General features: G+C 49.3%; 3 protein-coding genes and 2 long non-coding RNA genes across 8 annotated transcripts; all 5 read left to right on the forward strand.

Annotated features, from left to right (window-relative positions):
- Window positions 1–26,542: 26,542 nt before the first annotated feature.
- On the forward strand, window positions 26,543–43,460 carry LOC135975702 (L-selectin-like). Its single transcript, XM_065567743.1, has 6 exons — window positions 26,543–26,672; window positions 28,136–28,252; window positions 33,488–33,877; window positions 35,360–35,467; window positions 38,229–38,549; window positions 41,984–43,460. Exons 1-6 carry the CDS (start codon window positions 26,543–26,545, stop codon window positions 42,004–42,006), a joined length of 1,089 nt encoding a protein of 362 aa, XP_065423815.1. The 3' UTR covers window positions 42,007–43,460.
- A 10,966-nt stretch (window positions 43,461–54,426) lies between these two features.
- LOC135975571 (uncharacterized) lies at window positions 54,427–58,343 on the forward strand. The gene is made up of 6 exons (XR_010592487.1): window positions 54,427–55,311; window positions 55,560–55,923; window positions 56,336–56,447; window positions 56,673–56,745; window positions 57,264–57,823; window positions 57,949–58,343. It is a non-coding gene; the product is annotated as an uncharacterized LOC135975571 (long non-coding RNA).
- Window positions 58,344–58,761: 418 nt separating this feature from the next.
- LOC135975570 (L-selectin-like) lies at window positions 58,762–84,081 on the forward strand. Of its 4 annotated transcripts, none has more exons than XM_065566887.1 (6): window positions 58,762–58,990; window positions 71,233–71,517; window positions 74,394–74,783; window positions 76,264–76,371; window positions 78,593–78,909; window positions 82,605–84,081. In XM_065566887.1, exons 2-5 carry the CDS (start codon window positions 71,274–71,276, stop codon window positions 78,901–78,903), a joined length of 1,053 nt encoding a protein of 350 aa, XP_065422959.1. In that variant the 5' UTR covers window positions 58,762–58,990; window positions 71,233–71,273; the 3' UTR covers window positions 78,904–78,909; window positions 82,605–84,081. The 4 variants fall into 4 exon arrangements, 3 of the variants coding, with proteins under 3 accessions (XP_065422959.1, XP_065422960.1, XP_065422958.1); XM_065566886.1 differs by lacking the exon at window positions 58,762–58,990 and adding an exon at window positions 67,586–67,866; XM_065566888.1 differs by lacking the exon at window positions 71,233–71,517 and having other exon boundaries at window positions 58,765–58,990; window positions 74,563–74,783.
- A 9,842-nt stretch (window positions 84,082–93,923) lies between these two features.
- On the forward strand, window positions 93,924–96,600 carry LOC135975685 (uncharacterized). Its single transcript, XR_010592676.1, has 4 exons — window positions 93,924–94,805; window positions 95,031–95,103; window positions 95,624–96,182; window positions 96,308–96,600. It is a non-coding gene; the product is annotated as an uncharacterized LOC135975685 (long non-coding RNA).
- A 9,577-nt stretch (window positions 96,601–106,177) lies between these two features.
- Window positions 106,178–121,466, forward strand: LOC135975572 (P-selectin-like). The gene is made up of 6 exons (XM_065566889.1): window positions 106,178–106,810; window positions 108,073–108,163; window positions 111,222–111,611; window positions 113,097–113,204; window positions 116,244–116,561; window positions 119,990–121,466. The coding sequence occupies exons 1-6, from the start codon at window positions 106,799–106,801 to the stop codon at window positions 120,010–120,012; spliced, it is 942 nt and encodes a 313-aa protein (XP_065422961.1). The 5' UTR covers window positions 106,178–106,798; the 3' UTR covers window positions 120,013–121,466.
- Window positions 121,467–128,919: the final 7,453 nt, after the last annotated feature.

Consider the following 128,919-nt stretch of genomic DNA (forward strand, 5'->3'; position numbering starts at 1 on the left):
GAGGACTTTGGAGGACTGAAGAATCAGAATGGGACAGTGTCTGTATCCACAAAAGGTAGGCCCTGAACTCCTGTTGAAATCACCGGGAATTAGGAGTCTAAATATCTTGGTGGATCTGGTCCAGTGACCTCACAGTAGACCGAACACCAAGCTGCAAGTGGCCCAGTGCTCAAATGAGGCAGGAGAGAATGCTTGAGCTACAGTGGAGCTAGTCAAACTTTGTTCAAAAATTTTCTGAAGAAAGTTATTTTGGAAACAATGTCAGTAAAGTGTTTCATTTAAAAAAAATTGCAGGCGAGCCAAAAAATTCAGTTTTTGAAATCGGAAAAATGTAAAAACAAAAAATATTTCCCTAAAAATCCAAAGACATCACAGAAAGATTCATTTGTTCCTTTCAAAAGTTTGTGGAAGATATTTAACAGTTTCTGACCAGGTCTAGCCCCAAAGTCCCTGTACAATTTTCTTTCAGGCTGTATGCACCAATCCATCCCCTGGAACAGAATCTAACTTATCTAGTTCAGGAGTGTTATTGTAGCTGTGTGGGTCCCAGGATGAGACAGACAAGATGCGTGAGGTAATATCTTTTACTGGACCAAGTTCTGATGGTGAAGAGAAGCTTTCCAGCTTCTTCTGACCTGAGGAGCTCTGTGGAGCTTGAAAGGCAGCAAAAGTTGGTTCAATAAGAGATTACCTGCCTCACCCACCTTGTCTGTGTTTTACGAGTGTCAGTCACCCTGGTACTGGAACTCTGTGGCGCTGGTAGCAGAGCTCACAGCTACCAGCCCATGCAATGTGTGTGCCTGGCACTGGCAGACTGAAACACAGATGTTACACAGCTCATTACCACCATCTATTGGTGAAGGGGGGAAAGAGCAGCCAACAGCTGCTCCATCAGCTGTTTACCCAGAATTCCATAGACAGAAACTGTTCAGAGAAGGAACTCTGCCGCCCTCTGTCAGCAAACAGGGGAAGTACAGCTCATGAACTCTTCCTAAGCTTTCTACCTGAAACCCTCCATGAGGTTTTGGGTTCTCCCTTGGACTGTACCTGAACCCCAAGTTGGTCAGATAATGAGACTGAACGGAGACTGAGGGGAACAAGGCTCCTACCTGGTGGCAAGAACTCTGCTCAGGGGTCCTGTCATCCTCTCCACCGAGGACTTTGCAAAGGGATGGCACTGTGGAGACTTCCCAGCAAGAGGCGGCATTGAGGGGGATCTTGGCTGAAGCAGAAGTAGAGGGAAGTGAACTCTGGTGAAGGGCCCCGACACAGCACCAGTATAGCTGAGATCACTATAGTGGGGTTAGGTAGTGGTGGTGTGGGGGGGAGGGGCTCACAAGAATTGACAAGACCCTTCCCTGAGGGAAGCCTGGAAGCTGAAAGTTTTTGCTTTGGTTCTCCCCAAACTGAGCTTCCTTGAAATCCCTCTCCAGGGAAGTTCTCACATGCCAGGGCGTGTAGCCGAGATCACAGCTTGACCAGCCCCTCCTTAAGGCAGCTCGGTGGGTCACTGCTCTTCCCAGCAGGGTCTCCATCTATTTTAAAGCAGCCCCACCCCCGTCCACCTGCCCATTCGTGTGGGGATTTGAAGTGAAAATGGGGTCATAGCACAGTGAGGTCCCAGCGCAGGTGAACCCTGTTAGGAACACTTCCACCAGCCCCCCGCCCTATCACAGGAGCGGAAAGCCGTGTACTAAGGGGGCACAGAGGGGTCACCAGTATTAGCTCCATTTTACAGATGGGAGAATCTGAGGGTATGTCTACACTACGAAATTAGGTCGAATTTATAGAAGCCGATTTTATAGAAATCGGTTGTATACAGCCAATTGTGTGTGTCCCCACATAAAATGCTCTAAGTGCATGAAGTCGGCGGACCGCGTCCACAGTACCGAGGCTAGCGTCGACTTCCGGAGCATTGCACTGTGGGTAGCTATCCCACAGTTCCCACAGTCTCTGCCGCCCATTGGAATTCTGGGTTGAGATCCCAATGCCTGAATGATGCAAAACAGTGTCGCGGGGGGTTCTGGGTACATGTCATCAGGCACCTCCCCCTCCGTCAGAGCAACGGCAGACAATCGATTTGCGCCTTTTTACCCGGGTTACCTGTGCAGACCACATACCATGCCAAGCATGGAGCCTGCTCAGCTCACCGTCGACATATGTCATCTGGGTGCCGGCAGACGTGGTACTGCATTGCACACAGCAGCAGCCCCTTGCCTTTTGGTAGAAGATGGTATATTACGATTGATATCCGTCGTCGTCGTACTGCAGTGGCTGTCAATCATGGGCACCTGGGCAGACATGCTCAGTCCTATCGAACAGTCTCGATGATGATGGCTATCAGTCGTAGTATGCTATTTTCTGCTAAGCGCCCAGTATTTTCTGCCAAGCACCCAGAAGATGCCGAGGGCTATCAGTCATGCTGCACTGTCGTCTGCCAGCTTAAGATGTAAATAATAGATTTGTTCTGTATTCATTTGCTTCCCCCTCCCTCTGTGAAATCAACTGCCTGCTAAACCCAGGGTTTTGAGTTCAATCTTTGTGGGGGGCCATTCTGTGTGACAGTTGTTTGTGTTTCTCCCTGATGCACAGCCACCTTTGGTGATTTTAATTCCCTGTACCTGTAAGCCATGTTGTCACTCGTCCCTCCCTCCCTCCGTCCGTCAGATACTAGTTTCGCGCCTTTTTTCAGACCAGACGCCATAGCACTGGGATCATGGAGCCCGCTCAGATCACCGTGGCAATTATGAGCACTATGAACACGACTCGCATTGTCCTGGAGTATATGCAGAGCCAGGACATTCCAAAGCAAAACCAGGACCAGCCGAGGAGGCGATTGCAGCGTGGCGACAAGAGTGATGAGGAAATTGATATGGACATAGACCTCTCACAAAGTGCAGGCCCCAGCAATGTGCAAATCATGGTGTTACTGGGGCAGGTTCATGCCATGGAACGCCGATTCTGGGCCTGGGAAACAAGCACAGACTGGTGGGACCGCATCGTGCTGCAGGTGTGGGACGATTCCCACTGGCTGCGAAACTTTCGCATGCGTAAGGGCACTTTCATGGAACTTTGTGACTTGCTTTCCCCTGCCCTGAAGCGCCAGAATACCAGGATGAGAGCAGCCTTCACAGTTGAGAAGCGAGTGGCGACAGCCCTGTGGAAGCTTGCAATGCCAGACAGCTACCGGTCAGTCGGGAATCAATTTGGAGTGGGCAAATCTACTGTGGGGGCTGCTGTGAGCCAAGTTGCCAGGGCAATGAGAGACCTGGTGATATCAAGGGTAGTGACTCTGGGAAACGTGCAGGCCATAGTGGATGGCTTTGCTGCAATGGGATTCCCAAACTGTGGTGAGGCGATAGACGGAACCCATATCCCTATCTTGGCACTGGACCACCAAGCCACCGAGTACATAAACCGCAAGGGGTACTTTTCAATGCTGCTGCAAGCCCTGGTGGATCACAAGGGACCTTTCACCAACATCAACGTGGGATGGCTGGGAAAGGTACATGATGCTCACGTCTTCAGGCACTCTGGTCTGTTTCAAAAACTGGAGGAAGGAACTTTCTTCCCGGACCAGAAAATAACCGTTGGGGATGTTGAAATGCCTATAGTTATCCTTGGGGACCTAGCCTACCCCTTAATTGCATGGCTCATGAAGCCGTACACAGGCAGCCTGGACAGTAGTCAGGACCTGTTCAACTACAGGCTGAGCAAGTGCCGAATGGTGGTGGAATGTGCATTTGGACATTTAAAAGTGCGCTGGCGCAGCTTACTGACTCACTCAGACCTCAGCGAAAAGAATATCCCCATTGTTATTGCTGCTTGCTGTGCGCTCCACAATATCTGTGAGAGTAAGGGGGAGACATTTATGGTGGGGTGGGAGGTTGAGGCACATCGCCTGGCCACTGATTACACGCAGCCAGACACCAGGGTGATTAGAAGAGCACAGCAGGGCACGGTGTGCATCAGAGAAGCTTTGAAATCGAGTTTTGTGACTGGCCAGGCTACGGTGTGAAACTTCTGTTTGTTTCTCCTTGATGAATCCTCTGCCCCACCCAGTTCACTCTACTTCCCTGTAAACCAACCATCCCACCCTCCCCTCCCCCCTTCGAGCACTGCTGGCAGAGGCAATAAAGTCATTGTTACTTCACATTCATGCATTCTTTATTAATTCATCACACAACTAGGGGGATAATTGCCAAGGTAGCACGGGATGGGTGGGGGAGGAGGGAAGGAAAAGGACACACTGCAGTTTAAAACTTTAACTCTTATTGAAGGCCAGCCTTCTGATGCTCGGGCAATCATCTGGGGTGGAGTGACTGGGTGGCCGGAGGCCCCCCCACCGTGTTCTTGGGCGTCTGGGTGAGGAGGCTATGGAACTTGGGGAGGAGGGCTGTTGGTTACACAGGGGCTGTAGCGGCGGTCTCTGCTCCTGCTGCCTTTCCTGCAGCTCAACCATACGCTGGAGCATATCAGTTTGATGCTCCAGCAGCCGGAGCATCGACTCTTGCCTTCTGTCTGCAAGCTGACGCCACCTATCATCTTCAGCCCGCCACTTGCTCTGTTCATCCTGCGATTCAGCCTGCCACCTCATAGACTCATAGACTTTAAGGTCAGAAGGGACCATCATGATCATCTGGTCTGACCCCCTGCATGCTGCAGGCCACAAGACCATCCCTACCCCTTCCCTTGACTCTGCTGTTGAAGTCCCCAAATCCTGTGTTTTAGTGACTTCAATTGGCAGAGAACCCTCCTGCTAGAGATCCCTGCCCCATGCTGCGGAGGAAGGCGAAAAACCTCCAGGGCCTCAGCCAATCTACCCTGGAGGAAAATTCCTTCCCGACCCCAAATATGGCGATCAGTAAGACCCCGAGCATGTAGGCAAGAGTCTCCAGCCTGACCCCTGTTAGCCATTATACTATTTACCTGCCGTTGCTTGGTATTCCTTGGCTAATATGTTTTACCATTAAACCATTCCCTCCATAAACTTATCTAACTTAATCTTAAAACCAGACAGGTCCCTCGCCCCCACCGTTTCCCTCGGAAGGCCGTTCCAATATTTCACCCCTCTCCTCTCGTTCATACTGTGCTTTTCTGTAGTCTGACATTGACTGCCTCCATGCATTCTGCTGTGCTCTGTCAACGTGGGAGGACATCTGGAGCTCCGTGAACATGTCATCCTGAGGCCGCCGTTTTCTCCTTCTAATCTTCACTAGCCTCTGTGAAGGAGAAACATTTGCAGCTGGTGGAGAAGGGAGAGGTGGTTAAAAAAGACAATTTTAGAGAACAATGGATACACTCTTTCACATTAAATTTTGCTGTTCACATTACTTAGCACATGTGCTTTCGTTACAAGGTCGCATTTTTCCTCTTCTATTGAGGGCCTGCCGGTTTGGTGTGAGAGATCACTCACGCAGTGCCAGGCAACAGATTTCAGCTTGAAGGCAGCCATGGTAAGCCACAGTCTTGGCTCTTTTAACCTTCTTAACATGTGGGAATGGTTTCAAACAGTAGCGCCCTCATTTCCCATACCAAGCACCCATTGGGGTGGTCATTTAAAATGGGTTTGTAATGTAAAAGGAGGGGCTGGGGTTTCCGGGTTAACATGCAGCACAAACCCAACTAACCCTCCTCCCCCCACACACCCAATTCTCTGGGATGATCACTTCACCCCTCCCCCCCCACTGCGTGGCTAACAGCGGGGAACATTTCTGTTCAGCCGAGCAGGAACGGGCACCTCTGAATGTCCCCTTAATAAAATCACCCCATTTCAACCAGGTGACTGTGAATGATATCACTCTTCTGAGGATAACAAAGAGCGATAAGGAATGGATGTTGTCTGCATGCCAGCAAACACCGGGACCACACGCTGCCATGTTTTGTTATGCAATGATTCCAGACTATGTGCTACTGGCCTGGCGTGGTAAAGTGTCCTACCATGGCGGATGGGATAAGGCAGTCCTCCCCAGAAACCTTTTGCAAAGGCTTTGGGAGTACATGAAGGAGAGCTTTCTGGAGATGTCCCTGGAGGATTTCCGCTCCATCCCCATACACGTTAACAGACTTTTCCAGTAGCTGTACTGGCCGCGATTGCCAGGGCAAATCAATCATTAAACACGCTTGCTTTTAAACCATGTGTAATATTTAAAAAGGTACACTCACCAGAGGTCCCCTGTGTGCCCTCAGGGTCTGGGAGCACACCTTGGGTGAGTTCGGAGGTTACTGGCTCCAGGTCCAGGGTGATAAACATATCCTGGCTGTTGGGGAAACCGGTTTCTCCGCTTCCTTGCTGCTGTGAGCTATCTACATTATCTTCATCCTCCTCTTCCTTGTACCCTGAACCCTCTTCCCTGTGTGTTTCTCCAATGATGGAGTCATAGCACACGGTTTGGGTAGTGGTGGCTGCACCCCCTAGCATGGCATGCAGCTCCGCGTAGAAACGGCATGTTTGTGGCTCTGCCCCAGACCTTCCGTTTGCCTCTCTGGCTTTGTGGTAGGCTTGCCTTAGCTCCTTAATTTTCACACGGCATTGCTGTGCATCCCTGTTATGGCCTCTGTCCTTCATGGCCTTGGAGACCTTTTCTAATATTTTGCCATTTCATTTACTGCTACAGAGTTCAGCTAGCACTGATTCATCTCCCCATATGGCGAGCAGATCCCATACCTCCCGTTCGGTCCAAACTGGAGCTCTTTTGTGATCCTGGGACTCCATCACGGTTACCTGTGCTGATGATCTCTGTATGGTCACCTGTGCTCTCCACGCTGGGCAAACAGGAAATGAAATTCAAACGTTTGCGGGGCTTTTCCTGTCTACCTGGTCAGTGCATCTGAGTTGAGAGCGCTGTCCAGAGCGGTCACAATGAAGCACTGTGGGATAGCTCCCAGAGGCCAATAACGTTGAATTCCGTCCACACTACCCCAATTCCAACCCTCTAAGGCCGATTTTATTGCTAATCCCCTCAAAGGTGGAGTAAAGAAACCGGTTTAAAGGGCCCCTTAGGTCGAAAGAAAGGGCTTCGTCGTGTGAACGTGTCCAGGCTTAATTCGATTTAACGCTGCTAAAGTCGACCTAAACTTGTAGTGTAGACCAGGCCTTAGACACAGAAAGGAGAAGTGACTTGCCAAAAGACACACATTGAGTCTAGCAGAGAGCCAGGAACGGGATCCCGGAGTCCTAGCCATTAGATACCCTGCCTCCCTTGATTCTTGTGTTTCTTGTCCTGACGTCAGTCACCTGTTGAGACCTGGGAGTTCAGAGGGGAGCCTCCTGCCCCAGAGCTACCATGTCCCAAGAAATAATGACTCAATACTGGGATGGCAGCAGCTTGGCCCCCAATATTGCACCACAGGAGATACACCAGTGGAATGACAACAACACACTCTGGTCCCAGGGAGAAGCAGCACTGGTGAGCCTGAGAAACCCAGGTTAGCTACACTCAGAAACCGCATTGGCACGTGCAGGGGCTGGCGTGTGACAGCAAAGCAAAGGAGGAGCCACCATGGGGAATGGGAAGAAGGTCTCTGTGAGCAGAACAGCCACCTCCTGTCCTTTGCTCCACAGCCCTAGGATTGGCCCAGTTGGTGACTTCAGACAGCACTGAACACTGCCACCACCACAGTGCCACCGATGGCATCTGGTCACCGGTCTCCTGGGAGCCTTCAACAATCCCAGCCTACGGTTCTAGCCTTTGTGGTGTCAGAAAAAGCCCTTCCTACTGCAGAGCTGTCATCCTGAGCCTGCAGGCAGGCAGAAACAATAGCTCAGAGATGTGAACTGCTCAGTGCATCATAACAGAAGTGTTAATTCTGTACCAAAATGTGAATGTCTATGTTAACTATTTCATTGCTGAGCATTTTAACAGCCAACCAGTGTGTTTATCTCACATCGGAAGTAGTGAGAAAGTTCCCCGGGCAATTTTCATTTTCAATACTAAACGCTGCAGGACAAGCACAATTAAAAATTGAGAGACAGCATAAAACCAATAAACTGCAACAGCAGAGGGGATATTGTACTGATCATATTAATCATTGACATAATTAAAAGGCATCCACTGTTAAAATGTAGCCATAACTACTGCAAGCGCCTCAGCTTGTAGCATTTCAACAAAGATCACTCACGTTTTCCCCGTCAGAACATTTCAGACAGAACATTGCTTGTTTGAAAGAGATTCCATTTTGTCAGAGTTCCCTTTTAAAAAAAAGTGTCAAACAGAAAGAACAAGAACAGTTTTCAGCAGAGTTTTTTGTGGGGGAAAATTCCCAGCAACACCAGTGATTGCCTGGTGGGCCAGGGTGTCTTGACCACCACAGATTTTATTTACAGGGGGTGGGAGAAGAGAGTGGCAGGGAGCCAGAGAATGTAGCAAGTCTTTTAGACAGGACTGCAGTAGTATTTATTTTATCATCTACAGCCACTTATTGTCCCAGTTCTCCATGAGTTCACCACATTTCCCCAAATTCAGTATGTTCTTTTCCAAGGGGTTACTCCACTAGACACTGATCTGCAGCTGTCTTTAGTACTGCCCCTGCCACTCCATATGCAGTCTGTTGTTCTTTAGCACGGCTTTTCCTTCCAGCAGTGGAGTGAGCTGGATCTGACATAGGTCCCAGACCTCTCCCACCACCAGCAGCCTCTGAGAAGATTGGTGGTTAATTGGAGCCACAGGACCATGCCCTACTTTTCACGTTCAGGGGTAGTCTATTGTCTACAGCTGCTTGGGTTGTTGGTGGGTTTTTTGCTGCCTTCCACTCATATGATAGCTCCCTCGGTCACATCCAGCCAACTCTCCACAGGGATCCTGCTGCAATATTGAGGACAAGCCTGCTGTAGAATGCCTTGTTGATAGCCAATGGGAGCATTATAAGGAAAGGAGAATCTGGGCAGGAAGACAATGGCGAGTTGGTAACACAGAAACAACTAGGAGAAGAATAGGTAGAGCCTGCCTGTGAACCTTTATGGGAACAGGCAGAAAACGGCAGGCAGGGCAATGGCAGTGGGATTGGGACATGATCTAACCTACCTCCCACAATGCTTCCCTGCCCCTAGATAAGCATCCGACTCAACCTCCCGCTCCACCTCCACAGCTGGTCTTTCCAAACACCTGCAGTCATGTGCTCCTGGCTGACCCCCCATCCAGTCCCCCAGTTGACCTTAGCCAGCATTCCCAGCTGTAGGTCATTCCAACAGCAGTTCATCAAACAAACAGCAGTTTGTTGTTAACAAACACCCCCTAGGTGCATTGAACTGAGAGGAGTGTCCATGCTTCTGTTTGACCTGTGAACAGCAAGGCTGTGGGTGAACTCCCAGCACTATGGGAGTCAATGGCAAAGTTCCCACTGACTTCAGTGGGGCTAGAACTTTATCCTGTGCTCCTTCCCCATCACAGCTGGGAACATTCACCCAGATTTCCTCTGAGTGGGTATGAGGGATGGGGCTGTGTTTTATTGCAGTAGGGTCTTATGGGGGTGACAGAGGACCCAGGGGAAATGCCACTCCTCTGCATTACAGTGGAGTGCACAACTCTGAGCTGGTGTGTGAACACTGGGGAGCTAAACCCTGGTTTGCAAGTTTACCTGGGGCACAGGCCTTAGCCCAGCTCTCTGCACCATGGGGAATTTCACCTGATGGGGGAGCTTGTCAATATCCCTTTACTACAGGTGTTTTTAGAAGACTCCTTCATACAGTATCTAATTTTGCTTCTTTGTTAGCACCTGGAGCCAATTAGAAACAGCCAGGGAGCAGGGCAGGAGATTGGGAAGCTTTGGGCCAGAAGGGGAGACAACCAGAGAATAGCAAGGGAAAGAGGGAAGGGGAAGTAGAACAGGGTGGCACTCACCTCTCATGAGCACCCCCCTGGTCAAGTGTGTCTGCAGTCTTCAAATAGTATCAGGCCATACCCCCAGGAAGTCCTCCCTCCCTGGAGATGATCATTTTCACCCACTGGGTCTCTTCTGGCCCCAGCTTTCCAGCTGGGACTCTTAGCAGTTCTGTTCCCCTTCTGGGGATGCATGGCAGTTCAACTAAGTCCACTTCCCCAGTGGCCAATGGGAGGGGAGGGGACCCAGGCCCACCCACTACTCCAAGTCCCAGCCCAGGGATCCTAAGAATAGCAGCCACACACCACAGATACCTCACTGGGCCACTTCCCCACAGCCCCAGCCTTCACCCTTACCTCAGGGCTCTTCTACATTCAGGCCCAGTAGCCAGCCGGGAGCTATTCCTCACTGCCCACCAGCACTGAGTTGTCCATTGTGCTGCCATTCCCTTTAGCCAGCCAAGAGCCCCTCTAGCTCCAGCAAAGAACAGACTGAGTTGCCCTCTGCAGCTCCTATTATATGGCTCTCCTGAGCCCTGATTGGCTGCTTTCTGCAACCTTTCCCTGATTGGGCACTTCCTGCACAGTCTCTCTAGGCTGCTCGGAGGACTTAGCTCCACTGCTCCTTTCCTGGGACGGATGTGGAAGGACCCTAAGGCCTCCAGTAGGGGGCCGCTGGGCCTAGTCCACCCCCTTGCAGGAAATAAATGGAGAGAAAAAGAAAAGACAGCAGAAAAAGGAAAAACAAAAACAAGAAAAGATCTAATGGAAATAACCTGAGAAAGGGGGCGGGGGGATGGAAGAGGAAATAGAATAAATACAGGGAGAGAAAACAAGGGAAATAAGTGGGGAGAGCTGTGATGACTGCAGGGGGTGGGAGAGGGTGACACTGCTCATGGAGGGAAGGTCCTGTGTGCAGAGAGATGGGGAAGGGGGAGGACCGCTTTTTTTTTTAAAGAAGGAAATGATGAAAGGTGACATTTCACTTTCTATTATTTTTTATTGTCTGTTTCTTAATGGCCCTAAGGGCGGGTCCCTGCTCGATGCCCCAGAGGAAGGTGAAAAACCTCCAGGGTCTCTGGCCAATCTGCCAGAGAGGAAAATGCCTTCCTGACCCCAACCATGGCGGCCAGTTTCACCCTGTGCATGCGAGCAAGGACCACAATGGGAATGGACCCACTGGTTGCTATGGTTACACACCCTGCCCCAGTCACACCCTGAGATACAGTCTGTGTCCCAGTACTCGCCAGTCTCCAGTGCTTTCCTCGTGTCAGGCACAACTCACTTATATCTACAAGGATGGAAGCAATGAACAAGCTGCCCTCCTTATACTGGCAGGTGACCTGATCCATTTCTGAAGTTCTCCAAAAGTGTTTTCCAGGTGAAGGTTGTTTCTTCACCAGTACTGTCAGCAACTTCATCATTTCCCTACCAGCTGCTCTGAACAGCTGCACTGCTTGGTGGGTCCAACAGACTTCCTCTAGTGACAGGCATCAGTCAGCTCCTTCGTTAATAGTCACAGACACAGCCAGATAGTTCTGACCTGTGGCAGTCATGCCCAGCTCCACTCCTACATTGCATTCTTCTTCCACTGCACTAACTTCTCCTTCCAGTCCTTCTCTCTACATCCATAACCAGCTCCTTGGCTTCTCCCTTGCCAGGTGGATTTCAACAACATTCACAGCAGAAGCAGATGCTCTGCGAACCATTGCACTTACAACCAGCTGCACTTGTAACTAACAGAGACAGCTACACTGCTTCCCCCTTAGAACAGCCAACCTTCTCTGATTCATAACCTGACAAGAGTTAGACCTAGTGGTGCTGTTTATCATCCAGAAGCCACAAAGAGCAGAATTTTCTTACACTTCTGTGTTACTGTCATCTTGACAATTACAGACAACTCAATTGCTTATCCACTAACAGATAAATCTAGATCCCTTTCCTTCAGGTACACAGCCAACATCTTTGTCTGCAGGGAAAGTGTAAGAGTGCGGACTCAGCCCCGCGGCGCCTCCTGCTGGTTATCCTAGGAATTAGCTCAATCCAGCCTCCAGAGCACCCTCTGCAGGCCAGTGATCCACCTTGCCCCTTCTGGCCCCCATGTCCCTCCCAAGACCCCATTGCCCTTACCTTGGGTGCTGCTACCCTGGCAGTACCCCCTCAGTACTAGGGTCTCCCTGCCCCAGGGAACCCCCACCGACTAGCCCTACCTCACCTCAGAATAAGGCCACTGCCAGTCACCAACTAGCCCCCACTCCCTGGGGCAGACTGCAGTATAGGCCACTCATCACAGGCAAGGAAGGGTTTGGACCTGCTGCCTTGGCCTAGCCCCGAGCTGCCCTCTGCAACCCCCAGTACCCCTTGGCCTCCTACTAGGCCATAGCCTAGGGCTTTCCAGGCTGGAGCTCCCCAGCCCTGCTCCACCCAGGTACCCTCTGTCTAGCTCCCTACAGCCAGGCCCTTCTCTCTCTCTCTCTAAGTACAGAGAGAAATTTTGAGTTTTTGGCTGCCCTGGCCTTTATAGGGCCAGCTAAGTCTGTTTGGGGTGTGGCCCCAGCTGAGCCTACTTTCCCCCAATCAGCCCAGACTTTGCCCTTCCACAGCCCTCCTCCAGGGCTGTTTTAAACCCTTCAGGGCAGGAGCGGGCGTCCACCCCGCTACGCAAAGGTAACAGGTTCCTTTACTCCCGATCCAGTCCCAGGTCTGATCAGCTGCTCTTTGTTTTTTCTCTGAAGTTTGCTCAGTTACATAGCTTGTCGACTGCTTGTAGCTTTCTTCTCTCAATAGGTGAGATCAGCTGCATTTCTTGTACCTGTAAGTATGATCACATCAATTCATGTCCACTGGAACACTGTGAGGCAGGGCATTTCTTACCTCTTGACAGGAACTATCAGCTTCCCTGATTTCTCCCTGGGACACATGTTCCGACTGTTCTTTCATTATGAAGTGATACCAGCTGTAGTGATCAGGGTTTGAAAGCTATTGAATTACCATGATATATTTGCAGATTCATAGGGTCTTCTATTGAAATGCTGCTTTTTATCTGATTCCTACAGGAATAAAAAATGTAAATGCTCCCCTCTCTGTCTGTGATGGTCTGAGTATTGCTTTCATTTTGAGAGGTAAAACCAGCTCCAATGTTCAACACTTGATCTACTGATTTCATGCTCATTGGCCAGACTTATCAGATGCTTTCTTTAGTGCTCTTCAGGAAGAGCCAGTTTTGTTGTTTTCTAAAGTGCAGCCATCTTTTAAAGCCTATCTATCTTGTAAAGTCAGATCCGCTGCATTTTTATCGCCTGAAAGATTGAGCAGATCCATTCATTCCTACTTGGAAGCTCTGGGTATCTGTATTGCTTACCTCCTGACAGGAACTAATCATCTTTTCTCATTAGTTCTGGGAAAGCACAGCCTTCCGCTCGCCGCACATCTGGAAGAGTACAATGTGTGACAGATATACTGTATTCATTATCCGTTTTGGAGGGGCATGAATGTAAAAGATGGTTTAGAATCAGCTTCACTTCCCAACTGGAGAATCATAAACACTCACCTTCATGTCAGTGACAGTTTGCTGCATTGTTTATTTTGAATCTTGAGTGTTAAATAGTTGTTTTCCTTTTCCTTCCCTAGAATGGCAAGAGACTTTTCTTTCCTCTCAGTAGAGTGATTGCTTATAGCCGTCCTCCCCTGAGAGGTCAGATCAGCTGCATTTCTTTCACCTGAAAGGAAAACCAGATCAATTGATTTCCATTCCAATGATGTGAGAAGGTGAGTTCCTTACCTGGTGGTGATTCATTTCACTTGCTTCCTCTCAGTAAGGACCATCCCAGCACTTTTGGGACATTTTTGAAGTTTTCATAGCCTCAAAGTTCAGATCAGCGGCATTTCTCCCATCTGAAAGTAGGAGAGGCTCTGGGGTGACCAGATGTCCCGATTTTATAGGGACAGTCCCGATTTTTGGGTCTTTTTCTTATATAGGCTCCTATGACCCCCGCACCCTCATCCCGATTTTTCACATTTGCTGTCTGGTCACCCTAAGAGGATCCCTTCATTTCCCCTTGAATGTTACAGACATGGATGTTTCTTACCAACTGACATAGATGGATCAGCCTCACTAATCCCTTCTCGAGGACAGCGGTCCTCTGCTCTCCTGCGTCTGAAGTACGATCTGCTGTAATGATCAAGATCTGACAGATATTTATTCACTCTCAGGTTTGTAAGTGCTGCTTTTGCACCAGATTCATCTGGTTAATAAGAGAACCTTGAACGCTCACCCCCTTGTCTGTGGTCGGTTGCTGCATTGCTTTCAAATAGCTGCACAGGTTCCGGAGGCTGCTTGACTATTATTCCAAGATGCTCTTCTGTCCTCTCTGTGGATTGAGCATCTGACCCGGCTCGTTACTTCTTGTCTTCTTCTCTTGGCAGGTGAGCTCAATGTTTGCAGTGTTGTTGTAGCCGTGCAGTCCCAGGGTATTAAAGAGAAAAGGTGGGTGCACCAGACCCTGACAGAACAACAGATGCAAAATCTGCAGACATTTCTCCACTGCTATGATGATCAACACCCCCCACAACACATCTTTTAAGATCCAGGGGTCCTACATGTGTGTCTATCACAAGCTGTGGAGTACCCCATCCAGTGCACTAAATGTCCCAATAATAACTATGTGGGTGAAACCAGACAATTGCTATGCTCTCGAATGAACTCACATGAAAATGATAAAAGACGAAAACATCCTGTCATCTGTGGGCAAACTCTTTTCACAAAGCAATCACTCTATGTCTGACCTCTCAGTCATCATCCTCTAAGGAAACCTGCACAACACCTTCAAAAGATGAGCCTGGGAGCTTAAATTCATTACTCTGCTAGACGCTAAAAATCATGGTCTTCATAAAGACAATGTATTTATGGCTTAGTACAACAATCTGTGGGCTGGATAGGACACACACTACGCAAGCAGCCAACCAACATCACTAGACGGGCATTGCGGTGGAACCCCCAAGGCAAGCGGAAAAGAGGCCGTCCAAGAAACACCTGGCGACGCGACCTTCAGGCTGATAGCATAAAAATGGGGTATACCTGGAACCAGGTAGAGCAAATGGCCCAGGATAGAGGACTCTGAAGATCTGTGGTTGGCGGCCCATACCCCGACTGGGGTGACGGGCGTGAGTGAGTGAGAGTGACAACAATCTGTAACCCGCTAACTTCTGCTTCTTTGTCCTATGTCTTAGAGATGTTAACAGGCCATTTCACCTGGAATGGTCTCTTAGAACAGGAGTTCTCAAACTGGGATTGTAACCCTTCAGGGGATCACAAGGTTATTATATGGGGGGGTCACGAGCTGTCAGCCTCCACCCCAAACCCCGCTTTGCCTCCAGCATTTATAATAGTGTTAAATATAAAAAAGTGCTTGTAATTTATAAGGGAGAGGGTCATACTCTGAAGCTTGCTGGGTAAAAGGAGTCACCAATACAAAAGTCTGAGAACCACTACCTTAAGAATATATGTTAACTACTTGTGCTCAACAATCTGTTGCATTTTGTATTTAGCTGGGAGGCTCTGAGGCAAGGTCTACATTAAAAAGTTAGGTAAAGCCAGCTATGTCACTCGGGGGTGTGAGAAACCCACACCCCTAAGCGATGCAGAAAAGCCAACTTAACCCCTGCGTGGATGGTGCTAGGCTTGACAGAAGAATTCTTCCATCAACCTAGCTCCGCCTCTCGGGGGGGTGGATTAACTACAGTGACAGAGAATCCCTGTACAGCTGTGCCACGGTAGTACAAGTGCAGAAAAGCCCCTCGCCTACCTGGTCTCTCAGCTAAGATCAATGGCAGTTCTACCTGCAAGTAAAACCAGATGTGTTAATAGCCACTTGGTTGCTCTCACGCTGTGTACCTCTTGCCCAGTGCAGTTACTTTCACTCATTTCTTCCCAGTAAGGCGGCCACCTCGGATCTCCTCCCGTTTTGCATAAGGATCACCTGAAATAGTCCATGTTTGACAGAATTGTATTTATAATTCTTGCTTTTGAGTTATACAGCGACCTAAAGGGAAATGGCCTTTTACTAAGTATCATTTGGCTTCCAGAAGCTCTAACTTGCTCACCTCCTAGTCAGTGATGCTCTTCACTGAAATGATCATTTTTCATTTACTTTAGGTGGCAAAATGGAACCTTAGATGCTCACCTCCTTGCCGGGAATGGTCTGAGCCTGGCTGTGTTTGGAGAGATGCAACCAGCTGCGTGGTTTAACACTTGCTGGGGATAAGTGGCTACTCTCCTTTTCCATGAATAGACTCACAGGATGATTCTATTGCATCTCAGAGGCTCTGGCTACATACTTTGCTTTGTTCTCAATTAGTTGGCAGCATTCCCCTCCTGACATATAACATAGGCTCCGAAAGAAAAACCAAAGTCTTGAATTTGAACTGGGATGCTATAAGCGGGTATATTCCTTACCTCCTGATAAAGAGGAACCCCTGTTGTCTGCTATGGCCCTCAACTCTTCATGTATCTTGGGATGTGTGATCAGCTGTAACAATCAATTTTTGACACAGCATTACTTATAATCAATCTTGGGGTGTCCTACATTTTTATGGTGCTTTCCCCAACCTTATTCCCTTGGCAAATAACCAATATAGAAATATTCACCGAGGCTGTGGTGAGCTGACCAGAGGTACATTCACCTGCAATCTTTCAAACAGATTTCATAGGTTCCTGAACTATTCCTTATCTACAAGGAAAAGAATGTTTTCTTCACTTCTCAACGGGTTGCTCAGCCGGCCAGTCTGGTTGCTCGTGCAGTATTCTTCTCCTGGCATGCAAGATGAGTTTCATTTCTTTCATCTGAAAGAATAACCAGGTCCAGGAACTTAACCTTGAAAGTCAAGAGAAGGTGAGTTCTTGACCTCTTGGCAGCAGTGATTAATTTCACTTTTTTTCCTTTCAGTAAGAACCCTCCCAGCTCTTCTAGGAGCTTCCTGAAGTTTTTTATATCCTCAATGTTCAGATGCACCTGAAGGTAGGAGAGGATCCATTCGTTTCCACTTGACTGGTACAGAAATGGTGTTTCTCACCTATAGACATGGACAGATCAGCTTCATCAATTCCTTCTAGAGCACACCAGCCTCTGCTCTCCTATCAGGAGAGGTACGATCTGCTGCTGGAACTATCAATATTTGGTATTTATTCCTGACTGGGTTTGCAACTGCTGCTTTGGCACAAGATTCATTTGGTAATAAGAGAAACTTGAAACTCACCTCCTTGGTCCGTGATCTGCAGGGATGTTTACAGCTGGCAAGTGCAACTGGCTGCACTGTCTCAGGTGGCTGCTCTCCATTCCCAGGACTATAGCTACAGAATGCTCTTCTGTCCCCTCTGTGGATTCAGCAGGTGGCCAGGCCCACTGCGTTAGCACAGTCTGCACCTGCTTCTCACAGTCTTCCCTTGAGAAGTGAGAACAGCAGCAGTTCTTCTACCTGCAAGTTAATAAGATCCATTAATATCCACTTGGGTGCTCTGAGCCTGGGCATTTTTTACCTCTTCCCCAGGACAATCACTTTCACTCATTTCCTCCTGGCATGGGTGGTCACCTGGTCCCCTCACAGCTTGAATGATGATCACCTGCAAACATCAATGTTTCAGAGAATTTGTATTTGTTTTTCTAGCTTTGCAGAGCCATCGGTCAACATGTGCTTCATTTGGCTTCCAGATGCTCTTCTCTGTTCACTTCCTTGTCAGTGATTTTTCCATTGCCTGGCTGTGATTTTCAGAGGGGCAACCAGCTACATTGGTTAATAAATGATGTAGAAGTGGCTTTTTCCCAAACTGGAGTCATAAGATGCTTTTCTTGCATCTGCACTGGTATCATTACCTGCCTGCCTGCATTCTTAAGTTCAGCCATGTTTTGGAATCTTCCTCCCTTGAGAGGTCAGCACTGCCTTTCTTTCAGCTGAAAGTAGAAACAGATTCACTAGTTTCTGCTCCTGTGCTAGGAGAAGGTGCCTCCATCGCCTCTCGGGGGATACGATCAGTTCCATTCATTTTTTTCTTGACTGGGTCAAATTTCTTTGTGAGCCTCAGATAAACAATACGCTGCAATGGTCAAATCAGGAAAAAATAAAAATACGATCAGTTGCAAAGGAATCCCTTGCAAGGAGAGAGCTCTCAGCTATGGCCATTTCCTTTTGAAATGTACAAACATCAGCCTCTCACAAGGATCCGTTTTATCTCTAACATTGTTCAACTTATATTCGAATGACCTACCATATGCTGGATCTCACAAGTTTGTCTATGCAGACGGCATATGCCCGGCACTCGGTCACACGCCTTTGACATACCTGAGAGTGTTTGGAATACAAACATGGCGGCTATGGCCAATTATTGTCATCAGTGGTGCCTGATATCAAGTGGAAGTAGGACTGCGTCAAGTGTCTTCCACTTACATCATGCACAAGTGACAGAGAGCTGACCATAGTTCTCAATGTCAGCAAATAAAGCATGATTCACACCCTGTCTATCTAGGTGTCACATTTGATAGAACTCTCATACACCATGATCATCTTACAAAGACAATGACTAAGGTCAAAACATGCAACAACCTGCTTGGAAAACTGCCCAGAACAACAGGGGGCGCCGACCCCCAAACATTATTCACTTCAGCCTTGTCACTCTGTTACTTAGCAGCGGAATATTGAGCTCCAGTGTGGGCTCGCTCATCTCACACAGACATGACTGATGTACAACTTAATTCCACCATGTGCATTATGTCAGGCATACTTAAATCTACTCCTCTACCATGGGTACCGGTTCTCTGCAATATTACTCCATCCAGTGTTCGCAGAGAGGAAAGCACAGCAAAGCTCGTGATGAAATTGCAGGCTATGCCACATCTACCATTAATTAAAGGCTTGTTTAATCCCCCAAATGGTCGTCTGCCCACACATCGCCCGTTGTGGATAAGTTTACCGAGAGAGGAATTTACGGTAGAGGACACCTGGCGCGCTTCATGGTCCACAGAGAAAGTGACAAATAATTATCTTGTCTTAGACCCCACTCAACAACAACGTGGGTTTGATTGACCAGGAAGGCAATGGAGTCTTCTGAACTGGTTTCGTACCAGACATGGAATTTGTGCTGCAGTGGAATTTTGGTGGCTTTTTAGAGACAGTCCCTATGTCAATGTGGGCAGCCACAAACCACGACACATATTGTAGAGGACTGCAAAATGATTCAACTTCCTGGAGGTCTTTGTGCCTTGAACATCTTTGCTAAAAATGCTGTGGCTTGGCTTGACTGGATTGCATCTGCATTTTCAGCTCCGAATAGCCCCAGCTGGCTGCTTAGTTCACCTCTTCACAAGGACAATCATCTGATTTCCTTAGCATCAGCCAGGGCTGAATCCCAAAATGCTCAACCCCCTCTTCTGTGCTCCTCCATTCTCTTCTTGGCTTTCTCCACTCTTTTTTCTTATCTTCTCCTTCTCCTCTACCCTGCCACTTTTCTCCTTCTCCTCTTCCATTCCTCTTCTCTTTTATTTCTCTGTCCCTTTCTCAATTCCCTGGTGTTTCTTCCACTTCTCTCCTCCCCTGCCTTAACAATCCTTCTCTTACCCAATCTGCCTTTCCTTCCACTTACCTCAGTTCCATCACCTTATTCAATTCTCCTTCCTCCCTCTCTCCCTTTCATTCTCTTCTTTAGCAGTGGAAGCAGGTTGGTCCCAGAAGACTTGTGCAACCGAATGACACTAGCCAATGTCTCCGGTCCCAGACACAACCATAGGAACCTCCTTCTTGCAGTGTCCAGTTATGCCCGCTGGATGCTGCAAGCTTATATGAGTTTGTCAATTTAACAAAGAAATTGATATGTACCAGGCTTGTTATCCCAAGGGGAGTCTTTGTCACGCTTCAAACCAAACGCACTGCTTCAGGTAGAATAAACAAACAGATTTATTAACTATAAAGATAGACTTTAAGTGATTATAAGTCAGAACATAACAAGTCAGATTTGGTCAAATGAAATAAAAGCAAAACGCATTCTAAGCTGATCTTAACACTTTCAATGCCCTTACAAACTTAGATGCTTCTCACCACAGGCTGGCTGGTTGCTCTTCAGGCGCTTGGCGTGGTGTCTGTAGATGTAGGTGGAAGAGAGAGGAAGAGCCTGGCAAATGTCTCTTCCTTTATCATGTTCTTTCCTCCCTCTTGGTTTTGCCCCCCCACCCCCTCCTTCAGGTGAGCATTACTGAGGCTCTCCAAGCAAGGTTGAGCAATTCCCCTGGTGTGGCCTCATGCAGGTGAGTTATCGCATTGTAGCTCCCTTGCTGGACAATGGCTGTTGATGGGTTGTTTGACACCTGCCCAGGCCTTGGTTACTTTCCTTGCTGTCGCCTCTGTGGAGCTAATATCTGACTGATTCCCCAACGTACAGGGTGTTTTAGTGACAACCATACTACATAACATAACTTCATATGCATTAATGATATACATATATGGATAGAGAAATGACTTTCAGCAGCATACCCTTCCCCCTGACAAGGCATGCTTTAGACGTAAGACCACAATTATATGAAAATGAGGAATATGGGGGATACAGCACGCTCCCCCAAGGTAGAGAATGTCACAGGGGTCATTCTTTAGTACTGGCCTGAATGGTCATTACAGGAGCTCACACACACATGCATTCAAGCACCCAGAAGAAGGCCTACATCTGTGCAGTTATGGACACAGGGCCTAATCCAGCTCTGCTCTGAGCTGGCACACCTCCCCTGCTGTCATATTGCAGCACACTCACATCTGGATTCTGGATAGACGCATGCTGGGTTCTGTTCCAGGGTCTGCCCCTAACCTGCTGTGTGACCTCATGGAAGTCACTTCGCCTCGATTTCCCTGCCCATAGAATGTGGGTGATGCTCACCTACCTCCGCGGGCAGCGCTGACAGGAGGGAGGCACAGACCTGCAAGCCATGATTACTAGTGCGTGCTGATGTCAGATGTCAGCATTTCCATTTGAGATCCCTCGTCCCTCCCACAACATGGGTCTGTTCTGAGCTGCACAAGCCAGGGAGGGTGGAGAATGACCCTGGAAAGGGCAGAATCCTTTCACTCTGTGACACTGAAGGATGTGCTGCACCAGGGAACAGCCTGCCCTGCACCATGCTCCCAGTGGGCTTGGTGTGCAGTGCAGAGGTGGAGTCCTGCCCCAGCTGTTAGCACCTAGAACATAAGAACATATGAACGGCCGTACTGGGTCAGACCAAAGGTCCATCCAGCCCAGTATCCTGTCTACCGACAGTGACCAATGCCAGGTGCCCCAGAGGGAGTGAACCTAACAGGTAATGATCAAGTGATCTCTCTCCTGCCATCCATCTCCACCCTCTGACAAACAGAGGCTAGGGACACCATTCCTTACCCATCCTGGCTAATAGCCATTAATGGATTTAACTTCCATGAATTTATCTAGTTCTCTTTTAAACCCTATGATAGTCCTATCCTTCACAACCTCCCCAGACAAGGACAGCAGCAAGCACTCGCAAGGGGCTAGTAAGTGCAGCAAGGTACATGCCACAGGACATTACCCCATCGGCCACGGAATTCCTGCAGCTCCTTCTCCCTGCCCTGGCCAGGGGGCTGTGGCCCCACACCTTGCCCAGCTGGAAATCTGGGGTGCAGCTGTCACCAGAGGTGACCTTCCCAACACAATGTGACCAGTTCAGTGCATTGCACTGAGGAACGGAGGGAGTTAGATTATTCCAACGTCAACGAGTTTCAGCTCTTCCCCAAAGGGCAAAAGTGATGGGAGAACACAGGGCTCAGGGAAAGCATGCCCCGGCTTGTGTCTTCTGTGGTGTAGCCCATAGGATTATTTTGCTACCTATTATATCCTATTAATCCAGACAGCTGTATCAAATCATATGTTTCTCTTTCCGAATTAATCCATTTCATTCTTATATTTTATCAGTATTAATTCCTTTGAAATTAAGGCTGTGCTGAGGCATATGATATGTGTTTCCTCATAATTATACATAGAATAAGTTTTGCTGACATGCTGAAATGCAAGAAGCCCACTGGCCTGTAAGATCCGGTAAGATCTGCTATAGAGCAAAAAGTATCATCAGTTAAGAGTATGTCAGCATAAAAGTTGGTAATCTTTGGCACAGATAAGAATGGTCCCTGAACTTTGGGGAACCAAAAGGAGGAACTATACACATCGCTGAACAGGTTTATCCGGCATTTACAACCGGTTGGTAACCGCAGGATACACCACAACGTGGAGGTCACCAAGAGAGCCTAGGTTGGCAGTTTTTGAGCAGGGGATTGGACTAGATCAGGGGTTCTCAAACTTGGGCCGCGGCTTCTTCAGGGTAAGCCCCTGGTGGGCTGCGAGATGCTTTGTTTACCTGAGCGTCCGCAGGTACGGCCACTCGCAGCTCCCACTGGCTGTGGTTCGCCGTTCCCGGCCAATGGGAGCTGTGGGAAGCGGTGGCCCGGCCCATGCCACTTCCCGCCAGGGACTTACCCTGAATAAGCCGTGGCCCAAGTTTGAGAACCCCTGGACTAGATGATCTCCTGAGATCCCTTCTGACCCTGATATTCTATGATTGATTCTACATCATATTCACACTTATAAACATATTTTTATAAAGCATATGGAGTGCAACGTCACAGGAATTTTAGGAATGGTTTGGCCTACAGCTGCCATTATCCATCTGTCCAAAGTAGCGATGACCCCTGGGGATAGGAAGCTGATCAGTCTCATCCCCGTGTCTCTGGATAGACAAGCAGTGAACAGGTTTTGGAGGGAGCTTATCTATTGAGACTAGTACTGGATGTTCCTGCTGAGAGGGCTTCTGGAGTGAGGGCTACCCTGGGAACCAGAGCGGGAGAGTAACCCTGAAAGTGCTGCTTGACCATATACCAGGCCTGTATCCCTTTGTCCAATGAAGGGAGAGACTTATCTCATTGGTGTCCTGTCCCAAGAGCAGCTTTCCAAAAGGGGTTCCACCTGCACAGAGGCCATCAGATTTTTGGTGATCACTCAGTGCTTAAGGACTTTGCAAGAGCTCTGCTCTGTTCTGTGTCCAGCTCCAACTGTCTGTGCCTACGAACAAGAGCTGCACAGGGCCCTGCCCAGACAGGGACGCGCAGCCCTTAACAGGACAATCAGTGTGACGGCTACCAGGACTGGCTACCACTGGAATATGCTTTATGCAAAAGGTCTCTTGTAAGGTATCACAATAGCTCATCTTAATTAATTAGCCTCTTAGAATTGGTAGGGCAACTCCCACCTTTTCATGTTCTCTGTATGTATATATATCTCCTCACTATATGTTCCATTGTATCCATCCGATGAAGTGGGCTGTAGCCTATGAAAGCTTATGCTCAAATAAATTTGTTAGTCTCGAAGGTGCCACAAGTACTCCTGTTCTTTTTGCGGATACAGACTAACACGGCTGCTACTCTGAAACTAGTCTGTGAAAGAAGCTGCTTGGAACATCTCTGAGGGTGAGATTTACCTGTAATCAGTTTCTTAATGTATTAGGCTCAGACTTGTGTGTTTTGTTTTATTTTGCTTGGTAACTTACTTTGTTCTGTCTGCTATTACTTGGAACCACTTAAATCCTAATTTTATACTTAATAAAATCACTTTTGTATATTAATAAACCCAAAGTAAGTGATTAATACCTGGGGGAGCAAACAGCTGTGCATCTCTCTCTCTCAGTGTTATAGAGGGCGGACAATTATTAGTTTACCCTGTATAAGCTTTATACAGAGTAAAATGGATTTATTTGGGGTTTGGATCCCATTGGGAACTGGGTGTCTGGGTGCTGGAGATAGGTGACCTGATGAGCAGTTTTTGGTTAAAGTCTGCAGCTGTGGGGGCGTGGACCAGAGCTGGGTCTGTGTTTGCAAGTGGCTAGCGTGTCTGGCTCAACAAGGCAGGGTTCTGGAGTCTCAAGCTGGCAGGGAAAATGGACTCAGAGGTAAATTCAGCACATCAGGTGACAGTCCCAAGGAGTCTCTGTGACCAAACCCCTCACAATTCCCTCACACAGATTTCTACCTTCCCTCTCCACAACCAGCATCTTCCGGATGGCCTATTCCTTGGCTAAACCAAACAGCCTGGGCGTAGGACTATTGCTGGGGATGTTGTAGACACAGCTTTGAATTGCTGCTTTGGTCAGGACCAGGGCCCAGGGCCTGGACTAGTGTCTATTCTGGGGTGAGTATCTCTCCTGCTGAGACTGTTCCACTTTGCATAAAATGCTTGAATAGTCACTGGGTAAAGGGAGCAACTATGACTTTACAGCCCACTGCTGAGGGCCCTCACCTGGGAGGCAGGAGACCCCACTTCCAGACCTTATTCCAGAGTTGCAATTTGAACCTGGGTCTCTGATATCACAGAGCAGTAGTCCTAAACCCTGGGCTAAAGGGTACAAGGTGCACGCCGCCTCCTCTGCCAGTCTGTGACTCTAGCCCTTCAAAAATCCTAAAAAATTAAACGTTTTGGGTCAAAATGGAGTTTTTTGATTTGCCAAAAATTCTGAAAAAGTTTGGATTCGTTCTATCGAACCTTCCCTGCCCCCCTTCCGGAACGGCTGCCAAACTGAAAAGTCAGTTATTCGCCGGGCTCCACCTATGACACCTGACAGGAGGCACCTCAAGGCAAATCTCCTCTATGCTGCCTATTGACAGCTTCCTGGAACCCAGCAGCAGTGCAGAATGTAACTCCTGGAAGTTAACCCTGACGTTGGCTGCTTTCTCCAAACCTCCACTTGAACCCCTTCCTCCAGCGGCCCCTGCTACTTGGTGGCTACCATTCCATCACACAAAATACCAGAACTGGGAGAACTTTCTGCCTCCTGCACCTTCTTATACTGTTGCCAGACTTCAGACTCCCCAAAGACAATCACTCCCCCAAACCAGGGATGTCTTTAATAGTTCTTGCTCCAGATCTAACCAGCCTATTACCTAAATTCTTCAAAAAGAAAGTGTATTGACGTACACTAGCCCAATCTTCCTGAGAGCTCGATTCCATGCTAAAGGGCTGAGATTCTACAGTGCAGCGATGTCCCTCTTCTTAATTTGTGTTGGCATTTGAATTTCAGAACTATTCTGATTTACAGCTTTGAACAGAGCTGGTATCTCAATGCTTTGCACTCTGTAATTGCAGGCTTTGGATGTCCTGGGGATTCTCCTTCTGTACCTTGTTTACAGACAATAACAAACACTATTTGTCTCTAGCCTCTGTTTACCAGAAGCTGGGAATGGACAACAGGGGATGGATCGTGTGATGATTGCCTGTTCTGTTCATTCCCTCTGAAGCACCTGGCATTGGCCACTGTTGAAAGACAGGATACTGGGGTAGCTGGACAATTGGTCTGTGCCCGTGTGGCCGTTCCTAGGTTTTTATTGTAAAACTCCATCTATGGCAGGTGCATTTGTCTCCCCTCCCCTCCACGCCCCTCGTCCTCTCTTACCAGTGACACTTCTAGTAGCACAACCTACTTGTGCCCGGTCGCTCTCTCCTTTGGCTGCCTTGAGCCAGGCACTATTTACCTCATTTATTGGGAGTCAGAGACTCTGAGGTGTGAAAACTTCTTTCAAGTATAGCCCTGACTGTGTGATCGTCAGCTTTGTTTTCTGTATCAGAGGGGTAGCCCCGTTAGTCTGGATCTGTAAAAAGCAACAGAGAGTCCTGTGGCACCTTATAGACGAACAGACGTATTGGAGCATAAGCTTTCGTGAGTGAATACCCACTTCATCAGATGCATGCGTCTGACGTGGTGGGTATTCACCCACGAAAGCTCATGCTCCAATACGTCTGTTCGTCTATAAGGTGCCACAGGACTCTCTGTCGCTTTTGTTTTCTTTGACTCACAGAAAACTCCCTGAACAAGTTGGCTTTGCTGTCTGCCAAGCAATACTGGCATTTCCCTCCTTCTTTTAACCCCACACGCCATGTGTATTTGCTGCCACCAAATTACTGGGAATTAACACAGCCTCTCAGGCCAGCCCCGTTGGTGTATATTTACTCCACTAAAATGTACAATTCTACCCCAAACATTTTGCAGATGGAAGATGGTTAGAGTCTGGTACACCACTCTAGGTTTGATTGACATTGGCCAAGTGTCTCATAGTTTTTTCTGGTCTGCACTGCAGGTTCCTCCTTTTGTCTGGGATTCATCCTTCTGGAGCCAAGGGCAATTCTTTGGAATCAGAAATGTGTGGAGCTAAGGGTGTTCTTATTTTGCTTTTGGTTGGAAGTGGGCAGAGTAATTCCTGGGGAAAAACATCCCTCCAGGACTATTTCACCTGGAAGCAGGACAGAACAAAAGACTCCACCAGAGCACAGAGCAATCCTAGATGAGACAGAGACAATGGGACCTAGTTCTGAAGGTTTAAGAGAGAGAAGAGAGGAAATTGGAAAACTTGGGGAAATATATTCACTGTCCTACCATGAACCCTTCATTCTAATGGCTGTGGGAAGGGCACCCATGTATCCCATTCCTCACAAGTACAAGCCAATAGTTATCCAACTCATCCTAAAAATGACCACCCTGTCATTAGCCCAATATCAGACAATGCATTCCATTCTGGGAGAGGGCTCTGTTAAGTCAGAATCTGATTAGGCTCCAGTCTCCTAGAGTAATAACACCTGGTTCCTATACAGTGTTTTCCATCAGAAGATCTCCAGGTGCTGTGCAAAGGAGCTCGGTGTCCTTATTCCCATGTTACAGATTCAGCAACTGAAGCACAGGGAGAGGAAGAGACTGTTAGAGCGCTTTCCCTTCACCCTCTCCCCGGGTTCTTGTCACGCAGACAGAAAGCAGAAGACCAGAAAGCAGAAGTGCCGGCAACGTGATGTTTATTGGGGTTAGTTTCAAGCAAACATATCCAGAGCAGGACCCTGCATGGGCAGCAGGGACAATGCCCTGACAGTGCCCCAAGACCCCTGCAGAAGGAAACTCCAGGTGGTGAGGAGGGTTGAGTTTTCTCCTGTGCTCAATTTGAACTGGGACCATAAAGAACATGGTTGCAACCAAAGTCCTGTAGTGGCACCAAATCTTGTATAAAGGGGGTCAAATGAGGTGTCTAAGACAAGGTTATGATTTGCTGGTTATGATTATGCTGTCTATATGTGTGTATCAATTTTGTAGTTGAAGTTATGAATATTGGCTCTATACTGTCTGTATTTCAAACTTATGCTATGCTTCTGGGAAACTTCCCAGACAAGTTGGTGTTAGCTCTGCCTAGCCTGCTTGATGGCCCATTAAGGACCATCAGCTATACAATGGACCCATTGAGAGAAGGCAAATACGCCTTGCAACTCAGCAAAGTATGCAGGGACTGGCCCATGTGACTCCAGACTCCATTTTGCTGTAATTTTCCACAGTAAGGACAAAGGTGTTCTTACACCTGGAAAAGACTATAAAAGGCTGATGCCTCTCCTCCATCTTGTCTTTAATCCTGCTTCTTACCTCTGGATGGGACTTTGCTACAAACTGAAGCTCTGAACAAAGGACTGAGGACCAATCCCAGCTGGGGATGGATTCCAGAGACTCGATTTAAACCTGCAGTTTATTTCATCACTGCTACAAGCCTGAACCGAGAACTTTGCCATTACTGTATGTAATTGATTCCATTTAACCAATTCTAACTCTCATCTATATCTTTTTACTTTTATGAATAAACCTTTAAATTTTAGATTCTAAAGAATTGGCAACAGTGTGATTTGTGGGTAAGATCTGATTTGTATATTGACCTGGGTCTGGGGCTTGGTCCTATGGGATCAGGAGAACTTTTTTTCTTTTATTGGGATATTGGTTTTCATAACCATTCGTCCCCATAACTGGGGCACTGGTGGTGATACTGGGAAACTGGAGTGTCTAAGGGAATTGCTTGTGTGACTTGTGGTTAGCCAGTGAGGTGAGACCAAAGTCCTCTTTGGCTGGCTGATTTGGTTTGCCTTAGAGGTGGAAAATCCCCAGCCTTGGGCTGTGACTGCCCTGATTTAGCAATTTGTCCTGAATTGGCACTCTCAGTTGGGTCCCGCCAGAACCGCATTGTTACAACTCACTATACCAATCATGCATTGGTTTCCTAACCACTGGGCTAAGGGATATATTGACAGAGGATCCCTCGGTTTCAGCTGTCGTATTCTGGATCAATACCAGATCATTGGAGCAGGGGACTGGGCCCTGGATTTCTCACCTCCCAGCTCAGTCCCTACCTACCAGGCTTCACAGTCACGCTCTCTGGCCCAATGAATCTTCGAGCTGTGACTCTGTGCGGGGGGAGGAATAGGGAAGGGATGCAGTGAGGTTCTGCACACTTAAAAGGAAGTGCTGCAAGACACAGCCAAGCAGAGGGACGGTTTAAGCTGTCTCCGGTCCAGGGATTGAGCGAGAGGGGAGGCTGGCAGGTCGGCACTGGAGATGGTAGGTCTAGCACCTTCTTCTACCTGGGGACGTGGCTGGCTTCACCGGCGCAGTGTTTAGGAAGGAGGGAGGCGGGCAGAGGAGCTGCTGCTCACAAGGGAGAGCTACAAGCTGGCTCCTTAGCGACAGCCCCCACCCTCTGCCCCAGACACCTCTGAGTGTGGGGACAGGGGACAGTGCCAGGAACAGAGACCCCAAATGGCCCCCAGAGCAGGTCCCTGCATGGGCAGCAGGGACGATGCCCTGACAGTGCCCCAAGACCCCTGCAGAAGGAAACTCCAGGTGGTGAGGGGGGGTTGAGTTCTCTCCTGTGCTCAACTCGCCAAGATTAATTGAAATGAGACCACCCAGCTTCAACCAGCAGAGCCCCACTGCCCAGCCCTGAGCTGTCAGGGGAACCCCCCCACACACTGCTGCCCAACCCTGAGCTGTTGGGGAGCCCTCTTCCCCCCACTGCCCAGCCCTGAGCTGTTGGGGAGCCCCCTCCCCCCCACTGCCAGCTGTCAGGGGAAACCCCCCCCCCACACTGCTGCCCAGCCCTGAGCTGTCAGGGGAAACCCCCCACCACCACCACTGCCCAGCCCTGAGCTGCCATTGGAGCCCCCTCCCCCTCCACTGCTGCCCAGCCCTGAGCAGTCAGGGGAGCCCCCTCCCCGCCCACTGCCCAGCCCTGAGCTGTCAAGAGAGTCCCCCCATGCTGCCCAGCCCTGACATACCCAGGGGAGCCCCCACCCCAGCCCTGAGTGACCAGAGAGAACCCCCCCCCACTGCCCAGCTCTGAGTGGCCAGGGAGAGCCCCCTGCTGCCCAGCCCTGAGCTGAGGAGAGCCCCCCTGCACTCCCACCCAGCCCTGAGCTGCCCAGGGAGAGCCCCCCTGCCACTGCCCCGCCCTGAGTTGCCAAGGGAGCCCCCCTGCTGCCCATCTGAACTGAGGCAAGCCCCCTCATGAACCCCCAGCCCTGAGCTGCCAGGGGAGCCCCCTCTGCTGCACAGTCCTGACTTGCCATGGAGAGCCCCTCCCCCCACTGGTCAGCCCTGAATGCTCAGGGAGAACCCCCCATTGCCCAGCCCTGAGTGGCCAGGGAGAGAACCCCTCCCCACCCCACAGCCCAGCCCTGAGCCGATAAGGACAGCCCCCCCCCACCCCCATGCTGTGCAATTGGGATTTCCCTCAGTCACCTGAGCTGGGAGGCTCTCTCCCCCAGCAAACCCATGAATATCCCCTGCACATCAGCTCGAGATCCCGACCTGGGAAGCAGAGCTAAAGGTTAAAAACCGCATGGGGGGGCTCTTCCCCGCTTTCCCCTTCCCTTCCTTTCTGCTGAGACCCGGATGAGAGGAGCAGCCAGCCCTTGCCACACCACCAGCCTAGCTTCACTGGTTCAGACCACACCCCTCCTTTCCCCCAGATCTCTGGCAAGGCTGGGCTCAGCCCCTGTTGGTAAGATGCCAGAGGGTACATCTGTACTGTGCTTTACACCCACAGCAGTGCGTCTCCCAGCCCAGGTTCGCAGAGCTCACACTATGGCCCTACACACAGCTGTGTAGACACTCGGGCTGGTGCAGGATCCTGCCCTCTGAAGCCCAGGGAGAGGAGGGGCCTGCTGGCGCAGCTTGCAGCATTTCTGGTTTAGACCCAGGGATGGTTCCCATTGTTTCTAATTCTAATATAACTCTATTACACTGGAATATTGCTCCGACTGACTGAGCTGCTCAGCTGTTTATCTGATTTATGGACAAAAACTGCCTCCATCCTCTGAGCTGAACTCATGACACTGACCGACAACATCTCACACTCATACTCACGTTCTCCGGGACGTTCATTAACAACCTGTTGTGGAGATGATGTTGCTAAATCGAATCACTTGCCTTAAATTCCAACTGTTCCTTCTTCCCCTGTGGAGGCTGTCAGCTCTTCCCTCTGAGATTCTGCATTTTATCTGCATGGTAAATGGGAGCTAATCAGAGACAGTGTCTGTGTCCGCCAGGTGTGTCCAAGTGTCTGTTTCAGCTCAGTGTGTAAATATGCCTGGACCTGCCTGCTGTGAAGCACAGAGGGGTTTATGGACATGGTTTTCTGACCCCCAGGGCAGCGCCGGAGGACTCTGCTCCAGTCCAAGGGCTTGGGGATGTGGCTGGACTGTCACCCGACTCCTGTGCTTTGCTGCCATTAGCTGGGGTAAGCCTTCCTGCAGCTCTTTGATGGCCTGCCGCTGCCCCTGCCAGGGGAGAATTCACAGACCTATCCCTGGGAAAGCCCCGGGAGGGGAGTGGCATTGTTGTCGCACCATCAGTCACTCCTGGTCTAACCAGGGACATTTCACTGCCAGGCCCATTGAAACCGTTTCATTTGGGCCACATTCCCACCTGGGGGTGATTATTTAGGGACCTAAATCCTATTCCTCCTAATCTCTTCTCTTGGCTTTTGGCCCCTCCTGTATCCCAGAAAGCAGTAGAGTCCCTAGCAATTACTTGAGAAACATGGCCCCCTGAGGCTGAGGGAGCCAGGCGCTTCCACCCTAGTTACAATGGAGAGGCCTTCACATGGGCCTGCACGGCTTCCCAAGACAGCTCACAGTTCCCCAGCCAGGCCAGGGGCCGATGAACTCCTCCGTACAGGTGTGGTCCAGGCCAGCCCTCCCCTCTGCAAGTGCTTCCCTGGGCCTGCTGACTGCATTGAGAAAGTCCCAACCCCATTTCCAGCACCGGCACCAGCAGCAGTGCGAGTTTTGGTGCAGACAGAGTGCAGGGGGTTGGCACCTGTCGTGGATTAGAGGGTCTGGGCCATGCCCCAGCCTTTAAACCAGGCCCTGGGAGTAACCCCTTTAGTGTGCCAGACTTCCAAGGGCAGGCCACGTGACTATTACTGCAGGCCTGGGTCTTCGGACTCCAGCTCCCCTGTTTCTCACTTAGTGACAGGTTTCAGAGTAGCAGCCGTGTTAGTCTGTATTCGCAAAAAGAACAGGAGTACTTGTGGCACCTTAGAAATTAACAAATTTATTTGAGCATAAGCTATTGTGGGCTACAGCCCACTTCATCAGATGCATAGAATGGAACATATAGTAAGAAGATATATATACATACAGAGAACATGAAAAGTTGGGAGTTGCCCTACCAATTCTAAGAGGCTAATTAATTTTTTACAATGTGGTAGGCGTGTCGGGACAATGCCACGTCTGGTTTCCGCCTTAGGGCTCTGAACCGCCGACGGGCATGCTCAGGTGTTAGCCCCATTCTAATTCTGGCCTTTTGTTTAAAATGTTCGTAGTCGTTCATGTGTTCTTTAGGCATTTCATCTGCCACCTCTGCTACAGCCTGGAATGGAACCCACAATTCCTGAGGTCTCTGCTGTCAGCAAATAGCTGTGAAATCCCCTGGCAAAATGTGTGTCTCATCTCCCTCTAGTGCTGGCCCATAGGGAGTATGACAACCTGCTACTGCTATTGGCTCCTCCATTCGCTCAAGTGGCAGAGGTCGGTGCACGGGATCTCAGGATTTTAACCCTGCTGATGATCCATATTGGTGTCACTATGATGCCACGTGATGGGTCTTCTGTTTTTTACAGTTTGCTTTTTAAAAAACGTAGAAAGTTAGACACCCCCCCCTCCAAACCTACTTTAAAGGAACACTGTTAACGTTTCAAAGTCAAGCACTGATACCCTAGGGAATGCCAGAGCCCTTGCCTCGCTGAGTGCACAGGATGGACCTACGCTAGGGAATGAACGCAGGTTGTACACTGAGAAAAGCTGTTGTCTGTAGGAGCCCTACCCCATCTGTTGCAGGAGCTGGACGGTGTGATGAATGAGGCGGGGGGTGCAAGAAGAGAAAGGATGGTTTCAAGGGTAAGGCTGTTGACTGCCGCCTGGAGAATTGGATTCTATCCCTGCCTCTGCCCCAGAGTTGCCATGTGGTGCTGGGCAAGTCACTTAAACCAAACTTTTCCCGGGTGGCCACTGAATGTGTGTTCCTCACTTTCTGGGTGCTCAAATGGAGACCCTGGGGTCTGATTTGCAGAAGTGCTGAGCGCTCACAGCTGCAACTGAAGTCAAGGAGAGCAGTGCTCTGAACATAGTGCTTTAGAATGCTCAATACTACAGAAAATCAGGTCCTCGGGGTCTCAAATGCACATACACAATGTATATCCGCGGGTGCTATAAAGCGGATCTCCACAGATTCGCGGGGCTCTAGTGACAGCGAGTGAGACCCACAGGGCCATGGCCAACAACTGGGCCAGGAACCGCAGCGGCGAAAGAAGCAGCATGTCGGGCTGTCATCGCAGGAGCCAGAACCCAGCCCAGGCAGCTCCTCCGGCATGGCTGTACCTCCGCCAGCCCTGCCAGCGGGGCGGGCACTAGACTGACTGGCAGCTGTCTCTGGTCACACTAGTGTGTGCAAGCGGTGTCTCCTGACCGGGAGCATGTGCGCCTGTCTCACTCGTTGTCACTAGAGCCCTGCATGTCTGCGGTATCTGCTTTAGATCCATGGATATCCGCATCTATGGAGATAATTATGTGTCCGCGCAGGGCTCTACTCAAATGGGACACCCAAAATTACTTCCGGCCTTAATCTCTCTCGTCCAGCTCCTCAAAGGTATTTAGGCACCTAACTTGCAATAAAGTCAATGGCTGTTAGGTGCCTAAATACCTTTGAGAACCAGTGCCTCTATGCCTCTGTTCCCATCTGTGAAATGGGGCTAATACCGCCCTCTCATCTCCCAGGGCTGTTGTGAGTATAAACTCATTCATGTCTGTGAAGCACTCAGATACTGGCATGACGAGCGCTATAGAAAAGCCTTTGGGGAAATGAATAATTCTGTTTTCAGAGCAGGGTTTGTATAGTGTGCAGTAAATAAGGCTGGGGCGGGGGGAGGAGCAGTCACACATTGACCAGTGAGGAGAAAACACACTATTGAATAGCTCCTCATTCAGTGAGCACTGTCCATCCTCTGCACCGAGGGAGGCAGAGGACCCATGGAAAAATAGTACATTATCATGCCATTAAAGACTATACCATTGTGCATGCGCACAAGGGGGCTGAACTCAGTTACATGGGCAACCTTCATTGTGGCATTTCCTAACGTTTGAGCGCTTGACTTTGCAACCTAAATAATGTTCTTTTAATGCAGTTCCTTTGTGTGTGATATAAGATATAGTCTGGTGTCACCCATCGATAGTCAACTCATAGCTCTGTCACTGACTGTCACACAACTTTGCCTGTTTTTACTCTTTCCAACAGTGCTAGTGACTCAGGTGGAAGTGGGAGCCTGGAGCTACCATTATGGTAACAAATCTGATTACTCCTGGGAGCTGGCCAGAAACTTTTGCAGGTCATTCTACACTGACCTCGTAGCAATCCAGAACCAGGGGGAAATTGCTTATCTCAACAGTGTCTTACCCCACCATAGAGCATACTACTGGATTGGGCTACGAAAAATAAACAATGTCTGGACGTGGGTTGGCACCAACAAGGCCCTGACGAAGGAGGCTGAGAACTGGGCTAACAAGGAACCCAACAATAAAGGGAAAAACCAAGACTGTGTGGAGATTTACATAAAGAGGGATCGTGATGCTGGAAGATGGAATGATGAGAACTGCCAAAAGAAAAAGAGGGCGCTGTGTTACCAAGGTAACCACCCCACCACTGCCTTTCTCTCTGGATGTGTGGGTCTGTCTAACACGTGTAGGGCTGGGGAGAGTTGCTGGATTGACAGCTCTGGAGAAATAAGTCCCTAATTGTTCATAGAAGAGTGTCAATGGCCCGGCCGCCTCCCATGCCCCCTCGTGGTCTGAGGTTGCTCCGCAAGCCACTCTCGCCTCGCCTGGCTGGAGTCTTTCCCTACTGCCTGGAGTCTGTTCTCCCTGGCTCTCAGCCTTCTTCAGCCCTCTGGCTCGGGCTTCCTTCCAGGCCCAAACCCTGCCCCCGGTGAAGGGTTTCCTGCAGAAGCCTCCTGGCTTGTCTCTCCCTGAGCATCCCCCTTCCCTGAAGCTTCCTGCCACTTGTCCAGGGACATCAGCTGACCCCTGCTCAGCTGTGCCTACCTGGTAACTAGGGTTGGCTGGCCCCAGGCCTCTAGCCCTTAAAGGGCCAGACACACGGTTACAAAGAGGTACTGTCTGGGCAGAGGAACATCACCCACCCACCTACCTAGAGTGCCTCAACCCTCATGTGCAGGGTCAGTCGGTCTCCATGGCCCACCGAGTCCTGACTTCTCTACGGAGACAGCCACCAAGGGCCTGGTTAGTGCTAGCTGGTGTGAGGCGTTAGTGATATTGTCCCGTGGCCGGCAGCACAGATCTGCACCCGCTTTGCATGTTAGCTGCTGTGTGTAACACCTGTGCCTGGGAGCACTCACTGCTCTCTGTGCCTCGCTGGTTCCTTTGGCTGGGGAGTTAAAGTCCTGCCTTCCACGTTCTCCCTCACAAATGGGCCACGCAGACGGGAGCTGAGCCTGGGCTCTCAATGAGTCTTGCTTTGATCCCTACATTCATCTCATCACAAAGTCCCGTTGTAAATTGACATGCCAGGCGCTTGGTTCCAGGAGCACCTGTTCTGAGCCCTGGGGAGATGCATGGAGTCTCCTTGCCAAAGAGTTACTACCCTCTTCGGAGTGCAATCAGTGCGGGGCGGTGGAGGGGGACAGGGAAGTCAAAGCACAGCCTGATAGCCAAACGTGGCACACGCTGCCCTCTGATCAATGCCTGGGTGTGTCCCCTGCATGCCCAGCATGCAACGCTCCATCTCAATCCAGCGGGCAGCCTACCCGTCCAGGTCAGCGCTGTCCACAGGCAGCGCCTCTGGGTCCACGAGCAGTGTGACCATCTGTGCAAAGCAGCCACTGCCTCCAAGCTTCTGGCAAGGTGCCAATGCCACCTGGCTGGGCAAAGCTTGGGTGCCCAGGATGGTATCTAGGCCCCGAGTGCTCTTGCAGGGCCGGAGCCAAGGCCTTTGAAAGCAGGTTTTTAACCCATGACTTTAACAGGCTCTGACAGAATCCCGCAGTGAAGAAATGCAGCAGGGATGGAGTGCAGTATCCAGGCAGTGGGGTGGGGTCTGCTTGGGCGCTAAGGAGTTGTTAGGGTGGATCCTAACCCAGCTGTATCTCTGCAGCGTTTTGCCAGCGTTCCTCCTGCAGCCAGCGTGGCGAGTGCGTGGAGACCATCGGGAACTACACCTGTGATTGCTACCCTGGTTTCTCCGGGCCTGAGTGTGAACACGGTAAGGGCAGTCGAACAGGGGCACTAGGGGAGGGAGCCCCGCTGCAGGGCCTGCTACAGTCACTGCATTTACTTTCTGGAGGGTCCCAACTCCCCCTGAGGGCATACCTGGCTCTGTAGAGGGTCGTTGGGGAAGAAGGCCTCTGTCAGGACTTGCAGCTCCTCTGTGCTCGGGTCTGTAAATGGCCCTGGCAGTCCTGGACAGCCCTCGGCTCCCTCAGGGTCTGCAGCAGCCTCCCAGCTCTGTGGGTTTCTTGTCTTGGGTTGGCTGTAGGGTTCCATTGTTGAAGCTGATGGTGGTGTCCAGGAAGTTGATGCTAGTGTGGGAGTGTTCCCCAGAGAGTTTAATGGCTGGGTGGGTGGTGGTTGAAGTTGTGATGGAAATCTGTGTGGGAGTTTAAGCGTTGCATTTTGCTGCGGTTCTGGGAGTACGTCTCCCAGACCCGAGGAAGAGCTTGATGGAGCGAAAGCTCGTCTCTCTCACCAACAGAAGTTGGTCCAATAATAGCTATTCCCTCACCCACCTTGTCTCTCTAATATCCTGGGACTGACACAGCTACAGTGCACTCAGCGTGATGGCATTTCTCTTGGTCTGTGACACAATAATTTGAAACACCGCAGCCCATCAATTCCAACATTGGGGAGGATGGAGGACCTGGTCTGGGGATAATGCTGGAATGAGGATACAGCCAAAGCCCCGAGCATGCAGGGAGAATGGGGGACCCTGGAATGGTGGAAAGGGAGAGAATTAGGGCACAGAATGCTCCTGGCTTGGGGCAGAATTGGGGACTGTGGCATGGAGGGGTGTGTGTGGAAGAAATGGGGGAGACGCAGAGCTCCTGGCAAAAGGGTGGGGGCTAGGGAGTCCCTGAAATAGAGTGGGGTGGGAGGGTGGCACCCAGGGACCTTGTGGGGGACAGAGGGATGCAAAGAGTCCCTGGTGCGTGCAATGTGCTTGACTTGACTTACAGAAGTAACAAAACATGGGCATCTCTCTAGTTTAGCCCCCGAAGAGTCCAACCCAAACCCACAAAGGGCCGAGCAGAGTCAGGATAAAGTTGTATGCTCAGTAATAGGTTGTTATTGAATGTTTGCTTTGCAATAGTGCTTAGAGGCCTCAACCAACATGTGGGGCCGACTGTGCTAGGCCCTGTACACTAGAGCGGTTTCAGTTTGTGAGAAGTTTCATTGTTTCACAACTGGCTTCATTCCAAACCAAGACGGATCAGGACTGCACCCGGGCCAGGGACCCGAGGACTTCCAGAGTCCCAGAGGCCAGTTACAAGTAGAGCAGCCTGGGGAGTCACTGGCCCAGGACTCTAGAGGCCCTGGGATCTCCAGCCCGGGGCAGTCTGCATGGCGGAGCGACCCCAGAGCTGCACCCCTGGGAGCTGGTCCTGGAACTTCCAGGCTTCCAGCTCCATGACACGGACACTGGAAGCGCCAAGAGCCCTGGCTCGAGCAGGGAGCCTAGCAGACAACAAGAGCCCCTAGAGACCTGGCTCTGCCACAGCATGGGGAGCCCACCCGCCCCGAGACTCGACTCCCGACTCCCCGAGCTGGGGCTCGCGGGACAGAAGAACATAAGAACGGCCAGACTGGGTCAGACCAAAGGTCCATCTAGCCCAGTGTCCTGTCTTCTGACAGTGGCCAGTGCCAGGTGCCCCAGAGGGAATGAACAGAACAGGCATCATCCAGTGATCCATCCCCTGTCGCTCATTCCCAGCCTCTGGCATCCCCATCCCCGCCCATCCTGGCTAATAGCCATTGATGGACCATCCTCCAGGCATTTATCTGGTTCTTTTTTGAACCCTGTGGATCTTGGAACACCAACAAAAACCACTGTGTGTTTTGACGAAAGTGGAGTCAAATCTGTAGTAGATTTGGTGAATCAGTTCTCGTCAGTGCATTGGCATTTTCAGTCTAAGCTAAGTTTTGCCAGAACATTTGCAATCAGCTCTACTGTACATGGACATAGTGCGAGAGCCCCTGAGCCAAAGAATTTACACTCTAACAGACAAGACAGACAAAAGGGGGGGAGAACGGGCAGATGTACTAACAGTAGATTGGGAAGTGAGACAGAGATTAAAGGACTAGATCCACACAGGGCTTTACGCCCTTAAATCCAACATCTGGGGGCCATGGAGATCCTCAAAACCACTGCTCAGCTGCCGCCTGGCCCTAGAGCTGCTGAAGTTTCCACCAGTAAAACCAGCGCTAAAGACTTGCTGACACTCTCTCGCTATGCTGTAAGCACAGGCCTGTCCAGAATAATGGTTGCACCCCAATCCTCACACCCCTGCCATTGCCAGCAGAAGTGCATCACTTCTCAGAACTGCCCATTCCACGTCCTTCAGGGAATCCCATTTTTCTGTAACAAAGGAGAATTGGCCGCCCTCTCTCTTGCCCTGCATTGGGCTGGTGGAGGGAAATAGGTCTCAAGAAGGGTTTGAGTGTAAGGAATTTGGCAGGCGTGTCAGGCGTACACAAGGTTCGGGTAAGATGTCACATTGCTGGAGGGGGTTTGTCTAGACTGAAGCTTCTGGGGTTACCTGCTCACTAAACAGAGCAGAAAAGTCTTGACATGCACAATACAGCTCTATATGGGGCCAAACGAAAGAACATCCGTTTAAACTCTTAACAAGCAGGGGAAACTAAATAGCAGGACTGGAGAGATTCATTTTGTACATCTGCCCTTGTCTGCTGGCACATTGAACTATTTCTCAATGAAGGTGCCATCATCTGTGTTTCTCTTTCTGCAGAAATTACCGACCTGATGGTGAATCAAACCCCAACCAGTGTCAGTGATTTCGAAGGCTCAGAACTTACCATGAATTGTACATTCAAGACAGTCAATAATCACAGCACCATGTATGTGCGATGGTATAACTATGGGACGGAGGCACTAAAGACAGAGCTGGTGAATGAGAGCGATGTGATCACAACCCTGCATTTGGACAATGGGTTTGCCTCTCTCACTTTGAAGAATGCGAATTCATCTAATACAGGAACCTACGTGTGTGAGGTGGGGATCACAGCAAGGAACCTGTCTGTGTCAGGAGCCGGAACCCAGGTGACCATCAGTAAGTGTCAGCAGTCTCCTATGTGCTTCCTACTATGAGACCCAGATACTGTCTTTTCCCCACAGAGCGACGGAGCGGGAGCAGGGAAAGCCGTGCTGAGAGCAGTGCTTAATCTGTGCCAGGGCTTGCCAGGCCTGGCAATCCATAGCCCCGGCCCTCCTGGGCTTGCGGCATCAGTTATGAATGTAAAAAACAATTGCTTGAGCCCTGGCACCTCTTTCACTACAAGTGAAGCCCGGCCTGAGAGACAGAGCCAGGGACAAACACGGGCCAAGAGTCCTTTAAGCTGCTCTAAATTATGCCCAGCTCTGAGCTTCTTTATGACAGCGCCCAAAGACTGGGCAGGGCCGGGCCGGGCATAAAGGCGTCTGGAGCAACACTCGGTGCACCCGAGAATCTGTTCCTCTTTTCTACATCGGTTCTTTTACTGCCCTTTTCATCCTAGTATCTGAGGCCCAGATTTGCAAAGGTATTTAGGCACTGCTCCACTCAGCCCTGGAAGGCCTAAGTGACTTAGGAGCCTCTCTCATTGGAAGTCAATGGGGCACTAAGTCCCTTTTGAAAATGAAATGTAGGCTGCTAAGTCACGTAGACTTTGCTCCACTCAGCACTGCAATGCGTAAATACCTTTAAAAAATCTTGGGCTTGAGCAGCTTCCAGCCATGCATCAAGCAATGTGACTAACATCTGCCAGGTGTGGTCCATTCTCTCGCTCATCCTCTCCCAAGAGGGGGAATTGTGTGTGCAGTGGAGCATTTAGAGTAGGGTTTTTTTTTTAATGCATTTAACTGACACCCACAGCTGAACCTGATGCTTGTGTAAATACACATGTTCAGCAGTTGTCAACAGAATTACTGTTTTGTGGAGGTGGTGAAGGTTCTAGTTAGTGCTGCAATCCGGTGCCAGTTCCAAGCATCAGGAAGCAGTGTGGCATTTCAGCACTGCTGCGTGCTGACAGGGGTAAATGCTGATTTTGTAATGGCGACCACTGGCAAGGAGCTTTAGATAATTTGTACATTCCGAATCCCCCTGTTATTCTATTGTTATGTTAAGAGATACAAACCTTGTAGGGTTTCTGGTTTCCTTCCTCCCCTACTGAGCCAGTCCCTGTCCAGTTACAGATCCATCCCGCTAGCCTAGGTATGGAGTCCTGTTTATCCTTTGGATTGGCAGGTGCAGAGTTAATGAAGCCATTTCCCCTTGGGATCAGGGGAATTGGGAGAGTTTTTGTGAGTCTAGGGTGGAAACTATTGATGGGGTCAGTTAGGGGAGCATTGCTCTCGGTAAGGGCTCTGGCCAGGTCTCTAGTGTCTTGGTCTGCTAGGGATTTCCTACTCCTGCGTCAGAGTCAGCGTGCTGGCTGGCCTCATGGGAAGGTTCCCCTAGGCAGAGGGCTGAACCCAGCCTGGTGACCCCACAGGTCCCAGCAGCTGGCATATGAAGAGGAACTTGCTGGCAAAAAGGGAGGCCCAGGAAACTGCCTGTGACACAGAAGGGGATGGGAAATTAAGGGCGGGGGGAGAAACAGTTTTTACATCTTTAAACTGTCTCTGCCGTCCCTTTATTTATCCATCAGTCTCTGTCCCTCCTTTAGAGGCAAATCTGTCCCTCTCTGTCCCTGCATCCCACACTGACAGGTTTTTCTTGATTTCAGATAAAGGGAGTGTGACGGGTTGGGTCACAGAAAATCCCTCAAGGCTGTCACTAGATGTACTGGGATACCACTGAGAAGAACCACCCTCCCTCCCCCGCCAGACCTGGTTTCCCTCCACTCCTGTATTGCTGAGTTAGACACACCAGTCGGCTCCAGCACAGACCAAGAGGTTGGGCCATGCCTCCCTGCAGTTCACAGAAACTAAGATTCACTTAACCCAGGGGTTCTCAGTTAACAGGGACTTTCCCAACATCTAGTATTCAGTCTTTCTAGGAGCCTAAACTCCAAATAAATCTGTTTTACTCTGTATAAAGCTTATACAGGGTAAACTCATAAATTGTCTGCCCTCTATAAACAAAAGTGATTTTATTCAGTATAAAAAGTAGGATGTAAGTGGTTCCAAGTAATAACAGACAGAACAAAGTAAGTCACCAAATAAAATAAAGCAAAACACGCAAGTCTAAGCCTAATACAGTAGGAAACTGAATACAGGTAAATCTCACCCTCAGAGATGGCCCAATAAGCTTCTTTCACAGACTAGACTCCTTCCTAGTCTGGGCCCAATCCTTTTGAAACCAACGCTATGGCTTATGGCCTGGGTCCAGCAATCACTCACACCCCTGTAGTTACAGTCCTTTGTTCCAATTTCTTTCAAGGATCTCTTCGGGGTGGAGAGGCCATCTCTTGAGCCAGCTGAAGACTAAATGGAGGGGTTTCCAAAGCCTTTTATATTCTCTCTCTTGTGGGCGGAAACCCCTTTGTTCTTCTGTGCAAAATCACAGCATCAAGATGGAGTTTGTAGCCACCTGAGCAAGTCACATGTCCATGAATGATTCAGCTTTTTGCAGGCCGACACCATTGTTTACATCATAGTTTGAACATTCCCAGGAAAGCTCAGATGTGGATTGGCGTCTCCCAAAGTCCATTGTCACTTAAGTGTTTCTTGATTGGGCACTCACTCAGAATAGTTCTTTCTCAAGAAGCTGATCAAATACTTCACTGATGCTACTTAGAATCAAACACATGGAGATACAAGTACATAGCCAATATTCATAACTTCAAATACAAAAATGATACACACATACAGACAGCATAATCATAACCAGTAAGTTACAACCTTTCCATAGACACCTTACTTGACCTCCTTTGTACAAGATTTGGTGCAACTATAGGACCTTGGTTGCAACAATGATCTATACGAACACAGTTCATGTCAATAACATCACAGGGAGCAATGCCTCACACGTTGTTTTCGTCATCCGGATTGTTCTCGGGGCCCTTGTTATAATCTTGGCGGTGATGATTGTTGCGGAGTGTGTGATTTCAGAGAAGAGGGGTGAGAGAAATGTCTTCAGTGCAGTCACTGTGCAGAATCAGCCACAGAGCTTGAGTTACACATGAGGTCCTTCTGCCTTTTCCTTCTGGGCAACTTCCCAGTCCCAGTGCGTTGAAATTGAAAAGCTGTTTCAGACCCGGCTGGGACTGTTTCCTTGGCCTGTCTGTGCTGGTTTCTGTCTAACATTAAATCTGGGTATCTCAGAACTAGAAGCACAGAGTTTAGGTCTCCATCTTGTAAATGTTCCTGAAGGCCTTTACCGCTCAGGTCTCCCTTTCACAGCACCGATGATCTTTTCCTGTCGCTGCGTCTGTCCAACGTTCCCTGTTTATTTCTGGCTGGCTGGCACGCACGGAGCTAATGCAACCACTTGGACAAGTGTGATGCACGTACTGCAGGAGTATTCTTTAGGTTCTAACTTACTGAGTCCGATTTTTTCCACAGCTCCTGTCAATCAGACAAGATGAGGATCAGCTGTTATAGCGTACCCTTGGAGATGGAGCTCTCAGACACCTGTTACCCAGGCATTCCCCCCAACACCATGTTGACCATCCTGCCTGCCAGATTCTGCACCTGCAAATAAACCTTGAACTGAACGGAAGGGAGGGGAGGGGATGCTGGATAATTGGAAGGGAGTTCACAGGTGTTCAGAATAAAAAGACTCCTCTCTGACACCCTTTTTTGAGGCAGCAGAACCCGGTGATTGCTGATGGCTTAGGCAGTCTCAGTGGCATCCGACCCATAGGAAAATATGAGACAAACATTTCTGTCACCTAAAGATTCCCCATTGTGCTACCTAGCAATCACTTTAAAGCAGGGGAGCAGAAACTATGGCCCGCGGGCCGGATCCGACCCGTCAGGGCTTTCAATCCGGCCCGCAGGATTGCCAGCCCCATCGCGCAGCAGGGCTAAGGCAGGCTCCCTACCTGCCCTGGCCCTGCGCCGGTCCCGGAAGCAGACGGCATCACTGCGCTGCAGCCCATGGGCGGGGAGGGGGCAGAGGGCTCTGTGCGCTGCCCTCGCTTGCAGACACCGCCCACAGACACCGGGGAACCACGGCCAATGGGAGCTTCGTGGGTCGTACCCACAGGCAAGGGCAGCACGTGGCAGAGTTGCCTGCCCCACCCCACCCCCAGGAGCCACTGCCAGACATGCCGGCTGCTGCCGGGAGCGGCACAGGGCCAGGGTAGGCAGGGAGCCTGCCTTAGCCCCGCTGCGCACTGCTGCCACACCGGAGCCACCCGAGGTAAGTGGCACTGGGCCAGAACCCACATCCCAAACCCCTCCTGCACGCTGCACCCCAACCCCCTGCCTTGAGCCCCCTCCTTAAGCCCAATCCCCTCCCCTGAGCCTCCTCCCGCACCCCCTCCTGCACCCAACCCCCCTGCTCTGAGTCCCCGCCTGCACCCTGCACCCCTCCTACACTCCAACCCCTTTCCCTGAGCCCCTTCCTGCAAACCGCACCCGCACTCCCTCCCGTACCTCTACCCCATGCTCCAGCCCTATAGTCATGGCCGTGCATACAATTTCTCCACCTAGCCGTGGCCCTCGGGCCAAAAAGTTTGCCTACCCCTGCTTGAGGCTCATGGAACCCTGGAAGTGAAGATGCTCAGAACAATGGCCAAAACCCTCTTCCCTATAATTGGATCAGCTGCTTGTCAGTCAAAGAGGAAATGGAAACATCTGCTGGGAATTGCTGTTCCGTGGGTTCAGATGGCCCCCTTGCTGACGTCAGCTGGCGTACAGTTAAGTACCTGCTTAAGGGTTTGCAGAATTGAAGCCTCTACAAAGGACCATATTTTTATAACTGTTTTTTTAAATTGTTTTTTCACATGCTGCTCTCTAATAGTTAGATTGTCTTACACGCGACGCATAAGGCTATGCACGTCCCAAGTGTTTTAATAAAATTCTCATAACTCTGGCTATTCTTGATGTCCCTATAAATATGCTATCCTTTTTTGAATCTTCCTCTGCTCTTGCCTGCACTGATTGGGTGGAGGTGATCCTGTTTGGGTAATCGTGATTGGGTAATCGTGATTGGGTGCAGGTAATCCTCACCGAGAGGAGGAGGGTATAAATAAGACAATGGCTTCCCCAGATCCTGTCCTCTCCATCTCAACACATGGCGGCAAGAGTGTGTGAAAGACAAAGAACCAACATTGAAAAGTGTGGGGGGAGGGGAGGGGCGGTCTTGTCTGGAAAGCCTTCCAGTCGGTATGGCCTGCGGAAAGTTTTGGGGAGAGAGATCCCTTTTTGCTTTCAAATCTTATTCAGCTTGGTAAAGTTTAGGAGTTAGGATACAACCACAATCTTTTCTTTTCTAACCAATGCCGACTTTTATGCCTATATCACTTAAAATCCCTCTCTGGTTAATAAGCTTGTTTCATTGTTTATCTAAGCCAGGGTGCTTTCGGCTGGAGTGTTTGGGGGATCTCTACTCACGTTAAAGGCTGGGGCATGTTCATCACCCTTTGATGGAATGACGGACTTTTAATAAGTTTACACCATTCGGGGGTAGGGGGGTCCTGCGCAGTACAAGATGCACAGTTCTGGGGTGCAAGGCTGGGCCTGAGGGATATATAGGTACCGCCCTGTGTCTATTCCTGACTAGCTGGGCAGAGCATTCGTGGATTCATGGGCCTGACTTTGGATGCTGGTGGCTATGAGTGAACAGAGCCTGGGGGGGTTCACTGTTCACTAGCAAAGCATTGTCAAAGATCTCCAGGCTAGTGAGCAATGGGGACACAGCGGTTCTACAGTCCAGCTTGGGCCCTAGGGCAGTGGTTCTCAAACTAGGGCTGCCGCTTGTTCAGGGAAATCCCCTGGTGGGTTGGGTCGGTTTGTTTACCTGCCGCGTCCACAGATTCAGTCGATCGTGGCTCCCTCTGGCCGCGGTTCACCGCTCTAGGCCAATGGGGGCTGCGGGAAGGGGCGCGGAAAGAGGGATGCGTGGGCCGAGGGATCACCCCAACCCGAACATGGGCTCTGGCCCCACCCAAGGGATTTCCTTGTTCATCACAGCTTCAGCTCAGCATAAGCCCCCTGTCCTTCCAACCCTTCCCTCAGGGCTGGGGCCCTCTGTGGACCAGGGGTCCTGCCCATTGGCTGGAAGAAGGCCCTGAGCCAGTTTAAAACCAGGCTATTTATCCAAAAGTTTGTTCATTTATCCCTTTGTCTATTAGTCGCTGGAGAATCCAGTTTGAAGTAGTATATGTGCACCTCTCCGAGGGGGGTGAGTTCAAAGGGCTGATGACAGAGGAAATACATTAGCATCCCGTCCCTCCTCCAGAAGTAGGGTTACCATTCGTCCGGATTTACCCGGACATGTCCTCCTTTTTGTGCTAAAAATAGCGTCCGGGGGGAATTTGTAAATCACTCAAAATGTCCGGGATTTCCCCCCTCCCCCGGCAGAGCAGAGCGAGCGGCTGGGAGGGCTGCAGGAAAGTCCCGGGCTGGACTCCGGAGCAGGTGTAGAGGAGCTCCTCCTCCCTCCCTGCATTCTGAGCTGATACACCGGCAGCTCCTCCTCCTGCAGCCCAGTGTCCCGGTCCGGCAGCACTGTGCAGGGCCAGGGACCGGGTTTTGTGTTGCGCTGGGGAGCGCAGCCACGTGTCCGGCTCGCACAGAGCCCAACACCCTGTTCTGAGCAGCAGGGCAAGGAGGCCAGGGGGCAGGAGAAGGGGCAGGGAGGTTCTGGAGGGGACAGTCAAGAAACGGGGGGTGGGTCAGGAGTTCAGGGGGGGCCTTTTTGGGGGGAGTGGAGAAAGTTTTGGGCAGTCAGGGTACAGGTAGGGAGTAGGGTCCTGGGGGGCAGTTGGGGGGGGTCTTAGGAGGGGGCAGTTAGGGGACAAGGAACAGGGAGTCTTAGGTAGGGGGTGGGGTTCTGGAGGGCAGTTAGGAGCAGGGGTCCCAGGAGGGGGCAGTCAGGGGACAAGGAGCGGGGGGGTGGGGGGCTGGGAGTTCTAGTGGGGAGCTGTCAGGGGGCAGGAGTGGGGAGAGGGATCGGAGCAGTCAGGGGACAGGGAGCAGAGGGGTTTAGATGGGTTGGGAGTTCTGGAGGGGGCTGTCAGGGAGTGGGGAGTGGTTGGATGGGGCGTGGGAGTCCCAGGGGTCTGTCTGGGGATGGGGGTGTGGATAAGGGTTGGGGCAGTCAGGGGACAAGAGGCAGGGAGACTTAGATAGGGGGTGGAGTCCTGGGGGGCAGTTAGGGGCAGGGGTCCCAGGAGGGGGCAGTCAGGGGACAAGGAACGGGGGGAGGGTTGGGGGTTCTGGGAGGGCGGGAAGTGGGAGGGGCAGGGCCGGGGCTAGGGCGGGGCTCCTCCCGTCCTCTTTTTTGCTTGCTGAAATATGGTAACCCTACCAGAAGGTACATGCAATGCCCCAGTAACACACAGACGGAGAGGGGAGAGTGTGAGGGAGATGGTTTCTGTAACAATGTTTTGTCTCTAAGTTTCTAGCACAGACCCAGGCTCTCTGAGCGACTCGAGTTCCTGCTCTGGGTCCTGCACAGTGGACTGGGTCACGTTTTCAAAACCCACAGAGTGTTTATCTGAATGATCCATCTTAGTTTGAGGAAACCAACAAAGAACAAAGGTAAAGCACCGGAGTGACTCACAATGTGTAATTCAGTAACTGCAGGCACTTCGAACAGGGAAGGCAGTGGCAGAGATATTAAGGGGGCCATTTTTATTTTTTTCTCCTTTTATCCTCCCCTTCCTTTGTCCATTCTTCCCTCTTCCTTTCTGGAGTTTGTTCGTGCTACAGTCATCCCCTAGTTATGTAAACAGCAATGCACCCCATTATCAATTATTTCTTCATCTTCAACCTAGTTCTTTTCTCTCCCCTTTCACCTCTGTCCCTTTATTCAGCCAGTGTCTTTACCCCACACTCTTCCATGGGGAAAACCCAGTTGTGGGTTTGGAAGGAACCAGAGCCCAAGACTGAAGTTGGGATGACGGCTGGTAAATTTCTTAGCATGGGCGTCGGTTCCTTTAGTGCTGTTAATGTTTTCTTTGTAATGCTTTCCCCTTAGGAATCTTGGTGCTTGCTTAGAAAGAGCTGTTTGGTAACTTGTAATTGTGGGCAATACACTGGGCAGAGCCTAGTGAGGGAAAGGCGGCTAGGTTGTGGAGAATGTCAAAGTGTAAATCAGGGGGCTCTGCAGTCTTAACATGCCAGTCAAGGGGGAGTGTGTGTGAGGGGAAGACAGTCTCCCCAACAGCGGTGATGGCTGGGAGCTGGGAGCCGAAAGCAGGTGGACCAGGGAAGGGGAATACTGATACAGTTACCCTGGCATGTTCTCCTTGTGCTTAGCACAAACACAGAACCAGATCCTGCATCTTCAAGGTTACTATGGTTACGACCGGGGCTCTGTTTCTTGGCCCAGAGCCAAGGGTGGGGGTTCAGGGTGCTGTTTAGGGGCCTGTGATATACAGGAGGTCAGATTAGATGATCTGTGGTCCCTTCTGGCCTTCAACTCTAGGACGACAGCTCTAAATATGACAATACAAGTGTGCACACTGCTACATATCTGACTCGATTGTTCTAGCAGAAACATCTAGCTGGTGTGCCTACCCCACCATGCCACACGGCTTCCTATGCCTTCCCAGCTGCCAAAATATCCAATTGTCCCCGACACAGCAGCCAAAGCCTCCAGCTTCTTCCCTGAAGTTACTTAATTGTTAAGAGTCTTCAGTAGACTGAAGCTGAAAGCAAGGGCAGTGTGAAATACATGGAATGGAAAACCTGACCCACGCAGGGGCTGCTGCGCTGATTATATTCGATTTCTGCATATTCAAGTCAGTCAAAATATTAATTATTAATAGGGTGAATGAAGCTGCTGTAAAAATTTCCAACCTGCTCTACCCACAAGGATATAGACTATGCCACAGAATATAGACCCAGCTGGTCCTGGAGTAACCAGAGCCCTAATTAGGTCTAAAGGCCTTATCCATAGTGTCAAAGTCATCAGGTCTTCCACAGTTACCACAACCCTTCACACTGAAAAACAATGAGTAACGATATAAATATGCCCCATGCATCAACCTCAGTGTCCAATATTTCCATAAATGGGTCATAAGGAACACTGGGGCACATCCTGAACTGGGAGAAGTAAGCAAAATGCCGCTTCTATCTTATTTCCTGCTAGTGTTTTATGGAATTAAATTTCTGAGTGAGATAATCAGGGACCATTGAGAGATCTGTCTTTCCCTCTCCCTTCAGTTCTAGCTCTCATTAACCTCCCCTCTACAATATAGCTGAATAACTCTATTTCATCTCCACTTCCTGTTGACACGTCTCTAGTTCTCACAAACATTGTCCTTACACCATCACAGACTAAACCCAAACCAGCCAGTGAAGTACAAATTGTTGCAGTGGAATTAGTTTCCAGAGCTGACTCTGCTCACTGGAAAACTCTAGAAGCCCAACCTCCTGAAAGCTTCAGGCCAGCGATGTCAGGGCTGGATGCTGACTGGAAGGTAGGAGTATCTCCAAGTGGATATCAATGGGAGTTGCTCCTCCCTGGGGGTCAGGGTGAACAACAGATCTGGGAGTTCAAGGCAACCCAAGTTACAGGGGGGGTCACTCACAAACAAGGCTGGAGAGGCCCTAATACTAGAGAAGAACAAAAGGGGAGATGGTTCGGGTCTTGGTTTTGCAAACTCGTCTGCTGGGAAAACCAAAGCCAAACCTGGGGTGGTTTGGATATGACAGTTGTAGCAGAAAGAGCCTGAAAGACAGGGCCTGGGACCAGATGAGGCCTGAAGCAAACATCAGCCAGAGTCAGGCCTGCTACAAAGCAAATGCTTGCTTACAACTTCACTGTCCAGTACACAAACTTGGTAAGGATGTGGCGGGTGTTGCTAAAACAGAGACACTCCTAATAAATACTAGGCACTAGCTAGTTACAAGAATACCCCACTACAGAGTTAAAATATAAATACACTCCCCGAAGATGGTTTGAACCAACAGGTCCAGGGTGGAAACGAAGCATGTGAGAGGAGTAATACACAACTTGTTTGTATCAGTGTATAAAAGAGGGGTCTCAGAAGGTACATCTGGCCAAGGGGACAGTGGGAAGTCCTACTGCTGACTGAGCTGGTCCATGTTCATGAGCATACATGTCCTAATGTCCATGCAGAGTGTATGGGGTGCTAGTACCAGTGCTTTGTCGACAACAAACCTGGACAAGCGTCTTTGCCACTGAACAAGTCTGTTGTCTTTTGGGCAGTTTGACTGAGGTCTCCTGGGCCAGCTACCTGGCCAGAGCCAGGACAACGTATGGACCCACACAGCCAATAACAGGTGTCCTTTTATCAGAGCTCCCAGTGATCAGGGAAGGGTGGAGGGATGGTTCTGGTATCTGCCCATCTCCCACTAACACTGAAACCCCTGCCTGGATTCCCTTGTACAGGAGGCACTGGCTGTCAGTCCCCGGGTGGGTCTACAGTGATCAGCCTAGAACACAAGATGGAGGGCACAGCACGGTGCCATGAAACGCAGCCAACAGGGTTAGTCCTGAGAGAGGCTGGGCACCCGCAGCTCTCACTGGTTCCAGAGGGAGATGCAGGAACTCAGCACTGCTCAGAATTGGCCCATTATGATGGAGGTGGAACATTCCACTGTAGGCGTGGTGACCTAGACAAACGCAGAGGTGGGGCAGGCAGGGGATGGGAACTATGATGTAAGCTTCCATAGGTGAGGGCTGTGTAAGTCCCACTCCATCCAAATCACAGGGAAAGGAGCCGTTCATGATCCTGGAATTCACTGTCACAGAGCCCCAGCTGGTGAGTCCAGATCTGAAGTGTAATTTGACTCATTTGAGAGTTTAGAGCCAGCCAGAGCCTTCCCCCTACAGCTCCCCTGGGGGGATGTGGGGCAGGTCACTTTGCCCCACTGAGGAGTTGGTGACGATGACCCACAACTCTCTGTTGTGATGCAGTGATTGATGGGTCAGCCACCAGGGGCTGCGGCATTTCACACCAGGATGTCGCCCAGAGCACATGGTTGCTGCCTGTAGGTCTGAGTACAGGGACTAGGGTGTTGGAGCAGGGCCTTCTGGGACCAACCTGCTTCCATTGCTAAAGATGGGAACGTGAAACACAGAAGGATGAAGGAAAGAATTCTTGTAAGGAGGAAGGAAACAAGGCAGGGACAAGACTGGGGTGGGGGGAGGAAATGAGGTATTGATAATGGAGGTGAGGGGGGAAATGGAAGTTGTTAGTGAGAAAGAAACACCAGGGGCTGAGGAAGGGACAGAGAAGAAAGAGGAAAGGAGAATGGGTGAGGAGAGAGACATGAAAAAGGAGTGGGCAAAGAGGCTGCAAGAGAAGAGAAAGGAGAAGCACAGAAGCAGTGGATGGGGTAAGAACCTGGACCGATTTCTTTAGCATCGGGTAGAATGCTGATTGTCTGTGTCAAGATGTAACTACTAGGGGTTAATCATGCCAGCATTTGTACAATTCAAAAAGGAAAGAGTACAAGTGGCATCAGCTTGGTTCTTACCTGTCAAGAGATGACATTGCAATTGGCACTATTCCTGTTGATTTGATCATTACATCTTGTCTGTCAGAAGTTCATATAGTACCACTCTAGTAAGAGAAACTGTTCCTATCAAGAGGTAAGGAATGCACCTTCTTGTAGCAATGGAGTGGAAACTAACCAATCTGTGTGTTTTTAGGTGAAGGAAGTGAATCTATCCTTTGCTGTCAAAGGCTACAAGCAGTTTCGTAAGAATTAAGCAATATACATAACCAAAGCTTCTGAGAGTTACAGAAGTATTTACTTGTTCTACTCAAGAATAAAGAAACCACTTATACCTACTAGGGTTTTAACAATACAGCTGATTGTATGGAGAGAAAAAGATAAACCAATACAGCAATTCATCACACAGAAGTTGAGCATTTATGTTGCCTGTTACAAAATGAATCCAAGGACAATTCATTTACCTGTTGCCTGACAAAAATGCAGTCTGTCAAATGTTGATCTTTGCAGCAGGTCATATTTTGAGATGCAAGGATGACAGACGGCTGTAGGTTACAGGAAGGAATTAGCTGATCCATCCTTTTAAGGAGCTAAGAAATACAATACGCCATTCGCATAATAGTAAATGATTCTGGTCATACTTTCAGGTGGAGGAAATGTAACTGATGAAATCTTCATCTCTAAAGAGCACAAGAAGTTGCTTTACTGAATAAAGCAATAAAAATGGGAGCTACTGGTTCAGATGTAAGTAGTCAGTAATTCTAACCAATGATGATGATCTTTGCTCCTTTTTCCTTCCTGGATAATGGTTGGTTTTTCCTACAAGGATGTAACAAAGAAAAAGTGCAACTAAGCAGAGTGTGAAGATGAGCATTTCACCTGGTCTCGCATTTGCAGAGATAAATTGTCCAACCGATTCTATTTTATACAGAAGTGATCATTGTTGCTTATTTATCGAATGTCAAGAAATAAGTGGAACTGATCATTCCTATCAAGAGGTAAGGAAGGCACCTCCTCACAGCATGGGGGCAGGAATTAAAGGCTCTACTTCTATTTTCAGGTGAAATGAAGGTCTTCCAATTAAAGGGAGGATGATAAGAGGCTGCTGAATTTAAGAAACAAAGTCAGCCAGGTAAGACCTGAACACGGGGAAGAAAAGCATCTTTTACTTCTAGTTCAGAAAAAGGCAAGCAGCCACATATATGCTTCAAATTTTAGCCACGGAAGCTCACTGTACCTCTAAGAATCAAAGTCTTGGGGTAGAACATTGCTGACAAGTAGGTGAGCACTGAAAGGTCTCTTAAAGCTTAATGATCTGGATGCTAAGGAACCTTCTCCATTGATGACTCTTCATAGCTGGTAATGACTAATAATCAATAATTCAGTCAAACATTGATTGCAGGTTTTTCGAATATGAGATATGAACAGACCAGGTGGTCATTCCTACCAGGGAGAAGTGAGGGTAAGTGGTTGTCCCGGACAAGGAGGTAAGAAATACCAGTCTCCCAACATCCATGTGTATATCAAGTGGTGTGGATCTTACTTTCTGGGAGAAGAACTGTGGTGGACTTTACTTGTCATGGGGAGAATATCACAAGCGGACGCAAGACAAAGTAACATGGACTTGCCAGTTGCTCAATCCAGGAATTAGCTGATCCATCCTTTTAAGGAGGTAAGAAATGCAATACGCCATTCGCATAATAGTAAATGATTCTGCTCATACTTTCAGGTGGAGGAAATGTAACTGATGAAATCTTCATCTCTAAAGAGCACGAGAAGTTGCTTTACTGAATAAAGCAATAAAAATGGGAGCTACTGGTTCAGATGTAAGTAGTCAGTAATTCTAACTAATGATGATGATCTTTGCTCCTTTTTTCTTCCAAAAAGTGCAGCTAACCAGAGTGTGAAGAGGAGCATTTCACCTGGTCTCGCATTTGCAAAGATGAATTGTCCAACCGATTCTATTTTATACAGAAGTGATCATTGTTGCTTATTTATCAAATGTCAAGAAATAAGTGGAACTGATCATTTCTATCAAGAGGTAAGGAAAGCACCTCCTCACAGCATGGGGGCAGGAATTAAAGGCTCTACTTCTATTTTCAGGTGAAATGAAGGTCTTCCAATTAAAGGGAGGATGATAAGAGGCTGCTGAATTTAAGAAACAAAGTCAGCCAGGTAAGACCTGGACACGGGGAAGAAAAGCATCTTTTACTTCCCGTTCAGAAAAAGGCAAGCAGCCACATATATGCTTCAAATTTTAGCCACGGAAGATCACTGTACCTCTAAGAATCAAAGTCTTGGGGTAGAACATTGCTGACAAGTAGGTGAGCACTGAAAGGTCTCTTAAAGCTTAATGATCTGGATGCTAAGGAACCTTCTCCATTGATGACTCTTCATAGCTGGTAATGAGTAATAATAAATAATTCTGTCAAACATTGATTGCAGGTTTTTCGAATATGAGATATGAACAGACCAGGTGGTCATTCCTACCAGGGAGAAGTGAGGGTAAGTGGTTGTCCCGGACAAGGAGGTAAGAAATACCAGTCTCCAAACATCCATATGTATATCAAGTGGTGTGGATTTTACTTTCTGGGAGAAGAACTGTGGTGGACTTTACTTGTCATGGGGAGAATATCACAAGCAGACGCAAGACAAAGTAACATGGACTTGCCAGTTGCTCAATCCAGGAATTAGCTGATCCATCCTTTTAAGGAGGTAAGAAATGCAATACGCCATTCCCATAATAGTAAATGATTCTGCTCATACTTTCAGGTGGAAGAAATGTAACTGATGAAATCTTCATCTCTAAAGAGCACAAGAAGTTGCTTTACTGAATAAAGCAATAAAAATGGGAGCTACTGGTTCAGATGTAAGTAGTCAGTAATTCTAACTAATGATGATGATCTTTGCTCCTTTTTCCTTCCAAAAAGTGCAGCTAACCAGAGTGTGAAGATGAGCATTTCACCTGGTCTTTCATTTGCAGAGATTACTTGTCCAACTGATTCTATTTTATACAGAAGTGATCATTGTTGCTTATTTATCAAATGTCAAGAAATAAGTGGAACTGATCATTCCTATCAAGAGGTAAGGAAAGCACCTCCTCACAGCATGGGGGCAGGAATTAAAGGCTCTACTTCTATTTTCAGGTGAAATGAAGGTCTTCCAGTTAAAGGGAGGATGATAAGAGGCTGCTGAATTTAAGAAACAAAGTCAGCCAGGTAAGACCTGGACACGGGGAAGAAAAGCATCTTTTACTTCCAGTTCATAAAAAGGCACGCAGCCAAATATATGCTTCAAATTTTAGCCACGGAAGCTCACTGTACCTCTAAGAATCAAAGTCTTGGGGTAGAACATTGCTGACAAGTAGGTGAGCATTGAAAGGTCTCTTAAAGCTTAATGATCTGGATGCTAAGGAACCTTCTCCATTGATGACTCTTCATAGCTGGTAATGAGTAATAATCAATAATTCTGTCAAACATTGATTGCAGGTTTTTCTAATATGAGATATGAACAGACCAGGTGGTCATTCCTACCAGGGAGAAGTGAGGGTAAGTGGTTGTCCCGGACAAGGAGGTAAGAAATACCAGTCTCCCAACATCCATGTGTATATCAAGTGGTGTGGATTTTACTTTCTGGGAGAAGAACTGTGGTGGACTTTATTTGTCATGGGGAGAATATGACAAGCAGATGCAAGACAAAGCAACATGGACTTGCCAGTTGCTAAATCCAGGAATTAGCTGATCCATCCTTTTAAGGAGGTAAGAAATGCAATACGCCAATCCCATAATAGTAAATGATTCTGCTCATAGTTTCAGGTGCAGGAAAAGTAACTGATTAAATCTTCATCTCTAAAGAGCACAAGAAGTTGCTTTACTGAATAAAGCAATAAAAATGGGAGCTACTGGTTCAGATGTAATTAGTCAGTAATTCTAACTAATGATGATGATCTTTGCTCCTTTTTCCTTCCAAAAAGTGCAGCTAACCAGAGTGTGAAGATGAGCATTTCACCTGGTCTCGCATTTGCAGCGATAAATTGTCCAACCGATTCTATTTTATACAGGAGTGATCATTGTTGCTTATTTATCAAATGTCAAGAAATAAGTGGAACTGATCATTCCTATCAAGAGGTAAGGAAGGCACCTCCTCACAGCATGGGGGCAGGAATTAAAGACTCTCTTTCTATTTTCAGGTGAAATGAAGGTCTTCCAATTAAAGGGAGGATGATAAGAGGCTGCTGAATTTAAGAAACAAAGTCAGCCAGGTAAGACCTGGCCACAGGGAAGAAAAGCATCTTTTACTTCCAGTTCATAAAAAGGTAAGCAGCCACTTATATGCTTCAAATTTTAGCCACGGAAGCTCACTGTACCTCTAGGAATCAAAGTCTTGCGGTAGAACATTGCTGACAAGTAGGTGAGCACTGAAAGGTCTCTTAAAGCTTAATGATCTGGATGCTAAGGAACCTTCTCCATTGATGACTCTTCATAGCTGGTAATGAGTAATAATAAATAATTCTGTCAAACATTGATTGCAGGTTTTTCAAATATGAGATATGAACAGACCAGGTGGTCATTCCTACCAGGGAGAAGTGAGGGTAAGTGGTTGTCCCGGACAAGGAGGTAAGAAATACCAGTCTCCAAACATCCATGTTTATATCAAGTGGTATGCATTTTACTTTCTGGGAGAAGAACTGTGGTGGACTTTACTTGTCATGGGGAGAATATCACAAGCAGACGCAAGACAAAGTAACATGGACTTGCCAGTTGCTCAATCCAGGAATTAGCTGATCCATCCTTTTAAGGAGGTAAGAAATGCAATACGCCATTCCCATAATAGTAAATGATTCTGCTCATAGTTTCAGGTGCAGGAAAAGTAACTGATGAAATCTTCATCTCTAAAGAGCACAAGAAGTTGCTTTACTGAATAAAGCAATAAAAATGGGAGCTACTGGTTCAGATGTAAGTAGTCAGTAATTCTAACTAATGATGATGATCTTTGCTCCTTTTTCCTTCCAAAAAGTGCAGCTAACCAGAGTGTGAAGATGAGCATTTCACCTGCTCTCGCATTTGCAGAGATAAATTGTCCAACCGATTCTATTTGTACAGAAGTGATCATTGTTGCTTATTTATCAAATGTCAAGAAATAAGTGGAACTGATCATTTCTATCAAGAGGTAAGGAAGGCACCTCACAGTGAATCTGTTTCTACTTTCAGGTGAAAGAAAGGCAGTGCTGACCTCTCAAGGGAGGAAGATTCCAAGACATGGCTGAACTTAAGAATGCAGGCAGGCAGGTAATGATACCAGTGCAGATGCAAGAAAAGCATCTTATGACTCCAGTTTGGGAAAAAGCCACTTCTACAACATTTATTAAGAATGTAGCTGGTTGCCCCTCTGAAAATCACAGCCAGGCAATGGAAAATCACTGACAAGGAGGTGAACAGAGAAGAGCATCTGGAAGCCAAATGAAGCACATGTTGACCGATGGCTCTTCATAGCTAGAAAAACAAATAAAAATTCTCTGAACCATTGATGTTTGCAGGTGATCATCATTCAAGATGTGAGGGGATCAGATGACCACCCATGCCAGGAGGAAATGAGTGAAAGCGATTGTCCTGGGGAAGAGGTAAGAAATGCCCAGGCTCAGAGCACCCAAGTGGATATTAATGGATCTTATTAACTTGCAGGTAGAAGAACTGCTGCTGTTCTCACTTCTCAAGGGAAGACTGTGAGAAGCAGGTGCAGACTGTGCTAACGCAGTGGGCCCGGCCACCTGTTGAATCCACAGAGGGGACAGAAGAGCATTCTGTAGCTATAGTCCTGGGAATGGAGAGCAGCCACCTGAGACAGTGCAGCCAGTTGCACTTTCCAGCTGTAAACATCCCTGCAGATCACGGACCAAGGAGGTGAGTTTCAAGTTTCTCTTATTACCAAATGAATCTTGTGCCAAAGCAGCAGTTGCAAACCCAGTCAGGAATAAATACCAAATATTGGTAGTTCCAGCAGCAGATCGTACCTCTCCTGATAGGAGAGCAGAGGCTGTTGTGCTCTAGAAGGAATTCATGAAGCTGATCTGTCCATGTCTATAGGTGAGAAACACCATTTCTGTACCAGTCAAGTGGAAACGAATGGATTCTCTCCTACCTTCAGGTGCATCTGAACATTGAGGATATAAAAAACTTCAGGAAGCTCCTAGAAGAGCTGGGAGGGTTCTTACTGAAAGGAAAAAAGTGAAATTAATCACTGCTGCCAAGAGGTCAAGAACTCACCTTCTCTTGACTTTCCAGGTTCAGTTCCTGGATCTGATTATTCTTTCAGATGAAAGAAATGAAACTTGCCTTGTATACCGGGAGAGGAATACTGCACGAGCAGCCTGACCCATTGCGAAGTGAAGAAAGCATTTTTTCCTTGTGGATAAGGAGTAGTTCAGGTAATGATACCAGTGCAGATGCAGATTTCATAGGTTATAGGAACCTATGAAATCTGTTTGAAAGATTGCAGGTGAATGTACCCCTGGTCAGCTCACCACAGCCTCGGTGAATAGTTCTATATTGGTTATTTGCCAAGGGAATAAGGTTGGGGAAAGCACCATAAAAATGTAGGACACCCCAAGATTGATTATAAGTAATGCTGTGTCAAAAATTGATTGTTACAGCTGATCACACATCCCAAGATGCATGAAGAGTCGAGGGCCATAGCAGACAACAGGGGTTCCTCTTTATCAGAAGGTAAGGAATATACCCGCTTATAGCATCCCAGTTCAAATTCAAGACTTTGGTTTTTCTTTCGGAGCCTATGTTATATGTCAGGAGGGGAATGCTGCCAACTAATTGAGAACAAAGCAAAGTATGTAGCCAGAGCCTCTGAGATGCAATAGAATCATCCTGTGAGTCTATTCATGGAAAAGGAGAGTAGCCACTTATCCCCAGCAAGTGTTAAACCACGCAGCTGGTTGCATCTCTCCAAACACAGCCACGCTCAGACCATTCCCGGCAAGGAGGTGAGCATCTAAGGTTCCATTTTGCCACCTAAAGTAAATGAAAAATGATCATTTCAGTGAAGAGCCCTCCAGACACCAAACAAATCTGTCAGATATTGATCATTACAGCACCTCGCACTTCTCCGGATGTCAGGAGAGCAGAGGGCTGTGCTTTTCAAGAAGCAATTAGGGAAGCTGATCATCCCCTTTCATGAGGTGAGACATACACATTCTCAGAGTTCAGGTGACAATAATGGATCTGGTCAGTCTTTCAGATGGAAGAAATGCAGCTGAGCTGATCTTCCCAGACAGGAAGGCTTGGAAGTTGCAAATGATCATGATAGCGAACCATTTTTGTTGACCAAAGGAAAAATGGAGCTGGGTGCTGGCTACAGGTCGGTAACATTGGTATTTAGACAGCTCAGTAAATAAGAGGGCAACTGACCACAGTGGAGAGGTGAGTATTTGAACTGCTCTTGCAAGAGATTAGCTGTGCTACTGATTATATTTGTGCAGAATTGTTCATTGCACTTTATTGTCCTTTAGAAGTGCAGGAAGAAGATACATGAAGTGGATCATTTCTGTGACGAGGTAAGACGTGCTCCGTCTCATGGCAATAATCTAGAAGTCAATGATTCTGGGTTCATTTTCAGATTCTTCTGCCATTCAGAGGGGAATACCACAAAACTGATGACGGCCATTCTTGCGGAGATCTAAGAAAAGCATCTCCTCTCTCTAGTTAAGGGACCACCTATCAAGATTTAGACATTGCAGAAGATGTTACCTCTCAAAAGGAGAGCAATGCTTAGACCATCACTGACAAAGAGGTGAGCATTCAATGTTCTCTTCATGCTAAATAAATCGGATGCAAACCAACATTTCATTGTAAGACCCACAAAATCTGAACATACCTAGTAATAATAAAGTATCTTTTAAATACGGTTCATTACAGCTGACTGGGCTTCAAGCTGTGGGAACAGTAGGAAGATTTATGCCAGGAAGGAGAGCAGTTGGTTCTGTCTGCCAGGATGGAAGCAATGAAGTGAGTCGTACCTTATCAGAGGAAAGCACTGGAGATTGGCGAATAGTGGGACACAGACTGTATCTCAGGGTGTGACTGGGGCAGGGTGTGTAACCATAGCAACCAGTGGGTCCTTTCCCATTGTGGTCCTTGCTCGCATGCACAGGGTCAAACTGATCGCCATGTTTGGGGTCAGGAAGGAATTTTCCTCCAGGGCAGATTGGCCAGAGACCCTGGAGGTTTTTCGCCTTCCTCTGGGGCATTGAGCAGGGACCAGCCCTTAGGGCCATTTAGAAACAGACAATAAAAAATAATAGAAAGTGAAATGTGTCACCTTTCATCATTGCCTCTGTGCTTCTTTTAAAAAAAAAAGTTGTCCTCCCCCCCCCTCCACACATGACCCTTCCCCATCTCTCTGCAGACGGGACCTTCCCTCCACAAGCAGTGTGTCCCCCTCCCCCACCCCCTGCAATCATCACAGCTCTCCCCACTTGTTTCCTTTGTTTCCTCTCCCTGTATCTATTCTATTTCCTCTTCCATCCCCCCTTTTCTGGGGCTATTTCCATCAGATCTTTTCTTGTCTTTTGTGCTTTTGTTTTTTCTGCTGTCTTTTCTTTTCTATCTTTTCTCTCCATTTACTTCCTGCAATGGGGTGGACTAGGCCCAGAGGCCCCCTGCTGGAGGCCTTAGGGTCCTGCCACATCCATCCGAGGAAAGGAGCAGTGGAGAGAGACTGTGCAGGAAGCGACCAATCAGGGAAAGGCTGCAGAAAGCAGCCAATCAGGGCTCAGGAGGGCCATATAAAAGGAGCTGCAGAGGCTAAGCCATTCAGTTCCTTGCTGGAGCTAGAGGACTGTAGAAGGGCTTTTGGCCAGTGAAAGGGAATGGCAGCACCATGGACAGTGCAGTGGTGGTGGGCAGTGAGGAAGAGCTCCTGGCTGGTTCCTGGGCCTGAACCTAGAAGACCCCTGAGGTAAGGGTGAAGTATTGGTGAAGGCTGGGGCTGTGGGGAAGTGGCCCAGGGAAGTATCTGTGGTGTGTGGCTGCTATTCTTAGGATCCCTGGGCTGGGACTTGGAGTAGTGGGTGGGCCTGGGTCCCCTCCCCTCCCATAGGCCACTGGGGAAGGACTTCTTGGGGGCATGGCCTGATACTATCTGAAGACTGCAGACACATTTGACCATGGGGTGCTCATGAGAGATGGGTGCCCACTGTTATACGTCCCCTTCCCTCTTTCCCTTGCTATTCTCTCGTTGTCTCCCCTTCTGTCCCAAAGCTTCCCAATCTCCTGCCCTGCTCCCTGGCTGTTTCTAATTGGCTCCAGGTGCTAACAAAGAAGCAAAGTCTGACTCAAATACTATATGAAGGAGTCCTCTAAAAACACCTGTAGTAAAGGGATATTGACAAGCTCCCCCATCAAGTGAAATTCCCCATGGTGCAGAGAGCTGGGCCAAGGCCTGTGCCCCAGGTAAACTTGCAAACCAGGGTTTAACTCCCCAGTGCTCACACACAAGCTCAGAGTTGTGCACTCCACTGTAATGCAGAGGAGTGGCATTTCCTCTGGGTCCTCTGTCACCCCCATAAGACCTACTGCAGTAAAACACAGCCCCGTCCCTCATACCCACTCAGAGGAAAGCTGTGTGAATGTTCCCAGCTGTGATGGGGAAGGAGCACAGGGTAAAGTTCTAGCCCCACTGAAGTCATTGGGAACTTGGCCATTGACTCCCATAGTGCTGGGAGTTCACCCACAGCCTTGCTGATCACAGGTCAAACAGAAGCATGGACACTCCTCAGTTCAATGCACCTAGGGGTGTTTGTTGTTAACCAAGAGAAGAACTGTTGTCGGAATGACCTGTAACTGGGCATGCTGGCAAAGTCCAACTGGGGGACTGGATGGGGGGTCAGCCAGGAACACATGACTGCAGGTGTTTGGCGAGAACAGCTGTGGAGGTGGAGAGGGAAGTTGAGTTGGGTGCTTATCTAGGGGCAAGGACGCATGGTGGGAGATAGGTTAGATCATGTCCAAATCCCACTGCCATTTGTCCTGCCTGCTGGGTCCTGTTCTCTGCCTGTTCCCATAAAGGTTCACAGGCAGGCGCTACCCATTCTTCTCCTAGTTGTTTCTGTGTCCCCAATTCCCCATTGTCTTCCTGCCCAGATTCTCCCTTCCCTATCACGTTCCCATTGGCTATAAACAAGGCATTCTATATGCGACGGTGGGCTTGACCTCAATATTGCAGCAGGACCCCTGTGGAGAGTTGGCTGGATGTGACCGAGGGAGCTATCATATGAGTGGAAGGCAGCAAAAAACCCACCAACAACCCCAGCAGCTGTAGACAATAGACTACCCCTGAATGTGAAAAGTAGGGCATGGTCCTGCGGCTCCAATTAACCACCAATCTTCTCAGAGGCTGCTGGTGGTGGGAGAGGTCTGGGACCTACGTCAGATCCAGCTCACTCCACTGCAGGAAGGAAAAGCCATGCAAAAGAGCAACAGACTGTACTAAAGACAGCATCAGATCGGTCTGTGGTGAAGTGACCCCTTGGAAAAGAAGCCCCTGAATTTGGGAGAGTTTAGGTACAGGCTGAGGCCTACCTCCATGTAAAGACTTCAAACAGACAGGAAAATAAACTTTGGGTTTCTAGAGCTTGGTGAACTCATGGGGAAATGGGACAATAAGTGGGTGTAGATGATAAGATAAATACTACTGCAGTCCTGTTTAACAGAATTGCTACATTCTCTCTGGCTCCCTTGCCACCCTCTTCTCCCTTCTCCCCCTCCCCTCGGCCCTGTATATAAATTCTGTGGTGGTCAAGTCACTCTGGCCCACCAGGCAATCACTGGTGACGCTGGGAATTTCCCCCCACGAAAAGCTCTGCTGAAAACTAACAGTAGTTTTCTTGCTCAGATTTGTTTGAAACTTTTTTAGATGGACACTCTGAAAACAAGCCATGTTCTGTATGAAATGTTTTGATGAGGAAATGTGATTGACCTTTGTCTTATGTTGCTGAAACGCTACAAGCTGAGGAGCTTGCAGTAGCTATGGCGATATTTTAACAGTGGATGCCTTTTAATTATGTCAATATGATCAGTACAGCATCCCCTGTGCTGTTGCATTTTACTGTTTTTTATGCTGTTTCTCAATTTTTAATTGTGCTTGTCCTGCAGAGTTTAGTATTGAAAATGAAAATTGGCTGGGGAATCTTCTCACTAGTTCCCATTTGTGAGATAAACACGCTGGTTGGCTGTTCAAATGATCAGCAATGAAATAGTTAATGTAGACATTCTCAAGTTGGTACAGAATTAACACTTCTGTTAGGATGCACTGAGCAGTTCACATCTCTGAGCTATTGTTTCTGCCTGCCTGCAGGCTCAGGATGACAGTTCTGCAGTAGGAAGGGCTTTTTCTGACACCACAAAGGCTAGAACCGTAGGCTGGGATTGTTGAAGGCTCCCAGGAGACCGGTGACCAGATGCCATGGGTGGCACTGTGGTGATGGTGGCAGTGTTCAGTGCTGTCTGAAGTCACCAACTGGGCCAATCCTAGGGCTGTGGAGCAAAGGACAGGAGGTGGCTGTTCTGCTCAGAGACCTTCTTCCCATTCCCCGTGGTGGCTCCTCCTTTGCTTTGCTGTCACACGCCTGCCCCTGCACATGCCCATGCGGTTTCTGAGTGTAGCTATCCTGGGTTTCTCAGGCTCACCAGTGCTGCTTCTCCCTGGGACCAGAGTGTGTTGCTGTCATTCCAGTGTTGTATCTCCTGTGGTGCAATATTGGGGGCCAAGCTGCTGCCATCCCAGTATTGAGTCGCTATTTCTTGGGACATGGTAGCTCTGGGGCAGGAGGCTCCCCTCTGAACTCCCAGGTCTCAACAGGTGACTGACGTCAGGACAAGAAACACAAGAATCAAGGGAGGCAGGCTGTCTATTGGTTAGGACTCTGGGATCCCGTTCCTGGCTCTCTGCTAGACTCCCTTTGTGGCTTTGGGCAAGTCACTTCTCCTTTCTGTGTCTCAGATTCTCCCATCTGTAAAATGGAGCTAATACTAATGACCCCTCTGTGCCCCCTTAGTACACGGCTTTCCGCTCCTGTGATAGGGTGGGGGGCTGATGGGAGTGTTCCTAACAGGGTTCACCTGCACTGGGACCTCACTGTGCTATGACCCCATTTTCACTTCAAATCCCCTCACGAATGGGCAGGTGGATGGGGGTGGGGCTGCTTTAAAATAGATGGAGACCCTGCTGGGAAGAGCAGTGACCCACCGAGATGCCTTAAGGAGTCTCCAGTGGCTGGTCAAGCTGTGATCTCGGCTACACGCCCTGGCATGTGAGAACTTCCCAAACTGAGCTTCCTTGAAATCCCTCTCCAGGGGAGAACCAAAGCAAAAACTTTCAGCTTGTCAATTCTTGAGCCCCTCCCCGCACCTATCCCAGCTATAGTGATCTCCGCTGTACTGGTGCTGTGTCGGGGTCCTTCCCCAGAGTTCACTTCCCTCAACTGCAGCTTCAGCCAAGATCCCCCTCAATGCCGCCTCTTGCTGGGAAGTCTCCTCAGTGCCATCCCTTTGCAAAGTCCTCAGTGGAGAGGATGACAGGACCCCTGAGCGGAGTTCTTGCCACCAGGTAGGAGCCTTGTTCCCCTCAGTCTCTGTTCAGTCTCATTATGTGACCAGGGACCAGGGAGGACCCAAAATGTCATGGAGGATTTCAGGTAAAGCTTAGGCAATGAGTTCTTTAGCTGTACTTCCCCCTGTTTGCTGACAGAGGGCGGCAGAGTTCCTTCTCTGAGCAGTTTCTGTCTATGGAGTTCTGGGTAAACAGCTGATGGAGCAGGTGTTGGCTGCTCTTTCCCCTCTTCACCAATAGATGGTGGTAGTGAGCTGTGTAACATCTGCGTTTCAGGCTGCCGGGCACACACATTGCATGGGCTGGTAGCTGTGAGCTCTGCTACCAGTGCCACAGAGTTCCAGTACCAGGGTGACTGACACTCGTAAAACACAGACAAGGAGGGTGAGGCAGGTAATCTCTTATTGAACCAACTTTTGCTGCCTTTCAAGCTCCACAGAGCTCCTCAGGTCACAAGAAGCTGGAAAGCTTCTCTTCACCATCAGAACTTGGTCCAGTAAAAGATATTACCTCACGCATCTTGTCTGTCTCATCCTGGGACTCACACAGCTACAACAACACTCCTGAACTGGATAAGTTAGATTCTGTTCTAGTGGATGGATTGGTGCATACAACCTGAAAGAAAATTGTACAGGGACTTTGGGGCTAGACGTGGTCGGAAACTGTTAAATATCTTCCACAAACTTTTGAAAGGAACAAATTAATGTTTCTGGGAAGTCTTTGGGTTTTTATTTAAAAACAAATATTTCCCTCAACTTTTCAGTTTTCAAAAATTGAATTTTTTGGCTCTTGCAAATTTTTAAAATGGAACACCTTACTGACTGTTTCCAAAATAACTTTCATCAGAAAATAATTTTTGACCAACTCCACTGTAGCTCAGCATTCTCTCCTTCCTCATTTGAGCACTGGGCCACTTGCAGCTTGGTGCTCGGTCTATTGCAGGGGTAGGCAACCTATGGTACGTGAGCCAAAGGCAGCACACGAGCTGATTTTCAGTGGCACTGACACTGCCTGGGTTCTGGCCACTGGTCTGGGGGGCTCTGCATTTTAATTTAATTTTAGCTGAAGCTTCTTAAACATTTAAAAAACCTTATTTACTTTACATACAGCAATAATTTAATTATATATTATAGACTTATAGAAAGAGACCTTCTAAAAATGTTAAAATGTATTACTGGCACGCGAAACCTTAAATCGGAGTGAATAAATGAAGACTCAGCACACCACTTCTGAAAGGTTGCCGACCCCTGGTCTATTGTGAGGTCACTGGACCAGATCCACCAAGATATTTAGACTCCTAATTCCCAGGGATTTCAACAGGAGTTCAGGGCCTAAATATCTTTTGTGAGGATACAGACTGTCCCATTCTGATTCTTCAGTCTTCCAAAGTCCTCTACCAAAACCAGGGTAGGAAAAATCTTTTATTTCAAGAGTGAAATGCAAGCAAGAAAAACGTTGTCCCGGGTCGCAAACGCTATTATGCTCCCTTCTCAAGTGAGTTCACAATGCCCCAGTGATGTAGGAAAGTGCAGTTAATCCTAAGTAACAGTCTGGGAAATGGATAAAACATTAAGGCTGATGGGAGAAAAGGACATTGTATCTATAGGTTTCAGCGTGGTAGCCATGTTAGTCTGTATCAGCAAACACGAGGAGTCCTTGTGGCACCTTAGAGACTAACAAATTTATTTGGGCATAAGCTTTTGTGGGCTAAAACCCACTTCATCAGATGCATGGAGTGGAAAATACAGTAGTAGGTGTGTGTGTGTGCACACAAAAAGATGGGAGTTGCCTTAGCAAGTGGGGGGTCAGTGCTAACGAGACAATTCAATTCAAGTGGAAGTGGGCTATTCTCAACAGTAGAATACCAAGGGAGGAAAAATCACTTTTGTAGTGGTAATGAGGTCAATGTAAACAGGGTGGCCCATTTCAAGCCATTGACAAGAAGGTGTGAGTATCACCAGGGGGACATTAGTTTTTGTAGTGACTCCTCCACTCCCAGTCTTTATTCAGGCCTAATTTGATGGTATCTAGTTTGCAAATTAATTCCAGTTCTGCAGTTTCTCATTGGAGTCTGTTTTTGAAGTTTTTTGTTGAAGAATTGCCACTTAAGTCTGAGTGTCCCGGGAGATTGAAGTGTTCTCAGACTGGTTTTTGAATGTTATAATTCTAGACGTCTGATTTGTGTCCATTTATTCTTTTGCGTAGAGACTGTGTGGTTTGGCCAGTGTACACGGCAAAGGGGCATTGCTGGCACATGATGGTTTATGTGACATTATGGGCTGAAGTGTCACCAGTTTGAATCTGGAAACTGCTCCCCTCCCCTGTGGCCGTGTTACATCCCAGCAGCAATCAGGGGCAAGGGGTTAACTGACTGGGCTCTAAGGCTGGCCAATTAGAGGGTGAGGTGACTCTCTCCTGAAGCTATTGACACAGCCCATGCAGAAGGGGAGGTTTAGCAACAAGCAGGCTGTGGAGAGGAGACCCTGGAGGACTCTGCAGCACAAATGGCATTTGTAGCTGCTGCTGGTGGTACCTTTTGTTGGGGGAGAGGCAGAGAAGTGATGGGCTTTCCCTGTGCTAGATTCAGGAAGGAGCAGTGACTGCCCAATACAAAGGGCTATTAGCTGAATTGCCCAAAATAATGTCTCTGAAAAACGAGTTCTGTCCTGTCTCCAGAGGACCCTGCTTAATACTTGCCCAGTTTATTTAGGGTTCATGAAAAGGGGTTTCCCTGACCCAGGTGGAGCTCAGGGCTCTGTGGGGGGAGGGGTATGGGGACCCAGGTGGAGCCTCCAGGGCCAAGGTGAAAGCAGTGATCCTTTGCAGAAGGGGAAATGGGACACCTGTTTCATAGTTCCTGTCCTGAGGCTGAGAGGTGCCCCAGAATGACTGCAGGATGGAGTTACCGATGGTGCAGCGACAGAAGGAGCAGCTGTCTGCAGAACATCAGGCCACTGGGGAGGAGAGGGGTGGCCTGATCCTGATGGTCATGAGCTCGAGGGAGAGCTAGAGACACTGCGTGCAGAGACCTCGAAAGCCTGGAGAAGACTGTGACTGACACGAAGACTGGCGTTAAGGAGTGTGGGGCACATGGGGAATATGGCTATATGACTACGATATATGGAGTCTATTTTGGGTTGGGGGTGAGAGCAGTCCAGAGGGGGCCTCACAAGTAAGGGAAAAGGCAGGTTTTTGTGGAGGGGGGGAAGGTATGTCACTCAGTGGCTGGCACCTGGAACTGCAGTAGGTCCTGCATCCCTGTTGGGACAATGAAGGGGGCCAGGCAGCACCTGGGGCTATAAGGGGCAAAGGGCATTCCTGAGAGGGAGGGGCTGTGAGGAGGAACTGGCTGAAGGAGACTGCGGTAGGAAATGACAGGAAGCATCTGCCAGAGTCCCTGAGATGCAGAAAGTGAGCTGAGAAACTGTCTTGATTTTGTTCCAGTTTGGGACTAAACTGCGTCAGAGCCTGGGTGTGGCTGTGAGCCTTTGGCAAGCTGGGGAGAAGCCTGGCCCTGCGACGGTTCCCGTTCCGTTCTTTGGCAGGAGTCTCCTGTAGCCCTAGGCTGTGACAGACGCTGCCTTCAATCCGATCTCCCCTCCCCTGCCTGGGTCTCCATCACTCTCCCGACTCATGTGTCTGTGACCCTGTCTGTCACTGGCTACATGTTGAGCTCCTGCATCTCCCTCTGGAACCAGTGAGAGCTGCAGGTGTCCAGCCCCTCTCGGGACTACCCCTGTTGGCTGCGTTTCATGGCACCGTGCTGTGCCCTACATCTTGTGTTCTAGGCTGATCACTGCAGAGCCACCCAGGGACTGACAGCCAGTGCCTCCTGTACAGGGGAATACAGGCAGGGGCTTCAGTGTTAGCTGGAGATGGGCAGATACCAGAACCATCACTCCACCCTTCCCTGATCGCTGGGGGCTCTGATAAAAGGACCTATTGGCTGTGGGCCCATATGTTGTCCAGCCTTGTTTGTGAATGACCCGCGTGTAATGTGGGTTGCCTTGAACTCCCAGATCTGTTGTTCACCCTGACCCCCAGGGCAGGAGCAACTCCCATTGATTTCCGCTTGGAGAAACTCTTACCCTCCAGTCCGCATCAAACCCTGACATCGCTGGCCTGAAGCTTTCAGGAGGTTGGGCTTCTAGAGTTTTCCAGTGAGCAGAGTCAGCTCTGCCAACTAATTCCATTGCAACAATTTGTACTTCGCTGGGTGACCTGGGTTCAGTCTGTGTAGTGGTGTAAGGACAATGTCTGAGAACTAGAGAAGTGGACAGAGGCTATTGAGTGTCAACAGGAAGTGGAGAGGAAATAGTTGTTTAGCTATATTGTAGAGGGGAAGTTAATGAGAGCTAGAACTGAAGGGTCGGGAGAGGTAAAGACAGATCTCTCAATGGTCTCTGATTCTCTCACTCAGAAATTTAATTCCATAAAACATGAACAGGTAATAAGAGAGAAGCGGTGTTTTGCTTACTTCTCCCAGTTCAGGATGTGCCCCAGTGTTCCTTATGACCGATTTATGGAAATATTGGACACTGAGGTTGATGAATGGGGCATATTTGTACAGTTAAGGAGAACCTTTTTTCTTTGATGGGGGTATTGGTTTTCATAACCATTTGTCCCCATAACGAGTGGCACTGGTGGTGATACTGGGAAACCGAAGTGTCTAAGAGAATTGCTTGTGTGACTTGTGGTTAACCAGTGAGGTGAGACCAAAGTCCTCTTTGGCTGGCTGGCTGGTTTGGTTTGCCTTAGAGGTGGAAAATCCCCAGCCTTGGGCTGTGACTGCCCTGATTTAGCAATTTGTCCTGAATTGGCACTTTCAGTTGGGTCCCGCCAGAACCGCATTGTTACAACTCACTATACCAATCATGCATTGGTTTCCTAACCACTGGGCTAAGGGATATATTGACAGAGGATCCCTCGGTTTCAGCTGTCGTATTCTGGATCAATACCAGATCATTGGAGCAGGGGACTGGGCCCTGGATTTCTCACCTCCCAGCTCAGTCCCTACCCACCAGGCTTCACAGTCACGCTCTCTGGCCCAATGAATCTTCGAGCTGTGACTCGGTGCGGGGGGAGGAATAGGGAAGGGATGCAGTGAGGTTCTGCACACTTAAAAGGAAGTGCTGCAAGACACAGCCAAGCAGAGGGACGGTTTAAGCTGTCTCCGGTCCAGGGATTGAGCGAGAGGGGAGGCTGGCAGGTCGGCACTGGAGATGGTAGGTCTAGCACCTTCTTCTACCTGGGGACGTGGCTGGCTTCACCTGCGCAGTGTTTAGGAAGGAGGGAGGCAGGCAGAGGAGCTGCTGATCACAAGGGAGAGCTACAAGCTGGCTCCTTAGCGACAGCCCCCGCCCCAGACACCTCTGAGTGTGGGGACAGGGGACAGTGCGAGGAACAGAGACCCCAAATGGCCCCCAGAGCAGGACCCTGCATGGGCAGCAGGGACGATGCCCTGACAGTGCCCCAAGACCCCTGCAGAAGGAAACTCCAGGTGGTGAGGGGGGGTTGAGTTCTCTCCTGTGCTCAACTCGCCAAGATTAATTGAAATGAGACCACCCAGCTTCAACCAGCAGAGCCCCACTGCCCCGCCCTGAGCTGTCAGGGGAACCCCTCCCCACTGCCCAGCCCTGAGCTGTCAGGGGAGCCCCCCCCCTCCCCACTGCCCAGCCCTGAGCTGTCAGGGGAGCCCCCTCCCCGCCCACTGCTGCCCAGCCCTGAGCTGTCAGGGGAGCCCCCTCCCCCCCCCACCGCTGTCCAATCTTAGCAGTCAGGGGAGCCCCCGCCCCACCACCCAGCCCTGAGCTGTCAAGGGAGTCCCCCCACACTCCCCAGCCCTGACATACCCAGGGGAGCCCCTCCCCAGCCCTGAGCTGCCCAGGGAGAGCCCTCTCCAAACCCTGCTGCCCAGCCCTGAGTAGCCAGGGACAGCCCCCTGCTGCCCAGCCCTGAGCTGAGGAGAGCCCCCCTGCACTCCCACCCAGCCCTGAGCTGCCAGGGGAGCCCCCTATGCTGCACAGTCCTGACTTGCCATGGGGAGCCCCTCCCCCCACTGGTCAGCCCTGAATGCTCAGGGAGAACCCCCATTGCCCAGCCCTGAGTGGCCAGGGAGAGAACCCCTCCCCACCCCACAGCCCAGCCCTGAGCTGATAAGGACAGCCCCCACCCCCCCTGCTGTGCAATTGGGATTTCACTCAGTCACCTGAGCTGGGAGGCTCTCTCCCCCAGCAAACCCATGAATATCCCCTGCACATCAGCTCGAGATCCCGACCTGGGAAGCAGAGCTAAAGGTTAAAACACACATGGGGGGCTCTTCCCCGCTTTCCCTTCCCTTACTTTCTGCCTTCCCTCCGGAGCTCCTACACTAATGACTTTACTGAATGCTAGCCAATGGCTCCCTGTGCCCCGCAATTCCAGCCAGGTGGCTGGTACAGCCGGGCTTTGTGGGCATCACTAGGAAGAGCTGGCGCACGGGCGGTGGAATAGCAGCAACCCCAGTGTTGCCTGCCCAGAACTGGGCCCGAGATGGCAAACAGGGGGTTCGTCGCCCAGTATGCTCGGCACCAATAAAGACACCGAGGGGAGAAAGCAAGCCAAGTTTATTTCAGAGCTCTGAAATGGCACTAGGAGACCAGCATGTCTCAAATCCAGTGCAACAAATACAAACAACTTTTACCTTTTATACTCCAAACTGTTTGCATACATCTCTTTGTCTGGCTGTTCCCCCTTACCCCTCCCTTCCAGACAACTGGTACAATAAGCTCTACATAAGCTTGTGAGAACTTTCCCAGTCTTTGCGACCTTGAGTTAGACGCCTGCAAACGAACTACCCCGCTTCTTATCTCTCTTATTTCTGCTAGTGTGAGTGAAACTGCAGCCATCTGCTAAAAAGCTGACATTACATTTCTGCTTCAGCCTACTTCAGAGCCTGTCAGCAGTTAGCATAGAAGTAGGTGAGAGTTCCCAAGATGGAGTCACTGTGGTTCACAGACCCAGAGCAAAAGAGCTTCATCGGCACTTTTGGCCTTCCACTCTCCCGAGTTACCTGGTAGCTATGCCTAGTGGACCCCAACACCAGCATGAGGATTGGTTGGGAAAGTGGAGATGGGCTACCAGAGACGGCCTCATTCAAAGCCTCCCTGCCAGCCAAAAGACAGCATGGAGCCCCTCCGGCCTGGGAGGCTGCTTGGGGAGCCAGCCAGCCACCCCCGGGAAGCTGAGATCCGGATGAGAGGTGCAGCCAGGCCTTGCCACACCACCAGCCTAGCTTCACTGGTTCAGACCACACCCCTCCTTTCCCCAAGATCTCTGGCAAGGCTGGGCTCAGCCCCTGTTGGTAAGATGTCAGAGGGTACATCTGCACTGTGCTTTACACCCACAGCAGTGCGTCTCACAGCCCAGGTTCGCAGAGCTCACACTATTGTTGACGTCACTAGGCATCACCCTAGGTAACTCGGGAGGGTGGAAGGCCACTAAGTGTCAATGAAGCCTTCCTGCACTAGGCCTAAGTGAACCAAACTCCTTCCATGTTTAAACTCTAATCAACCTCAAAAGCCAGGTGCAATTGGAATATGTAAGCAAGCAGTTATCTGTGTGCAACCCCCTGCTCAAGCGGTAATAATGAGGCCTGCATGTTTCAGGCTGAAGGGAAAAAGGACAAGATAACGGTTTAAAGAAGTTACTAACAAGCTAGGCTTATAGATGCCAAGAATGACTTAACTGCTTAAATGTAATCGTTATTTGCTTAGTAACTATTATCAGGGACGGGAGGGGTAGAGGGAGGAATGGGGGGAGAAAGGGAGGGCTAGAGGGGAAGGGGGGGGGTGAGGCTTAACTGCAAAATGTATAAAAGAAGAAAAACTGTTCCTGTTAGTGTGCTTGATTTGAGACATGCCAGTCTCCTTGCACCGCTTTGGGATCCCAAATAAACTTTGTTTGCTTCTCCACCTGGTGTGTTTATTGATGCGAAGCACACCGGGCAACGAACCCGCTGTTGCTGTCCTCGAGCACACCTGTGCTGGCAACACTATGGCCCTACACACAGCTGTGTAGACACTCGGGCTGGTGCAGGATCCTGCCCTCTGAAGCCCAGGGAGAGGAGGGGCCTGCTGGCAGCATTTCCGGTTTAGACCCAGGGATGGTTCCCATTGTTTCTAATTCTAATAGAACTCTATTACACTGGAATATTGCTCCGACTGACTGAGCTGCTCAGCTGTTTATCTGATTTATGGACAAAAACTGCCTCCATCCTCTGAGCTGAACTCATGACACTGACCGACAACATCTCACACTCCTACTCACGTTCTCCGGGACGTTCATTAACAACCTGTTGTGGAGATGATGTTGCTAAATCGAATCACTTGCCTTAAATTCCAACGGTTCCTTCTTCCCCTGTGGAGACTGGCAGCTCTTCCCTCTGAGATTCTGCATTTTATCTGCATGGTAAATGGGAGCTAATCAGAGACAGTGTCTGTGTCAGCCAGGTGTGTCCAACAGTGTCTGTTTCAGCTCAGTGTGTAAATATGCCTGGACCTGCCTGCTGTGAAGCACAGAGGGGTTTATGGACATGTTTTTCTGACCCCCAGGGCAGCGCCGGAGGACTCTGCTCCAGTCCAAGGGCTTGGGGATGTGGCTGGAATGTCACCCGACTCCTGTGCTTTGCTGCCATTCGCTGGGGAAAGCCTTCCTGCAGCTCTTTGATGGCCTGCCGCTGCCCCTGCCAGGGGAGAATTCACAGACGTATCCCGGGAAAGCCCTGGGAGGGGAGTGGCATTGTTGTGGCACCATCAGTCGCTCCTGGTCTGCTCAGGGACATTTCACTGCCAGGCCCATTGAAACCGTTTCATTTGGGCCAGAATTCCCACCTGGGGGTGATTATTTAGGGACCTAAATCCTATTCCTCCTAATCTCTTCTCTTGGCTTTTGGCCCCTCCTGTATCCCAGAAAGCAGTAGAGTCCCTAGCAATTACCTGAGAAACACAGCCCACTGAGGCTGAGGGAGCCAGGCGCTTCCACCCTAGTTACAATGGAGAGGCCTTCACATGGGCCTGCTTGGCTTCCCAAGACAGCTCACAGTTCCCCAGCCAGGCCAGGGGCCGATGAACTCCTCCGTACAGGTGTGGTCCAGGCCAGCCCTCCCCTCTGCAAGTGCTTCCCTGGACCTGCTGACTGCATTGAGAAAGTCCCAACCCCATTTCCAGCACTGGCACCAGCAGCAGTGCGAGTTTTGGTGCAGACAGAGTGCAGGGGGTTGGCACCTGTCATGGATTAGAGGGTCTGGGCCATGCCCCAGCCTTTAAACCAGGCCCTGGGAGTAACCCCTTTAGTGTGCCAGACTTCCAAGGGCAGGCCACGTGACTATTACTGCAGGCCTGGGCCTTCGGACTCCAGCTCCCCTGTTTCTCACATAGTGACAGGTTTCAGAGTAGCAGCCATGTTAGTCTGTATTCGCAAAAAGAACAGGCGTACTTGTGGCACCTTAGAGATTAACAAATTTATTTGAGCATGAGCTTTTGGTGGGCTACAGCCCACTTCATCAGATGCATAGAATGGAACATATAGTAAGAAGATATATATACATACAGAGAACATGAAAAGGTGGGAGTTGCCCTACCAATTCTAAGAGGCTAATTAATTTTTTACAATGTGGTAGGCGTGTCGGGACAATGCCACGTCTGGTTTCCGCCTTAGGGCTCTGAACCGCCGACGGGCATGCTCAGGTGTTAGCCCCATTCTAATTCTGGCCTTTTGTTTAAAATGTTCGTAGTCGTTCATGTGTTCTTTAGGCATTTCATCTGCTACAGCCTGGAATGGAACCCACAATTCCTGAGGTCTCTGCTGTCAGCAAATAGCTGTGAAATCCACTGGCAAAATGTGTGTCTCATCTCCCTCTAGTGCTGGCCCATAGGGAGTATGACAACCTGCTACTGCTATTGGTTCCTCCATTCGCTCAAGTGGCAGAGGTCTGTGCACGGGATCTCAGGATTTTAACCCTGCTGATGATCCCTATTGGTGTCACTATGATGCCACGTGATGGATCTTCTGTTTTTTACAGTTTGCTTTTTAAAAAACGTAGGAAGTTACAGACACACACACACACTACAGAAAAACCTACTTTAAAAGAACACTGTTAACGTTTCAAAGTCAAGCACTGATACCTAGGGAATGCCAGAACCCTTGCCTCGCTGAGTGCACAGGATGGACCTACGCTAGGGAATGAACGCAGGTTGTACACTGAGAAAAGCTGTTGTCTGTAGGAGCCCTACCCCATCTGTTGCAGGAGCTGGAAGGTGCGATGAATGAGGTGGGGGGTGCAAGAAGAGAAAGGATGGTTTCAAGGGTAAGGCTGTTGACTGCCGCCCTGGAGAACTGGATTCTATCCCTGCCTCTGCCCCAGAGTTGCCATGTGGTGCTGGGCAAGTCACTTAAACCAAACTTTTCCCGGGTGGCCACTGAATGTGTGTTCCTCACTTTCTGGGTGCTCAAATTGAGACCCTGGGGTCTGATTTGCAGAAGTGCTGAGCACTCACAGCTGCAACTGAAGTCAATGGGAGCAGTGCTCTGAACATAGTGCTTTAGAATGCTAAATACTCCAGAAAATCCGGTCCTCGGGGTCTCAAATGCAGATACACAATGTATATCCGCGGGTGCGGATATCTGTGGCTATAAAGCGGATCTCCACAGGTTCGCAGGGCTCTAGTGACAGCGAGTGAGACCCACAGGGCCATGGCCAACAACTGGGCCAGGAACCGCAGCGGCGAAAGAAGCAGCATGTCGGGCTGTCGTCGCAGGAGCCAGAACCCAGCCCAGGCAGCTCCTCCGGCATGGCTGTACCTCCGCCAGCCCTGCCAGCGGGGCGGGCACTAGACTGACTGGCAGCTGTCTCTGGTCACACTAGTGTGTGCAAGCGGTGTCTCCTGACCGGGAGCATGTGCGCCTGTCTCGCTCGTTGTCACTAGAGCCCTGCATGTCTGCGGTATCTGCTTTAGATCCATGGATATCCGCATCTATGGAGATAATTATGTGTCCGCGCAGGGCTCTACTCAAATGGGACACCCAAAATTACTTCCGGCCTTAATCTCTCTAGTCCAGCTCCTCAAAGGTATTTAGGCACCTAACTTGCAATAAAGTCAATGGCTGTTAGGTGCCTAAATACCTTTGAGAACCAGTGCCTCTATGCCTCTGTTCCCATCTGTGAAATGGGGATAATACCCCCCTCTCATCTCCCAGGGCTGTTGTGAGTATAAACTCATTCATGTCTGTGAAGCACTCAGATACTGGCATGATGAGCGCTATAGAAAAGCCTTTGGGGAAATGAATAATTCTGTCTTCAGAGCAGGGTTTGTATAATGTGCAGTAAATAAGGTTGGGGTGGGGGGAGGAGCAGTCACACATTGACCAGTGAGGAGAAAACACACTATTGAATAGCTCCTCATTCAGTGAGCACCGTCCATCCTCTGCACCGAGGGAGGCAGAGGACCCATGGAAAAATAGTACATTATCATGCCATTAAAGACTATACCATTGTGCATGCGCACAAGGGGGCTGAACTCAGTTACATGAGCAACCTTAATAGTGGCATTTCCTAACGTTTGATCGCTTGACTTTGCAACCTAAATAATGTTCTTTTAATGCAGTTCCTTTGTGTGTGATATAAGATATAGTCTGGTGTCACCCATCGATAGTCAACTCATAGCTCTGTCACTGACTGTAACACAACTTTGCCTGTTTTTACTCTTTCCAACAGTGCTAGTGACTCAGGTGGAAGTGGGAGCCTGGACCTACCATTATGGTAACAAATCTGATTACTCCTGGGAGCTGGCCAGAAACTTTTGCAGGTCATTCTACACTGACCTCGTAACAATCCAGAACCAGGGGGAAATTGCTTATCTCAACAATGTCTTACCCCACCATAGAGCATACTACTGGATTGGGCTACGAAAAATAAACAATGTCTGGACGTGGGTTGGCACCAACAAGGCCCTGACGAAGGAGGCTGAGAACTGGGCTAACAAGGCACCCAACAATAAAGGGAGAAACCAAGACTGTGTGGAGATTTACATAAAGAGGGATCGTGATGCTGGAAGATGGAATGATGAGAACTGCCAAAAGAAAAAGAGGGCGCTGTGTTACCAGGGTAACCACCCCACCATTGTCATTCTCTATGGAAGTGTGGGTCTGTCTAACACGTGTAGGGCTGGGGAGAGTTGCTGGATTGACAGCTCTGGAGAAATAAGTCCCTAATTGTTCATAGAAGAGTGTCAATGGCCCGGCCGCCTCCCATGCCCCCTCGTGGTCTGAGGTTGCTCCGCAAGCCACTCTCGCCTCGCCTGGCGGGAGTCTTTCCCTACTGCCTGGAGTCTGTTCTCCCTGGCTCTCAGCCTTCTTCAGCCCTCTGGCTCGGGCTTCCTTCCAGGCCCAAACCCTGCCCCCGGTGAAGGGTTTCCTGCAGAAGCCTCCTGGCTTGTCTCTCCCTGAGCATCCCCCTTCCCTGAAGCTTCCTGCCACTTGTCCAGGGACATCAGCTGACCCCTGCTCAGCTGTGCCTACCTGGTAACTAGGGTTGGCTGGCCCCAGGCCTCTAGCCCTTAAAGGGCCAGACACGCGGTTACAAAGAGGTACTGTCTGGGCAGAGGAACATCACCCACCCACCCACCTAGAGTGCCTCAACCCTCATGTGCAGGGTCAGTCGGTCTCCATGGCCCACCGAGTCCTGACTTCTCTACAGAGACAGCCACCAAGGGCCTGGTTAGTGCTAGCTGGTGTGAGGCGTTAGTGATATTGTCCCGTGGCCGGCAGCACAGATCTGCACCCGCTTTGCATGTTAGCTGCTGTGTGTAACACCTGTGCCTGGGAGCACTCACTGCTCTCTGTGCCTCGCTGGTTCCTTTGGCTGGGGCGTTAAAGTCCTGCCTTCCACGTTCTCCCTCACAAATGGGCCACGCAGACGGGAGCTGAGCCTGGGCTCTCAATGAGTCTTGCTTTGATCCCTACATTCGTCTCCTCACAAAGTCCCGTTGTAAATTGACATGCCAGGCGCTTGGTCCCAGGAGCACCTGTTCTGAGCCCTGGGGAGATGCAGTGGAGTCTCCTTGCCAAAGAGTTACTACCCTCTTCGGAGTGCAATCAGTGCGGGGTGGGGGGGGGCAGGAAGCTCAAAGCACAGCCTGATAGCCAAACGTGGCACACGCTGCCCTCTGATCAATGCCTGGGTGTGTCCCCTGCAGGCCCAGCATGCAACGCTCCATCTCAATCCAGAGGGCAGCCTACCCGTCCAGGTCAGCGCTGTCCACAGGCAGCGCCTCTGGGTCCACGAGCAGTGTGACCATCTGTGCAAAGCAGCCACTGCCTCCAAGCTTCTGGCAAGGTGCCAGTGCCACCTGGCTGGGCAAAGCTTGGGTACCCAGGATGGTATCTAGGCCCCGAGTGCTCCTGCAGGGCCGGAGCCAAGGCCTTTGAAAGCAGGTTTTTAACCCATGACTTTAACAGGCTCTGACAGAATCCCGCAGTGAAGAAATGCAGCAGGGATGGAGTGCAGGATCCGGGCAGTGGGGTGGGGTCTGACTGGGCTCTAAGGAGTTGTTAGGGTGGATCCTAACCCAGCTGTATCTCTGCAGCGTCTTGCCAGCGTTCCTCCTGCAGCCAGCGTGGCGAGTGCGTGGAGACCATCGGAAACTACACCTGTGATTGCTACCCTGGTCTCTACGGGCCTGAGTGTGAACACGGTAAGGGCAGTCGAACAGGGGCACTAGGGGAGGGAGCCCCGCTGCAGGGCCTGCTACAGTCACTGCATTTACTTTCTGGAGGGTCCCAACTCCCCCTGAGGGCATACCTGGCTCTGTAGAGGGTCGTTGGGGAAGAAGGCCTCTGTCAGGACTTGCAGCTCCTCTGTGCTCGGGTCTGTAAATGGCCCTGGCAGTCCTGGACAGCCCTCGGCTCCCTCAGGGTCTGCAGCAGCCTCCCAGCTCTGTGGGTTTCTTGTCTTGGGTTGGCTGTAGGGTTCCATTGTTGAAGCTGATGGTGGTGTCCAGGAAGTTGATGCTAGTGTGGGAGTGTTGCCCAGAGAGTTTAATGGCTGGGTGGGTGGTGGTTGTTGAAGTTGTGATGGAAATCTGTGTGGGAGTTTAAGCGTTGCATTTTGCTGCGGTTCTGGGAGTACGTCTCCCAGACCCGAGGAAGAGCTCGATGGAGCGAAAGCTCGTCTCTCTCACCAACAGAAGTTGGTCCAATAATAGCTATTCCCTCACCCACCTTGTCTCTCTAATATCCTGGGACTGACACAGCTACAGTGCACTCAGCGTGATGGCATTTCTCTTGGTCTGTGACACAATAATTTGAAACACCGCAGCCCATCAATTCTAACATTGGGGAGGACGGAGGACCTGGTCTGGGGATAATGCTGGAATGAGGATACAGCCAAAGCCCCGAGCATGCAGGGAGAATGGGGGACCCTGGAATGGTAGAAAGGGAGAGAATTAGGGCACAGAATGCTCCTGGCTTGGGGCAGAATTGGGGACTGTGGCATGGAGGGGGTGGTGGTGGAAGAAATGGGGGAGACGCAGAGCTCCTGGCAAAAGGGTGGGGGCTAGGGAGTCCCTGAAATAGAGTGGGGTGGGAGGGTGGCACCCAGGGACCTTGTGGGGGACAGAGGGATGCAAAGAGTCCCTGGTGCATGCAATGTGCTTGACTTGACTTACAGAAGTAACAAAACATGGGCATCTCTCTAGTTTAGCCCCCGAAGAGTCCAACCCAAACCCACAAAGGGCCGAGCAGAGTCAGGATAAAGTTGTATGCTCAAAGGTCCATCTAGCCCAGTGTCCTGTCTTCTGACAGTGGCCAGTGCCAGGTGCCCCAGAGGGAATGAACAGAACAGGCATCATCAAGTGATCCATCCCCTGTCGCTCATTCCCAGCCTCTGGCATCCCCATCCCCGCCCATCCTGGCTAATAGCCATTGATGGACCATCCTCCAGGCACTTATCTGGTTCTTTTTTGAACCCTGTGGATCTTGGAACACCAACAAAAACCACTGTGTGTTTTGACGAAAGTGGAGTCAAATCTGTAGTAGATTTGGTGAATCAGTTCTCGTCAGCGCATTGGCATTTTCAGTCTAAGGTAAGTTTTGCCAGAACATTTGCAATCAGCTCTACTGTACATGGACATAGTGCGAGAGCCCCTGAGCCAAAGAATTTACACTCTAACAGACAAGACAGACAAAGGGGGGAGAACGGGCAGATGTACTAACAGTAGATTGGGAAGTGAGACAGAGATTAAAGGACTAAATCCACACAGGGCTTTAGGCCCTTAAATCCAACATCTGGGGGCCATGGAGATCCTCAAAACCCCTGCTCAGCTGCCGCCTGGCCCTAGAGCTGCTGAAGTTTCCACCAGTAAAAGCAGCGCTAAAGACTTACTGACACTCTCTCGCTATGCTGTAAGCACAGGCCTGTCCAGAATAATGGTTGCACCTCGATCCTCACTCCCCTGCCATTGCCAGCAGAAGGGCATCACTTCTCAGAACTGCCCATTCCACGTCCTTCAGGGAATCCCATTTTTCTGTAACAAAGGAGAATTGGCCACCCTCTCTCTTGCCCTGCATTGGGCTGGTGGAGGGAAATAGGTCTCAAGAAGGGTTTGAATGTAAGGAATTTGGCAGGCGTGTCAGGCATACACAAGGTTCGGGTAAGATGTCACATTGTTGGAGGAGGTTTGTCTAGACTGAAGCTTCTGGGGTTACCTGCTCACTAAACAGAGCAGAAAAGTCTTGACATGCACGATACAGCTCTATATGGGGCCTAACGAAAGAACATCCGTTTAAACTCTTAACCAGCAGGGGAAACTAAACAGCAGGACTGGAGAGATTCATTTTGTACATCTGCCCTTGTCTGGTGGCACATTGAACTATTTCTCAATGAAGGTGCCATCATCTGTGTTTCTCTTTCTGCAGAAATTACCGACCTGATGGTGAATCAAACCCCAACCAGTGTCAGTGATTTCGAAGGCTCAGAACTTACCATGAATTGTACATTCAAGACAGTCAATAACAGCACCATGTATGTGCGATGGTATAACTATGGGACGGAGGCACTAAAGACAGAGCTGGTGAATGACAGTGATGTGATCACAATCCTGCATTTGGACAATGGGTTTGCCTCTCTCACTTTGAAGAATGCGAATTCATCTGATACAGGAACCTACGTGTGTGAGGTGGGGATCACAGCAAGGAACCTGTTGTGTCAGGAGCCGGAACCCAGGTGACCATCAGTAAGTGTCAGCAGTCTCCTATGTGCTTCCTACTATGAGACCCAGATACTGTCAGTTCCCCACAGAGCGACGGAGCGGGAGCAGGGAAAGCCGTGCTGAGAGCAGTGCTTAATCTGTGCCAGGGCTTGCCAGGCCTGGCAATCCATAGCCCCGGCCCTCCTGGGCTTGCGGCATCAGTTATGAATGTAAAAAACAATTGCTTGAGCCCTGGCACCTCTTTCACTACAAGTGAAGCCTGGCCTGAGAGACAGAGCCAGGGACAAACACGGGCCAGGAGTCCTTTAAGCTGCTCTAAGTTATGCCCAGCTCTGAGCTTCTTTATGACAGCGCCCAAAGACTGGGCAGGGACGGGCCGGGCATAAAGGCGTCTGGAGCAACACTCGGTGCACCCGAGAATCTGTTCCTCTTTTCTACATCGGTTCTTTCACTGCCCTTTTCATCCTAGTATCTGAGGCCCAGATTTGCAAAGGTATTTAGGCACTGCTCCACTCAGCCCTGGAAGGCCTAAGTGACTTAGGAGCCTCTCTCATTGGAAGTCAATGGGGCACTAAGTCCCTTTTGAAAATGAAATGGAGGCTGCTAAGTCACGTAGACTTTGCTCCACTCAGCACTGCAATGCGTAAATACCTTTAAAAAATCTTGGGCTTGAGCAGCTTCCAGCCATGCATCAAGCAATGTGACTAACATCTGCCAGGTGTGGTCCATTCTCTCTCTTATCCTCTCCCAAGAGGGGGAATTGTGTGTGCAGTGGAGCATTTAGAGTAGGGATTTTTTTTAATGCATTTAACTGACACCCACAGCTGAACCTGTGCAATGGTCTCAAGTTGCGGTGGGGGAGGTCCAGGTTGGATATCAGGAAAAACTATTTCACTAGGAGGGTGGTGAAACACTGGAATGTGTTAACTAGGGAGGTGGTGGAGTCTCCTTCCTTGGAGGTTTTTAAGGCCCGGCTTGACAAAGCCCTGGCTGGGATGATTTAGCTGGGAATTGGTCCTGCTTTGAGCAGGGGGTTGGACTAGATGACCTCTTGAGGTCCCTTCCAACTCTGATATTCTATGATTCTATGATTCTAACCTGATGCTTGTGTAAATACACATGTTCAGCAGTTGTCAACAGAATTACTGTTTTGAGGAGGTGGTGAAGGTTCTAGTTAGTGTTGCAATCCGGTGCCAGTTCCAAGCATCAGGAAGCAGTGTGGCATTTCAGTACTGCTGTGTGCTGACAGGGGTAAATGCTGATTTTGTAATGGCGACCACTGGCAAGGAGCTTTAGATAATTTGTACATTCCGAATCCCCCTGTTATTCTATTGTTATGTTAAGAGATACAAACCTTGTAGGATTTCTGGTTTCCCTCCTCCCCTACTGAGCCAGTCCCTGTCCAGTTACAGATCCATCCCGCTAGCCTAGGTATGGAGTCCTGTTTATCCTTTGGATTGGAAGGTGCAGAATTAATGAAGCCATTTCCCCTTGGGATCAGGGGAATTGGGAGAGTTTTTGTGAGTCTAGGGTGGAAACTATTGATGGGGTCAGTTAGGGGAGCATTGCTCTCGGTAAGGGCTCTGGCCAGGTCTCTAGTGTCTTGGTCTGCTAGGGATTTCCTACTCCTGCGTCAGAGTCAGCGTGCTGGCTGGCCTCATGGGAAGGTTCCCCTAGGCAGAGGGCTGAACCCAGCCTGGTGACCCCACAGGTCCCAGCAGCTGGCATATGAAGAGGAACTTGCTGGCAAAAAGGGAGGCCAAGGAAACTGCCTGTGACACAGAAGGGGATGGGAAATTAAGGGCGGGGGGAGAAACAGTTTTTACATCTTTAAACTGTCTCTGCCATCCCTTTATTTATCCATCAGTCTCTGTCCCTCCTTTAGAGGCAAATCTGTCCCTCTCTGTCCCTGCATCCCACACTGACAGGTTTTTCTTGATTTCAGATAAAGGGAGTGTGACGGGTTGGGTCACAAAAAATCCCTCAAGGCTGTCACTAGATGTGCTGGGATACCACTGAAAAGAACCACCCCCCTGCCAGACCTGGTTTCCCTCCACTCCTGTATTGCTGAGTTAGACACACCAGTCAGCTCCAGCACAGACCAAGAGGTTGGGCCACGCCTCCCTGCAGTTCACAGAAACTAAGATTCACTTAGCCCAGGGGTTCTCAGTTAACAGGGACTTTCCCAACATCCAGTATTCAGTCTTTCTAGGAGCCTAAACCCCAAATAAATCTGTTTTACTCTGTATAAAGCTTATACAGGGTAAACTCATAAATTGTCTGCCCTCTATAAACAAAAGTGATTTTATTCAGTATAAAAAGTAGGATGTAAGTGGTTCCAAGTAATAACAGACAGAACAAAGTAAGTCACCAAGTAAAATAAAGCAAAACACGCAAGTCTAAGCCTAATACAGTAGGAAACTGAATACAGGTAAATCTCACCCTCAGAGATGGCCCAATAAGCTTCTTTCACAGACTAGACTCCTTCCTAGTCTGGGCCCAATCCTTTTGAAACCAACGCTATGGCTTATGGCCTGGGTCCAGCAATCACTCACACCCCTGTAGTTACAGACCTTTGTTCCAATTTCTTTCAAGGATCTCTTCGGGGTGGAGAGGCCATCTCTTGAGCCAGCTGAAGACTAAATGGAGGGGTTTCCAAAGCTTTTTATATTCTCTCTCTTGTGGGTGGAAACCCCTTTGTTCTTCTGTGCAAAATCACAGCATCAAGATGGAGTTTGTAGCCATCTGAGCAAGTCACATGTCCATGAATGATTCAGCTTTTTGCAGGCCGACACCATTGTTTACATCATAGTTTGAACATTCCCAGGAAAGCTCAGATGTGGATTGGCGTCTCCCAAAGTCCATTGTCACTTAAGTGTTTCTTGATTGGGCACTCACTCAGAATAGTTCTTTCTCAAGAAGCTGATCAAATACTTCACTGATGCTACTTAGAATCAAACACATGGAGATACAAGTACATAGCCAATATGCATAACTTCAAATACAAAAATGATACACACATACAGACAGCATAATCATAACCAGTAAGTTACAACCTTTCCATAGACACCTTACTTGACCTCCCTTGTACAAGATTTGGTGCAACTATAGGACCTTGGTTGCAACAATGATCTATACGGACACAGTTCATGTCAATAACATCACAGGGAGCAATGCCTCACACGTTGTTTTCGTCATCCGGATGGTTCTCGGGGCGCTTGTTATAATCTCGGCGGTGATGATTGTTGCAGAGTGCGTGATTTCAGAGAAAAGGGGTGAGAGAAATGTCTTCAGTGCAGTCACTGTGCAGAATCAGCCACAGAGCTTGAGTTACACATGAGGTCCTTCTGCCTTTTCCTTCTTGGCAACTTCCCAGTCCCAGTGCGTTGAAATTGAAAAGCTGTTTCAGACCCGGCTGGGACTGTTTTCTTGGCCTGTCTGTGCTGATTTCTGTCTAACATTAAATCCGGGTATCTCAGAACTAGAAGCACAGAGTTTAGGTCTCCATCTTGTAAATGTTCCTGAAGGCCTTTACCGCTCAGGTCTCCCTTTCACAGCACCGATGATCTTTTCCTGTTGCTGCGTCTGTCCAACGTGCTCTGTTTATTTCTGGCTGGCTGGCACGCACGGAGCTAATGCAACCACTTGGACCAGTGCGATGCACGTACTGCAGGAGTATTCTTTAGGTTCTAACTTACTGAGTCTGATTTTTTCCACAGCTCCTGTCAATCAGACAATATGAGGATCAGCTGTTATAGCGTACCCTTGGAGATGGAGCTCTCAGACACCTGTTACCCAGGCATTCCCCCCAACACCATGTTGACCATCCTGCCTGCCAGATTCTGCATCTGCAAATAAACCTTGAACTGAACGGAAGGGAGGGGAGGGGATGCTGGATAATTGGAAGGGAGTTCACAGGTGTTCAGAATAAAAAGACTCCTCTCTGACACCCTTTTTTGAGGCAGCAGAACCCGGTGATTGCTGATGGCTTAGGCAGTCTCAGTGGCATCTGACCCATAGGAAAATATGAGATAAACATTTCTGTCACCTAAAGATTCCCCATTGTGCTACCTAGCAATCACTTTAAAGCAGGAGAGCAGAAACTATGGCCCGCGGGCCGGATCCGACCCGTCAGGGCTTTCAATCCGGCCCGCAGGATTGCCAGCCCCATCGCGCAGCAGGGCTAAGGCAGGCTCCCTACCTGCCCTGGCCCCGCGCCGCTCCCGGAAGCACCCGGCATCACTTCGCTGCAGCCCATGGGCGGGAGGGGGCAGAGGGCTCTGTGCGCTGCCCTCGCTTGCAGACACCGCCCACAGATACCGGGGAACCACGGCCAATGGGAGCTTCGTGGGTCGTACCCACAGGCAAGGGCAGCGCGTGGCGGAGTCGCCTGCCCCACCCCACCCCCAGGAGCCACTGCCAGACATGCCAGCTGCTTCTGGGAGCAGCACAGGGCCAGGGTAGGCAGGGAGCCTGCCTTAGCCCTGCTGCGCACTGCTTCCACACCGGAGCCACCCGAGGTAAGTGGCACCGGGCCAGAACCCACATCCCAAACCCCTCCTGCACGCTGCACCCCAACCCCCTGCCTTGAGCCCCCTCCTGAACCCCAATCCCCTGCCCTGAGCCTCCTCCCGCAACCCCTCCTGCACCCAAACCCCCTGCTCTGAGTCCCCGCCTGCACCCTGCACCCCTCCTACACTCCAACCCCTTTCCCTGAGCCCCTTCCTGCAAACCGCACCCGCACTCCCTTCCGTACCCCTACCCCATGCTCCAGCCCTATAGTCATGGCCGTGCATACAATTTCCCCACCTAGCTGTGGCCCTCGGGCCAAAACGTTTGCGTACCCCTGCTTGAGGCTCATGGAACCCTTGAAGTGAAGATGCTCAGAACAATGGCCAAAACCCCTCTTCCCTATAATTGGTTCAGCTGCTTGTCAGTCAAAGAGGAAATGGAAACATGTGCTGGGAATTGCTGTTCTGTGGGTTCAGATGGCCCCCTTGCTGACGTCAGCTGGGGTACAGTTAAGTACCTGCTTAGGGGTTTGCAGGATTGAAGCCTCTATAAAGGACCATATTTTTATAACTGTTTTTTTTAATTGTTTTGTCACATGCTGCTCTCTAATAGTTAGATTGTTTTACACGCGACGCATAAGGCTATGCACTCCCAAAGTGTTTTAATAAAATTCTCATAACTCTGGCTATTCTTGATGTCCCTATAAATATGCAATCCTTTTTTGAATCTTCCTCTGCTCTTGCCTGCACTGATTGGGTGGAGGTAATCCTGATTGGGTAATCGTGATTGGGTGCAGGTAATCCTCAGCGAGAGGAGGAGGGTATAAATAAGACAATGGCTTCCCCAGATCCTGTCCTCTCCATCTCAACACATGGCGGCAAGAGTGTGTGAAAGACAAAGAACCAACATTGAAAAGTGTGGGGGGAGGGGAGGGGCGGTCTTGGCTGGAAAGCCTTCCAGTCAGTATGGCCTGCGGAAAGTTTTGGGGAGAGAGATCCCTTTTTGCTTTCAAATCTTATTCAGCTTGGTAAAGTTTAGGAGTTAGGATACAACCAATGTTCTTTTCTAACCAATGCTGACTTTTATGCCTATATCACTTAAAATCCCTCTCTGGTTAATAAGCTCGTTTCATTGTTTATCTAAGCCAGTGTGCTTTGGGCTGGAGTGTTTGGGGGATCTCTACTCACGTTAAAGGCTGGGGCATGTTCATCACCCTTTGATGAAATGATGGACTTTTAATAAGTTTACACCATTCGGGGGGGGGGGGTTCTGCGCAGTAGAAGATGCACAGTTCTGGGGTGCAAGGCTGGGCCTGAGGGATATATAGGTACCGCCCTGTGTCTATTCATGACTAGCTGGGCAGAGCATTTGTGGATTCATGGGCCTGACTTTGGATGCTGGTGGCTGTGAGTGAACAGAGCCTGGAGGGGTTCACTGTTCACTAGCAAAGCATTGTCAAAGATCTCCAGGCTAGTGAGCAATGGGGACACAGCGGTTCTACAGTCCCGCTTGGGCCCTAGGGCAGTGGTTCTCAAACTAGGGCTGCCGCTTGTTCAGGGAAATCCCCTGGTGGGCTGGGCCGGTTTGTTTACCTGCAGCGTCCACAGATTCAGTCGATCGTGGCTCCCTCTGGCCGCGGTTCACCGCTCTAGGCCAATGGGGGCTGCGGGAAGCGGTGTGGAACGAGGGATGCGTGGGCCGAGGGATCACCCCAACCCGAACATGGGCTCTAGCCCCACCCAAGGGATTTCCTTGTTCATCACAGCTTCAGCTCAGCATAAGCCCCCTGTCCTTCCAACCCTTCCCTCAGGGCTGGGGCCCTCTGTGGACCAGTGGTCCTGCCCATTGGCTGGAAGAAGGCCCTGAGCCAGTTTAAAACCAGGCTATTTATCCAAAAACCCTTTGTCTATTAGTCCCTGGAGAATCCAGTTTGAAGTAGTATATGTCCACCTCTCCAAGGGGGGTGAGTTCAAAGGGCTGATGACAGAGGAAATACATTAGCATCCCGTCCCTCCTCCAGAAGGTACGTGCAATGCCCCAGTAGCACACAGAGGGAGAGGGGAGAGTGTGAGGGAGATGGTTTCTGTAACAATGTTTTGTCTCTAAGTTTCTAGCACAGACCCAGGCTCTCTGAGCGACTCGAGTTCCTGCTCTGGGTCCTGCACAGTGGACTGGGTCACATTTTCAAAACCCACAGAGTGTTTATCTGAATGATCCATCTTAGTTTGAGGAAACCAACAAAGAACAAAGGTAAAGCATCCCGGAGTGAATCACAATGTGCAATTCAGTAACTGCAGGCATTTCGAACAAACACACAGGGAAGGCAGTGGCAGAGAGATTAAGGGGGCCATTTTTATTTTTTTCTCCTTTTATCCTCCCCTTCCTTTGTCCATTCTTCCCTCTTCCTTTCTGGAGTTTGTTCGTGCTACAGTCATCCCTTAGTTATGTAAACAGCAATGCACCCCATTAACAATTATTTCTTCATCTTCAGACTAGTTCTTTTCTCTCCCCTTTCACCTCTGTCCCTTTATTCAGCCAGTGTCTTTACCCGACACTCTTCCATGGGGAAAACCCAGTTGTGGGTTTGGAAGGAACCAGAGCCCAAGACTGAAGTTGGGATGACGGCTGGTAAACTTCTTAGCATGGGCGTCGGTTCCTTTAGTGTTGTTAATGTTTTCTTTGTAATGCTTTCACCTTAGGAATATAGGTGCTTGCTTAGAAAGAGCTGTTTGGTAACTTGTAATTCTGGGCAATACGCTGGGCAGAGCCTAGTGAGAGAAAGAAGGCTGGGTTGTGGACAATGTCAAAGTGTAAATCAGGGGGCTCTGCAGTCTTAACATGCCAGTCAAGGGGGAGTGTGTGTGAAGGGAAGACAGTCTCCCCAACAGCGGTGATGGCTGGGAGCCTAAAGCAGGTGGACCAGGGAAGGGGAATACTGATACAGTTACCCTGGCATGTTCTCCTTGTGCTTTGCACAAACACAGAACCAGATCCTGCATCTTCAAGGTTACTATGGTTACGACCGGGGCTCTGTTTCTTGGCCCAGAGCCAAGTGTGGGGGTTCAGGGTGCTGTTTAGGGGCCTGTGATATACAGGAGGTCAGATTAGATGATCTGTGGTCCCTTCTGGCCTTCAACTCTAGGACTACAGCTCTAAATATGACAATACAAGTGTGCACACTGCTACCTATCTGACTCGATTGTTCTAGCAGAAACATCTAGCTGGTGTGCTTACCCCACCATGTCACACGGCTTCCTATGCCTTCCCAGCTGCCAAAATATCCAGTTGTCCCCGACACAGCAGCCAAAGCCTCCAGCTTCTCCCCTGAAGTTACTTAATTGTCAAGAGTCTTCAGTAGACTGAAGCTGAAAGCAAGGGCAGTGTGAAATACATGGAATGGAAAACCTGACCCACGCAGGGGCTGCTGCGCTGATTATATTAGATTTCTTCATATTCAAGTCAGTCAAAATATTAATGATTCATAGGGTGAATGAAGCTGCTGTAAAAATTTCCAACCTGCTCTACCCACAAGGATATAGACTATGCCACAGAATATAGACCCAGCTGGTCCTGGAGTAACCAGAGCCCTAATTAGGTCTAAAGGCCTTATCCATAGTGTCAAAGTCATCAGGTCTTCCACAGTTACCACAACCCTTCACACTGAAAAACAATGAGTAACGATATAAATATGCCCCATGCATCAACCTCAGTGTCCAATATTTCCATAAATCGGTCATAAGGAACACTGGGGCACATCCTGAACTGGGAGAAGTAAGCAAAACGCCGCTTCTATCTTATTTCCTGCTAGTGATTTATGGAATTAAATTTCGGAGTGAGATAATCAGGGACCATTGAGAGACCTGTCTTTCCCTCTCCCTTCAGTTCTAGCTCTCATTAACCTCCCCTCTACAATATAGCTGAATAACTCTATTTCATCTCCACTTCCTGTTGACACGTCTCTAGTTCTCACAAACATTGTCCTTACACCATCACAGACTAAACCCAAACCAGCCAGTGAAGTACAAATTGTTGCAGTGGAATTAGTTTCCAGAGCTGACTCTGCTCACTGGAAAACTCTAGAAGCCCAACCTCCTGAAAGCTTCAGGCCAGCGATGTCAGGGCTGGATGCTGACTGGAAGGTAGGAGTATCTCCAAGTGGATATCAATGGGAGTTGCTCCTCCCTGGGGGTCAGGGTGAACAACAGTTCTGGGAGTTCAAGGCAACCCAAGTTACAGGGGGGGTCACTCACAAACAAGGCTGGAGAGGCCCTAATACTAGAGAAGAACAAAAGGGGAGATGGTTCGGGTCTTGGTTTTGCAAACTCGTCTGCTGGGAAAACCAAAGCCAAACCTGGGGTAGTTTGGATATGACGGTTGTAGCAGAAAGAGCCTGAAAGACAGGGCCTGGGACCAGATGAGGCCTGAACCAAACATCAGCCAGAGTCAGGACGTGCTACAAAGCAAATGCTTGCTTACAACTTCACTGTCCAGTACACAAACTTGGTAAGGATGTGGCTGGTGTTGCTAAAACAGAGACACTCCTAATAAATACTAGGCACTAGCTAGTTACAAGAATACCCCACTACCGAGTTAAAATATAAATACACTCCCCGAAGATGGTTTGAACCAACAGGTCCGGGGTGGAAACTAAGCCCGTGAGAGGGGTAATACACAACTTGTTTGTATCAGTGTATAAAAGAGGGGTCTCAGAAGGTACATCTGGCCGAGGGGACAGTGGGAAGTCCTACTGCTGACTGAGCTGGTCCATGTTCATGAGCATACATGTCCTAATGTCCATGCAGAGTGTATGGGGTGCTAGTACCAGTGCTTTGTCGACAATAAACCTGGACAAGCGTCTTTGCCACTGAACAAGTCTGTTGTCTTTTGGGCAGTTTGACTGAGGTCTCCTGGGCCAGCTACCTGGCCAGAGCCAGGACAACGTATGGACCCATACAGCCAATAACAGGTGTCCTTTTATCAGAGCTCCCAGTGATCATGGAAGGGTGGAGGGATGGTTCTGGTATCTGCCCATCTCCCACTAACACTGAAACCCCTGCCTGGATTCCCTTGTACAGGAGGCACTGGCTGTCAGTCCCCGGGTGGGTCTACAGTGATCAGCCTAGAACACAAGATGGAGCGCAGAGCACGGTGCCATGAAACGCAGCCAACAGGGTTAGTCCTGAGAGAAGCTGGGCACCTGCAGCTCTCACTGGTTCCAGAGGGAGATGCAGGAACTCAGCACTGCTCAGAATTGGCCCATTATGATGGAGGTGGAACATTCCACTGTAGGCATGGTGACTAGACAAACCCAGTGATGGGAACACGCAGGGGATGGGAACTATGATATAAGCTTCCATAGGTGAGGGCTGTGTAAGTCCCACTCCATCCAAATCACAGGGAAAGGAGCCGTTCATGATCCTGGAATTCACTGTCACAGAGCCCCAGCTGGTGAGTCCAGATCTGAAGTGTAATTTGACTCATTTGAGAGTTTAGAGCCAGCCAGAGCCTTCCCCCTACAGCTCCCCTGGGAGGATGTGGGGCAGGTCACTTTGCCCCACTGAGGAGTCGGTGACGATGACCCACAACTCCCTGTTGTGATGCAGTGATTGATGGGTCAGCCACCAGGGGCTGCGGCATTTCACACCAGGATGTCGCCCAGAGCACATGGCTGCTGCCTGTAGGTCTGAGTACAGGGACTAGGGTGTTGGAGCAGGGCCTTCTGGGACCAACCTGCTTCCATTGCTAAAGATGGGAACGTGAGACACAGAAGGATGAAGGAAAGAATTCTTGTAAGGAGGAAGGAAACAAGGCAGGGACAAGACTGGGGTGGGGGGAGGAAATGAGGTATTGATAATGGAGGTGAGGGGGAAAATGGAAGTTGTTAGTGAGAAAGAAACACCAGGGGCTGAGGAAGGGACAGAGAAGAAAGAGGAAAGGGGAATGGGTGAGGAGAGAGACATGAAAAAGGAGTGGGCAAAGAGGCTGCAAGAGAAGAGAAAGGAGAAGCACAGAAGCAGTGGATGGGGTAAGAACCTGGACCGATTTCTTTAGCATCGGGTAGAATCCTGATTGTCTGTGTCAAGATGTAACTACTAGGGGTTAATCATGCCAGCATTTGTACAATTCAAAAAGGAAAGGGTACAAATGGTCTATCTGAAAAGTGGCATCAGCTTGGTTCTTACATGTCAAGAGATGACATTGCAATTGGCACTATTCCTGTTGATTTGATCATTACATCTTATCTGTCAGAACTTCATATAGTACCACTCTAGTAAGAGAAACTGTTCCTATCAAGAGGTAAGGAATGCACCTTCTGGTAGCAATGGAGTGGAAACCAACCAATCTGAGTGTTTTTAGGTGAAGGAAGTGAATCTATCCTTTGCTGTCAAAGGCTACAAGCAGTTTCGTAAGAATTAAGCAATATACATAACCAAAGCTTCTGAGAGTTACAGAAGTATTTACTTGTTCTAGTCAAGCAATTCATCACACAGAAGGTGAGCATTTATATTCCCTGTTACATAATGAATCCAAGGACAATTCATTTACCTGTTGCCTGACAAAAATACAGTCTGTCAAATGTTGATCTTTGCAGCAGGTCATATTTTGAGATGCAAGGATGACAGACGGCTGTAGGTTACAGGAAGGAATTAGCTGATCCATCCTTTTAAGGAGGTAAGAAATGCAATACGCCATTCCCATAATAGTCAATGATTCTGCTCATACTTTCAGGTGGAGGAAATGTAACTGATGAAATCTTCATCTCTAAAGAGCACAAGAAGTTGCTTTACTGAATAAAGCAATAAAAATGGGAGCTACTGGTTCAGATGTAAGTAGTCAGTAATTCTAACTAATGATGATGATCTTTGCTCCTTTTTCCTTCCTGGATAATGGTTGGTTTTTCCTACAAGGATGTAACAAAGAAAAAGCGCATCTAACCAGAGTGAGAAGATGAGCATTTCACCTGGTCTCACATTTGCAGAGATAAATTGTCCAACCGATTTTATTTATAGAGAAGTGATCATTGTTGCTTATTTATCAAATGGCAAGAAATAAGTGGAACTGATCATTTCTATCAAGAGGTAAGGAAGGCACCTCCTCACAGCATGTGGGCAGGAATTAAAGGCTCTCTTTCTATTTTCAGGTGAAATGAAGGTCTTCCAATTAAAGGGAGGATGATAAGAGGCTGCTGAATTTAAGAAACAAAGTCAGCCAGGTAAGACCTGGCCACAGGGAAGAAAAGCATCTTTTACTTCAAGTTCAGAAAAAGGCAAGCAGCCATTTATATGCTTCAAATTTTAGCCAGGGTAGCTGGCTGTTCCTCTAAGAAGCAAAGTCTTGGGGTAGAACATTGCTGACAAGTAGGTGAGCACTGAAAGGTCTCTTAAAGCTTAATGATCTGGATGCTAAGGAACCTTCTCCATTGATGACTCTTCATAGCTGGTAATGAGTAATAATAAATAATTCTGTCAAACATTGATTGCAGGTTTTTATAATATGAGATATGAACAGACCAGGTGGTCATTCCTACCAGGGAGAAGTGAGGGTAAGTGGTTGTCCTCGGCAGGGAGGTAAGAAATACCAGTCTCCAAACATCCATGTGTATATCAAGTGGTGTGGATCTTACTTTCTGGGAGAAGAACTGTGGTGGACTTGACTTGTCATGGGGAGAATATGACAAGCAGACACAAGACAAAGCAACATGGACTTGCCACTTGTTCAATCCAGGAATTAGCTGATCCATCCTTTTAAGGAGGTAAGAAATGCAATACGCCATTCCCATAATAGTAAATGATTCTGCTCATACTTTCAGGTGGAGGAAATGTAACTGATGAAATCTTCATCTCTAAAGAGCACAAGAAGTTGCTTTACTGAATAAAGCAATAAAAATGGGAGCTACTGGTTCAGATGTAAGTAGTCAGTAATTCTAACCAATGATGATGATCTTTGCTCCTTTTTCCTTCCAAAAAGTGCAGCTAACCAGAGTAAGAAGATGAGCATTTCACCTGCTCTCGCATTTGCAGAGATTAATTGTCCAACCGATTCTATTTGTACAGAAGTGATCATTGTTGCTTATTTATCAAATGTCAAGAAATGAGCGCAACTGATCATTCCTATCAAGAGGTAAGGAAGGCACCTCCTCACAGCCCGTGGGCAGGAATTAAAGGCTCTACTTCTATTTTCAGGTGAAATGAAGATCTTCCAATTAAAGGGAGGATGATAAGAGGCTGCTGAATTTAAGAAACAAAGTCAGCCAGGTAAGACCTGGCCACAGGGAAGAAAAGCATCTTTTACTTCTAGTTCAGAAAAAGGCAAGCAGCCACTTATATGCTTCAAATTTTAGCCACAAAAGCTCGCTGTACCTCTAAGAATCAAAGTCTTGCGGTAGAACATTGCTGACAAGTAGGTGAGCACTGAAAGGTCTCTAAAAGCTTAATGATCTGGATGCTAAGGAACCTTCTCCATTGATGACTCTTCATAGCTAGTAATGAGTAATAATAAATAATTCTGTCAAACATTGATTGCAGGTTTTTCTAATATGAGATATGAACAGACCAGGTGGTCATTCCTACCAGGGAGAAGTGAGGGTAAGTGGTTGTCCCGGACAAGGAGGTAAGAAATACCAGTCTCCAACCATCCATGTGTATATCAAGTGGTGTGGATTTTACTTTCTGGGAGAAGAACTGTGGTGGACTTTACTTGTCATGGGGAGAGTATGAAAAGCAGACGCAAGACAAAGCAACATGGACTTGCCACTTGTTCAATCCAGGAATTAGCTGATCCATCCTTTTAAGGAGGTAAGAAATGCAATACGCCATTCCCATAATAGTAAATGATTCTGCTCATACTTTCAGGTGGAAGAAATGTAACTGATGAAATCTTCATCTCTAAAGAGCACAAGAAGTTGCTTTACTGAATAAAGCAATAAAAATGGGATCTACTGGTTCAGATGTAAGTAGTCAGTAATTCTAACCAATGATGATGATCTTTGCTCCTTTTTCCTTCCAAAAAGTGCAGCTAACCAGAATGTGAAGATGAGCATTTCACCTGCTCTCGCATTTGCAGAGATTAATTGTCCAACCGATTCTATTTGTACAGAAGTGATCATTGTTGCTTATTTATCAAATGTCAAGAAATAAGTGGAACTGATCATTCCTATCAAGAGGTAAGGAAGGCACCTCCTCACAGCATGGGGGCAGGAATTAAAGGCTCTACTTCTATTTTCAGGTGAAATGAAGATCTTCCAATTAAAGGGAGGATGATAAGAGGCTGCTGAATTTAAGAAACAAAGTCAGCCAGGTAAGACCTGGCCACAGGGAAGAAAAGCATCTTTTACTTCTAGTTCAGAAAAAGGCAAGCAGCCACTTATATGCTTCAAATTTTAGCCACGAAAGCTCGCTGTACCTCTAAGAATCAAAGTCTTGGGGTAGAACATTGCTGACAAGTAGGTGAGCACTGAAAGGTCTCTAATAGCTTAATGATCTGGATGCTAAGGAAGTTGCTTTACTGAATAAAGCAATAAAAATGGGAGCTACTGGTTCAGATGTAAGTAGTCGGTAATTCTAACTAATGATGATGATCTTTGCTCCTTTTTCCTTCCAAAAAGTGCAGCTAACCAGAGTGTGAAGATGAGCATTTCACCTGGTCTCGCATTTGCAGAGATAAATTGTCCAACCGATTCTATTTGTACAGAAGTGATCATTGTTTCTTATTTATCAAATGTCAAGAAATAAGTGGAACTGATCATTTCTATCAAGGGGTAAGGAAGGCACCTCACAGTGAATCTGTTTCTACTTTCAGGTGAAAGAAAGGCAGTGCTGACCTCTCAAGGGAGGAAGATTCCAAGACATGGCTGAACTTAAGAATGCAGGCAGGCAGGTAATGATACCAGTGCAGATGCAAGAAAAGCATCTTATGACTCCAGTTTGGGAAAAAGCCACTTCTACAACATTTATTAACCAATGTAGCTGGTTGCCCCTCTGAAAATCACAGCCAGGCAATGGAAAATCACTGACAAGGAAGTGAACAGAGAAGAGCATCTGGAAGCCAAATGAAGCACATGTTGACCGATGGCTCTGCATAGCTAGAAAAACAAATAAAAATTCTCTGAACCATTGATGTTTGCAGGTGATCATCATTCAAGATGTGAGGGGACCAGGTGACCACCCATGCTAGGAGGAAATGAGTGAAAGCGACTGTCCTGGGGAAGAGGTAAGAAATGCCCAGGCTTAGAGCACCCAAGTGGATATTAATGGATCTTATTAACTTGCAGGTAGAAGAACTGCTGCTGTTCTCACTTCTCAAGGGAAGACTGTGAGAAGCAGGTGCAGACTGTGCTAACGCAGTGGGCCTGGCCACCTGCTGAATCCACAGAGGGGACAGAAGAGCATTCTGTAGCTATAGTCCTGGGAATGGAGAGCAGCCACCTGAGACAGTGGAGCCAGTTGCACTTGCCAGCTGTAAACATCCCTGCAGATCAAATAAAAACAAATAAAAATTCTCTGAAACATTGATGTTTGCAGGTGATCATCATTCAAGATGTGAGGGGATCAGATGACCACCCATGCTAGGAGGAAATGAGTGAAAGCGACTGTCCTGGGGAAGAGGTAAGAAATGCCCAGGCTCAGAGCACCCAAGTGGATATTAATGGATCTTATTAACTTGCAGGTAGAAGAACTGCTGCTGTTCTCACTTCTCAAGGGAAGACTGTGAGAAGCAGGTGCAGACTGTGCTAACGCAGTGGGCCTGGCCACCTGCTGAATCCACAGAGGGGACAGAAGAGCATTCTGTAGCTATAGTCCTGGGAATGGAGAGCAGCCACCTGAGACAGTGGAGCCAGTTGCACTTGCCAGCTGTAAACATCCCTGCAGATCACGGACCAAGGAGGTGAGTTTCAAGTTTCTCTTATTACCAAATGAATCTTGTGCCAAAGCAGCAGTTGCAAACCCAGTCAGGAATAAATACCAAATATTGATAGTTCCAGCAGCAGATCGTACCTCTCCTGATAGGAGAGCAGAGGCTGTTGTGCTCTAGAAGGAATTGATGAAGCTGATCTGTCCATGTCTATAGGTGAGAAACACCATTTCTGTACCAGTCAAGTGGAAACGAATGGATCCTCTCCTACCTTCAGGTGCATCTGAACATTGAGGATATAAAAAACTTCAGGAAGCTCCTAGAAGAGCTGGGAGGGTTCTTACTGAAAGGAAAAAAGTGAAATTAATCACTGCTGCCAAGAGGTCAAGAACTCACCTTCTCTTGACTTTCAAGGTTAATTTCCTGGATCTGATTATTCTTTCAGATGAAAGAAATGAAACTTGCCTTGCTTACCAGGAGAGGAATACTGCAAGAGCAGCCTGACCCATTGCGAAGGGAAGAAAGCATGTTTTCCTTGTGGATAAGGAGTAGTTCAGGTAATGATACCAGTGCAGATGCAGATTTCATAGGTTATAGGAACCTATGAAATCTGTTTGAAAGATTGCAGGTGAATGTACCTCTGGTCAGCTCACCACAGCCTCGGTGAATATTTCTATATTGGTTATTTGCCAAGGGAATAAGGTTGGGGAAAGCACCATAAAAATGTAGGACACCCCAAGATTGATTATAAGGAATGCTGTGTCACAAATTGATTGTTACAGCTGATCACACATCCCAAGATACATGAAGAGTCGAGGGCCATAGCAGACAACAGGGGTTCCTCTTTATCAGGAGGTAAGGAATATACCCGCTTATAGCATCTCAGTTTAAATTCAAGACTTTGGTTTTTCTTTCGGAGCCTATGTTATATGTCAGGAGGGGAATGCTGCCAACTAACTGAGAACAAAGCAAAGTATGTAGCCAGAGCCGCTGAGATGCAATAGAATCATCCTGTGAGTCTATTCATGGAAAAGGAGAGTAGCCACTTATCCCCAGCAAGTGTTAAACCACGCAGCTGGTTGCATCTCTCCAAACACAGCCACTCTCAGACCATTCCCGGCAAGGAGGTGAGCATCTAAGGTTCCATTTTGCCACCTAAAGTAAATGAAAAATGATCATTTCAGTGAAGAGCCCTCCAGACACCAAACAAATCTGTCAGATATTGATCATTACAGCACCTCGCACTTCTCCGGATGTCAGGAGAGCAGAGGGCTGTGCTTTTCAAGAAGCAATTAGGGAAGCTGATCATCCCCTTTCATGAGGTGAGACATACACATTCTCAGAGAGTTCAGGTGACAATAATGGATCTGGTCAGTCTTTCAGATGGAAGAAATGCAGCTGAGCTGATCTTCCCAGACTGGAAGGCTTGGAAGTTGCAAACGATCGTGATAGCGAACCATTTTTGTTGACCAAAGGAAAAATGGAGCTGGGTGCTCTCTACAGGTTGGTAACATTGGTATTTAGACAGCTCAGTAAATAAGAGGGCAACTGACCACAGTGGAGAGGTGAGTATTTGAACTGCTCTTGCAAGAGATTAGCTGTGCTACTGATTATATTTGTGCAGAATTGTTCATTGCACTTTATTGTCTTTAGAAGTGCAGGAGGAAGATACATGAAGTGGATCATTCCTGTGACGAGGTAAGACGTGCTCCGTCTCATGGCAATAATCTAGAAGTCAATGATTCTGGGTACATTTTCAGATTCTTCTGCCATTGAGAGGGGAATACCACAAAACTGATGAAGGCCATTCTTGCGGAGATGTAAGAAAAGCATCTCCTCTCTCTAGTTAAGGGACCACCTATCAAGATTTAGACATTGCAGAAGATGTTACCTCTCAAAAGGAGAGCAATGCTTAGACCATCACTGACAAAGAGGTGAGCATTCAATGTTCTCTTCATGCTAAATAAATTGGATGCAAACCAACATTTCATTGTAAGACCCACAAAATCTGAACATACCTAGTAATAATAAAGTATCTTTCAAATACGGTTCATTACAGCTGCCTGGGCTTCAAGCTGTGGGAACAGTAGGAAGATTTATGCCAGGAAGGAGAGCAGTTGGTTCTGTCTGCCAGGATGGAAGCAATGAAGTGAGTCGGACCTTATCAGAGGAAAGCACTGGAGATTGGCGAATAGTGGGACACAGACTGTATCTCAGGGTTTGACTGGGGCAGGGTGTGTAACCATAGCAACCAGTGGGTCCTTTCCCATTGTGGTCCTTGCTCGCATGCACAGGGTCAAACTGATCGCCATGTTTGGGGTCAGGAAGGAATTTTCCTCCAGGGCAGATTGGCCAGAGACCCTGGAGGTTTTTCGCCTTTCTCTGGGGCATCGAGCAGGGACCAGCCCTTAGGGCCATTTAGAAACAGACAATAAAAAATAATAGAAAGTGAAATGTGTCACCTTTCATCATTGCCTCTGTGCTTCTTTAAAAAAAAAAAAGTTGTCCTCCCCCCCCTCCACACATGACCCTTCCCCATCTCTCTGCACACGGGACCTTCCCTCCACAAGCAGTGTGTCACCCTCCCCCACCCTCTGCAATCATCACAGCTCTCCCCACTTGTTTCCTTTGTTTCCTCTCCCTGTATCTATTCTATTTCCTCTTCCATCCCCCCTTTTCTGGGGCTATTTCCATCAGATCTTTTCTTGTCTTTTGTGCTTTTCTTTTTTCTGCTGTCTTTTCTTTTCTATCTTTTCTCTCCATTTACTTCCTGCAATGGGGTGGACTAGGCCCAGAGGCCCCCTGCTGGAGGCCTTAGGGTCCTGCCACATCCATCCCAGGAAAGGAGCAGTGGAGAGAGACTGTGCAGGAAGCGACCAATCAGGGAAAGGCTGCAGAAAGCAGCCAATCAGGGCTCAGGAGGGCCATATGAAAGGAGCTGCAGAGGCTAAGCCATTCAGTTCCTTGCTGGAGCTAGAGGAGTGTAGAAGGGCTTTTGGCTAGTGAAAGGAAATGGCAGCACCATGGACAGTGCAGTGGTGGTGGGCAGTGAGGAAGAGCTCCTGGCTGGTTCCTGGGCCTGAACCTGGAAGACCCCTGAGGTAAGGGTGAAGTATTGGTGAAGGCTGGGGCTGTGGGGAAGTGGCCCAGGGAAGTATCTGTGGTGTGTGGCTGCTATTCTTAGGATCCCTGGGCTAGGACTTGGAGTAGTGGGTGGGCCTGGGTCCCCTCCCCTCCCATAGGCCACTGGGGAAGGACTTCTTGGGGGCATGGCCTTATACTATCTGAAGACTGCAGACACATTTGAACATGGGGTGCTCATGAGAGATGGGTGACCACTGTTATACGTCCCCTTCCCTCTTTCCCTTGCTATTCTCTAGTTGTCTCCCCTTCTGTCCCAAAGCTTCCCAATCTCCTGCCCTGCTCCCTGGCTGTTTCTAATTGGCTCCAGGTGCTAACAAAGAAGCAAAGTCTGACTCAAATACTATATGAAGGAGTCCTCTAAAAACACCTGTAGTAAAGGGATATTGACAAGCTCCCCCATCAAGTGAAGTTCCCCATGGTGCAGAGAGCTGGGCCAAGGCCTGTGTGACGAACTGGGCCTGTTCTTACTGTGGTGTGTGAATGCTGACAGGGGAGTGTGGCTGGGATAGCCTGCATTGGAGGATGGGAGTCTGCCCGAGGGCGAATACCTGAGCGTGTAACATGAGAACCCAGGAAGGGGTTGGAGGCCAGGTGACACCTTGGCCCGGGAAACTGAACAAAGGCTGTGGGAGGGGTCGCTGAAGGCAGAGTGCTGGGAGCGGGCTGGAGAGATGGCTGGGAGGCAGAGATGGCTCTGACCCCCCAAAGGGGGGTGGGCTGGGATGCCCTGGGACCCCAAGCTGGACCTAACTGAGGGGGTCCTGTTGTCTAACTGAGGGGGTCCTGTTGTCTGTGCCTGCAAGACCTGTCTTGGACTGTATTCCTGTCATCCAAATAAACCTTCTGCTTTACTGGCTGGCTGAGAGTCATGGTGAATCGCAGGAAGCCGGGGGTGCAGGGCCCTGAGTCCCCCAATACTCCGTGATAGCCTGTGCCCCAGGTAAACTTGCAAACCAGGGTTTAACTCCCCAGTGTTCACACACAAGCTCAGAGTTGTGCACTCCACTGTACTGCAGAGAAGTGGCATTTCCTCTGGGTCCTCTGTCACCCCCATAAGATCCTACTGCAATAAAACACAGCCCCGTCCCTCATACCCACTCAGAGGAAAGCTGTGTGAATGTTCCCAGCTGTGATGGGGAAGGAGCACAGGGTAAAGTTCTAGCCCCACTGAAGTCAGTGGGAACTTTGCCATTGACTCCCATAGTGCTGGGAGTTCACCCACAGCCTTGCTGATCACAGGTCAAACAGAAGCATGGACACTCCTCAGTTCAATGCACCTAGGGGTGTTTGTTGTTAACCAAGAGAAGAACTGTTGTCGGAATGACCTGTAACTGGGCATGCTGGCAAAGTCCAACTGGGGGATTGGATGGGGGTCAGCCAGGAAGACATGACTGCAGGTGTTTGGCGAGAACAGCTGTGGAGGTGGAGAGGGAGGTTGAGTTGGGTGCTTATCTAGGGGCAAGGAAGCATGGTGGGAGATAGGTTAGATCGTGTCCAAATCCCACTGCCATTTGTCCTGCCTGCTGGGTCATGTTCTCTGCCTGTTCCCATAAAGGTTCACAGGCAGGCGCTACCCATTCTTCTCCTAGTTGTTTCTGTGTCCCCAATTCCCCATTGTCTTCCTGCCCAGATTCTCCCTTCCCTATCACGTTCCCATTGGCTATAAACAAGGCATTCTATAGTCGACAGTGGGCTTGACCTCAATATTGCAGCAGGACCCCTGTGGAGAGTTGGCTGGATGTGACCGCGGGAGCTATCATATGAGTGGAAGGCAGCAAAAAACCCACCAACAACCCCAGCAGCTGTAGACAATAGACTACCCCTGAACGTGAAAAGTAGGGCATGGTCCTGTGGCTCCAATTAACCACCAATCTTCTCAGAGGCTGCTGGTGGTGGGAGAGGTCTGGGACCTATGTCAGATCCAGCTCACTCCACTGCAGGAAGGAAAAGCCGTGCTAAAGAGCAACAGACTGTACTAAAGACAGCATCAGATCGGTCTGTGGTGAAGTGACCCCTTGGAAAAGAAGCCCCTGAATTTGGGAGAGTTTAGGTACAGGCTGAGGCCTACCTCCATGTAAAGACTTCAAACAGACAGGAAAATAAACTTTGGGTTTCTAGAGCTTGGTGAACTCATGGGGAAATAGGACAATAAGTGGGTGTAGATGATAAGATAAATACTACTGCAGTCCTGTTTAACAGAATTGCTACCTCTCTCTTGCTCCCTTGCCACCCTCTTCTCCCTTCTCCCCCTCCCCTCGCCTCTGTATATAAATTCTGTGGTGGTCAAGTCACTCTGGCCCACCAGGCAATCACTGGTGACGCTGGGAATTTCCCCCCACGAAAAGCTCTGCTGAAAACTAACAGTAGTTTTCTTGCTCAGATTTGTTTGAAACTTTTTTAAATGGACACTCTGAAAACAAGCCATGTTCTGTATGAAATGTGTTGATGGGGAAATGTGATTGACCTTTGTCTTATGTTGCTGAAACGCTACAAGCTGAGGAGCTTGCAGTAGCTATGGTGCTATTTTAACAGTGGATGCCTTTTAATTATGTCAATATGATCAGTACAGCATCCCCTGTGCTGTTGCATTTTACTGTTTTTTATGCTGTCTCTCAATTTTTAATTGTGCTTGTCCTGCAGAGTTTAGTATTGAAAATGAAAATTGGCTGGGGAATCTTCTCACTAGTTCCCATTTGTGAGATAAACACGCTGGTTGGCTGTTCAAATGATCAGCAATGAAATAGTCAATGTAGACATTCTCAAGTTGGTACAGAATTAACACTTCAGTTATGATGCACTGAGCAGTTCACATCTCTGAGCTATTGTTTCTGCCTGCCTGCAGGCTCAGGATGACAGCTCTGCAGTAGGAAGGGCTTTTTCTGACACCACAAAGGCTAGAACCGTAGGCTGGGATTGTTGAAGGCTCCCAGGAGACCGGTGACCAGATGCCATGGGTGGCACGGTGGTGGTGGCAGTGTTCAGTGCTGTCTGAAGTCAGCAACTGGGCCAATCCTAGGGCTGTGGAGCAAAGGACAGGAGGTGGCTGTTCTGCTCAGAGACCTTCTTCCCATTCCCCATGGTGGCTCCTCCTTTGCTTTGCGTCTCACGCCTGCCCCTGCACATGCCCATGTGGTTTCTGAGTGTAGCTAACCTGGGTTTCTCAGGCTCACCAGTGCTGCTTCTCCCTGGGACCAGAGTGTGTTGCTGTCATTCCAGTGTTGTATCTCCTGTGGTGCAATATTGGGGGCCAAGCTGCTGCCATCCCAGTATTGAGTCATTATTTCTTGGGACATGGTAGCTCTGGGGCAGGAGGCTCCCCTCTGAACTCCCAGGTCTCAACAGGTGACTGACGTCAGGACAAGAAACACAAGAATCAAGGGAGGCAGGCTGTCTATTGGTTAGGACTCTGGGATCCCGTTCCTGGCTCTCTGCTAGACTCCCTTTGTGGCTTTGGGCAAGTCACTTCTCCTTTCTGTGTCTCAGATTCTCCCATCTGTAAAATGGAGCTAATACTAATGACCCCTCTGTGCCCCCTTAGTACACGGCTTTCCGTTCACCTGCGCTGGGACCTCGCTGTGCTATGACCCCATTTTCACTTCAAATCCCCTCACGAATGGGCAGGTGGATGGGGGTGGGGCTGCTTTAAAATAGATGGAGACCCTGCTGGGAAGAGCAGTGACCCACCGAGATGCCTTAAGGAGTCTCCAGTGGCTGGTCAAGCTGTGATCTCGGCTACACGCCCTGGCATGTGAGAACTTCCCAAACTGAGCTTCCTTGAAATCCCTCTCCAGGGGAGAACCAAAGCAAAAACTTTCAGCTTGTCAATTCTTGTGAGCCCCTCCCCGCACCTATCCCAGCTATAGTGATCTCTGCTGTACTGGTGCTGTGTCGGGGTCCTTCCCCAGAGTTCACTTCCCTCGACTGCAGCTTCAGCCAAGATCCCCCTCAATGCCGCCTCTTGCTGGGAAGTCTCCACAGTGCCATCCCTTTGCAAAGTCCTCAGTGGAGAGGATGACAGGACCCCTGAGCGGAGTTCTTGCCACCGGGTAGGAGCCTTGTTCCCCTCAGTCTCTGTTCAGTCCCATTATCTGACCAACTTGGGGCTCGGGTACAGTCCCAGGGAGGAACCAAGATGTCATGGAGGGTTTCAGGTAAAGCTTAGGCAATGAGTTCTTTAGCTGCACTTCCCCCTGTTTGCTGACAGAGGGCGGCAGAGTTCCTTCTCTGAACAGTTTCTGTCTATGGAATTCTGGGTAAACAGCTGATGGAGCAGGTGTTGGCTGCTCTTTCCCCCCTTCACCAATAGATGGCGGTAATGAGCTGCATAACATCTGCGTTTCAGGCTGCTGGGCACACACATTGCATGGGCTGGTAGCTGTGAGCTCTGCTACCAGCGCCACAGAGTTCCACTACCAGGGTGACTGACACTCGTAAAACACAGACAAGGAGGGTGAGGCAGGTAATCTCTTATCGAACCAACTTTTGCTGCCTTTCAAGCTCCACAGAGCTCCTCGGGTCACAAGAAGCTGGAAAGCTTCTCTTCCACCATCAGAACTTGGTCCAGTAAAAGAGATTTCCTCACTCATCTTATCTCTCATCCTGGTACTCACACAGCTACAACAACACTCCTGAACTGGATAAGTTAGATTCTGTTCTAGTGGATGGATTGGTGCATACAGCCTGAAAGAAAATTGTACAGGGACTTTTGGGCTAGACCTGGTCAGAAACTTAAATATTTTCCACAAACTTTTGAAAGGAACAAATTAATGTTTCTTGGAAGTCTTTGGGTTTTCATTTAAAAACAAATATTTCCCTGAACTTTTCAGTTTTCAAAAACTGAATTTTTTGGCTCTTGTAAATTTTTAAAATTGAACACCTTACTGACTGTTTCCAAAATAACTTTCATCAGAAAATAATTTTTGACCAACTCAGACAGAGCACATGTACTGAGACAAGAAACCACACCCCACTTCCCATTCCCCTGCCAGAACTGGGGTACCATTCATAGGCCATGCTCTTCCAAACATAATCTCGAAGGGACTAAGCCCTATCCTACCCTTCGGGAGAGCACGAATGCGAAGTAACACAAGGGGCAAGGCATCAGGCCACTTAAGAGAGGCCTCCTGACAGACCTTTGAGAGGTGTCGCTTGAGTGTCTGATTTGTGCGTTCCACTACTCCACTGGCTTGTGGTCGCCAGGGTGTGTGGAGTTTCCAGGGGATTTGCAGAGCACTTGATATCTTTTGAACAATTTGAGATGTGAAGTGTGTTCCATTATCAGATTCCATCCACTGAGGAAGGCCGAAGCGAGGAATGATTTCCTTGACAAACTTAAGAGCCACTGTTTTGGCAGTGTTGTTGCGACATGGGAAGGCTTCAGGCCATCCTCTGAATCGATCCACTAAGACGAGAAGGTACCTATAACCCTTGGGTTCTGGGAAACTCAGTAAAGTCTATTTGCCACACTAATCCTGGGTCTGGGGTAGGTTCCAGGGTGGCTGGTACTGCTACTCCTGGTCGAGGGTTATTCTTTTGGCAGATTAAACATTCAGCTTGTACCTGTGATGCTAGGGGTTTAAGTCCAGAGGTTAGAAAATATTTATTCATAAACTGGGTAAGAGCCTCTCTGCCTGCGTGTGTGGTCTGATGCAGTTTCTGCAACACTGGTCGAATCAAGCCCTTGGGCAGGAGGATTTTTCCCTCTGTGGAATAAAGCCATCCCTCCTTTTCCTGGAGACTGAGCCTGTCAGCCAGGTTTCTGTCCTCTTGGCAGTACTGAGGGGCTGCAAGCTCACCCACTGATGGGATGAGGGCATGCATTTGGGCATTCTCCTCAGTTGCTGATTTCAGGGTAGCAGCTTGCTTAGCTTCCCTGTCTGCTCTGGCATTACCCTTGGTTACATCTTGATCTTCCCTTTGATGGTGTAGCGGGGCTGCCTGGCTCCCAGGCGCCCCTGGAAGCGACGAGCCGGAACAGCCGCCAGAGTGGGCGGAGCCACCGCGGCCTGTCCCCGCCCCCCGGAAGTCAAGGGGCGGGACAGGAAGTATAAAGGCCAGGCCACAGCGCTCAGTAGCTGGCCGGCAGCAGGAGAGGGCAGATGCTGGTGCCCAAGCTCCCGCGGACCTGAGCCTGCTGAGAGCCCGGTATTCTGAGGAGCGGTCTGAGCCTCCCCCCGCCGAGAGCCCAGAGGGAGCGACAAGCCTACCTGCTGCTCGGGGCCCGGAGGAGCCCATGATCTGCGACCCAGCAGAGGGAACTCAGGAGGAGCAGGTACCCACGGAGGAGGAGATGGGAAGTGGCCTGGGGATAGCAGACCCCGAACCCATGTCAGTGTGTTGCGGTCAGGATCCCCACTGACTGCGCGGCAGACGGACTGCTGCGGATAGGGCCCCAGGCTGAAACACAGTGGAGTGGGTGGGCCTGTGTTCCCCCCTGCCACCCCGCACTGGGTGGCAGTCTCTCCTCCTCCTTGTCCAAGGGGCCTGGGCCTCTGACAGACTATTTGTTGGCTGCCCCGCCCTGACCCAGGGCCGGAGCTGTTAATTGTGTGCTCAGTCCCTGCATAAGGGCCTGAGCTCTGAACTACTAATTGTGTGCTCAGCCCCTGCCCAAAGGTCTGGGCCCTAACTGCTATTAGCTTCGTAGCAGGGCGGCCTGACTCCCAGGCGCCCCTGGAAGGGACGAGCCCTACCCCGGAACTATTACAGATGGGCTTTGCAATGCACTACTGCTACTGCTGAGGGGAGTTGTACCGCTTCTAAAAGCCGGAGAATTTGAGACCCATGCTTGACCGGAGAGCCTTGGGCTGTTAGCATTCCCCTTTGCTTCCACAAACCAGCGTGAGCATGCAATACCCCAAAAGCGTACTTTGAGTCAGTAAAGATATTAACCCGTTTGTCTTTTGCCAGCTCGAGTGCACGAGTCAGGGCCACTAGTTCAGCAAGCTGGGCAGATGTTCCTGTCGATAAACTCTCAGCTTCCACGGTATCATGAAGAGACACAATAGCATAACCAGCCCTCCCATGCCCATCCACAACACTACTTCCATCTGTATACCATTCCAAGTCAGCATTTGGGAGTGGCTGATCTTTTAGATCTGGGTGGCTAGAATACTGAACATCTATGATTTCCAGACAGTCATGTTCCTGCTTTTCTGTCTCTGGTAGCAGGGTAGCTGGATTAAGGGAGGGACAGATCTGCAGGGTGACTTCAGGATTCTCTAACAGCTTCGCCTGGTACCGAGCAACCCGAGCCTATGTGAGCCAAAGACCACCCTTAGTATCCAGCAAGGCTTGAACCATATGGGGAGTATACACTTGCACAGTTCCTCCCAGTGTTAGTTTTTCAGCTTCCCCAAGCACTAGAGCAGTAGCTGCGACCGCCCTCAAACAGGCTGGCCATCCCTTTGAAACTTGATCCAGTTGTTCAGAAAAGTATGCCACAGGACGCTTCCAGGCACCTAATAGCTGGGTAAGCATTCCCAAAGCTACCCCTTTTCGTTCATGCACATACAGTTGGAACGGCTTAGATATATCGGGCAAACCCAGGGCTGGAGCTTCCATTAGCTTCCTTTTCAAGATTTTAAATGCCCTGTCCGCTTCTGGGGACCAGTGAAAGGGGTCATGATCTGCTCCCTTAACACATTCATACAGAGGTTTAGCCCACAGTCCAAACTCTGGAATCCATATTCTGCAAAAACCTGCCATGCCCAGGAATGCCCTAAGCCGTTTACGGTTGCTGGGGATGAGAACTTGGCAGATAGCCTCCTTCCTTTCATTTGAGAGCTGTCTCTCTGCCTGATGTGAAATCCCAGATATTGAACCTCTGAAAGAGCAATTTGGGCTTTGCTTTGAGATACCCTGTATCCTCGCAGTCCAATAAAGTTTAGGAGACTCACAGTAGCTCTGAGACAAGGGATTAAACCCACAGCAGCAATCAACAAGTCATCTACATATTGCAGCAGGAGGGCTCTGTCTGAATTATCCCACTCCTCCAAGTCTCTGGCCAAAGCCTGTCCAAACAGAGTGGGGGAATTTTTAAATCCTTGAGCCAATACTGTCCAACAAAGCTGCTTTTTAACCCTTCATTGTCCTCATTATGCCTTGCAGTATTTTGCAGATCTCACAGTTGCTTGGGCACATTCAGGCCCCCCTTTCTCTTGGTTGTCAGCCAAGTCTTGGCTGTGAACAATGTCCTTGGATGAGCCAGCATGACTGAGCTTGCTAGCTGTATTTTCCTCTCAGTTAACTCATTCTGTGCTTTTTCCTCTTCCTTTCTCGCTTCTTCCAACTTACAAAGGAACCTTCCACTCTTCACTCATACACCTTTTCTCCAACCATTAACACATACACATTGCCATCATACACCTTTCCAGTAACATAACTTCTGTACAGAGCTTTGAAGCAACAAACCAGGACAGGCACACTCACTTCTGAGGATTCCACTCTGTACAACCTCTAGTGTCCAATAGCTTTTCTTTTTAAACCTTAAATGCCTTCTCTGTCTTCATCCCTAGCCTTAGCTATAACCTGATTCCACTCCACTTCAGACAACAGGGTTCTCATAAGTATATTACAATCATCCCAGTCAGGCTTATGGCTAGCTAGACACCCTTCAAAGATAGAAATGAACTTGCTTGGATTCGTTGAATTCTCCTGCCTCTGCCTTAAAAGCAGCCAGATGTACAGGGTTAAAAGGTACATGCGAGTAGACAGACATTATCTGAGCTGGCCGTTCCTGAGTTCCTGGATGGGCTACCACACTCTCAGTAATCAATGGATACAATCCCACAGGGGGTGGGGAGGGGTGGTACTCTCTGAAGCCTGTGGGGGTGGAGGAGCCGAAGGGGACACCGATTCTGGCATTACAACAGTGGGAGGGTTCTGGGGTTTAGCAGCCGTTACTACCGAGCCTGTCAGAGTCAAATGGCACTTGAGCAAAATATCAGTCCTATTTCTTAACACCATGAACGTATACGCATAGAGATGTTCATTCCATTTACCTGTTCTCTGACAGAACAAAAGCAATTGAAGGATCGTGTTGTAATTAAGTGATCCTTCCGGTGGCCACCTTTCTTGGCGCTCTAGCTGGTACTGAGGCCAATCAACTGTACAGAACCTTTTCAATTTACCAGAATGCATTCTAAGGGTGTACACTGTACCCTGCCGGCTGTACTCTGTCCCTGCCCCATACCAAGGTAGACACTGGGCGTCCCCAGGTCAAGACAGATAAGTCCCCACTGGACTGTTCCTACCTTATCCAAGGGTCCGGTTCTGCACCATCACCGTTGCCTATCAACGGGACCGGTTCCCCACCGTCGCCCGCAGCTGCTTCTCCACTGTCTGTGTGCATTGCACCGTTGTGCCCTCCGGGGTCGAGCAAACCACGTCTCTGCCAAGGCCCCCGATGAAGTCACCGGTGAGTGCTCTGGGCGTCGGTCGTCGTCGTAATCCGTCGGCCACCAGGAGGGATCCGGGCAAGGCTAAATTTCAGCCTTGAGCCCCACGTTGGGCACCAAAACTGTTGCTTGCCCAGAACTGGGCCCGAGATGGCAAACAGGGGGTTCGTCACCCGGTGTGCTTAGCACCAATAAAGACACCGAGGGGAGAAAGCCTACTTCAGAGCCTGTAAGCAGTTAGCATAGAAGTAGGTGAGAGTTCCCAAGATGGAGTCACTGTGGTTCACAGACCCAGAGCAAAGGAGCTTCATCGGCACTTTTGGCCTTCCACTCTCCCGAGTTACCAGGTAGCTATGCCTAGTGGACCCCAACACCAGCATGAGGATTGGTTGGGAAAGTGGAGATGGGCTACCAGAGACGGCCTCATTCAAAGCCTCCCTGCCAGCCAAAAGACAGCATGGAGCCTCTCTGGCCTGGGAGGCTGCTTGGGGAGCCAGCCAGCCACCCCCGGGAAGCTAAGATCCGGATGAGAGGCGCAGCCAGGCCTTGCCACACCACCAGCCTAGCTTCACTGGTTCAGACCACACCCCTCCTTTCCCCCAGATCTCTGGCAAGGCTGGGCTCAGCCCCTGTTGGTAAGATGCCAGAGGGTACATCTGCACTGTGCTTTACACCCACAGCAGTGCGTCTCACAGCCCAGGTTCGCAGAGCTCACACTATGGCCCTACACACAGCTGTGTAGACACTCGGGCTGGGGCAGGATCCTGCCCTCTGAAGCCCAGGGAGAGGAGGGGCCTGCTGGCGCAGCTTGCAGCATTTCAGGTTTAGACCCAGGGACGGTTCCCATTGTTTCTAATTCTAATATAACTCTATTACACTGGAATATTGCTCCGACTGACTGAGCTGCTCAGCTGTTTATCTGATTTATGGACAAAAACTGCCTCCATCCTCTGAGCTGAACTCATGACACTGACCGACAACATCTCACACTCATACTCACGTTCTCCGGGACGTTCATTAACAACCTGTTGTGGAGATGATGTTGCTAAATCGAATCACTTGCCTTAAATTCCAACTGTTCCTTCTTCCCCTGTGGAGGCTGGCAGCTCTTCCCTCTGAGATTCTGCATTTTATCTGCATGGTAAATGGGAGCTAATCAGAGACAGTGTCTGTGTCAGCCAGGTGTGTCCAAGTGTCTGTTTCAGCTCAGTGTGTAAATATGCCTGGACCTGCCTGCTGTGAAGCACAGAGGGGTTTATGGACATGTTTTTCTGACCCCCAGGGCAGCGCCGGAGGACTCTGCTCCAGTCCAAGGGCTTGGGGATGTGGCTGGAATGTCACCCGACTCCTGTGCTTTGCTGCCATTAGCTGGGGTAAGCCTTCCTGCTGCTCTTTGATGGCCTGCCGCTGCCCCTGCCAGGGGAGAATTCACAGACGTATCCTGGGAAAGCCCTGGGAGGGGAGTGGCATTGTTGTGGCAACATCAGTCACTCCTGGTCTGCTCAGGGACATTTCACTGCCAGGCCCATTGAAACCGTTTCATTTTGGCCACATTCCCACCTGGGGGTGATTAGGAGGAATAGGATTTAGGTCCCTAAATAATCTCTTCTCTTGGCTTTTGGCCCCTCCTGTATCCCAGAAAGCAGTAGAGTCCCTAGCAATTACCTGAGAGATACGGCCCCCTGAGGCTGAGGGAGCCAGGCGCTTCCACCCTAGTTACAATGGAGAGGCCTTCACATGGGCCTGCACGGCTTCCCAAGACAGCTCACAGTTCCCCAGCCAGGCAGGGGCCGATGAACTCCTCCGTACAGGCGTGGTCCAGGCCAGCCCTCCCCTCTGCAAGTGCTTCCCTGGACCTGCTGACTGCATTGAGAAAGTCCCAATCCCATTTCCAGCACCGGCACCAGCAGCAGTGCGAGTTTTGGTGCAGACAGAGTGCAGGGGGTTGGCACCTGTCGTGGATTAGAGGGTCTGGGCCATGCCCCAGCCTTTAAACCAGGCCCTGGGAGTAACCCCTTTAGTGTGCCAGACTTCCAAGGGCAGGCCACGTGACTATTACTGCAGGCCTGGGCCTTCGGACTCCAGCTCCCCTGTTTCTCACGTAGTGACAGGTTTCAGAGTAGCAGCTGTGTTAGTCTGTATTCGCAAAAAGAACAGGAGTACTTGTGGCACCTTAGAAATTAACAAATTTATTTGAGCATAAGCTTTCGTGGGCTACAGCCCACTTCATCAGATGCATAGAATGGAACATATAGTAAGAAGATATATATACATACAGAGAACATGAAAAGGTGGGAGTTGCCCTACCAATTCTAAGAGGCTAATTAATTTTTTACAGTGTGGTAGGCGTGTCGGGACAATGCCACGTCTGGTTTCCGCCTTAGGGCTCTGAACCGCCGACGGGCATGCTCAGGTGTTAGCCCCATTCTAATTCTGGCCTTTTGTTTAAAATGTTCGTAGTCGTTCATGTGTTCTTTAGGCCTTTCATCTGCCACCTCTGCTACAGCCTGGAATGGAACCCACAATTCCTGAGGTCTCTGCTGTCAGCAAATAGCTGTGAAATCCACTGGCAAAATGTGTGTCTCATCTCCCTCTAGTGCTGGCCCATAGGGAGTATGACAACCTGCTACTGCTATTGGCTCCTCCATTCACTCAAGTGGCAGAGGTCTGTGCACGGGATCTCAGGATTTTAACCCTGCTGATGATCCATATTGGTGTCACTATGATGTCACGTGATGGATCTTCTGTTTTTTACAGTTTGCTTTTTAAAAACCGTAGGAAGTTAGACACCCCCCCCCAAACCTACTTTAAAGGAACACTGTTAACGTTTCAAAGTCAAGCACTGATACCCTAGGGAATGCCAGAGCCCTTGCCTCGCTGAGTGCACAGGATGGACCTACGCTAGGGAATGAACGCAGGTTGTACAGTGAGAAAAGCTGTTGTCTGTAGGAGCCCTACCCCATCTGTTGCAGGAGCTGGAAGGTGTGATGAATGAGGTGGGGGGGTGCAAGAAGAGAAAGGATGGTTTCAAGGGTAAGGCTGTTGACTGCCGCCCTGGAGAACTGGATTCTATCCCTGCTTCTACCCCAGAGTTCCCATGTGGTGCTGGGCAACTCACTTAAACCAAACTTTTCCCGGGTGGCCACTGAATGTGTGTTCCTCACTTTCTGGGTGCTCAAATTGAGACCCTGGGGTCTGATTTGGAGAAGTGCTGAGCGCTCACAGCTGCAACTGAAGTCGATGGGAACAGTGCTCTGAACATAGTGCTTTAGAATGCTAAATACTCCAGAAAATCCGGTCCTCGGGGTCTCAAATGCAGATACACAATGTATATCCGCGGGTGCGGATATCTGTGGCTATAAAGCGGATCTCCACGGATTCGCAGGGCTCTAGTGACAGCGAGTGAGACCCACAGGGCCATGGCCAACGACTGGGCCAGGAACCGCAGCGGCGAAAGAAGCAGCACGTCGGGCTGTCATCGCAGGAGCCAGCACCCAGCCCAGGCAGCTCCTCCGGCATGGCTGTACCCCCTCCAGCCCTGCCCACCGGGGCGGGCACTAGACTGACTGGCAGCTGTCTCTGGTCACACTAGTGTGTGCAAGCGGTGTCTCCTGACCGGGAGCATGTGCGCCTGTCTCGCTCGTTGTCACTAGAGCCCTGCATGTCTGCGGTATCTGCTTTAGATCCATGGATCTGTGGAGATAATTATGTATCCGCGCAGAGCTCTACTCAAATGGGACACCCAAAATTACTTCCGGCCTTAATCTCTCTGGTCCAGCTCCTCGAAGGTATTTAGGCACCTAACTTGCAATAAAGTCAATGACTGTTAGGTGCCTAAATACCTTTGAGAACCAGTGCCTCTATGCCTCTGTTCCCATCTGTGAAATGGGGCTAATACCGCCTCTCATCTCCCAGGGCTGTTGTGAGTATAAACTCATTCATGTCTGTGAAGCACTCAGATACTGGCATGATGAGCGCTATAGAAAAGCCTTTGGGGAAATGAATAATTCTGTCTTCAGAGCAGGGTTTGTATAATGTGCAGTAAATAAGGCTGGGGTGGGGGAGGAGCAGTCACACATTGACCAGTGAGGAGAAAACACACTATTGAATAGCTCCTCATTCAGTGAGCACCGTCCATCCTCTGCACCGAGTGAGGCAGAGGACCCATGGAAAAATAGTACATTATCATGCCATTAAAGACTATACCATTGTGCATGCGCACAAGGGGGCTGAACTCAGTTACATGGGCAACCTTAATAGTGGCATTTCCTAACGTTTGAGCGCTTGACTTTGCAACCTAAATAATGTTCTTTTAATGCAGTTCCTTTGTGTGTGATATAAGGTACAGTCTGGTGTCACCCATCGATAGTCAACTCATAGCTCTGTCACTGACTGTCACACAACTTTGCCTGTTTTTACTCTTTCCAACAGTGCTAGTGACTCAGGTGGAAGTGGGAGCCTGGACCTACCATTATGGTAACAAATCTGATTACTCCTGGGAGCTGGCCAGAAACTTTTGCAGGTCATTCTACACTGACCTCGTAGCAATCCAGAACCAGGGGGAAATTGCTTATCTCAACAGTGTCTTACCCCGCCATAGAACATACTACTGGATTGGGCTACGAAAAATAAACAATGTCTGGACGTGGGTTGGCACCAACAAGGCCCTGACGAAGGAGGCTGAGAACTGGGCTTACGGGGAACCCAACAATAAAGGGAGAAACCAAGACTGTGTGGAGATTTACATAAAGAGGGATCGTGATGCTGGAAGATGGAATGATGAGAACTGCCAAAAGAAAAAGAGGGCGCTGTGTTACCAAGGTAACCACCCCACCACTGTCATTCTCTATGGAAGTGTGGGTCTGTCTAACACGTGTAGGGCTGGGGAGAGTTGCTGGATTGACAGCTCTGGAGAATGAAGTCCCTAATTGTCCATAGAAGAGTGTCAATGGCCCGGCCGCCTCCCATGCCCCCTCGTGGTCTGAGGTTGCTCCGCAAGCCACTCTCGCCTCGCCTGGCTGGAGTCTTACCCTACTGCCTGGAGTCTGTTCTCCCTGGCTCTCAGCCTTCTTCAGCCCTCTGGCTCGGGCTTCCTTCCAGCCCCAAACCCTGCCCCCGGTGAAGGGTTTCCTGCAGAAGCCTCCTGGCTTGTCTCTCCCTGAGCATCCCCCTTCTCTGAAGCTTCCTGCCACTTGTCCAGGGACATCAGCTGACCCCTGCTCAGCTGTGCCTACATGGTAACTAGGGTTGGCTGGCCCCAGGCCTCTAGCCCTTAAAGGGCCAGACACGCGGTTACAAAGAGGTACTGTCTGGGCAGAGGAACATCACCCACCCACCCACCCACCTAGAGTGCCTCAACCCTCATGTGCAGGGTCAGTCGGTCTCCATGGCCCACCGAGTCCTGACTTCTCTACGGAGACAGCCACCAAGGGCCTGGTTAGTGCTAGCTGGTGTGAGGCGTTAGTGATATTGTCCCGTGGCCGGCAGCACAGGCCTGCACCCGCTTTGCATGTTAGCTGCTGTGTGTAACACCTGTGCCTGGGAGCACTCACTGCTCTCTGTGCCTCGCTGGTTCCTTTGGCTGGGGCGTTAAAGTCCTGCCTTCCACGTTCTCCCTCACAAATGGGCCACGCAGACGGGAGCTGAGCCTGGGCTCTGAATGAGTCTTGCTTTGATCCCTACATTCGTCTCCTCACAAAGTCCCGTTGTAAACTGACATGCCAGGCGCTTGGTCCCAGGAGCACCTGTTCTGAGCCCTGGGGAGATGCAGTGGAGTCTCCTTGCCAAAGAGTTACTACCCTCTTCGGAGTGCAATCAGTGCGGGGTGGGGGGGGGGCAGGAAGCTCAAAGCACAGCCTGATAGCCAAACGTGGCACACGCTGCCCTCTGATCAATGCCTGGGTGTGGCCCCTGCAGGCCCAGCATGCAACGCTCCATCTCAATCCAGAGGGCAGCCTACCCGTCCAGGTCAGCGCTGTCCACAGGCAGCGCCTCTGGGTCCACGAGCAGTGTGACCATCTGTGCAAAGCAGCCACTGCCTCCAAGCTTCTGGCAAGGTGCCAATGCCACCTGGCTGGGCAAAGCTTGGGTGCCCAGGATGGTATCTAGGCCCCGAGTGCTCTTGCAGGGCCGGAGCCAAGGCCTTTGAAAGCAGGTTTTTAATCCATGACTTTAACAGGCTCTGACAGAATCCCGCAGTGAAGAAATGCAGCAGGGATGGAGTGCAGGATCCAGGCAGTGGGGTGGGGTCTGACTGGGCGCTAAGGAGTTGTTAGGGTGGATCCTAACCCAGCTGTATCTCTGCAGCGTTTTGCCAGCGTTCCTCCTGCAGCCAGCGTGGCGAGTGCGTGGAGACCATCGGGAACTACACCTGTGATTGCTACCCTGGTCTCTACGGGCCTGAGTGTGAACACGGTAAGGGCAGTCGAACAGGGGCACTAGGGGAGGGAGCCCCGCTGCAGGGCCTGCTACAGTCACTGCATTTACTTTATGGAGGGTCCCAACTCCCCCTGAGGGCATACCTGGCTCTGTAGAGGGTCGTTGGGGAAGAAGGCCTCTGTCAGGACTTGCAGCTCCTCTGTGCTCGGGTCTGTAAATGGCCCTGGCAGTCCTGGACAGTCCTCGGCTCCCTCAGGGTCTGCAGCAGCCTCCCAGCTCTGTGGGTTTCTTGTCTTGGGTTGGCTGTAGGGTTCCATTGTTGAAGCGGATGGTGGTGTCCAGGAAGTTGATGCTAGTGTGGGAGTGTTCCCCAGAGAGTTTAATGGCTGGGTAGGTGGTGGTTGTTGAAGTTGTGATGGAAATCTGTGTGGGAGTTTAAGCGTTGCATTTTACTGCGGTACTCCCGAGGAAGAGCTGGTCCAATAATAGCTATTCCCTCACTCACCTTGTCTCTAATATCCTGGGACTGACACAGCTACAGTGCACTCGACGTGATGGCATTTCTCTTGGTCTGTGACACGATAATTTGGAAGCCCGCAGCCCATCTATTCCCACATTTCAGAGAGAATTGAAGGCATCACTGGGCACAACTCTGTTGATATTGGGGAAAATCAGAAAACCCAAAGGGGGAAAAGTGGGGGACACATGGAGTGCCTGCTCCCTGTTTAGCAGAGTAACACCTTGGAGCAAAGCCACCTCTGTAACTCTCTAAATCAAAGAACCAGTTTGTGGCACCAATTAACACTTCCCAGTAGAAAAATATTCCCGTCTCATCTCTGCTCCTTCCCCCAGTAGAGTGTAACATGCTGACACTGGATGATTTATGTCCCGGGGAGGAAGAGGAGAAATAATAACAATGGGGAAAGGAGGAGGGGAAATCAGACAGAGCCCCTGACATGGGGAGGATGGGGGACCTGGTCTGGGGATAATGCTGGAATGAGGATACAGCCAAAGCCCCAAGCATGCAGGGAGAATGGGGGACCCTGGAATGGTGGAAAGGGAGAGAATTAGGGCACAGAATGCTCCTGGCTTGGGGCAGAATTGGGGACTGTGGCATGGGGGGAGGTGGAAGAAATGGGGGAGACACAGAGCTCCTGGCAAAAGGGTGGGGGCTAGGGAGTCCCTGAAATAGAGTGGGGTGGGAGGGTGGCGCCCAGGGACCTTGTGGGCGACAGAGGGATGCAAAGAGTCCCTGGTGCATGCAATGTGCTTGACTTACAGAAGTAACAAAACATGGGCATCTCTCTAGTTTAGCCCCCGAAGAGTCCAACCCAAACCCACAAAGGGCTGAGCAGAGTCAGAATGAAGTTGTATGCTCAGTAATAGGTTGTTGTTGTTGAATGTTTGCTTTGCAATAGTGCTTAGAGGCCTCAACCAACATGTGGGGCCGACTGTGCTAGGCCCTGTATACTAGAGCGGTTTCAGTTTGGGAGAAGTTTCGTTGTTTCAGAATTGGCTTCATTCCAAACCAAGACGGATCAGGACTGCACCCGGGCCAGGGACCCGAGGGCTTCCAGAGTCCCAGAGGCCAGTTACAAGTAGAGAAGCCTGGGGAGTCACTGGCCCAGGACTCTAGAGGCCCTGGGATCTCCAGCCCGGGGCAGTCTGCATGGCGGAGCGACCCCAGAGCTGCACCCCGGGGAGCTGGTCCTGGAACTTCCAGGCTTCCAGCTCCATTGCAGGGACACTGGAAGCGCCAAGAGCCCTGGCTCGAGCAGGGAGCCTAGCAGACAACAAGAGCCCCAAGAAACCTGGCTCTGCCACAGCATGGGGAGCCCACCCGCCCCGAGACTCGACTCCCGACTCCCCGAGCTGGGGCTCGCGGGACAGAAGAACATAAGAACGGCCAGACTGGGTCAGACCAAAGGTCCATCTAGCCCAGTATCCTGTCTTCTGACAGTGGCCAGTGCCAGGTGCCCCAGAGGGAATGAACAGAACAGGCATCATCCAGTGATCCATCCCCTGTCGCTCATTCCCAGCCTCTGGCATCCCCATCCCCACCTATCCTGGCTAATAGCCATTGATGGACCATCCTCCAGGCACTTATCTGGTTCTTTTTTGAACCCTGTGGCTCTTGGAACACCAACAAAAACCACTGTGTGTTTTGACGAAAGTGGAGTCAAATCTGTAATAAATTTGGTGAATCAGTTCTCTTCAGTGCATTGGCATTTTCAGTCTAAGCTAAGTTTTGCCAGAACATTTGCAATCAGCTCTACTGTAGATGGACATAGTGTGAGAGCCCCTGAGCCAGAGAATTTACACTCTAAATAGACAAGACAGACAAAAGGGGGGAGATCGGGCAGATGTACTAACAGTCGATTGGGAAGTGAGACAGAGATTAAAGGACTAAATCCACACAGGGCTTTAGGCCCTTAAATCCAACATCCGGGGGCCATGGAGATCCTCAAAACCCCTGCTCAGCTGCCGCCTAGCTCTGGAGCTGCTGAAGTTTCAACCAGTAAAACCAGCGCTAAAGACTTGCTGACACTCTCTCGCTATGCTGTAAGCACAGCCCTGCCCTGAATAATGGTTGCACCCTGATCCTCACACCCCTGCCATTGCCAGCAGAAGTGCATCACTTCTCAGAACTGCCCATTGCACGTCCTTCAGGGAATCCCATTTTTCTGTAATGAAGGAGAATTGGCCACCCTCTCTCTTGCCCTGCATTGGGCTGGTGGAGGGAAATAGGTCTCAAGAAGGGTTTGAATGTAAGGAATTTGGCAGGCGTGTCAGGCATACACAAGGTTCGGGTACGATGTCACATTGTTGGAGGGGGTTTGTCTAGACTGAAGCTTCTGGGGTTACCTGCTCACTAAACAGAGCAGAAAAGTCTTGACATGCACGATACAGCTCTATATGGGACCAAACGAAAGAACATCCGTTTAAACTCTTAACAAGCAGGGGAAACTAAATAGCAGGACTGGCGAGATTCATTTTGTACATCTGCCCTTGTCTGCTGGCACATTGAACTATTTCTCAATGAAGGTGCCATCATCTGTGTTTCTCTTTCTACAGAAACTACCGACCTGATGGTGAATCAAACCCCAACCAGTGTCAGTGATTTCGAAGGCTCAGAACTTACCATGAATTGTACATTTAAGACAGTCAATAACAGCACCATGTATGTGCGATGGTATCACTATGGGACGGAGGCACTAAAGACAGAGCTGGTGAATGACAGCGATGTGATCACAACCCTGCATTTGGACAATGGGTTTGCCTCTCTCACTTTGAAGAATGCGAATTCATCTAATACAGGAACCTACGTGTGTGAGGTGGGGATCACAGCAAGGAGCCTGTCTGTGTCAGGAGCCGGAACCCAGGTGACCATCAGTAAGTGTCAGCAGTCTCCTATGTGCTTCCTACTATGAGACCCAGATACTATCAGTTCCCCACAGAGCGAGGGAGCAGGAGCAGGGAAAGCCGCGCTGAGAGCAGTGCTTAATCTGTGCCAGGGCTTGCCAGGCCTGGCAATCCATAGCCCCGGCCCTCCTGGGCTTGCGGCATCAGTTATGAATGTAAAAAACAATTGCTTGAGCCCTGGCACCTCTTTCACTACAAGTGAAGCCCGGCCTGAGAGACAGAGCCAGGGACAAACACGGGCCAGGAGTCCTTTAAGCTGCTCTAAGTTATGCCCAGCTCTGAGCTTCTTTATGACAGCGCCCAAAGACTGGGCAGGGCCGGGCCGGGCATAAAGGCGTCTGGAGCAACACTCGGTGCACCCGAGAATCTGTTCCTCTTTTCTACATCGGTTCTTTCACTGCCCTTTTCATCATAGTATCTGAGGCCCAGATTTGCAAAGGTATTTAGCCACTGCTCCACTCAGCCCTGGAAGGCCTAAGTGACTTAGGAGCCTCTCTCATTGGAAGTCAATGGGGCACTAAGTCCCTTTTGAAAATAAAATGTAGGCTGCTAAGTCACGTAGACTTTGCTCCACTCAGCACTGCAATGTGTAAATACCTTTGAAAAATCTTGGGTTTGAGCAGCTTCCAGCCATGCATCAAGCAATGTGACTAACATCTGCCAGGTGTGGTCCATTCTCTCTCTCATCCTCTCTCAAGAGGGGGAATTGTGTGTGCAGTGGAGCATTTAGAGTAGGGATTTTTTTTAATGCATTTAACTGACACCCACAGCTGAACCTGATGCTTGTGTAAATACACATGTTCAGCAGTTGTCAACAGAATTACTGTTTTGTGGAGGTGGTGAAGGTTCTAGTTAGTGCTGCAATCCGGTGCCAGTTCCAAGCATCAGGAAGCAGTGTGGCATTTCAGCACTGCTGCGTGCTGACAGGGGTAAATGCTGATTTTGTAATGGCGACCACTGGCAAGGAGCTTTAGATAATTTGTACATTCCGAATCGCCCTGTTATTCTGTTTTTATGTTAAGAGATACAAACCTTGTAGGGTTTCTGGTTTCCCTCCTTCCCTACTGAGCCAGTCCCTGTCCAGTTACAGATCCATCCCGCTAGCCTAGGTATGGAGTCCTGTTTATCCTTTGGATTGGCAGGTGCAGAGTTAATGAAGCCATTTCCCCTTGGGATCAGGGGTATTGGGAGAGTTTTTGTGAGTCTAGGGTGGAAACTATTGATGGGGTCAGTTAGGGGAGCATTGCTCTCGGTAAGGGCTCTGGCCAGGTCTCTAGTGTCTTGGTCTGCTAGGGATTTCCTTCTCCTGCGTCAGAGTCAGCGTGCTGCCTGGCCTCATCGGAAGGTTCCCCTAGGCAGAGGGCTGAACCCAGCCTGGTGACCCCACAGGTCCCAGCAGCTGGCATATGAAGAGGAACTTGCTGGCAAAAAGGGAGGCCCAGGAAACTGCCTGTGACACAGAAGGGGATGGGAAATTAAGGGCGGGGGGAGAAATAGTTTTTACATCTTTAAACTGTCTCTGCCATCCCTTTATTTATCCATCAGTCTCTGTCCCTCCTTTAGAGGCAAATCTGTCCCTCTCTGTCCCTGCATCCCACACTGACAGGTTTTTCTTGATTTCAGATAAAGGGAGTGTGACGGGTTGGGTCACAGAAAATCCCTCAAGGCTGTCACTAGATGTGCTGGGATACCACTGAGAAGAACCATCCCCCCCGCCAGACCTGGTTTCCCTCCACTCCTGTATTGCTGAGTTAGACACACCAGTCGGCTCCAGCACAGACCAAGAGGTTGGGCCACGCCTCCCTGCAGTTCACAGAAACTAAGATTCACTTAGCCCAGGCGTTCTCAGTTAACAGGGACTTTCCCAACATCCAGTATTCAGTCTTTCTAGGAGCCTAAACCCCAAATAAATCTGTCTTACTCTGTATAAAGCTTATACAGGGTAAACTCATAAACTGTCTGCCCTCTATAAACAAAAGTGATTTTATTCAGTATAAAAAGTAGGATGTAAGTGGTTCCAAGTAATAACAGACAGAACAAAGTAAGTCACCAAGTAAAATAAAGCAAAACACGCAAGTCTAAGCCTAATACAGTAGGAAACTGAATACAGGTAAATCTCACCCTCAGAGATGGCCCAATAAGCTTCTTTCACAGACTAGACTCCTTCCTAGTCTGGGCCCAATCCTTTTGAAACCAACGCTATGGCTTATGGCCTGGGTCCAGCAATCACTCACACCCCTGTAGTTACAGTCCTTTGTTCCAATTTCTTTCAAGGATCTCTTTGGGGTGGAGAGGCCATCTCTTGAGCCAGCTGAAGACTAAATGGAGGGGTTTCCAAAGCCTTTTATATTCTCTCTCTTGTGGGCGGAAACCCCTTTGTTCTTCTGTGCAAAATCACAGCATCAAGATGGAGTTTGTAGCCACCTGAGCAAGTCACATGTCCATGAATGATTCAGCTTTTTGCAGGCCGACACCATTGTTTACATCATAGTTTGAACATTCCCAGGAAAGCTCAGATGTGGATTGGCGTCTCCCAAAGTCCATTGTCACTTAAGTGTTTCTTGATTGGGCACTCACTCAGAATAGTTCTTTCTCAAGAAGCTGATCAAATACTTCACTGATGCTACTTAGAATCAAACACATGGAGATACAAGTACATCGTCAATATTCATAACTTCAAATATAAAAATGATACACACATACAGACAGCATAATCATAACCAGTAAGTTACAACCTTTCCATAGACACCTTACTTGACCTCCTTTGTACAAGATTTGGTGCAACTATAGGACCTTGGTTGCAACAATGATCTATACAGACACAGTTCATGTCAATAACTTCACAGGGAGTAATGCCTCACACGTTGTTTTCGTCATCCGGATGGTTCTCGGGGCCCTTGTTATAATCTCGGCGGTGATGATTGTTGCAGAGTGCGTGATTTCAGAGAAGAAGGGTGAGAGAAATGTCTTCAGTGCAGTCACTGTGCAGAATCAGTCACAGAGCTTGAGTTACACATGAGGTCCTTCTGCCTTTTCCTTCTGGGCAACTTCCCAGTCCCAGTGCGTTGAGATTGAAAAGCTGTTTCAGACCCGGCTGGGACTATTTTCTTGGCCTCTCTGTGCAGGTTTCTGTCTAACATTAAATCCGGGTATCTCAGAACCAGAAGCACAGAGTTTAGGTCTCCATCTTGTAAATGTTCCTGAAGGCCTTTACCGCTCAGGTCTCCCTTTCACAGCACCGATGATCTTTTCCTGTCGCTGCGTCTGTCCAACGTGCCCTGTTTATTTCTGGCTGGCTGGCACGCACGGAGCTAATGCAACCACTTGGACAAGTGTGGTGCACATACTGCAGGCATATTCTTTAGGTTCTAACTTACTGAGTCTGATTTTTTCCACAGCTCCTGTCAATCAGACAAGATGAGGATCAGCTGTTATAGCGTACCCTTGGAGATGGAGCTCTCAGACACCTGTTACCCAGGCATTCCCCCCAACACCATGTTGACCATCCTGCCTGCCAGATTCTGCACCTGCAAATTAACCTTGAACTGAACGGAAGGGAGGGGAGGGGATGCTGGATAATTGGAAGGGAGTTCACAGGTGTTCAGAATAAAAAGACTCCTCTCTGACACCCCTTTTTGAGGCAGCAGAACCCGGTGATTGCTGATGGCTTAGGCAGTCTCAGTGGCATCTGACCCATAGGAAAATATGAGACAAACATTTCTGTCATCTAAAGATTCCCCATTGTGCTACCTAGCAATCACTTTAGAGCAGGGGAGCAGAAACTATGGCCTGCGGGCCGGATCCAACCCGTCAGGGCTTTCAATCCAGCCCGCAGGATTGCCAGCCCCATCGCGCAGCAGGGCTAAGGCAGGCTTCCTACCTGCCCTGGCCCCGCGCCGCTCCCGGAAGCAGCCGGCATCACTTCGCTGCAGCCCATAGGGGGGAGGGGGCAGAGGGCTCTGTGCGCTGCCCTCGCTTGCAGACATCGCCCACAGACACCGGGGAACCACGGCCAATGGGAGCTTCGTGGGTCGTACCCACAGGCAAGGGCAGCGCGTGGCAGAGTCGCCTGCCCCACCCCACCCCCAGGAGCCACTGCCAGACATGCCGGCTGCTGCCGGGAGCGGCACAGGGCCAGGGCAGGCAGGGAGCCTGCCTTAGCCCCGCTGCGCACTGCTTCCACACCGGAGCCACCCGAGGTAAGTGGCACCGGGCCAGAACCCACATCCCAAACCCCTCCTGCACGCTGCACCCCAACCCCCTGCCTTGAGCCCCCTCCTGAACCCCAATCCCCTCCCCTAAGCCTCCTCCCGCACCCCCTCCTGCACCCAAACCCCCTGCTCTGAGTCCCCGCCCGCACCCTGCACCCCTCCTACACTCCAACCCCTTTCCCTGAGCCCCTTCCTGCAAACCGCACCCGCACTCCCTCCCGTACCCCTACCCCATGCTCCAGCCCTATAGTCATGGCCGTGCATACAATTTCCCCACCTAGCTGTGGCCCTTGGGCCAAAAAGTTTGCCTACCGCTGCTTGAGGCTCATGGAAGCCTGGAAGTGAAGATGCTCAGAACAATGGCCAAAACCCCTCTTCCCTATAATTGGATCAGCTGCTTGTCAGTCAAAGAGGAAATGGAAACATCTGCTGGGAATTGCTGTTCCGTGGGTTCAGATGGCCCCCTTGCTGACGTCAGCTGGCGTACAGTTAAGTACCTGCTTAAGGGTTTGCAGAATTGAAGCCTATATAAAGGACCATATTTTTATAACAGTTTTTTTAATAGTTTTGTCACATGCTGCTCTCTAATAGTTAGATTGTCTTACACGTGACGCATAAGGCTATGCACGTCCCAAAGTGTTTTAATAAAATTCTCATAACTCTGGCTATTCTTGATGTCCCTATAAATATGCAATCCTTTTTTGAATCTTCCTCTGCTCTTGCCCGCACTGATTGGGTGGAGGTGATCCTGATTGGGTAATCGTGATTGGGTGCAGGTAATCCTCAGAGAGAGGAGGAGGGTATACATAAGACAATGGCTTCCCCAGATCCTGTCTCAACACATGGCAGCAAGAGTGTGTGAAAGACAAAGAAACAACATTAAAAAGTGTGCGGGTGGGTGGGGGGGGGAGGGGAGAGCTGGAAAGCCTTCCAGTCAGTATGGCTTGCGGAAAGTTTTGGGGAGAGAGATCCCTTTTTGCTTTCAAATCTTATTCAGCTTGGTAAAGTTTAGGAGTTAGGATACAACCACAATCTTTTCTTTTCTAACCAATGCTGACTTTTATGCCTATATCACTTAAAATCCCTCTCTGGTTAATAAGCTCGTTTCATTGTTTATCTAAGCCAGGGTGCTTTGGGCTGGAGTGTTTGGGGGATCTCTACTCACGTTAAAGGCTGGGGCATGTTCATCACCCTTTGATGTAATGACGGACTTTTAATAAGTGTACACCATTCGGGGGTGGGGGGGGTCCTGAGCAGTACAAGATGCACAGTTCTGGGGTGCAAGGCTGGGCCTGAGGGATATATAGGTGCCGCCCTGTGTCTATTCATGACTAGCTAGGCAGAGCATTCGTGGATTCAGCTGGGCCTGACTTTGGATGCTGGTGGCTGTGAGTGAACAGAGCCTGCGGGGGTTCACTGTTCACTAGCAAAGTATTGTCAAAGGTATCCAGGCTAGTGAGCAATGGGGACACAGCGGTTCTACAGTCCAGCTTGGGCCCTAGGGCAGTGGTTTTCAAACTAGGGCTGCCGCTTGTTCAGGGAAATCCCCTGGTGGGTTGGGCCGGTTTGTTTACCTGCCGCGTCCACAGATTCAGTCGATCGTGGCACCGCTCTAGGCCAATGGGGGCTGCAGAAAGCGGCGTGGAACGAGGGATGCGTGGGCCGAGGGATCACCCCAACCCGAACATGGGCTCTGGCCCCACCCAAGGGATTTCCTTGTTCATCACAGCTTCAGCTCAGCATAAGCCCCCTGTCCTTCCAACCCTTCCCTCAGGGCTAGGGCCCTCTGTGGACTAGGGGTCCTGCCCATTGGCTGGAAGAAGGCCCTGAGCCAGTTTAAAACCAGGCTATTTATCCAAAAACCCTTTGTCTATTAGTCCCTGGAGAATCCAGTTTGAAGTAGTATATGTGCACCTCTCCGAGGGGGGTGAGTTCAAAGGGCTGATGACAGGAAATACATTAGCATCCCGTCCCTCCTCCAGAAGGTACGTGCAATGCCCCAGTAACACACAGACGGAGAGGGGAGAGTGTGAGGGAGATGGTTTCTGTAACAATGTTTTGTCTCTAAGTTTCTAGCACAGACCCAGGCTCTCTGAGCGACTCGAGTTCCTGCTCTGGGTCCTGCACAGTGGACTGGGTCACGTTTTCAAAACCCACAGAGTGTTTATCTGAATGATCCATCTTAGTTTGAGGAAACCAACAAACAACAAAGGTAAAGCATCCCAGAGTGAATCACAATGTGCAATTCAGTAACTGCAGGCACTTCGAACAAACTCACAGGGAAGGCAGTGGCAGAGAGATTAAGGGGGCCATTTTAATTTTTTTCTCCTTTTATCCTCCCCTTCCTTTGTCCATTCTTCCCTCTTCCTTTCTGGAGTTTGTTCCTGCTACAGTCATCCCCTAGTTATGTAAACAGCAATGCACCCCATTATCAATTATTTCTTCATCTTCAACCTAGTTCTTTTCTCTCCCCTTTCACCTCTGTCCCTTTATTCAGCCAATGTCTTTACCCCACACTCTTCCATGGGGAAAACCCAGTTGTGGGTTTGGAAGGAACCAGAGCCCAAGACTGAAGTTGGGATGACGGCTGGTAAACTTCTTAGCATGGGCGTCGGTTCCTTTAGTGCTGTTAATGTTTTCTTTGTAATGCTTTCACCTTAGGAATCTAGGTGCTTGCTTAGAAAGAGCTGTTTGGTAACTTGTAATTGTGGGCAATACACTGGGCATAGCCTAGTGAGAGAGAGGCGGCTGGGTTGTGGAGAATGTCAAAATGTAAATCAGGGGGCTCTGCAGTCTTAACATGCCAGTCAAGGGGGAGTGTGTGTGAGGGGAAGACAGTCTCCCCAACAGCAGTGATGGCTGGGAGCTGGGAGCCTAAAGCAGGTGGACCAGGGAAGGGGAATACTGATACAGTTACCCTGGCATGTTCTCCTTGTGCTTTGCACAAACACAGAACCAGATCCTGCATCTTCAAGGTTACTATGGTTACGACCAGGGCTCTGTTTCTTGGCCCAGAGCCAAGGGTGGGGGTTCAGGGTGCTGTTTAGGGGCCTGTGATAAAAAGGAGGTCAGATTAGATGATCTGTGGTCCCTTCTGGCCTTCAACTCTAGGACTACAGCTCTAAATATGACAATACAAGTGTGCACATTGCTACCTATCTGACTCGATTGTTCTAGCAGAACCATCTAGCTGGTGTACCTACCCCACCATGCCACACGGCTTCCTATGCCTTCCCAGCTGCCAAAATATCCAATTGTCCCCGACACAGCAGCCAAAGCCTCCAGCTTCTTCCCTGAAGTTACATATTGTCAAGAGTCTTCAGTAGACTGAAGCTGAAAGCAAGGGCAGTGTGAAATACATGGAATGGAAAACCTGACCCACGCAGGGGCTGCTGTGCTGATTATATTAGATTTCTTCATATTCAAGTCAGTCAAAATATTAATTATTAATAGGGTGAATGAAGCTGCTGTAAAAATTTCCAACCTGCTCTACCCACAAGGATATAGACTATGCCACAGAATATAGACCCAGCTGGTCCTGGAGTAACCAGAGCCCTAATTAGGTCTAAAGGCCTTATCCATAGTGTCAAAGTCATCAGGTCTTCCACAGTTACCACAACCCTTCACACTGAAAAACAATGAGTAACGATATAAATATGCCCCATGCATCAACCTCAGTGTCCAATATTTCCATAAATGGGTCATAAGGAACACTGGGACACATCCTGAACTGGGAGAAGTAAGCAAAACGCCGCTTCTATCTTATTTCCTGCTAGTGTTTTATGGAATTAAATTTCTGAGTGAGATAATCAGGGACCATTGAGAGATCTGTCTTTCCCTCTCCCTTCAGTTCTAGCTCTCATTAACCTCCCCTCTACAATATAGCTGAATAACTCTATTTCATCTCCACTTCCTGTTGACACGTCTCTAGTTCTCACAAACATTGTCCTTACACCATCACAGACTAAACCCAAACCAGCCAGTGAAGTACAAATTGTTGCAGTGGAATTAGTTTCCAGAGCTGACTCTGCTCACTGAAAAACTCTAGAAGCCCAACCTCCTGAAAGCTTCAGGCCAGCGATGTCAGGGCTGGATGCTGACTGGAAGGTAGGAGTATCTCCAAGTGGAAATCAATGGGAGTTGCTCCTCCCTGGGGGTCAGGGTGAACAACAGATCTGGGAGTTCAAGGCAACCCAAGTTACAGCGGGGGTCACTCACAAACAAGACTGGAGAGGCCCTAATACTAGAGAAGAACAAAAGGGGAGATGGTTCGGGTCTTGGTTTTGCAAACTCATCTGCTGGGAAAACCAAAGCCAAACCTGGGGTGGTTTGGATATGACGGTTGTAGCAGAAAGAGCCTGAAAGACAGGGCCTGGGACCAGATGAGGCCTGAACCAAACATCAGCCAGAGTCAGGATCTGCTACAAAGCAAATGCTTGCTTACAACTTCACTGTCCACTACACGAACTTGGTAAGGATGTGGCTGGTGTTGCTAAAACAGAGACACTCCTAATAAATACTAGGCACTAGCTAGTCACAAGAATACCCCACTACAGAGTGAAAATATAAATACACTCCCCAAAGATGGTTTGAACCAACAGGTCCAAGGTGGTAACTAATCATGTGAGAGGGGTAATACACAACTTGTTTGTATCAGTGTATAAAGGAGGGGTCTCAGAAGGTACATCTGGCCGAGGGGACAGTGGGAAGTCCTACTGCTGACTGAGCTGGTCCATGTTCATGAGCATACATGTCCTAATGTCCATGCAGAGCGTATCGGGTGCTAGTACCAGTGCTTTGTCGACAACAAACCTGGACAAGCGTCTTTGCCACTGAACAAGTCTGTTGTCTTTTGGGCAGTTTGACTGAGGTCTCCTGGGCCAGCTACCCGGCCAGAGCCAGGACAACGTATGGACCCACACAGCCAATAACAGGTGTCCTTTTATCAGAGCTCCCAGTGATCATGGAAGGGTGGAGGGATGGTTCTGGTATCTGCCCATCTCCCACTAACACTGAAACCCCTGCCTGGATTCCCTTGTACAGGAGGCACTGGCTGTCAGTCCCCGGGTGGGTCTACAGTGATCAGCCTAGAACACAAGATGGAGGGCACAGCACGGTGCCATGAAACGCAGCCAACAGGGTTCGTCCCAAGAGGGGCTGGGCACCCACAGCTCTCACTGGTTCCAGAGGGAGATGCAGGAACTCAGCACTGCTCAGAATTGGCCCATTATGATGGAGGTGGAACATTCCACTGTAGGCGTGGTGACTAGACAAACCCAGAGGTGGGGCAGGCAGGGGATGGGAACTATGATGTAAGCTTCCATAGGTGAGGGCTGTGTAAGTCCCACTCTATCCAAATCACACGGAAAGGAGCCGTTCATGATCCTGGAATTCACTGTCACAGAGCCCCAGCTGGTGAGTCCAGATCTGAAGTGTAATTTGACTCATTTGAGAGTTTAGAGCCAGCCAGAGCCTTCCCCCTACAGCTCCCCTGGGGGGATGTGGGGCAGGTCACTTTGCCCCACTGAGGAGTTGGTGACGATGACCCACAACTCCCTGTTGTGATGCAGTGATTGATGGGTCAGCCACCAGGGGCTGCGGCATTTCACACCAGGATGTCGCCCAGAGCACATGGCTGCTGCCTGTAGGTCTGAGTACAGGGACTAGGGTGTTGGAGCAGGGCCTTCTGGGACCAACCTGCTTCCATTGCTAAAGATGGGAACGTGAGACACAGAAGGATGAAGGAAAGAATTCTTGTAAGGAGGAAGGAAACAAGGCAGGGACAAGACTGGGGTGGGGGGAGGAAATGAGGTATTGATAATGGAGGTGAGGGGGGAAATGGAAGTTGTTAGTGAGAAAGAAACACCAGGGGCTGAGGAAGGGACAGAGAAGAAAGAGGAAAGGGGAATGGGTGAGGAGAGAGACATGAAAAAGGAGTGGGCAAAGAGGCTGCAAGAGAAGAGAAAGGAGAAGCACAGAAGCAGTGGATGGGGTAAGAACCTGGACCGATTTCTTTAGCATCGGGTAGAATCCTGATTGTCTGTGTCAAGATGTAACTACTAGGGGTTAATCATGCCAGCATTTGTACAATTCAAAAAGGAAAGGGTACAAATGGTCTCTCTGAGAAGTGGCATCAGCTTGGTTCTTATCTGTCAAGAGATGACATTGCAATTGGTACTATTCCTGGTGATTTGATCATTACATCTTGTCTGTCAGAAGTTCATATAGTACCACTCTAGTAAGAGAAACTGTTCCCATGAAGAGATAAGGAATGCACCTTCTGGTAGCAATGGAGTGGAAACTAACCAATCTGAGTGTTTTCAGGTGAAGGAAGTGAATCTATCCTTTGCTGTCAAAGGCTACAAGCAGTTTCGTAAGAATTAAGCAATACACATAACCAAAGCTTCTGAGAGTTACAGAAGTATTTACTTGTTCTAGTCAAGAATAAAGAAACCACTTATACCTACTAGGTTTTTAACAATACAGCTGATTGTATGGAGAGAAAAAGATAAACCAATAGAGCAATTCATCACACAGAAGGTGAGCATTTATATTCCCTGTTACAAAATGAATCCAAGGACAATTCATTTACCTGTTGCCTGACAAAAATACAGTCTGTCAAATGTTGATCTTTGCAGCAGGTCATATTTTGAGATGCAAGGATGACAGACGGCTGTAGGTTACAGGAAGGAATTAGCTGATCCATCTTTTTAAGGAACTAAGAAATGCAATACGCCATTCCCATAATAGTAAATGATTCTGCTCATACTTTCAGGTGGAGGAAATGTAACTGATGAAATCTTCATCTCTAAAGAGCAAAAGAAGTTGCTTTACTGAAGAAAGCAATAAAAATGGGAGCTACTGGTTCAGATGTAAGTAGTCAGTAATTCTAACCAATGATGATGATCTTTGCTCCTTTTTCCTTCCTGGATAATGGTTGGTTTTTCCTACAAGGATGTAACAAAGAAAAAGTGCAACTAAGCAGAGTGTGAAGATGAGCATTTCACCTGCTCTCGCATATGCAGAGATTACTTGTCCAACCGATTCTATTTGTACAGAAGTGATCATTGTTGCTTATTTATCAAATGTCAAGAAATAAGTGGAACTGATCATTCCTATCAAGAGGTAAGGAAGGCACCTCCTCACAGCATGGGGGCAGGAATTAAAGGCTCTACTTCTATTTTCAGGTGAAATGAAGATCTTCCAATTAAAGGGAGGATGATAAGAGGCTGCTGAATTTAAGAAACAAAGTTAGCCAGGTAAGATCTGGCCACAGGGAAGAAAAGCATCTTTTACTTCTAGTTCATAAAAAGGTAAGCAGCCATTTATATGCTTCAAGTTTTAGCCAGGGTAGCTGGCTGTACCTCTAAGAATCAAAGTCTTGGGGTAGAACATTGCTGACAAGTAGGTGAGCACTGAAAAGTCTCTAAAAGCTTAATGATCTGGATGCTAAGGAACCTTCTCCATTGATGACTCTTCATAGCTGGTAATGAGTAATAATAAATAATTCAGTCAAACATTGATTTCAGGTTTTTCTAATATGAGATATGAACAGACCAGGTGGTCATTCCTACCAGGGAGAAGTGAGGGTAAGTGGTTGTCCCGGACAAGGAGGTAAGAAATACCAGTCTCCAACCATCCATGTGTATATCAAGTGGTGTGGATTTTACTTTCTGGGAGAAGAACTGTGGTGGACTTTACTTGTCATGGGGAGAGTATGAAAAGCAGACGCAAGACAAAGCAACATGGACTTGCCACTGGCTCAATCCAGGAATTAGCTGATCCATCTTTTAAGGAGGTAAGAAATGCAATACGCCATTCGCATAATAGTAAATGATTCTGCTCATACTTTCAGGTGGAGGAAATGTAACTGATGAAATCTTCATCTCTAAAGAGCACAAGAAGTTGCTTTACTGAAGAAAGCAATAAAAATGGGAGCTACTGGTTCAGATGTAAGTAGTCAGTAATTCTAACCAATGATGATGATCTTTGCTCCTTTTTCCTTCCAAAAAGTGCAACTAACCAGAGTGTGAAGATGAGCATTTTACCTGCTCTCGCATTTGCAGAGATTACTTGTCCAACCGATTCTATTTGTACAGAAGTGATCATTGTTGCTT

Source organism: Chrysemys picta, chromosome 14, assembly GCF_011386835.1.
Source record: "Chrysemys picta bellii isolate R12L10 chromosome 14, ASM1138683v2, whole genome shotgun sequence".
Taxonomy (NCBI): domain Eukaryota; kingdom Metazoa; phylum Chordata; order Testudines; family Emydidae; genus Chrysemys; species Chrysemys picta.

Coding starts and splice junctions, on each gene's coding strand:
- LOC135975702 (XM_065567743.1), top strand. CDS start 26,543: ATGTTACAGATTCAGCAACTGAAGCACAGGGAGAGGAAGAGACTGTTA. Junction 28,253..33,487: donor GCAGGTCGGCACTGGAGATG/GTAGGTCTAGCA, acceptor TCTTTCCAACAG/TGCTAGTGACTCAGGTGGAA. Junction 35,468..38,228: donor CGGGCCTGAGTGTGAACACG/GTAAGGGCAGTC, acceptor CTCTTTCTGCAG/AAATTACCGACCTGATGGTG.
- LOC135975570 (XM_065566887.1), top strand. CDS start 71,274: ATGTGGCTGGAATGTCACCCGACTCCTGTGCTTTGCTGCCATTCGCTG. Junction 71,518..74,393: donor GCCAGAATTCCCACCTGGGG/GTGATTATTTAG, acceptor TCTTTCCAACAG/TGCTAGTGACTCAGGTGGAA. Junction 76,372..78,592: donor CGGGCCTGAGTGTGAACACG/GTAAGGGCAGTC, acceptor CTCTTTCTGCAG/AAATTACCGACCTGATGGTG.
- LOC135975572 (XM_065566889.1), top strand. Junction 108,164..111,221: donor CTTTGCTGCCATTAGCTGGG/GTAAGCCTTCCT, acceptor TCTTTCCAACAG/TGCTAGTGACTCAGGTGGAA. Junction 113,205..116,243: donor CGGGCCTGAGTGTGAACACG/GTAAGGGCAGTC, acceptor CTCTTTCTACAG/AAACTACCGACCTGATGGTG.